General features: G+C 33.7%; 12 protein-coding genes and 2 long non-coding RNA genes across 29 annotated transcripts; 9 read left to right on the forward strand and 5 right to left on the reverse strand.

Moving 5' to 3' along the window:
• Positions 1 to 8,956: 8,956 nt before the first annotated feature.
• LOC123917228 lies at positions 8,957 to 12,706 on the reverse strand. The gene is made up of 4 exons (XR_006812418.1): positions 11,889 to 12,706; positions 10,749 to 10,844; positions 9,689 to 9,771; positions 8,957 to 9,303 (listed from the first exon to the last, which is right to left on the reverse strand). It is a non-coding gene; the product is annotated as an uncharacterized LOC123917228 (long non-coding RNA).
• A 5,411-nt stretch (positions 12,707 to 18,117) lies between these two features.
• Positions 18,118 to 23,068, forward strand: LOC123917288. The gene is made up of 4 exons (XM_045969004.1): positions 18,118 to 19,290; positions 22,046 to 22,253; positions 22,360 to 22,489; positions 22,578 to 23,068. Exons 1-4 carry the CDS (start codon positions 18,419 to 18,421, stop codon positions 22,853 to 22,855), a joined length of 1,488 nt encoding a protein of 495 aa, XP_045824960.1. The 5' UTR covers positions 18,118 to 18,418; the 3' UTR covers positions 22,856 to 23,068.
• A 1,543-nt stretch (positions 23,069 to 24,611) lies between these two features.
• Positions 24,612 to 27,202, reverse strand: LOC123917377 (probable LRR receptor-like serine/threonine-protein kinase RKF3). Its single transcript, XM_045969111.1, has one exon. It carries the CDS (start codon positions 26,840 to 26,842, stop codon positions 24,920 to 24,922), a length of 1,923 nt encoding a protein of 640 aa, XP_045825067.1. The 5' UTR covers positions 26,843 to 27,202; the 3' UTR covers positions 24,612 to 24,919.
• A 10,008-nt stretch (positions 27,203 to 37,210) lies between these two features.
• Positions 37,211 to 40,439, forward strand: LOC123917458 (receptor-like cytosolic serine/threonine-protein kinase RBK2). The gene is made up of 7 exons (XM_045969218.1): positions 37,211 to 38,034; positions 38,346 to 38,597; positions 38,826 to 38,980; positions 39,320 to 39,399; positions 39,493 to 39,628; positions 39,719 to 39,868; positions 40,109 to 40,439. The coding sequence occupies exons 1-7, from the start codon at positions 37,671 to 37,673 to the stop codon at positions 40,223 to 40,225; spliced, it is 1,254 nt and encodes a 417-aa protein (XP_045825174.1). The 5' UTR covers positions 37,211 to 37,670; the 3' UTR covers positions 40,226 to 40,439.
• A 2,414-nt stretch (positions 40,440 to 42,853) lies between these two features.
• Positions 42,854 to 57,279, forward strand: LOC123917541 (autophagy-related protein 18g-like). 2 transcript variants are annotated; one of them, XM_045969329.1, is made up of 9 exons: positions 42,854 to 43,332; positions 43,445 to 43,909; positions 44,026 to 44,430; positions 44,526 to 44,771; positions 45,146 to 45,979; positions 46,061 to 46,218; positions 46,895 to 47,031; positions 47,303 to 47,779; positions 47,909 to 48,320. In XM_045969329.1, exons 1-8 carry the CDS (start codon positions 43,156 to 43,158, stop codon positions 47,776 to 47,778), a joined length of 2,898 nt encoding a protein of 965 aa, XP_045825285.1. In that variant the 5' UTR covers positions 42,854 to 43,155; the 3' UTR covers position 47,779; positions 47,909 to 48,320. The 2 variants fall into 2 exon arrangements, 1 of the variants encoding a protein (XP_045825285.1); XR_006812503.1 differs by lacking the exons at positions 47,303 to 47,779; positions 47,909 to 48,320 and adding exons at positions 56,452 to 56,971; positions 57,104 to 57,279 and having other exon boundaries at positions 42,909 to 43,332; positions 46,895 to 47,073.
• On the forward strand, positions 51,396 to 54,318 carry LOC123917655 (uncharacterized TPR repeat-containing protein At1g05150-like). The gene has a single exon (XM_045969465.1). It carries the CDS (start codon positions 51,693 to 51,695, stop codon positions 54,078 to 54,080), a length of 2,388 nt encoding a protein of 795 aa, XP_045825421.1. The 5' UTR covers positions 51,396 to 51,692; the 3' UTR covers positions 54,081 to 54,318.
• Positions 57,280 to 59,799: 2,520 nt separating the features above from the next.
• On the forward strand, positions 59,800 to 62,333 carry LOC123917730 (histidine-containing phosphotransfer protein 5-like). 2 transcript variants are annotated; one of them, XM_045969578.1, is made up of 6 exons: positions 59,810 to 60,224; positions 60,331 to 60,461; positions 61,188 to 61,256; positions 61,359 to 61,430; positions 61,811 to 61,883; positions 62,001 to 62,333. In XM_045969578.1, exons 1-6 carry the CDS (start codon positions 60,171 to 60,173, stop codon positions 62,049 to 62,051), a joined length of 450 nt encoding a protein of 149 aa, XP_045825534.1. In that variant the 5' UTR covers positions 59,810 to 60,170; the 3' UTR covers positions 62,052 to 62,333. The 2 variants fall into 2 exon arrangements, with proteins under 2 accessions (XP_045825609.1, XP_045825534.1); XM_045969653.1 differs by lacking the exons at positions 61,811 to 61,883; positions 62,001 to 62,333 and having other exon boundaries at positions 59,800 to 60,224; positions 61,359 to 61,434.
• Positions 62,334 to 68,397: 6,064 nt separating this feature from the next.
• On the forward strand, positions 68,398 to 70,122 carry LOC123917857 (MDIS1-interacting receptor like kinase 2-like). The gene has a single exon (XM_045969762.1). The coding sequence runs from the start codon at positions 68,661 to 68,663 to the stop codon at positions 69,834 to 69,836; it is 1,176 nt and encodes a 391-aa protein (XP_045825718.1). The 5' UTR covers positions 68,398 to 68,660; the 3' UTR covers positions 69,837 to 70,122.
• A 2,858-nt stretch (positions 70,123 to 72,980) lies between these two features.
• LOC123917917 (LEC14B protein) lies at positions 72,981 to 78,047 on the reverse strand. Of its 6 annotated transcripts, none has more exons than XM_045970084.1 (10): positions 77,791 to 78,047; positions 76,554 to 77,070; positions 76,352 to 76,471; positions 76,126 to 76,203; positions 75,738 to 75,914; positions 75,257 to 75,334; positions 74,866 to 75,041; positions 73,919 to 74,077; positions 73,742 to 73,802; positions 72,981 to 73,443 (listed from the first exon to the last, which is right to left on the reverse strand). In XM_045970084.1, exons 2-10 carry the CDS (start codon positions 76,980 to 76,982, stop codon positions 73,243 to 73,245), a joined length of 1,479 nt encoding a protein of 492 aa, XP_045826040.1. In that variant the 5' UTR covers positions 76,983 to 77,070; positions 77,791 to 78,047; the 3' UTR covers positions 72,981 to 73,242. The 6 variants fall into 6 exon arrangements, with proteins under 6 accessions (XP_045826040.1, XP_045826183.1, XP_045826107.1 ...); XM_045970227.1 differs by lacking the exon at positions 77,791 to 78,047 and adding an exon at positions 77,672 to 77,766; XM_045970151.1 differs by lacking the exon at positions 77,791 to 78,047 and adding an exon at positions 77,530 to 77,672.
• Positions 78,048 to 84,837: 6,790 nt separating this feature from the next.
• LOC123918284 (gibberellin receptor GID1B-like) lies at positions 84,838 to 87,632 on the reverse strand. Its single transcript, XM_045970325.1, has 2 exons — positions 87,045 to 87,632; positions 84,838 to 86,339 (listed from the first exon to the last, which is right to left on the reverse strand). Exons 1-2 carry the CDS (start codon positions 87,081 to 87,083, stop codon positions 85,341 to 85,343), a joined length of 1,038 nt encoding a protein of 345 aa, XP_045826281.1. The 5' UTR covers positions 87,084 to 87,632; the 3' UTR covers positions 84,838 to 85,340.
• Positions 87,633 to 96,000: 8,368 nt separating this feature from the next.
• On the reverse strand, positions 96,001 to 99,884 carry LOC123918379. Of its 8 annotated transcripts, XR_006812836.1 has the most exons (7): positions 99,055 to 99,840; positions 97,450 to 98,966; positions 97,230 to 97,351; positions 97,073 to 97,108; positions 96,846 to 96,950; positions 96,608 to 96,732; positions 96,001 to 96,480 (listed from the first exon to the last, which is right to left on the reverse strand). It is a non-coding gene; the product is annotated as an uncharacterized LOC123918379 (long non-coding RNA). The 8 variants fall into 8 exon arrangements; XR_006812856.1 differs by having other exon boundaries at positions 96,113 to 96,480; positions 96,846 to 97,108; positions 99,055 to 99,852; XR_006812842.1 differs by having other exon boundaries at positions 96,113 to 96,480; positions 96,846 to 97,108; positions 97,230 to 98,677; positions 98,825 to 98,966.
• A 17,873-nt stretch (positions 99,885 to 117,757) lies between these two features.
• LOC123918626 (protein VAPYRIN-LIKE-like) lies at positions 117,758 to 119,942 on the forward strand. Its single transcript, XM_045970741.1, has one exon. The coding sequence runs from the start codon at positions 118,303 to 118,305 to the stop codon at positions 119,710 to 119,712; it is 1,410 nt and encodes a 469-aa protein (XP_045826697.1). The 5' UTR covers positions 117,758 to 118,302; the 3' UTR covers positions 119,713 to 119,942.
• Positions 119,943 to 124,221: 4,279 nt separating this feature from the next.
• Positions 124,222 to 135,836, forward strand: LOC123918700 (serine/threonine-protein phosphatase BSL1). Of its 2 annotated transcripts, XM_045970928.1 has the most exons (22): positions 124,384 to 125,032; positions 125,128 to 125,188; positions 125,341 to 125,419; positions 125,528 to 125,607; positions 125,701 to 125,795; positions 126,634 to 126,733; positions 126,835 to 126,904; positions 127,136 to 127,237; positions 129,742 to 129,823; positions 129,959 to 129,986; positions 130,020 to 130,126; positions 131,750 to 131,900; positions 132,011 to 132,212; positions 132,290 to 132,457; positions 132,582 to 132,820; positions 133,733 to 133,817; positions 133,911 to 134,009; positions 134,080 to 134,279; positions 134,374 to 134,449; positions 134,913 to 135,048; positions 135,132 to 135,271; positions 135,374 to 135,836. In XM_045970928.1, exons 1-22 carry the CDS (start codon positions 124,831 to 124,833, stop codon positions 135,455 to 135,457), a joined length of 2,586 nt encoding a protein of 861 aa, XP_045826884.1. In that variant the 5' UTR covers positions 124,384 to 124,830; the 3' UTR covers positions 135,458 to 135,836. The 2 variants fall into 2 exon arrangements, with proteins under 2 accessions (XP_045826809.1, XP_045826884.1); XM_045970853.1 differs by having other exon boundaries at positions 124,222 to 125,032; positions 129,959 to 130,126.
• Positions 135,837 to 137,289: 1,453 nt separating this feature from the next.
• Positions 137,290 to 139,242, forward strand: LOC123918838 (protein SLOW WALKER 1). The gene has a single exon (XM_045971026.1). It carries the CDS (start codon positions 137,432 to 137,434, stop codon positions 139,022 to 139,024), a length of 1,593 nt encoding a protein of 530 aa, XP_045826982.1. The 5' UTR covers positions 137,290 to 137,431; the 3' UTR covers positions 139,025 to 139,242.
• Positions 139,243 to 144,179: the final 4,937 nt, after the last annotated feature.

A 144,179-nucleotide genomic window follows, 5' to 3' on the forward strand; every position in this document is an offset into this window, starting at 1 on the left:
TTGGTTACCCCAGAGTGTGTGTGATGATCTTGATAAAAGTGTCAGAAGATTCATTTGGAAAGGCACAGGTGACACCGGGATGCACTGGGTCAGTTGGAATAAAATAACACAACCTCGCAGACTGGGGGGATTAGGGGTGAGATGCTCTAGGTCTCAGAACACTGTGCTCCTGGGCAAGCTTGTTTGGGAGCTTCTCCAAAACCCAGACAAATTGTGGGTTAATCTCTTCAATGACAGATATCTGAAGGGACAACTCCCTTTTAATGTAAAAGTAACAAGTGGGTCGGTGATCTGGAACGCCGTGGCGAAGGCTATGCAACTCCTGAAAGAGGGCTTCACTCTCAAAATAGGTGACGGGGAATCAAGTTTTTGGTTTGACCCCTGGGTTCTTAAAGAACGCCTGTGTTCGGTTGTGCCGGTAGTAGCAATTCAAGATATAGATATGAAGATTAAGGACGTGTGGATGAACGGTATGTGGAATTTACAATCGCTATATACTCCTCTCCCTGATCATATTATTACTGCTATTGAAGCATTACAGCCCAGACTTGTTTCAAATTTACCGGATGTTTGGACTTGGAGCAACGCGACCTCGGGGGTCTACTCTGTCAAGGACGCCTACAATTGGCTTCGAAAACCTACTCCTTTGCAGGATCATGTTAATTGGCAATGGATTTGGCAACTCCCGGTACCGGCGACTATCCAATTCTTTGTTTGGCAAATTATCCATGATTCAATTCCCGTGCGAGAGGTTCTGCAACACAGACATGTCTGCGCTACTAGTGTTTGCCCGCGGTGTACAAGCACAGCTGAAAGCATTGAACATTGTCTTTTTTCTTGTCCGGCATCTGCTCGTATCTGGCACGCGTGCGGGATCCATGATCTTCACATGCCCCTTCAAGGTACTGATTCCTTTACTTGGTATAGAAACATGGGAAAGAAATATGGAACTCTCTTCTTTGTGACTATTTGGGTGGTTTGGTGTTCGAGGAATGATGTCATCTTCAATAACAGTAATGATAATATTCATACCAGCGTGACAAAAATTTTCTCGCTTCTAAAGTCGTGTGAGGCCGCCTTTTCCTCTCCACCCACGACTTCGAATATCTCTGTCACATCTCGGTCAGTAGTTTGGTCTAGGCCTGTGGAAGGATTCGTTTGTCTTAACGTCGACGGAAGCTTATTGGGTTCTACGAATACAGCGGGTTATGGTGGCCTGTTGCGTGACAATAATGGTGTGTTTTTGTTGGGTTTCTACGGGGCTGTTACTGTTCCTAGCATTTTATTAGCGGAACTCATGGCTATTCTTCATGGTTTGCAAATCTGTTGGGAAAATGGTTACAGAAGAATTACTTGCTTCTCAGACTCGCTCCAGGCAGTCAACTTGATTCGGGATGGTGTCTCTGCCCACCACCGCTTTGCGAATGAAGTAGTTAGTATCCGTCAGCTTCTTGATAGAGACTGGGAGATTGTGGTGAAACACACGCTTCGGGAAGGTAACGCGTGTGCGGATGTTTTGGCCAAGATGGGTGCTCTCTCTGACTCCCCGTTAGTGAGACTCTCGTCCCCTCCTGTTGATCTCGCTATACCTCTTCTCGCTGATGCGCAGGGTGTAGTGTTTTCCCGGGAATAGTCCCCGGTGCTTTGTTTCTTTTTCCTTTTAAGATCAAATTTTCAATTGTCTCATCATCATGTTTATAAAGAGGCTTTATTAAGTATACTATTGGACTTTTCTTTTTACTTTTTCGTTCATATAGAGTAAGAGTTTGTTCTTTTACTTTTCTTTTCATATATAGTAATATTTAGAGTTTGGTTCAGGGGTATGATCAATGTATATATTACCTTGTTAGGTGCAATGCAATCCAGGATGCTCATAATATGGTGATTATTCTTCCGCAATTTTAAAAGATGGGAGCACATTGTGTTTGCAACCTGCATTTAAAATTATATAAGGATGGCTAATAGTAAATAAATAAAATATTAAACATATAACATTAGAACTAGGTTACCTTGTAAACATCTGGTTTGAGTGTAGGAGAGTTTGTGTACTCTATCAAAATAGTACGACAAAAATCGATCCCCGACTCCATATTAGAGAATGTTGCTTTTGGTAATAGAAGATAAGCATAAGTACTTAACATTCTAATTAACTCTACACGATGCTTTGCACACTCTTGACAATTTAACCTGAATAATAAATTGTATGAGTAGAATTTCATGAGTTAACTACATCAAACCCAAAGACCCAAATAAAACATAAACATTAATAATCAATTAAGATATGTACCTATGCCATATTTTTACTTTTTCCATGAAACTAAGCAATTTCTTACAATGCTCCTCATCTGTTGTTGTGCTTTGTTGCGGAACTTTGAACAAACAAACATTTATAAATTCCTAAGACTTCGCAATGTGATTCCTCATAAGTTGTGGGATTTTTATCCACTTTCTCTAACAAAGCTAGCCCATATTTGTTAACTTCATCGACGCGTCCACGGTTCTCTAAACTCATCATGAATTGAACATGGTATACCAATGGATATTTATTGAATTTATCAAGGTAGGGAAGTATTTTATCGTATGATTTCAAACAGAGTTGATATACTTTTAATAACTCATTGAGAATAATTTCACTATACTTGAATTTTTTAGGTTCATATAAACGTAACATGAGAATGCAAAAGCACTTAGAAACATCCATGTCGACATTAACAACCGATGTCAAAATGGGACGAAGGTGTGAGATAAAACGGTTGTGAATGTCTGTCTTTGTGTCACTAATGTTTAATGATTGGAGCTGCTTCAGCAGTTGGTCAGAGTTCTCCATGGATATGTTGATTGAATATTGACCTACCTGCATTAAAGAAGTGACATATATGTAATTATAGTTACACTGCATTACAGAAGTTCTCCACAAAATCAATCTTATCTTTTGATGCAATTTTATAGAAATGTGACTCCAAAATATTTGGAAAGACAACATTTATATATTTTGTGGTTCAAGGAATCAAATATTGAATATATCTACATATAAAAAAAAATTAATGGACCAACATTTTTCTTTAAAAGTTATGTTGTGATCTAGACAATTAGATAACAAATTTGAATTCAAGAATTCCAATTTCATTTTCAGTACAATACACAATTGGTTTTTTATTTATTTATTTATAATAATACACAATTGGTTAGTTAATTAAGAAATCATTTTAATTAAACAACCATTATATCACCCCCAATCTCTCTCAAGGTGCCAAATGATGAGTGTGTGGGTGTCTAAGAAATTTATTCCTTATATTAATTAAATATTAATTGAGAACGAAATGCAAACAAATGGAAACAAAAATACTGTAACAAAGAACAAACATAATCTCATTTGTGCGCAATCCGCTGCCCTCCATGTAACAAAAATTCCCACCCCACATGTACATACATTCTTTTACTATGTATTCAATCAAACAAAAATTCATAATTTCTTCAGTCACCACAACAATCACATAATCATCAAACTCATTTTTAAAAATGAAAACGTGTGGCATTTGGTATGGGGAAGTAATAAACTTGCCCACCATGGTCAAGTTGGATTTTAGCCTTTAATCAAACACAACCATTTATGCTTGTTCTTCATCTATTGTAAATTTTCTTTTTAATTTCAATCTCTTTTAGCTAAATAAAATATATTTATTTAAATGATCTTGAAGTGGTTTTGATTATTTATTACAAATTACAAATTACAAATTACAAATGGGTTGTGTTTATGCTAGTGGGTTGCTGATAGTGGAAGAGAGAAGGAGAAAAAAAAAATCTAAATTTGTGTAATTCCTTGTTTGATCTAAAGGCTAAAATCCAACTTGACCATGGTGAGGAAGTTTATTACTTCCCCATACTATAAATGCCACCCTTCCACCATGCAAGAGAGAACCCTTATTTTCTCAAGTTGTAAGCTTTGGATAGGATTCAATTTGCAGCAGCTTCAGAATATTACTATGAAGGACTTCGGGTTGCAGCGTGATAAGGGAGTTAGTCTGTGAAAGTCTTGCTTTTTACTTTGTAATCTTAGGTGCTCAAGGAATATGGATCTCAGCAGCATTTGTGTCTTGTGCTATCCCTGAGATTGATTTCTTGGACTCGATAGTTAAATCAAAATTGTGTCACTGTCTGAGTTTGTGTGCAGCATACACAAGTTTTACATAACATTTTAATATATATTATTGTTTACAAAAAATTCAATAATTTTTCGACAAAATATCCTTCATAATTTAGATTGTATGTGGTACCCACAACTAATTTATATGACCACCACATGCAAATTTATTTATGTGGATTGTTCTTATCGATTAATACATAAATATCTCAAATTATAAAGGAGTAGAGTATGTCTTACCATAAATAATATTTGTCAGATTATATATGCTTTCCGACCAAATTTCAAATTATTAAAGTCTAATTAGCTGAAAATCGGAAGGTTAATACACAATGAAATCATACTTTTCTTGAGAAAATTAATTAAACTAAATTTTGCTTAATTATATAATATTTTTCTAAAATATATAATTTTAGTTTCTACAAAATTAGCCAGTGTTGTTATAACTTAATTTCTTTTTGTTCGGTGTCAATGAACTCTTTCCTGAGGTAGCAGAATGTTTTGAACATTGACAAAAATAATCAAGAAAAAAAAAAGTAACAACCTTACCCAAATTCATTTTCAGTAACTGTTTTTTAAAGGACGATTTATTATGGGAAATAAATATAAAACAATTTACATTGTTTTCAAAGAATCTCTAATTTATTTTGTAAAAAAAAATCTCTAAGTAATAGTCACTTTTTTATATTTCCTCACAAATAGTCATAGAAGCATTAATTAAATAGTATATTTTCTCTTTTTTAATAAAGTAAGGGTAAAAATTATTTAACTCGTCAATTTTTATTATATCTTAGGTGCAAAACTTTAAAAAGACTAAAATTTTAGAACTGAAGGAGTAATAAATAAGCGAACAATTCTTAGATGGGCACAAACCCAAGAAAAATGCATTTGGGCACACATACATATATATACATAGAAAAAAAAAATTAAATAAAGTAGTCAAATCAACAATTTCTTTTATTTTTTAATTTTAATAAAATATGTGAGTGTGCCTAAGAAATATTGATTAAAGCTTGTGCCTATACTAGAATTTCTCTAAATAAGCAAGAAACGGTCTTCGAGTCAATTTGATGGGTATTATACACCATTTAATATATACAATTTGATGTAAGAAAAATGGTTCGCAAAAACTTACATCAATTTTGATCTGATAGGAAATGTACTAAATTAAGCATTATGCATAAGAGTAACTTTTCAAAAGAAAACTTTTTCTGATGTAAAATGAACTTTGCAACGGATCCCAATTCTCTAACTTTTTGGCACCAAAGTTACCGTAACTTTTAACTCATATGAACCATGAGATCTATCTTATGCTCAACATAGTGCCACATCGTTAACTTTTTCCCAAAAACTGAGACAACGAAAGCCACATGTTGCTTCTTCGCCTCCACTTTCACGCCACCGGCCACCGCTCATCACTAGCTCTAACCACCGCCGTCTCGGTTGACTATAACCGTCGTCTTGACCCGACCATTTGAATTTTTGATTTACGGTGGTTGTAGGCTATGACGGCTAAATATGGAATACAATCAGCTTGTTAAAAGGGGTTTATTTGTTTGTGGCTTGTTAAAACAGAGCATATATGGGTCGGTGATGGTGGAGACACAGGGAGGTAGGTCGGTAAATGTAGTGTGATTTTGGTGGGTGGTGGTGGTAAGGTTCTCTCATGGTAGCTGGCTTGGACGGAGCTGAAGGAAGGAGAAAACGATTTTGTGTATTCCTATTGTTTTCTTAATTTTTAATTAGTTTTAATAATAAATGTTAAAAGCATATGGCACAATGCAAAGCATCAGATTGATCTTACGGTACATAAAAGTTGAAAGTTAGGATAACTTTGCTAGCACAAAGTTAGAGAATATGAATCCACTTTGCAACATACTAGTACTTACTCCCTCCGTCCCAAAAAGAATGACCCATTTTGAATATATGCACTATTCATATATATTGTTTTGACCATATTTTTCTACTAATAAATAAAAATAAATATTAACATATAAGATGTTGTTAGATTCGTCTCGATGAGTATTTTCAAAATATCAATTTTTTATAATTTTTACTATTATACAATTAAAGATATTAGTCGCCAAAGTTATGCATTGGCATGCGTGTTTCGGTCAACTGGGTCATTCTTTTTGGGACGGAGGGAGTAGCATGTACTCCGTTTTGTGTTCATTTTAAATAATGATATTTGTTTTGTCATTAGTTGTTGTTATCAAGGTTGGAGTTTTGGAAGATGTAAAAATCTCTAACTTTCTATCTCTCTCTAAACTCTATTTTTTCTCTCTTAATTACATTAATATTTTTTTTAATGAGGAGATCGAATAAAATTAAGAGAGAAATACAAAGTTAGGAGAGGGAATGAAATAAAAAGGAGAGGATGCAATTGTCAAAATATAATATTAATATACATCCTTTAACTTTCTCTATAAAAGGATATGATGCTAAAAGATTTGCAGCACAAAAGCTATATGCTTGTCTGTACATAGTAAGTATAGCTAGTAAAAACCATAGGTGCTTTTGCTTAGTAACTACTACTTCCTCTAACAAGGAAATCCTCTAGGAGACTATAACTATCTTAATGGTGCGCTTAAACAATGAATTCAAATTTAATAAAAAAAACTTTAATTACAATAATGATATAGCACAATAAAATTGGTATTTTTTTTAAAAAAAACTGATATTTTTTTGTCCGCCCAAGCTAACTTTTTAAAATTTTAGTCTCTTATCTTATTTTTTTTACGATGTGACATATTTATTTATTCCGGGTTCGATTCTTAAAAGGTTAATAGAAAGAAAAAAATGTTTCTCTTTAATTCATTATTATCATACTTTAAGGTAAGTTTTATCTAAATACAAACAAATAATGTCACTTATTTGTTAACAAGGAAGTAATTGTTGTATGTTAGTTCTCAAATTCTTGATTATATGTCACCTTGTTATATATGACTACTAGGAACAGAGCTAGACCGAGGTCCACTATTGAAGATTTTATAGATCGATGATTTGTACCTTATTTTTTATTATTATTGGAGTTTCATGACGCGACATAGAGAGTATCAAATTGATGATACAGTACCTTATTTAAGTTACCGTATCATCAATTTTAATATTACTTTTTTTTGGTATATCAAATTAAATATAATTGATTACTTGTTAGTAACGTATGATACCCAAAGTAGTATCACAATTGAAGCAAAATATGTATGAGTTGCATAAATATTACATTATATTGTATGTACCACTTTTTAGTGATGTATGATATCCAACATGGTATCACCATTGGAGATGCTCTAAAGATATTTCTTTGGGTCATATTTATAAGAAAAAAACACCTCAAATTTTGGTCACTATTATAAGCAAAAATTATCTACATTTAAACTAATTAATGTTGTTATTCCTAAGATACCTTACTTTCCAAAAGGTGCATGTGATTAATTTCCAAGAAAAAAAAAGGCATTTTTTTTTTGGTACAAAAAGAAGGTTTATCTATTTTTTTTGTTACCTAGATGAAATGACAAAGTCATCATAAACTCACACACACAAAGTAGAGTGCCTAGGGATTGAATCCCGGTCATGGATGTTCAGCCTAACAATTTCGATATTTTCTGCCAATTGAGCTAGGACTTCTAGACAAAAATGCTTATTTCTAAAAGGCAATATAGTAATTAAACTTATCCGTATTTTAAATTATCAAGAAAATTAATTATACTTAACTAAATTTTTTAAGCACAACGCATACAATTATTTTTTGCCTATAAATGTGACCTGGGGTTGGGGGAGTATGTTACGGGAACAAATGTGGAAGTATTTTTTATTTTATTTTATAAACAAATACTCATATCATTTCATTATTCACTAAAGGTGTAATACAAAGAGGTAATGTTTTAAAAGTACAGCGACGAGACCAAGAAATGGCCGCCCTTGCAAGGGTGTGAGCTGTAACGCCCCGAAATTTAGAAAGAAGTTATTTAGATATTAATTAATTAATTCCGTTAGAATTGTACGATGAACCAATTAATTAAAGAATATTTTTAGTAGAATAATTAAGTGGAGAAAAAATAGAGATATTTATTTTAGTATAATTTTGGAGAGATATACTTAGAAAATAAAAGTAGAACCAAATTATTGAGAGATGTGATCATAATTTTAAATTGAAACAAATCTCATGAGATATACTCTTTCTTAAGGAAAAAGAAACCTAGACCCTTTCCTTTTATAAATAGGTAAAACATAAGACTAAGAAAGAATTAGGATTGCCACTTTTTCATAAAATTGAAAATAAAAAGTAGAGGGAGTGCTTGGAGGGGAAAGCGGCGAGGGAGAAGGAGGAGGTTTTAACCAACTTATTTAAAGATTCTGATTGTAGATAGCGTTACATATGTGACTTTTTACAACATTTTATGCTTTCGGCAACCCCGGAAAAGCGTTGCTTAAAGTACAAAAACCGTTGCCAAAACCTTTACGCAACGGTTTTGCAGGCGTGGGATATACGGCCGTTGCCTATTCCAAAGGGCAACGGTTTTTTACACTTTAGCAACCGATCCTTGAAACCGTTGCGGTACATATGAGAAGGCAACGGTTTTTGCACTCGTTTCTGGCAACGGTTTTCGACATGCAACAGGATATAAACGTTGCCGAAACCATTTGTAAAGGCAACGGTCATGATTAAGCAACACTCTAAATCCGTTGCCTATAAGTCAAATCCACTAGATTAAAAATTATCACATTTATTTAAAATAAGTATACTAAATTACATGTAAATTGTAATGAGATTCATTTGTATCACTAGATCAAATAATCTACCACACACAAAAGTATATAAAGTAATATTCTATTTAAAGTTTAATATAAAACAAAAAACTCTCATTCCATGTATCGTGACAACATCTTGCCTAAGCAAGTATTACACTAGATTACATGATAAATTTCTACTTCTAATTTTACCGTGATGTATACATTCACGAGCTTTCATTTTTATCACCTAAAGTATAACTATTTTGTATGGAACTCAAACTTGAAGAGTGATATTGCTTTCTCTACTTTACATGACAATATAATGTAGTTTTTCTATCATCCGATGCTTCCTCATATTCAGGCTGCACAATCCAACTGAAGCACTCCTCAACAACATGTGATGAATTTATTAGACCTTCCATGATCATCTGAAGCATGATTAACATATGAAGAAAGTTAAATATCTATGTTAAACTAATAACTGCAACTACACAAACCTATAAAGGCCACTACTACAAAATTGGCATAACACAAATATAGACCCAAATGGAGGCTCAACAATTTGCACAAGAGACTCAATCCTATATTGTGATTATAATTTAAATCCCTACAAATTCAATTCATGAAGTAATAATGAAATTACAACTTGTCTCACAAAGAAAAACCTTCAACACATTAACAAGTAATGATAAAGTAAGCAAGTAAGTAATTAATGATTAAGTAACAAAATTAGTGGTGTACTTTCCACAAATAACGTATCAAAAAGACTAAAATCTAATCTAATCAAGTACAATTCCTCAAGCTTGACCTGACCTGGGGCAGCTCAAAACTGGAAGCACCCCTTTGACTCTTGACACGAGAGTTCATTTTTTTTTTTGCTTCCTTTTTTATTTGTTCTGAAAACATTTAAGCACAAAAAATATTAGAATCCATAACAGCACGAACTAACAACCAAAACTGCAGGAAGATTATGTATTGGCTACCCCTTAACAAAGATGACTTAACAGTTTATCGTACCAACTCTAAGTGTCATTTCCCAAAAGTATCATATATACCAATCTCAACTCAAATTCTAGCGACTTAAGTTCAACAATTGTCTATCATATAAATTTGACAATAATAAACACTCAACTCGTAACAGCAGCTCTGAATTCTTAACACAGCGGTCTTCATTCCACTACTAAATTAACCTTCACAATTAAATATTAACTCACTTAGTTCAAATCTCATTCACTCTAACTCTAACTTAAGGCTTGAGTTTTATTAGGATATGATTTATTACTACTTAATTATTCAAAGTATCAGAACTTTCTAAAATAGCTATAGAAGCAATATATGAACACTAACATCTTTTACATGTTATATAGACACCAACGTCAGTTGTTTAAGGGCACTAGTTAGTTTCCAAACAAAGTGGCTCACCCATTAATTAGTCTACCACAACTAATGTAAAATGAAAACATACTTTTATTCAAAATTAACCCACCGAAAAATAGGAAATAGTCCTCTGACTCCAATTTAAAAGGTTGACCCAAATGCACTTAAGCTTATAACAACACTATTGCTATCAGGTTCTTCTAAATTCCAAATCAAGGTTCTTTTGCACTTAAAGCTTGACTCATATTTCAACTTTACAAGACTAATAGACCATAAGCTAATTACTGTGATGTTAAGTACTCACTAAAAATGCCATCCATTATAAATCTTATAACTAACAAAAAAAACAAGTAAGCTGCACAATTTATTAAGGTTAACAAACAAGAATATAAATTAATACTTCCAAAACAGATCCTAATTATCCTTTGGTTACTACTTCCAAAACAGATCCTGTAATTAAAGGACTAGGATTGTTTCCAACAGCTCTTGTTCTTACAACTCAGATTTTATAGTTGAGAACTCAGTTCAGTGGGTGTATTGACTCTTGACATGAGAGCTCCTTTTTTCTTGTATGCTTACTTTTTCATTTGTTCTGAAAAACATTTAAGCACAAAAAATATTTCAACAATTGTCTATCATATAAATTTGACAATAATAAACACTCAACTAATACCATATCATAAATCCATTGAAGTCATATAGCACACAAAGCTGCAAGAAGCATGAAGGTTCATACTTATTATATATAATAGCACCAAATACCAATTCCACACTCACATATTTCACCAAAACAGGGTAGCATAGTGTCCATATTTCACAAAAAACAATTCCTAGTACCTCTAGTTCAAGTTTACAAATCTTTACTCAGGTGTTTTTATTGGACTTTTAATACAAGGATATAAGTCTATCTATCTGAACGAGAACTTCAGAGAACTATCAGCAGGAGCTATGAATTGATTGGGTCTTAACACACAAGATATGGGCATTTTAAGGTAGAAATTGGGAGGAACTTTAACCAACACAACATGATTTCAAATATACACATCCAAATAGAAAAACCTCAAAAAACATGTCAGTATTATTGTTGATCTAAAAATAGCAATCAAACTGAACATTTACATGTTTCCCTTGAACTTGAACCACACCTAAGCACAATGAATGTGTCCAATGCCAAGCTCATCTTTACACAGACAACTGAGCTGAATTAAATCTCCACTTTGTAGCACCAACATTTTGAGCTGAATTAAACTTTACACACACAAAGAGAGAAGTACACGAGTAGAGAGAGGAGTTTGACATGTGCCCTTGTTAAGATTGAACAGAAACATGTCTTTCTCATAGTTTTCACACATGTTAAGATTGTAAATCATATAATCAATTGTCATCTAGGGAATTTGATTAAAACGTTAGACATGAATTCTACTTAACTGAACAAACCCTAATATTAATTACAGCATTGCCAGAAAATAAAGAAAATAAAATCATATCCTAAGCATTCATAAGATAAAATTGAAAAGAAAAAAAAAATCAAATCTCTAAGCAAAGTTAAAATAAATTGAAAATAAATCCTAATTCTCTCAATCAAATGTTAAATCAGAAAATAGGCAATTACTTGAAACGATGAGAAAGAAAATACCTTCAAATGAGATATTGAGAAGTGTGATTCCTACAAATGAGAAGTGTAAATCTGAAAACAAGAAAGAGAATAAAGCTGATAAATCACAACCAGAGAGCTTCAATTCGATTTCAGAAATCACAACCAGGGTATTTGTGTGACTAGGGTTTAGATTTTCGTTGCAAGGAAAGGTTTGCGAATTGCGATAAGGAAGAAGAATCGATATGGAACAAGAAGAAGGAATCTATGGAAGAAGAGTTTTGCGATAAGGAAGAAGGGATCGATATTGTGACTAGGGTTTTGGGTGTTTTGCGTTTTGGTTTAACTGTTCGCGTGTTTGTGTAGTCTGAGATAGGGGTGGACATCGGTCGGACGTGGGTCGGATTCGGTCCAAAAACCCCAATCCGATCGACAACCGCGGTTGATAAACGGCAGTCCATTTCTGACCATTTTTTGTATCGGTTAAATCGGATGTCGGGTTTCTCGGATGGCGGTTTAGTTGGATCGGTATTTCGGGTTTCAAAAGATGAAGATAAAAGCTCAGATCGATGGTGGCCTGAAAATGGATCTTAAAAAACGAATGTGAGATGAGGGAGATGAGGTTAGGGATGATGAGGTGGCAGATGTGTTTTGATAAAGTCAAAAAAGAAAATAAAGAAAAATGAATAGGTAAGTGAAGTATAGCCGGTGGAAACGTGTGTGATATGTTACTAGACTACTAGATATACTGATGTAAGCCTCTGGTACAACATAGACATAGTAATAATTAATTTTTCACTTTTTTCAATGTTTTTACACTGCTCACAACAACAAAAAAACAGCTTTTCACACAACCCCACACAAATGCAGGCATAATTGTTGATATATTAATATTAGTATGATGGGTCGGTCGGTATAGGTCACCGTTGGGTCCAAAAAATTAAACCGAACCGACCCAGTCATGTCCACATGAAGCCGTCAGATTGGACCGCCTGACCCGCCGGCCCGATTAGACCCACCCGCTACGGTTTTTATTGGGCCGGATATCACGGTTTGGGCTGGTCGAATGATTTTTGTCCACCCCTAGTCTGAGAGTTTATGGGAACCAATTGTCTTTTTTTTTTTTTTAATTAATAAAAGGAAAGCAGGGGTGGAATATATAAACAAAAAAAAATTATGACATTGGGCGACGGTTTAAATCTTTTTAGACAACGGTTTTATAAGGGTGGTTTAAACTAATACAAAACCGTGGACAAAAGGGGTTTAGGCAACGCGTTCTTATGAGTTGTCTGTTGAAGAGGAAAAAGCAACGGTTATATTTCCCCAACGCGTAAAAAACCGTGGCCTAATCCAAACTGGCAACGGCTTTCATAAGGATAGGGAACAAACTGTCGAAACCTGGCAACCCGTGCATAAGTGTTGCCTATGAGACTTTAGGCAACCGTTTTGCAGCCGTTGCCTATTGTTTCGTTGCCAAAGGTCAAAAATGTTGTAGTCCGCTTTTCTTTTGATTTTTTTTTTGACTCAAAATAAGGATATTCATTCATTCCAATAATTGATATAGTACATCACATGCAAATACAAATTCAACATAGCTAAAAACAAAAAGGATGAATCTGCAAACAATCTCACAGCATCCATGTTAATAGCATACAACGGCAATTGCAATATGCCTACAAATAATATAATATGATAAAAGTCACCAGAATGTCCATGCTTCCGGATCTGCAACGATGATGCCCAAATCATTGATCGAATCTGCAATTGATTGAAATCTACCTTTCAATATGAACCAAACGAACACCGCAACAAGACGGGCAAACAAACGCCGTAACAATGACGACCACCAACAAAGCGCCGCACTCAGACGACGAAATCACAAAACAAGAAAAACAAAACTAAAAAACTTAATTTATGTGAAATCACTTATTTAAATGGAAAGAAAATAAAAAAACAACTTAGAGGGGTGATTTTGGGTCAAAAATTGACCCAAAAACCACCCCTCCTTGGTGGATGATGAAGAAGAAAAGCAAAATAGGGTTAGAAGAGAGGGGGAGCGACCACCCCATAAACTTATTATGTTGTTCTTTTTTCACTTTTTAATTTTGAGAATTTCTTTTGGTACCACCTGAATTTTTTTGCACGCATGAAATTACCAAAATACTCCTTATCAAGGTTATCAAAACCGGACCGGCCGGTCGAATCGTGAACCGGTAATGAAAATGGTTCGGTTTTGAGCAAAAAAAAATAGAAAATTGACCGGCAAAAAAACGTGTGAACCGGGGTCGAATCGGGACGAACCGGCGGGGCGGTTCAAGCAGTTTTGCAAATTTTTTTTTTTAAAAAAAATAGGGCAAAACGACGTCGTTTTAACTTTTTTTTTTAAAAAAATCTGAAACAAAACAACGACATCGTAAGAATATGAAAAGTTTTTGTTTTTCATCTATTTTTCATTTAGTTTGAATTATAAATTTTATTTTATTTTGACTTGTGATATTTTATCTTTTTAATGTGTGAAATTATGAAATATTGAGAAATTATTCATATATTTTTATTTATATATTAATTAAAATATATATTTAATTAAAAACGGTTCGACCCGATTGAATCCGTTCCGACCAATTAAACCTTGAACCGATGAGCTCGCCGATTCGATGACCGGTCCGGTTCTGACAACCTTGCTCCTTATGCTATTTAAGTAGCAACTTTTCTCCTCAACTAGTTGACACTTATACATGAAATTTTCAAGATTCTTTACCTTACGCTACAAATTTTAAAGATTTTACATGTTCACTGTTTACTGCGATTTGCACAAAATTTTTTACATTAATAATGCACGACAATTAAAAGTAGTGATTTGCATAAAACTATGTGGAACTCTACAAATGTAAACACACAAAGGGACATTGCAAGTGTGCGTGGGTTTGAAGGTAGATATGCCAATGAAGATACACTAACTGTTATTGCAGTTGCGGATCCGACTAATATGCGGTGGGCAAAAACCGGTTTTGCGAATGTATAAGTGCAATATTGATGCGTCTTTTTATTATCATAAAATCGTATAGATTTTGGTATGTGCATCCGAGATGACAGTCGATTTGTTCTTGCTAAAATTATGTGGATTTCAGAGAGACTTTAGGTCTCTTATATGCTATCAATTGGGTGCATGACTCACTTGCAACTAGAAGGAATTGATTTTGCTCTTGATTCGAAGAAAGTGGTTGATTATTTCCACAAAGAAAGGAACGACGCTACATAATTTGGTGATGTATTAGTAGAATGTAAGCATCTTTTTGGTTTATATTTTGAAAACTCTCTTGTTGAGTTTAATATGATACAATTACAATAAAATGAGGTAGCTTATACTCTTGCAAAAGTATTCAAATACACGTTAAAGAATTCAAAGAAATTATTTGTATTAAAAAAATGTCCCTTAAATACATGTTAAAGAATTCAAATAAAGTATTTGTATTAATGGAAAATAAAAATAAAAATTAAAGCATAAAATAATACTAACAAGTAACAATACATGTTATCATTTTCTGTAACGGCACAATATATTTGTATAAGATAAAATAAAACTCATTTTCACGGTTATAATGCAACAAGCTATGGCCTAGCTCACATTGTGAAGAGACCATTCCTCTTGTCTTTCTCTTCCACTCTTCTTACTTTCTATCGTGTATGTTTTTTATTGGCTTAATTAGTAAAATGGTCCTTTAAAGATATTTTTGGTTTCAGATTGGTCCCTTAAAGAAAAAAAGGTTCAAATAAGTCCCTTAAAGAAAAAAAGGTCCGAATAGGTCCCTTAAAGACATCTCCGTTAATCAGTTTGGTCCCTAAAAATAGGTCTGAATAGGGACCAAACTGATTAACGGAGATGTCTTTAAGGGATCTATTCAGACCTTTTTTTCTTTAAGGGACCTATTTGGACCTTTTTTTCTTTAAGGGATCAATCTAAAACCAAAAATGTCTTTAAAGGACCATTTTACTAATTAGCCTTTTTTATTTTTCCATAAAGAATGTGACAATTCAAGATGAATATATGTTTTTATTACATTCTATCATTGCAAACATATATATTCCTTAGCTGGTGTGACTATTCAATGTTGAGTGCGTAGGGTACATTTTGAAACAGATCTTTCTGTTTTACTATATCATTCTTTTATTCATTACCATTAATTAGACACATACAAGTCAAATAATTTATCATCAAAATGCATTTTAATACTCTTACTTTTTAATGAAAACTTACAATTTATAAATATAATATTTGTTGTGATGCAATATTATAACATCCATTTTTCTTTAATATATTTATTTAAAAGAAAATGGATTTTGATATAATATTATTATTGTAAAAGAGGCAGATACCCACCACAATTTGCACCAACACTTCACCAAGGCGTTTGTTTGCATTGCCATAGACCACAATCCATTCCACAGCTTCCCAAGTTGATGATATATGGTCCCTACTCCAACTTAGATAAGATGAGGTTTTTAATTTTATGTCCTAAATAATTGAAATTTTTCTTTTTTTAACCCTTCAGAGAAGAGCCTCGTAATTTAAAGTTCGGCTAAAACATAAATAAAATTTACTAATCAAAGATTGTTTCAGTCAAGAAACTAATTCAAGTTGTTTCGAACAATTCGTCATTAACACTCACTAGCATTAACTACTAGAAGTCAATTTTAAATAAAAGAAGTTCTCATATCTATGCAGTCAACATTCATATAAATAATCTTTAGATTATAATTATAGTACTTATTTGAGAGTACAGCACTAGTAAGTAAAACTGTAACTGCAGCTGGTTTGGTTCATTGGAGATGGGTACGGCGGATTTCCTGTGATATTGAGTTCCAAACAAGTATCCCACTTTCACTTGGTGGACCTTAAGTTGTTGGCTCATTTATTGTTACTTACCCTTATTACTTTAATTTCTTATGTATCTTAGTCAAACAAAGAAACAAAAGAATTTATATTTTTACTTACAATGCTATGAACTTAAGCACAAATCACTAGTGTGAATGAATACTTTGTGTCTAGGATGAAAAAAAAACTCAAATCCGAGAGACCCACCTGAACTCAAACTCAAGTCAACGGGCGAAACCCGATTTGACTGGGTTTGAGTTTGGGTTCGGGTGACACCCGATAATATGAGTGTGGGTTTGATATCAGTCAAACCCACACCAGAAACCCATACACCCACTCGAAATATTTTATAATTACTTAATTACCCCCATAGTCTCCCTCAATTTTCTTGGAAGACCTTAAATTTTAGTTGTAATTTAATTTCTTGAAAGTCTATGTTGTAATTTCTTTAAAGTTTATGTTTGAATTTCCTTGGAAGACCTTAATTTTAGTTGTAATTTAATTCAAAGTCTATGTTGAAATTTAATTTTTTAAATTTGCAAATTATTTTCAAATGTGCTGCGGGTTTGAGTTTGGGTGGAAAAAACCTGAACCCAATGGGTGTGGGCGTGTGGGTGTTGTTTTGCCACCCGAACAACCTTTGGGTTTGAGTTTGGGTTTGAGTGATGATTTCAAGTGTGTGTTTGGTAAGTGTCAAACCCGCACCCGTGGGCGCCCGTTGTCATCCCTATTTGTGTCCAATTTAGCTCAAGTCACTCACTTGCCTTTATTTGTCACCCTAATGAATATTAATGCAATCAGATCAAATTATCTTTGCAAGTTTTACATAACCTTAAAGAATTGGTCCACTAAGCAACTAGAAAAAGCCAATTATCTTCATTTTTTTTTGTGGAGCAGTTGAGAAGCCTGCATGACATTATTTAGCCATATGCATATGCATCTCTAATTTTTTTTTTTTCTATCTTCTTCTTGTCTTTAGTTTGAATAATGGTGTTCTGGGCCGAGCGTCGAGCTCGAGCATCAGAGGGTGTCGAACACATACACCATCCGAGCACGTCCTAACGGTCAGATACCCTTGCGTATTGTAACGGCCGTAAACCGGAATGATGAGCATTTACTGCACATCAAGGCCTCCAAGCCGTTTTCCGGCAGCCACTTGATGGCCATTAATGCCATCAAGGGCCTTAGCCCAGCGCTGGGGGCTATATATATGCATCTCACTTCATTTGCAAGGTACGCATTTTGATAGCTAAGAAAACCTTACACACATACTGACTTGAGCGTCGGAGTGCCTGCAGGTACACAACCCCCCTCCGCTTCAACAGGGGTCTCAAACGCTCTCAACCACCGTCAAACGCCGGCGAGGTCGCATCTTTCTGGTCTACACGATCAAATGGCATCTTCCTCAAAATGTAACTAAACTATTCTATTTCACAAGACAAAAAAGGAATATCAAATTCCACCTACTCATTTCCTAGAAGGCTCCTTCCACATTTCTACTCTACCTCATAACACAAAGCAATCTTTAAACTATAGTCCCTAATCTAATTCATCTCATTAGTTATACATTTTCCTTCTAAGCCACTATTCCATAAGCTCTTTCACTTCCACTCATAAAATTCATGCCAAATTCAAACACAAAAAAGCTAAACAACTCTACAATTTCTTCATCTCCACCATCAATAATCACCATTTTCTTATGATCTCCACAAACCAAGATTCTCTTCCAACTCACACCCATTTCTCCATCATGCTCAAACTACTCAACAAAAGCCTCAGGCGGTTCATCTCCCATCTCCGGTGTCCAATTCACCGTCAATCAAAATCCAAAGTAACAGTAATTAACAAATTAAGCAACCATGACCCAAAAGCTCAAAACGAAACAAGTTCAAATTTTTCATCAACAGTTTATCCAAACACTCAAATGGGTATCCAAAAACCCGAAAAACAAATCCGAATTGCAACATTTAACGCCGCACTTTTTTCAATGGCACCAACACTTCCCAAAACAACAACAACATTCGAAGACGAAAACGACATGGTTTTTTCAAAACAGAACATAAATCCACGGTCGAAATCAACCAACGACAGACCAAAAAGCATACTCAAACAAACTCAAACTCAAACACAAACCCAACAACAAGACAACGTGATGAACAAGACACAAAAGTTAACGAAATCGAAGACAAGGGTTTCAATCAATTTACCAGATAACGAGATATCGTTGTTGAGGAGTAGACAATCGAGTTTCTCGGAACATGAGAAAGAAAGGGTTGCAAGTAGTAGTAATTGGGGAAGTGGGGTCCACCACCACCACCAGAACCACCATGTAAGAGGTGGAAGGACATTGGTGGAGGTGTTGAGGGAAGTGGATGCAGATGTGTTGGGATTGCAAGATGTGAAAGCTGAAGAAGAAAATGGAATGAAACCATTGTCGGATTTAGCGGCGGCTTTAGGAATGAATTATGTTTTTGCGGAAAGTTGGGCGCCGGAATATGGTAATGCTGTTTTGTCTAAATGGCCTATTAAACGATGGAATGCTCACAAAATCTTTGATCAAACAGATATCAGGTTTCACCACTTTTTAGTACTATTCTCTTGTCTTGTTTTTCATAGACGAAATGGTAAATATCACATGAAACAAACTCGCACTTCTGTTTAAAATGGTAACTATATTCGGTTTAACAATTTCGAACATTTGTTATTTGAGTTCGGACTTTATGATTTTTTTGTACATTTTTAACCAACTTAGTGTTTTTTTTTTAAATAAAAAAAATCATTTTAATGATATTTTCCCTTTTTTAAATGGTGAGAATATAACTTAAAAATTTGACTTATAAAGTATCCACATCCACATTTGAATAACTATTGAGAATTTATTAAAAGGGTGTTTCTTTAGGATATGGGATAGGAGGATAAGTTGAAAACTTCATGTATATGAAGTGAAACTAATTTGAAGTTAGCATTATCCAATTTATGTTAGATATTTTGTTGTTAGTTGATATTGTATAGGGTTGTAATTGTGTTCTGCTTTTTGGACTAAAATTCTCTTTTTATCTAAAAATAAAATAAAATTTGAAGTTGAGGATAAATGTTTTTTTGAACAAGTTGATGATAAATGTTAGGAACTAATTTGGGAGTTATGTTAAGACTCTAATTTGGGAGTTGAAATCTCTTAATTGTAGTTTGAATAAAACTTGCATAAAAGGTGAAATAGAAAATAAAATAAGGTGAAATTGAACTTCGTATGAGCAGTAGCGGAGACAGGGGTGGCCAGGCTGGGCCATGGCCCACCCCAAAATAAGTGAAAGATAATATATACTGGTATGCGCGAAATTAATCATAATTGTATACATGGCCTAGTGGCTTTAGAGTGCCTCCTATGAAGAGAAAGGGCATGGGTTCAAATTCTTGCCATCTTAATTTTTGCCTTTTTTTCCTGAATTTTACCTTTTTTTCCTGAATTTTTGCCATCTTATATGGGTCCACATTTTTTTATGGGACCCATGTGAATTTCAACCAATAAAAGAGAGTGTGTTGGAGTGTGTTTATTAAAGAGTGTGTTGCTAGCATTATTCATTGATTTTTTTTCTCTTTTAATTTTTTAAATAAAATCAATTTTAACAAGTAGCATAAGGATTTAAGGCCCGTTTGTATTAACTTATTTTTAAGCTTATGCAAACAGCTTATACAAATTTTATGTATTATTATAAGTTTGTCAAGCTAGTTTATGCTAAAATAGCTTATAAAAATACAATTTTCACTAGTGTGAACTTATAAAATAGCATAAAACCTAATTTTTATTGCATAAACTCAAAAATAAACTAATCCAAACGGACCCTTAAACAGGTAATCTTGAGCGGCATAATAATACATCATACCATTAAACAAATACATGCCTTCTAAATTACTACAATTAAAAATTTGAATGTATCAATACACTTGATCTTTAAGGTATTTAATTAATTTTTTTATAATTAATTTTATACTTATTATAACTTAAATTTTTATATACAAAATAATTTTGTATTTAATTTATCTATTATTATTTTTTAGTGGCCCACCCGAATATCTATTCCTGGCTCCGCCACTGCGTATGAGCATGTTTATCACAAATTATTATAAATAATCATTTTTTAACTAAATAAGATAATCATTTTAATTGATTTTAGAAAAAATATTTTTTGTGATTAAAATGAAAAAAATATTTTTAGTAACTTTTGAATTTTCTAATTTTATTTAACCTTATAGAAATGTTGCCAATAATTTATGCACCCTTGTTTATGTAAATATAATTTTAATTATAACTATTTTCGCACAGAACTAACTACTATTTATGCTCGTAAAAAGAATTACTATGTTCTTATTCAAGTGATAGTTATTAAAGGATATTATTGGAAGGGAAGGACATAGTTCAAACTTTTAATTTTTTATATTTCAGTATGAGTCTAATCAATAATCTAATTAACTAGTAAAAACAAAATACTATACTATCTGTAAACTACTATTTATGAATATCTTCTCATTTTGTTTATTATATATTTATGAAGTAACTTTTTATTTATAAATTTTCTTTGGTACTATTTTATTTTATTTTATAAAAACCTAAGATGTCCCAATTTAAGACGGAGAAAATCCAACTTTTTCTTTCTTTCTTTTTTCATCACATTACTCATTACACGTAATTTTTTCTCCCTACCTTTATTTTTTGTTTATGTTTCTTTCTTACACCTCTTAGATTCCATTTTATCGTGATAAAATCTTTTTGGTCTTATGGAAACTTCTTCATGATTGACCCACCCATTGCATGAGATATAGAGAATATAATTTGCTTTTCTGCTCATAAAGCCACCAATTATTCCAAAACTTTTTCCACATAAAAATCACTTTTGAACTAACACATTAGAATTTTATTTTAATTAGTCCAAACAAATAATTAAGAAATTACATCCTTTCCATGTTGTTTTATGCATAACTTTACTCAAAAAGTGTCCTATATATTACATCAAAATCATGAAACTACTACGCGTATATATTTGCTATGTGCTTGTTTTTTTTCTTTTCTACATGTTGTATTGACAATGATAGATACACGGTGTGCCAACTATACTATAATAGCTGTACCCCGCAAGGAAATAGTACTCCTTAATTAAGGATTTTTGTTGTCATTACTCATAAATGTTCCCTTAATTAAGACTCATACCAATGTCAATCCAAAGTGTGAAAACAACTAATTGAAGAGACTAATGTTTGATCTGCAAAATGTAAGTACAGTGCAACCGGTGTGAATGTGACATGAAAAAATATATATTATTTCTTTGTCCAGGAATGTTCTGAAGGCGACTATTGATGTACCTGAAGCCGGTGAACTAAACTTCTACTGCACTCATCTTGATCACCTCGATGAGAATTGGCGAATGAAGCAGATAAATGCGATAATCCAATCGAACGACGAGCCTCATATCTTAGCCGGAGGACTTAATTCGCTCGATGAATCAGATTACTCGCAAGAAAGATGGACAGATATTGTAAAGGTATCATATATTCTACAGACTCTCAATTCATTTGTCTCTTTGGTCTTAATGATAACAAAAAATAGAAACTAATCAATGTTCTTTGTATTGGTTACTTTATGTTTAGTACTATGAAGAGATGGGAAAACCAACACCAAAAGTTGAAGTGATGAAGCATCTCAAGAGTAAAGACTACACAGATTCTAAGGATTATGCAGGAGAATGTGAATCAGTTGTAATGATTGCCAAAGGCCAAAGTAAAAATACAAATTTATTACTTTTGAAACTTCAACTTTGCTATCATATAGTAGTACTATTTTTCCTAAAATGTTGAATATTATGCAGGTGTGCAAGGGACATGCAAGTATGGCACTAGGGTAGATTACATATTATCATCATCGAATTCACCGTATAAGTTTGTTCCCGGTTCCTATTTAGTCCTTTCGTCTAAAGGGACGTCAGATCATCATATAGTGAAAGTTGATGTGATGATCAAGGTAAATAACAATACTCAAGAAAACTTGACGAAGAAACCACATCAACATAGACAGAAAATTGTAAAAATAACACATTCGACTCCGTCAAAAGGTATATGGAAAACGCACAACGGAGAGGTATACTGAGTTGTTTGTTCCTACTCAGTTTAGATGAGTGTGTTTGTTTTTTTTATGCATCCTAATCTTATGTTATAGAGCATTCTTCAAATTGATTTAGAATAATAGTAAAAAAAAAAAGAGAAGAGAATGAGTGTGATATGTATGACACTTTTTATAAATTTGTATAGCTTGAGTTTTGATTAACAAGTTAATTAAAAAGTCTACAGAGTGATTTGTTTATGCTTCTTTGACAATGTCCACAAAATTCAAGACTATACAACTCTCTTGCGAGTTGAACAAAACTAAATGACTGCATCATATAATTTCATTAGTTTGATTAGAAAGTTACATGGCTATGGAAAAGTGGAATGAGCTATATATATTCATTGAATGTTCAGAATGTTGATTACCAATGAAATAGAGGAAATTACCCTCTTATATACAAAGCAGAGAAAAAAAACAGAAGGAAAAAAGGAACTAACTAACAAATACAACTGATTTAACCAAACCTATCGCTAGTGTCTAACTGTAATATTTCACTATGAAGCATGATGTTCGACACAAACAACATACATGACGAAACAGTCACTGATACTCGTCCATGCTCACTATAGCTGTGCTTAATAATAAACGAATTGTGTTAAACCAAAGAGAAAACGTTATTCTTCTAGGACACTTGTCTGAGATGTCGTGCGAGTGTTGGATATGCGGACGTGTCCAAATGCCGACTTGCCTCATTGAATGAATGTTGGTGCTTCATAGGGAATTTTATTTAATGCCAAATGTGAATCATACCAAGTAACTGGAATGTAGGTAGGACTGTCCTAAAAAAAAGATGGAATCCAGATCCATTAGAAAAGTACAACTCAAAACACTGTGTAAGATGTTGAAATCCTGCAACAGCTGTATCACAATCGGAAGGGAAATGACCTTTTCTTTGCACATAGGATGATAATGCCCATATCAAATAGTGTGATCTTTCATGAACACTATCTGGTTCACTTGGTTGTATTTAATTTATGACACAATCAACAACATTTTGTTGGGTACAAAAATGTTAGTTTGAGGGCCCTCCATTCTAAAGCAATAACTTCAATTAAAACAATATGCTTATGTACAATTTCTAGAGGTTTTGTTGACATCATCATAATCATAGTCATTGACTAGTACAATGAAAGCTCATGTTAGTCCAATAAGCGATGAACCTTTCTGACCATTTATTCTCAGCCTGCTTGAAATGTTGTCTACCAAACAAGTCTTATCTGTTACTTCAACCCTAAGCAATCTGTGTATCTGTTTGGTATATTAATAATGCAACCACCATGGTTATGACAGTGGGGAAGTTTAGTTCCCGTTGCATAATACTAATATTAAAATAAAATTAAAAAATCAAGTCAATCTACAGGTCATGTTATCAAGAACATGACAACCCAATCATCATAAACAATGGCAGCTTGGATTTATGCATAACACAAGCTAACATGTTACACTTTGCTTCATAGAGACATATATACCAATTTGTCTTTAATTTAGAGCTATGTAGCACTGAAACTTCACATTGAAGATATATCCGTTTTTCCTCATAAACACGGCACCAATATATATATATATATATATATATATATATATATATATATATATATATATATATATAATTGCATTCATTCATTTCTATTTTTTCAAATTATTATTGGTGTCTGCGTGATGTTGTGTTCCGTGTTTGTTTGTTTTTGTGTCGCGTGCGTGATGAACCACTAACTTGACAATACCAAACTTTAGTTAGTACTGAAACCATACCACTAGAATAAGTACGAGCGCCATCAGAACTTGGCTAAAATCATATACACAATTGCTTGAAGTGAAAACATCACTTGTTGCATAAGAAGATTCTGAAAGTGATACAAGACTCCTGCACTCAAATCATACTCTCAAATCAGCAAAACTTGATCATACTCTCTTTCTCGCCAAGTAAAATCTAAAAAAAGAATCAAATTTTGTACAATTGATATGACACTATATATAACAGAAAATGCTATGCCAGGTTCAATAAACATACAATCTATAATCTAAATGTACAAACAAATCATGTCGTCATTGATCCGAGTCTAAACTCAACATCCTAGAGGTGGAGCTTTTTTCATCCCTAGAAAGATTAGAAGAATGGTGTTCGCTTCCCATTTCTAACGTGAACGATTGATAACCTGTTGGACTAGAGAGCTGACCGGAGCCACCAAAACTGCTAGCAGATCTCTCAATATCAAGCCTCCCAGCGACAAGAGGAATCGGCCGTCCAGGTATCGTAGGCACTTCATCCTCAGTCTCCATCATTTTAACAACCTGATCCATTGTTGGCCTAGCATATAACTGTGGATGAGAACAAAGAACAGCAATCAACACATACTTCTCAAGAACTTGATTTGAACCTTGTTCCGGCATCCCATCTTCAATAACATCCAACGCATTTCCCGTTCTAACCAATGACCAAGCCCAATCAGTCAAAGCAGAAGGTTGTCCATCATCGTTCGTTTCAAGAGCTTTTCTTCCACTCAATAGCTCAAGAAGCACAACACCAAAACTAAACACATCACTCCTTTCTGTCAATTGTCCATACAAAGCATACTCAGGAGCAACATACCCCATAGTTCCAGCTACCCTTGTACTCATATGAGTCATTCCCTCAGGATTAAACTTTGCAAGTCCAAAATCAGCAACCTTAGCTTCAAACTTATCATCCAAAAGTATATTATTTGCTTTAATATCCCTATGAATAATAGCAGGTTGAGCTCCATAATGCAAATAAGCCAATCCCCTAGCAGTTCCAAGAGCAATCTTCTGACGATCCGGCCAACTAAGTTTCGTTCCTCCAGAACCAAACAAATGATCATGAAGACTCCCATTTTTCATCAAATCACAAACAATAATCCTCTGATAACCCTCTAAACGAGTCGTCGCACTACAATAGCCTCTCAAAGCAACAAGATTCACATGCCTAACACTAGCAATAACTTCAACCTCATGAGTAAAACTAGTATCACCAGCAGCAGAACAATTCTTAAACCTCTTAAAAGCAACTTCACTTCCATCATTCAACAAACCTTTATACACATTTCCATAACCCCCTTTCCCAATTATATTATCTCTATGAAAATTCTTGGTCGCCTTCTTAATATCATCAATACTAAACCTAATCAAAGTAGTACTTTGCTGCATTGAATCCAACCCAGAAACCGAACCCGCCTCACCGATATTAGCACCATAATCCTTACCATCCCCAATTGCCTTATCATTAAATTTCCAATAAACCCAAAAACCAATAACTACCAACAACAAAACCAAAACAGAAACAACACAAACAACAACAATAATAACAACTTTTTTCTTATTACCAGAAGAAGCACCAGAAGTAAAATCAAGTGCAAATAAACACTTAGCAGTACCAGGATCAGAAGGTCCAAATTGATTAGCAAAAGCAGCAGCATAGATTGAAGGATAACCAGTACACTCAGAAAGATTACCAATAGATTGACCAAGAGAAGGTAAACCAGATAAACTAGTAGTACAAAGAGCACAAGGAGAATTATCTTGAATAGATTGATTACAATTTAATTGCATATTTAGAATTGCTGATTTTGGAACTATTGATTCAAATTGTTGTCTTGTTGTAACGTTGACACAACCTTGTGAGATCCAATTTGTTTGAAAGCCACAAGAAGAACGAATGTTGAAATTTGGAGCAAATTGGTTTATGTAAGATTGAAAAGAGTTCCAGCATGGGATGGAGGAGTTTAAGGGAGGGAGGAAAGAGTCGGTACGGATGAGGTAGTCGGATTGAACAAGGCGGAGAGCTTGGTGGACGAACTGACATGGTGTTGAAGTGAAGGAAGATGGTGGTGTTGTGGCGGCGGCGGTGTTGAGGGTGGTTAGGATGGTGAAGTTGAGAGGACATGTGGCGGAGATGGAAAAGAGAGGGAAAGTTGTTAAGAAGAGGATGAAGATGAAGGTTTTGATAATCATTGTGATTAATTAATGAGATTAATGAATGAGATTAAGGAGAGTGTTAATTATGAAGATGAATATTAGTGGTGGTGGTGGAGAATGATAAGATATTGTTATGTTTTTTCAACGATGATGTTTTGTTTGTTGATAAAAAAAAGACAAAGCCAAAAAGGAAGAAATAATAATGCTGCAGACAGAGACACAGTACGTAATACGTATGTACTCGTTGAAACTAGAAAGGCTGCTATGCTAAGATTTACTACTACTACTATGTGTTTGAGAAGACAATTTTTTTGGGTGGTTTGACTTATGAGTGGAGATACATGAATCTATTTTGATGTCTCTGTCGATCTTACTAGGAGTAGTTTTTATTTGCTTTCTTTTCTTGTTAAAATCAGATAATCTATTTTTTGTCAATCATCTAGAATGCACTCACTCACCAAACTAGTAGGAGTAAATTACATGGAAGCTGCATTAGTTTAATTGATTTTGTGAATAACTAAACAAACATTGTACTACTGGGTTGTATGTTAGTGTTTGGATTTAAACTCATCATGGTAATTTTAAATTTACATGTTAACAAGCACGTGTATATGGAGATTTTGAATTTGCATTACTATTATTAGGTGTGGTGGGTGTGGTTGGCAGATTCCGTGTAGTCGAATTATCCATGCAGTCGGTCATTTTATGGTCGTTCGATTAAGATTGGACGATTATGATTTAACAACTTATTGTTTGACTGTATTTATTTAAACCGTCCGATCGTGATCGAACGGCTATCAAGTGACTACACTGAAAATTCGAATGCACCTAATCCAATTCCAGGTGTGGTCAGCTGAAATAAACACTTCAAAATTGTCTGCATCGCGCGTCACTTGATCAACTGTTTCACCATTAAGGTTTAATGTTCAAATACTCTGTCAAAAAAAAATAAAAGGAGTGTTCAAATATTATTCAAGATATTCCCTCCGGACATAAATATAAGAAAAAATAACCGTTTACGCGGTGTTTAAGAAATTTAGTTAAGGGTAGTTAATTTTATTGATTTAATGCAAAACATGAGTTACATTTACTATATTACTCTTTGAAAAGTGATTTATGCCTTGAAAATCGTATAAACTTTTGAAAACTGAAATGATTAAATAAGAGTATATTAGGAATAGTAGCATTAATTAGTTTAAAAATAGTTGACTTTTGCTTATATTTGAAGTGTTTCTTTTTCTTATATTTATTTCCGGAAGTATGAGTTGTTTGTTTTAGTCAACCCTTAAGGAATCATGATATGTCCCACAATTTACTCAAGATGTGTTAATTATGAATTGTTTCGACAAGCCATGCATGCATTGTCTTTGAAATTTGCACATCAATTTCCTCACTTTCTCTATGGCTACACAATTTCTGCCTTTTATGTATTATGGGCCTCTTGTTGGTACATATTTGAGGGAGTTATCTACAGTACATGGAAAACAAAGTGGTCTACTTAGTCGGTAGGAACTTGGAATGGATTCACATAATCACATGGGATGAAGTATGAGAATTTCTTTTAGCATCAAAATTTTAGGATGAAGTAATGAATTGAATCCGTTATATAAACGGTAGATATGTATAAAAATTAATTAGTGAACTGTGTCTATATATATGTATATAGACAATGACCCTCTAAGAAAATTTAATTTTTTTTCTCAACCGCTACTTAAGTAGCTAACTGTGTCTATATGTATATAGACAATGATCTTCAGATACAAACACTTTATTCTCCAGCAACTTTTTTTCTTCTGCTCCAAACCCTTTCAAAAACGTCAATTTTCACGAAAATCTTGTTTCCAACACACAATCAAAGCATCAAAGAACTCTCCAGACATCACACCGAGCTTAATGCAAAGGTAATGTGAGTTTACAACTTTTTTCGTTCCATCTCCTGCTAGTCAGGTTCGCTACTTAAGCAGCGGATCATCTGTTACTAGAATTGATTGCGTTTATTTTTTAACTGTTTAAGTTATGGTTAATCCTAAACCAACAAAAGAATAATTCAAACAAACAAAACTAAGGTTGAAGTGAAGCCGTCCAAGGTTGAGAAGAAGCCGGTCAAGGAAATGGAGATGACAATGAGCAAAAAATCGAGGTTGTGGAATCCACAATTGATTTTGGTCTATAATTCACAACGATTAGAAAATTTACTACGTAACAAAAGATGCAAGAATAAGTTTATGCTGAAACGGAGAAGTTAGGATTTATTGCAGTAGTTGCGGACTTCAACGGTGAGGGTAATTTTGATGCGTACAAAACAACTTTTCATTTAAAGGCAAGCACCATTTAGATTCTTGTTTTTAAAAAAGTTTATGTAATGGATGAAAATTTCTAAAACTATTTAGTTTGTTTAAAAAAAAAATAACTATGACAAACAGCTTGTGAATTTCTTAATAATAAATAGAAGTTTGTTACTAGTTTTATTTCCCTTTTCACAGTGTGAAATGGCTAATCAAAACAAAATATATAAAAAAAAAAGTAAAAATTAAAATAGATGATAGAGCAAAAATCAAAAAACCTATAGCGTACTCTATCCGATCTTAAATATAAGCAAAAATTAAAATATATTTAATCTATTTGAATCAAATATATTTTGACTTTTATTTATATTTAAGATCGAATGAAGTATATAATAAGTGCACAATCACCCATTGGAAACACCTAAATGGGGTTGGTGGTAATAATACTAAATCCCAACTAATGGAAATTTTACTATACGGTGAAAATAGATGATCGAGCTACCAACCAGAACCAGACTAATTGTCTTCAATTTTTATGTGTGACTCAAGAGCCAAATAATGGTGACACTACCCCATTTTAGCCAAAAAATAAATAAAATAATGGTGACACTGCTTAAACCTCAATCAATCACAAACTATAATATCCAACCCATAAGAAAGATTCCAACGCATAAGAAAGATCCCATACATTTATATTAGAGTATAAATTAGTGCTTCAGGATACTAATTAAGAAAATTAAAAATAAATAAATTATGATAAATAAAAATTACATTGAATATAGCACTTTTATATTTTTAGAGGTTATAACTACCCAAATTTTTAAAATAACTATTATAATTAATTAATATCTTAACAATACTAGTTAATATTTTTCTTTGTATGCTATAGGTTCTAGGTTCGGTCCCCAACACATTATAAACAAAAAAAAAAACTATTTAGGAAAAGCGAAAGGAAATCTACTCAAATACAAGCATATAAGTTAAGTATTATTAAACATACATATATAATTTTGAAAATTAAAAGATAAAAAATTTATTAATATTAAATAATATGATTAAATTATTTATCTTTAATTTTTTCATTGATATTGATATCTATATGTAAGAAAGCCAAAGTACGATTGAGCAATCGACATGATATATATTTGCTCACATTTCGGGCGAAGGTCATAATTCGCTCAGTTAGTAGAAACATTGCATAATATATATAAGAGCTAAGACTCTATTTATTTATCTTTAAGGTAAAATTTCTAACTACTAAGCTACTTGAAAAAAAAATTGCTTTGGCTACCAGTTTAATTTCTTTTGGGGGACAGTTATAACATCAAGTGGTTCCAGCCTCTTCCGATCGTAGTTGCGGTGTATCGAATCGTGATCCTCTCTACCAAGTTTAACATCAATCATTACTGAACCAACTGGTAAAATAATAATAATAAATTTAGAATTGTGTCCATGATATGAAAGCAATATTGCTCATAAATAAATAAGTTATACAGTACATAGATCTTCCTTTAACCGCTTTACGTTTAATTTCCATTAGGATCCAATTTACGTCATACTACCAATTTTTCATAGTAATAAATAAATTCACTACTACTTATTTTTCCTAAAAATAATATTTTGAGGTAAGTCGAAGATTCATCTGGAAGACTCCTTCACGTTGCATCCAACCAGAACATTATATATAAATATGAAAAATGATTTAATATGATTAACTGTGGACCCTTGAAGATGATTTGTTGGGCAAGAATGGTGTCTATAATTATAAAAAATAAGTAAGGTAATTGAGTGCCGTAGCTCATCACTTTCTTGGCTGAGGGGTTTGGATTTTGCGTAGTGATCCATTGTGTTAATTACGCTGAAATGATAACGATTCATGTTAATATTTACACTTTTTCAGTCTTGGTGGGACGTTACCCCGTTTATACTTTAATTAATTACTCATACTAATGAACAAGGGAGTAGTCACAACTCATTTGTATGGGTATATTGGACAAAAACAACAGAAAGAGAAAAAGAGAATATGAATACAATATATTTTTTTGGGTACAAAATATATAAGTATGGGATAAAAAATTGTGAAAAAATTATTTAATTTTTTTTTCAAATAACATTGTTCGGTGCTCATTTTAACATGTAAAAAAGAAAAATTTCAATACTAAAAATCAAACTCAGAACTTCAGTTAAGTTAGTAGAAAAACTCACGTTATGTTGCTATCTTATTTACAATTCTTTTGTTGACAAAATATTTTAATAGTATTTTGTAGAAAAGAAAACCTTTTAATAGTGTTTTAAAAATATTTTACATAGAACCGCTTAACGAGGACGATTATGGTGTCGGCACACGTATAACTAACTTGTGGAGTTGTGGTATTCTTTTTAGTTTTCTTTGTCTATAAACATTTTTTAAAGGAAAATGCTAACTAGTGCTCCCGGGGCATTAGTTAAGGATACTAATTATAGTAATATTACATTGAAATTTGTGTAGTCAATGTTTGTAAAGTATAAAAAGTGTCATTTTCAATTCAAAAATTGCTTTTTTTGTATCCTTAACTAGTGCCCCGGGGGCACTAGTTAGCATGACCCTTTTTTAAATGTCATTTTAATGAGGTGAAATGGAATCTATAAGAATCTTCTAGTAGTATATATTAAAGAAAGTTCTGTATTTTATAAGAATTGGTTGATATTCTTTTTAGTTATACGTATGTTTCCCTTGATATGGCTATAACAATTTTTTAAAGGCATGGTTAGGTAATTAGGTTATGGGAAAAGTTAACATGCGCTCCTGAGGCACTTGTTAGTATGCGGTTAAAAGAAATTTGGTATTGGAATTTGTACATTCCATATTTTTAGAAGTCAAACATTGTTGTTTTTAAGATAGCATGACCCTTAGGTTATATATCATAATGTATCTTCTTCGTAGAGTCAAGCTGATGCAATGACATGGCTTTGTATTTTTTTCTTTCTCTTTTGCCTTAGCAATTTTTTATTTTTTGGTAATTGAGAGGGGAGAAATATTAGTAGCCATGATTTTTTTTTTTAAAGAAGAGTAGCCATGAATTAAGTCTAAACTTCCTTTTTAAGGGGGGTGTATTGGATTGGGATTTTAAAAGACTTTTTTGGCAAAATAAAATCCTGAAGATTTTAAAGATTTCGTGAGATTTTATTGATTTTGTGGGATTGTAAATGACTTTTTTTAAATGACTTTTTACAATCAGGATTCTTAAACAGGATTTTGATGGATTTACAATACAGACTTTTCAGATTTCAAACTACTTTATAGATTTTTATGATTTCGAATAACTAATTGAATTTTTTAAGATTTTGAAGAATTCATTGAATTTTAAGCAAAAAAATTACAAAAGTGAATAAAAAGGATGATAACTTTTTTTTTTGTGCATATAATTCTAACTTTTTATTTATTACATAAATAAATTCTAAAGTTTGAATAAAGCAAATAAAAACGAAATTTTTTATAGCAATATTCATTATTGCCTAAAAAAATAGTAACAAAGTGATTATAAATCCATGACTTTCTAAGTAGCATTTCTCCACATATCTGAACCTATACTAGTCCTCCATAAATTTGCATCTTCTCGTTCCTGCTCTTGTGTTTGAACAATGGGTTCATAATTATTGTCTTCATGATTTGGTAACACTGAAGATGAGGATGAAGACTCATCCGTAGGTTCGACTGCATTTTCTGGCTCTAAAGTTGTTGCATCTGTATCATCTGGATCTACCGCTATGGAATTATTCCCGGTAGAAACTCCACCCCCAACAACAATCTTTAAATACTCATAATCAATCATAGTCTTTCCTCGAAGTTTGTTGTGACTTGGGTGTGACTAAAAAAAAACCATTGTTAATATACTGCAAATATTATAAAGTACTAAAATTGCAACTATTAGATATGTTTAAAAGATTGTGAACTTAGCTCACCTTTAAGTAATCTTTCCATACTTCCTCAGTAGCGGTGAAAGTTTTTGTAATTGAGTCCCATCCAAAACCAGAGTTGTGACGCATAAGTGTTGACATCATGTTATATTGGTTCTTAAACCACTTCATCCGACTCAAATAGTGACTATAAGTTTTAGGGAACCTAGTCTTAGCATTTAGGTCAGGAAGTATACCGTTCTACAGTTTGTTTGCTAAGTGATCCATTAGCATCACGCATCCCCCTATTCATAGCATCCACCAAGAGATGTAACAACTCATTGGTTTCCTCCATTGTCCAAGTTACATAATCTTTGTCTTTACTTTTTCCTCTATTATTTTCTTGCGAGTCTCCCATTTGATCGCTAATATATATACATATAATAAACTAATTATTTGATAGCTGATTTTCTAATTGTCGAAAGTGTAATAACAACTATACACCGATATAATATATAATTCAATAGAAAAATCAAACCTAATAAATAACATTATAATGAAAGGACAAGTAATAATAGTGATTTTTTGAATCAAAATAATAACAATAATATATAAAATAAAAACAATGAACAATTGTGTTTTTTTTAATCAAAATAATAACAATAATATATATATAAAAAAAAAGAACCGTAACATAAAAAGTGCAAAACATAATATTGTGTTGTTTGGTTTATGTATTATATTTAAAGGGAGTTTAATATCCAAAGGGAGATGAACATAAAAAGTGCAGAACATAATATTAGGTATTAGTGTTACAGAATACATGGAAAAATTGCAGAATACATTCGCCGTCGAGTCACCAGCACAATCAATCATCATATGAATTTTTTTTGGAAAAAGTATGAAAAAATCAATCAAAGTTCTAGCATCATATGAAAAAATCATCATATCATCAAATAAACACAATCAATCATCATATGAAAAAAATCTAGCATGAACAAATTTCAGACAGATCTGTATGAAAAAATTGATCAAAGTTGTAAGAAAGAACCTGATGATGGTAGTCCTGATGGCTGGAGAAAAGTCTTGGAAAATTCTGAAAAGTCTCAAGGGTTTGAGTGGGATTGTTGGAAAAGTATTTTACGTGTAATTTGAACAAAAAAGTCTATCAAAATCCATTCCATAAAAAAGTCATCAAAATCTATAGACTTTTGAATACTAATAGACATTTTAAAAAGTATGAGAAATCTCAATTGAATACCAACAGATTTTGTTGCCTTAAAAAAAAATCATAATTGTCTTAATTGAATACCACAAGATTTGTTTAACTTTTATAAAAGTCTTGATTGAATACCACAAGACTTTTTAAACATAAAAAAGTCTTTTAAAATCCATTGAAATCTCAATTGAATACACCCTCCTAAATTTCTTCAACGTCTCAACTCTTTACCACTGAGCTACAATTTCGGGGACAATGCATTTTTTACTTGTTTCTCAATTCACAAACCTCAATTAACATCTTTGATGCGGTAACCAAAATTAAAATTCTTAATATCAACCGTCCAATTTTATGAAAACACAATTTAAGTAGGAGGTTGATGCTTGGCACAAAATGGCATAATGTAGAGAATTCATTTTAAGGTTCAAATACAACAATATATTTCTTTATATGAACTTGCACTATTATTATATTTGTCATTAATAATTAATAATTATAAATGAATTCGTTCTTGCTTGTTATTTCAACTTTGAGATGATTCATAAATTTGTTAGGAGACAAATAAATTAAGTTGCTCATCAATTAAAGAGAGCATTGGAATTCAGAACCGGTTCTCAATTTTTTTATCCTCCTCGTTTTATACCTTTTTTTTTATAAGCAAAAAATTGATTCATAGGGAGTACAAGGGATACTCATCCCTTACAATTCAAAGAAAATCACCTTAGATGCATTGGAAGCAAACTAAAGGATTGATACACCAGTCAGAAAATGCTAAATTAGTAGTACTCCCTAATCGGCCTAAAAACCAAAGTCAAGAAATGTAAATAATTTGGTTCACTAAAGAAGGTACATTAACACAATCTCATCTAAATACAATATTATTTCGCATGCGCCAAATGCACCACGTAGTTGCCAACCAAATGATATGACGGAACTACATGCTATTTTAAACCTTTAATTATATTAATGAAATGCTTTAGATTTCTTTATTTTAAAAAAATTCAATTGTTTTTAATGGCTAAAAATTGATTTTAATATATGAACTTCAAACATGTAAGATATTCTCTTCTAACAGTAAAACTTGTATAAATAGATTCTTGCCCATAAGATGACAATTAAAAAATTTTGAGACAACCTTAAATTATGTATAAAACGAGCAATTGTAATAATATTTAATTCAGGAGATATGTCGTTTGTTTTTTTAAGTTGTTTAGTGACTATAAATTTTATCTTAAGTAAATAATGTAGAATGTCCAAGTGACTAATGCTACAATATCCATACCAACTTAGTCGTGGACAAGAAATATATGTTTTAGTCATGTTCCAATATAGAAAAATGTGCTCTAAATAAATACAAATAAATTTTGTATTATGGATTATGGTTAGAAGAAAATAAAAATGAAACGAGTTAGCTATCATCATGCCAAACATACTACATTTGATGTAATATTGTTAGAGCTAGGCCTGAGCATCAGTCTGTTTGTCGATTTCCGGTCGAAAATCACCAAACCGATAAAAACCACAACCAAAAATCGGTCGATTTAATTATTCCCATCAGAAATCGATCCATTTTTTATAATATTAAAAAATCAATACATTATTTTTTGTATTAACCCTTCTGTTTGTAGGAAACATGCTCTGATAATCCAAAGTTCGACCACAAATTAAATAAAATTCGACTAAGAATCGTTCTCGTTAAAAATCTAATTTAAATTCTTCAAAAACAATTCATTTTAGGAAACTTATTAACTACTTGAATCAATATTTCGATTAAAATCAATACATTTTGAATTCATAAACTTTTACAAAAATAAGTCAAAATATGTTAGCAAAAGGTAGCATTTTACACGTGACGTATCGAAGAAGAGACCACAAACGCACAAAGACACGAGAGCCGTCTCTGACTATGAGTATGACCAACAAAATCAAGCAAAGCAACCGTGACAAGACAAGGATAAGGACGATGTTATCCAATCTTTGAAAAATTTAAGATTACTATAAAAATATTTCAGAACACAAGTATAAATAGTCTTCAAAAAAAAGAAACAAGTATAAATAAAACGTGTAAAGTGTAAACAATACATAAAAAATCATGCCATGGTTGATGGCTAAAGTCACTCGACTAAACAATGCAAACTTTAATTTGCATAATCATACTTCTCATCTTCAAATCTCATTCTTAATTCATATTCCTAAAATATTATTTATTATTTATACCCAAAAAATTTAAATTAGGAAGATAACACTCCAACCCAAGATATTATTGAATTATTACTATTTATTATTTCTTTAGTCCTCAAAATATGGAGAACATTATATAATATTAACAAAACTCAAGTGTCACCTTTAAAAAGACACTCATTTTATTAATAAAAGTTTAATATAATGTTAGAGTTACCATTATATTAAACTTATTATATTAAACTTTTATTAATATAATGTTAACTCTAACATTATAATGAAAAGAGAAAAGTTCGGAAAAAAATTATAATCAGTAATTTTAACAATTTTATTTTCATATATAAGCCAGGTATCAACTCAATGAAATTTATAAAACAACATTTTTATTTATAAAATCGATTTTATAAGGCTACATAATAATAGAAATATCTATCTCGTCTTTCATTGAGTATATACACACACATGCACCAAAAAAGCTAGTCAATTAATTAGCAATTATTTTGGTTACAAGATTGCAACTAATTTTTATAATTGTGTTGGTGTGATTCATAAATAAGAGATATATATACTAAAAATAAAAGATAATTACTTCAAATATAAAAATATGTATACTAAATATAATGTTTTCCTTACATATTCTAACAATGCATTTTAACCTTTTAGTCAAAAATAAAAAACAATGCATTTTAACCTAATATTGTGTTGTCGTGATTCATAAATAAAATATAAAAGATATGTATTATAACCTAATTGATTTTTCAAAAAAATAAATACTAATATAAAACTTATCAAAAAAAAAAAAAAAAGAATTTGTGCAAGAAACATTGTGACTAGAGTAGCACTAGTAGAGAAAACATTGAAAAGGGTAATCATCGTTGTTGTTTGTTGAAGCGGAGAGGTCAAGTAACTGCAAAATACATCTCTCTCTCTCTCTCTCTCTCTCTCTCTCTCTCTCTCTCTGTTCTTTTCACTTTTTCTCATATTTGCTCTGTTTTCCTCTGTTTCTCTCTGTTTCATCTTTGTATATTCAAATAACAATATAAAAGATTTTCATCATATTCACAAGTTTTCTTTTCATATTCATCTTCTTTTCTAAACTTTCTTTCGTTTATCCTATCCCTTAGGATTCTTTGATTCTTACACTTCCTAAACCTTTCATTTTCTTCTCTAAAACCATTTCATGGATCACTTTTAATATATCATCTTGTTAATTTATATTTTCTTTACAAGAACAAAGAAAGAAGCTTTTTTTTTTTTTTTGTTTCAAATCCATTAGGCTTTTCTTAAGCTATATACATAATTTATGATGAAGGAAAAAGTAGATTCACCTATTACAGTTCTTGAGGATTATTTTAGAAGTTCAGATTCAGAATCAAGTTCTTCCAAAGAACCTATTTTGGATACTGAGTCTCATGATGAAAATTCAAAACCTTTTTCAAGGTGGCATTCATTTTTTCAATTGTTGAAAAACAGATCAAAGAAACAGGTACCTGCATTGAATCATCCTCTTAATGGAGAATTCTCAACAAGAATGAGTAGAAGCATGAGGGATAATATTCTTCCAAGTTGTCTCACTCTCTCAAATGCAACTTCAACACCTTGTAGATCACCATGGAAAATCTTTTCTCATCATGATATACAAATTGCAACCAATCATTTTAGCCAAGGTATGCATTACTAAACTTAGGCCTTGTTTGGATAAACAACTTAATTTGTAGCTTATAGCATAGACTAATTGTTTTCGTATAATTTGTTTTCATAAGCTATCCTGAAGAGCTTATGAACATGGCATAAATTGGTTTATAATCTCAAATAAGTCAATTCAGACATGCCCTTAGTAGTTATGTTAGTTTCCGGTGTTTAAAACTTCCTCGGTGTCCCTACCGAGTGGGGCACATGGTTTAGGGTTTAGCTTTGTTATTAAGGTAACATTTGAGTGTTGCTTGTTTTGAAATTTACTACATTGAGTTTGGTGCAGAAAATTTGATAGGAAAAGGTGGTTATGCTGAAGTTTACAAAGGGTGTTTGGCGGATAATCGGTTAGTAGCAATCAAACGGTTAACAAGAGGAACTGCTGATGAAATCATAGCAGATTTTTTATCAGAACTTGGTGTAATGGCTCATGTTAACCATCCTAATACTGCTAAGCTTGTTGGTTATGGAGTGGATGGAGGAATGTATCTAGTTCTTGAATTGTCCGAAAAAGGGAGTCTAGCTTCGGTGCTATATGGTAATGAATCTATTGGTTAATGACTTAAATAAGTTAGTTGAGTTGATATTGGATTATCTGCATTGACACAATCCAGTCGCATATCTCTCCGTTAGATGAAGATCAGAAAACTCATATTTTAGTGAAGTCACAATATGAGTTGTAGGATCTTCATTCAACGGTTGAGATTCATTGATCGCGTGCGTGATGGAGTAATTTTTTTAATCAAATTTTGATTTGTGACATCAGGTTCCAAGGAGAAAGTACCATGGTGTATTAGGCACAAAATTGCATTAGGAACAGCAAAGGGTATATTATATCTTCATGAGGGTTGTCAAAAAAGGTTTATCCACAGAGATATAAAAGCTGCCAATATCTTGCTCACAGAAGATTTTGAGCCTCAGGTATCTAAGCTTTGGATTCTTTATATATAATGTTTGATTCTGTAATTATTTCCTTCTTAGCATTTTTGTGTTTACCTTATTATAGCCAAACAAATTTTGGAAGATTCTTCATCGTGTGTGATGAACGAAACCAACTTTATCGAAAACTATAAAAGTTTTAATCATATAAGCCCGAATTTAGCATTAACCAATGATTGGTAAATGAACTCTAGTTAAAGTTGAAACACGTGTTCGACTACTAGCTTGAACAATGACTAAGCTTTAATTTACCTTTCAGCCGAATTTTGTATTACCAGATCCCTTTCCTGAATCGAAACGTTCATATTTTTTTGGGCGCAGATTTGTGATTTCGGGCTAGCAAAATGGTTGCCAGAGAATTGGACTCATCACAATGTTTCAAAATTTGAAGGAACTTTCGGGTTTGTAACCTTCCAATTAATTATTTGTGGCTTCATATTACTATAATACTATTAATAATTAACTCATTAGGTTTCATTTATGACTTTCCACAGCTACCTTGCTCCTGAATACTTGCTTCATGGCATAGTAGATGAGAAAACAGATGTATTTGCATTTGGTGTATTGCTATTAGAATTAGTCAGTGGGAGAAGAGCACTTGATTATTCACAACAAAGCCTTGTTTTATGGGTATAGTTCATGAGCACTTGGCCTTAATTAACCTTAAGAGATTGTTGTTGTCTAGGCATTCATTTTTTTCACTCCTAATGATATTTTCAGGCAAAACCTTTGTTGAAAAAGAATGATATTATGGAGCTGATAGATCCGTCACTAGCTAGGGAATTCAACGTTAGGCAGGTGAATCTTATGCTCTTGACAGCTGCTTTATGCATACAACAGTCCTCCATTCGCCGCCCTTCTATGAGACAGGTATGTAGATCCGCATATGCTCATCTCCTTATAATTGTTTGTATACGTATCATTTATTGTTGCTGCAAGTGCAGCAGCATGTAGATTCGTCAAATCTTATCTGGATTTGATTTGACTGTTCTACATGTCGCTGCACAATACAACGTCTCAGAAGATCCAGTAACATTGGACTTATGTGTTTTTTTCATAACCATAAGATGTAATAACTCAAAAGCAAAAATGTTGTGTTTTGGTGTATAGGTTGTGCAGCTTCTGAATGGAAACCTTAGTTCCTTCAAGGCCATGAAGAAAACTCGATTGCCAGTCTTCCGAAGAGTCTTTCGGGAAGAGCTCCTTGATGATGATGATTCTAATTAGTAGATGGAACAGAAATCATATGATTATCAAACACAAAATTTTGAACTTTGGAATGCACAAAGAAGCATGCTATGTACAAAGTAGTTTTTTTTCCCACTTTTATATTTTTTTTTCCATATGGTAATAGGGAATCAAATACTTAGTTATGTAAAAACAAAGAAATATTGTAATACCAGAGAGTCTTAACTCACTTGGTACCTCTCTTCATCTTTAAGATTTTTATTGAGTGGTGCTATATATACCGACCGAATTCATCTCGAAAACTTCCCGAAACATAATTCAACCAATTAAATATTGGACAGGCCAGAAAACATGGGGGTGTGGTGTATATAATTGTTACCATGTTTAAATAAATATGCCTTCGGGAATAAGTCGGGATAAAAGTTTCGGGACATTAAGCATTTCCCTTTTATTTTATTTTATACAACTTCATCTTTAAGATTAGGAGCTACTGTTCTTTTTAGTAACTATACTACATATACATTTCTGTTAATATAATATCATTCACCGAAAAAAATACTATTATAAAATTATTTGTCATTATTTATCACTTCATAATATTATTTCTGATTGCATATATAAAATATCCAAAATGTTGTAGAAAGTCTTTCTTCTTAAAAAATAAAAATATGTTATAAATTCAAAACATACTATTACTATGACATGGTTGGTTGACAAGTTGTCAGAAAAAAATGACATGGTTGACAAATAGTATAGTACTATGCTTTTTGGATTTATACATGCAAGGGATACATACAAAAATGACATTTATACCAAAAACAAAGAGACAAAAATGACAAATATAAATTAAGTGTCATTGTATTTTTTTAAATTCCTTTAAGAAAATATGTTTTAAGAGAATAAATGGTTTGTTTTAAAAAAAATTATGGTGCGTTTGATCTGCTAAAAAAAATTTAGGGTGCGTTTGATTTGAAACTGGTTATGAGAGTGGACAAATTAGGCAGCAAGGGACATGACAAAAACAAGATTTTTTGTCCCTCACTAAACCACAGGATAACTTTTTGTCCACAGTACAACTATAAAACATACGAAAATACTCATTTTATTTTCGAATATAAAAATATTATCGCCCTATATCTCTCCGGTACAGTTTTGACCTGTCATGTATTATCTTGTTCAGTTCAATTCTTGCTGTTTTACGAATCAAACGCACCCTTAGGGTGAGTTTGATATGCTAAAAAATAAGGGACTTGACAGGACAACTTTTGGTGTACTGTGTTTGATTTTAAAACTGATTCTGGTACTGGACAAACTAGGGGCCAGGGGATAGGACAAAAACTGGAATTTTTGTCCACCACGGAACCAAGGTATAACTTTTTATCCTCCGCACAAGTTGTCTAAAATACTAAAATAATCTTTTGTCTACGAAACATCGTACAACACAAGGTTTGTTCAATACCTTAAACGTTTGTCCTGTGATGTTCTGTCTTATATTGTCCTGTATTGTTCCATCCAATACTTATATTTTGCGGATCAAACGGACCCTTGGATTATTTGAGAGGTGTTTTATTAATGATATCTTAAAATACAATGAAAATAGTTAAATGAAAATACTAACTAATGCTTTTATGACATTATTCGTTAAATTTATTTATGTTAAAACCACACATATGATAATATGTTAACTTGTATTTGAAATTGGAGGGAGTATATGTTTTAGAATGCGAATAAATAATTATGTGTTTAGTTTCTAATATGTTTTTGCAGTCATCCGGTCATAAATATCAGCAAAAATGCACTTTTTAGATTCATTGAATAACATATGTATCTAGACTATAATACACGTCAAATACATCTATTATTCAATAAATCTAAAAAGTACATTTTTGCTTATATTTATAACCGGAGGGAGTATTAATCTCGCATACAAATACACATAGAACATTACAACCACCCTACCTAACAAGTAATATTTTTCACAATCTCGAGATAAAAAATTAGTATATTTTCATAATTAAATTTACTTGTTCAATTTTATAGTTTAATATTTCAATCCTTATATTCATGTATAACAAACACTGTTGAATTAAGAAATGAATGCCCATGATAAAATTAGAAAATATCTTCATGAGCATAATTCAGTTAATAAAATATTATAATATGTGGAGGTCAGAATTCGAACATAATTTTTTTTACTTATCTTAAATGATAAAAATCTGACCATAAACTACTTAAAAAAAAATTAAGAATAATAAATATTTTTAATATATACCTCAAGATTGGTTATAAAAATAAAACAAAATATTGATCTCAATATTAAGAAAATAAGGGATGAAATCAAAAGGAAGCTAAAAAAATATACAAATTCTTATCCAAACCAAAACAAAGAAGTAGTTTTTGTCAAAAAAGTATGAAAAATAAACATCAAAGAACCCCCTTATTTATGTTTTAAATTTATTCTTCTAAATTTCTTGGTAAAAAACCCTTCTAGAATGAGTTTATGTTTAGAGTGCATTGCAAGCCTGTAACCAAAAGAGTACATCGCAAGCCCAATCCTATCCAAAATCCATATATTTACCTATTTGAGAAAAAGAGAAAAAGAAGCAAAATCAGTTAGACCAAAAATAACAACAACACCGGAAAAACAGAAAAAAGACGTTAGTACATATTAGAAACAAGATAAAATAAATAAATATATTTAAAAAATGAAAATAAAAAAGAAAATTGAAAGAAAGAAAAAAATAGAGAAAGAAGAGAAGAAAAAGAAAAGAAGAAAAACTATAGAGTCAGAACATAACGACTGACATCAACGATGAACACGATAAAGAAGCCGAAGTCTTAGCAACTCACTCAAACTATGATTCTTCCGTAACGTCGTCGTTTCAATTCCCAATAATAATAATAATTCAAACCTTCTTCTTCAATGGTTTATTAATATTAACAATAACTTCAACAACGAAACGATCATCATGAAGAAAGGTAAAGGTAAAAACAACGGTTTATTACCGAGTTCGTTAAGAATCATCTCTTCTTGTCTTAAAACTGTTTCCACCAATGCTTGCACCGTCGCTTCCACCGTCCGTTCCGCCGGCGCCTCCGTCGCTTCTTCCATTACCTCTTCTACTTCCGATGATCACAAAGATCAGGTGTCAAACATTCTTCAACTTCATTTAATTACTACTTCATTATTTAATTACTTGCTTATTGTGGTTACTTACTTCATTAATTACTATTATTTATTAATGATTAATTGATTAGGTTACTTGGGCTGGTTTTGATAAACTAGAGCTTGATCAGAGAATTTGTAAGCGTGTTCTGTTACTTGGTTATTTGAATGGATTTCAAGTACTTGATGTTGAAGATGCATCTGGATTTAGTGAGCTGGTTTCGAGGCGCGACGGACCGGTTTCTTTTTTACAGATGCAGCCTTTTCCTGTAGGTGTAGATTCTGATGGTAAGGAGGGGTTTAGAAAATCGCATCCTATGCTGTTGGTTGTTGCTGGGGCTGGGGATAGGGATAGAGATGATGGTTGTGTTGGACAAAATGGTAGTAATTTAGGTAATAAGGTGGAGACTCAATCTGGGAATGGTGTTAATTCTGCTACGGCTGTTCGGTTTTATTCGTTCAAGTCTCATTCTTATGTTCATGTTTTGAGGTTTCGATCTGTCGTGTGTATGATTAGGTGTTGTTCCAAGGTTGTAGCTGTTGGTCTTGCCACACAAGTATGCTAATAGTTCTTCCTAACTCTATTTAGGTTTTGAATTAGATCATTTTTGTCGGATAATGTTTGTTATCTATACTGTGATTGATTTAATTTCTTGCTAATTCTTATTGGCAGATATACTGCTTTGATGCATTGACTCTTGAGAATAAGTTCAGTGTTCTCACCTATCCAGTTCCTCAGTTAGCGGGACAAGGAACAATAGGTGTAAATGTGGGTTATGGTCCAATGGCTGTAGGTCCTAGGTGGCTAGCATATGCTTCCAACAACCCACTGCCCTCAAAAGTTGGATGCATAAGCCCACAAAATCTGAGTCCTTCTCCAGGAGTTAGTCCGTCAACATCTCCAAGCGGCAGTACTTTGGTGGCTCGTTATGCAATGGAGTCCAGTAAACATTTGGCTGCTGGTATATACAAATACTGTCAAGAGTTTCTTCCTGATGGTTCTAGTGCTCCAGTACCATCGCATTCCGGATTGAAAGCTAGTAGGGTTACGGGAAATGATATGGACAATGCTGGAATGGTTGGTATTATATCATCATGGCTCAGCTGGTTTATAGGTTCAATAAGTAGAATAATCATTTCTGACTTGTTCTTGGTTCATGTGGTTGGTTTCAGGTAATCATTAAGGATTTTGTTTCCAGAGCCATCATCTCACAATTTAAAGCTCACTCTAGTCCTATATCTGCTCTATGTTTTGATCCTAGTGGGACACTTCTGGTCACTGCATCAGTCTATGGAAATAATATTAATATCTTCCGGATAATGCCATCTTCTGCACGCAAGGGTTCAGGGGTTTCAAGCTGTGACTGGAGCGCAACTCAGGCGCATCTTTATAGACTTCATCGTGGAATAACACCAGCTGTTAGTATATCTTAGTTGCAATATTGGTTTGTTTGTGGATAAATTACACTCCCCTTGACAGAATATGGAATTTACTCTTTCCACTCTGCTTAATTTAAAATCTATACTCTTATTATTTTAAAATAAACAAACCTTTTGATGATAGTTTACGACTTTCAATTAGTATTTTTGAACAATTTGTTATTGATAGTAGAGGTTTAAACTATATGTTAATGATGTTAAGATTACTAATAGAAAAAAAGATATCCATAAAAAAAAATTATATTAGGTGAGTGTGAATTTCTTTTATTTGATTTCTTTTGAAGTTTGTGAATCGTGATCCCATTTGTTGCCTGCATTGATGATTTTCATCATCTTGTTTTCTTATTTGGCAGATGATCCAGGACATTTGTTTTAGTCATTTTAGCCAGTGGGTTGCAATTGTCTCTTCAAAGGGGACTTGCCATCTTTTTGTTTTGTCACCTTTTGGAGGCGATACTGGTTTCCAAATTATCAGTTCCAAGGGGGAAGAGCCCGCCTTACTTCCTGTTTTGTCTCGGCCTTGGTGGTCTACTTCATCTTCCATTTCTCACCAGCAATCTTTGCCTCCCCCAGCACCTGTTGTCCTTTCTGTTGTTAGCCGAATAAAGTATAGCAGTTTTGGATGGCTTAATACCATTCAAAATTCTACTGCAAATGTGTCAGGAAAAGTTTTTGTTCCATCTGGTGCTATTGCTGCGATATTTCATAATTCCATGTCTCACTCGCAGCCTCTTGCTAAGTCAAAAATGAAATCCTTAGAGCACTTGTTGGTATATACACCATCGGGGCATATAGTTCAACACAAGCTTTTTCCATCTGTTGGTCCAGAACCAAATGAAAGTGGTCCGGGAACCCAGTCAGCTTCAGCCCTGCATATGCAGGAGGATGAGTTCAGAGTGAAAGTTGAACCTATTCAATGGTGGGATGTATGCAGAAGGTTAGAATGGCCAGAAAAAGGGGATCCTTGCAGCAATACCTTTGACAGACAAGATGGTACTGGTAGAGTTCAAGAGAGAATGTATTCTGCTGATGGCTATGGATTTAATTTTTTAAATATAAGTGATGGTGTTGGGGAACAGACAGTAAAACCCGCTACAGGGAAGCCCCATGAGAGATCTCACTGGTATATATCTAATGCGGAGGTTCAAGTAAATTTTGGAAGGATTCCAATATGGGAAAATTCTAAGGTATTTATGTGTGCAAAGTTTTGATTTTCGTATACAGCTCTTGGCATTGATTGACACTTGCTAACTATATTGGTTCTTCAGATTTGCTTCTACTCAATGAATTCTGGGAGAACTGTTTTTGATGCTGGTGGTGAGTCTGAAATTGAAAAGATCTCTGCCCATGAAGTTGAAATAAGACGCAAGGAGTTGTTGCCCGTCTTTGACCATTTTCAGAGCATCAGACCAAGCTGGAATGAGAGGTGGTAACTTTTTCTTTTTACTTTTTAGTAGATCGCCCATCTTGGCTTGTCAATCCTGCAGCGCTATTTTGATCAAGACAACATTTATTTAGATTATTAAAATTCATTGGCTGTGATTGGGTGGAAATTTTATCATAAGGGAGAATTCCTACTAGGGTGGAAACAATATGCTGTCATATGATGCTCATGTAGCCTATGTTTTGTGGGATTTTAAATTATTGGTTTCAACTGCAACGTTGGTATAGCATATTCACCCCAACTGGCTTACTGTATCATGTCGTAGGAGATCAAGTTTTTGTATTCCTCGGCTTAAATCATGCTCTCTGTGTTCACCTTCGAAGCAGAGAAACCATCTTTTCTTATCTATTTTTCTGTAGTGTTACTTTCAAATATTGAACAAATCAAAAAAAAGATTCTGACCAAGAAATACATCAGTATTATCAAATGTTGCGATTGATTCCATATGGTCGTTATCTGCATTCATCCATATTTTAGCATTTTCTGCTTGCATGCAGTTATAAATTAAAGGCAGGGAACTATTACCTCAACAAGTTAGGTATAATGTCTAACAATATGCATAGCTTATCATTAGTGACATTTGTTGTGGTCTTTGGTTTATCTGTGATCGTCGATAGTCCTTTATTTCACCATACGCTTACTTGGCTTTTTGATGCAGAAACCTTCCAGAAGGAAAATATGTGGGCCTCACATCTCCTGTTCTGCATGGGACTGAAGACAAGCAAACTGCTGACATGACCGTTATTTGTCACTCAAAACCAGCATCACTGAGCTCCACTGAAAGCTCTGATGGAGGTAAGAAACTGTTATTGTAACTTTCAAGGAGAAAATACAAATGTAATCTTTTCAAAACCATCAGAGTTATACAAGAATGTGGATGTATATTTCCTTTCTGTATAAGTATAAGCAGTTTCTTCTGTTTATATCACCAACATCCATTTTTTTTTTTTTTTTTTTGTTGATTTTGAGGATGGACTAATCCCCAATTTCGATTGGTTTTTTAATATTTTATTCGAATCTCCTGTGATAATCTACCCATATATTGGATGTTTGTAATTTATTTCAGGTTCATCAAGAAGGATTGAAAATTTGCTTGACCTGGATCACGTTTCTTCTTGCCAAATACTTGGTGAGATCTACCTGGAAAGAAGGGAGACAATCAATGTTGAGCCTTCTCAGCAAAACAAGATTGTGCTAGAAAATTTGTCTCCATCTGGAAGCTTGAAGCATGTGGATTCTTCATATGACCATTGTCTAAGTGGCAGTCCATTACCACAAGGGAGAAAGATAAACTCTAACGGAAGGGATAGTGTAGAAGGTGTTGGGATCAATTTTTCGGAAGTGGCCTCCGTAATGCAAAATGTTGGGCATTCTTTTCCAGATGGCCACTGCAAAACACTTGTGCGTGATGGAAGTAATGTGTTAACTGAAGAAGTAACTGATGATGTTGACAGCAGCAGCAGCAGCCACCATGAAAGAGAACAACCAGAAGATGAGCAGAATGATGAAATATTTGGTGGCCTTTTTGCCTTTTCGGAGTAAGGTAAAAATAAATAACCTATATAAGCCTATAGTTGCAGCTGCATCATTTTTCTTTTGGGGGTGTTATTGTTTCATATTTATCATCAATTTATCAACTTAGAACAATGAACTTCTGAATTTTATTCTTTAGGTTGATTACCACAGATAAAGTGGATGTCTCGGAATCAAAAGAATCATCTCATTTTCTATTACCCTGAAGTCTCAGTAAGAAAATGCAAAAAGCAATGTACATGTTTGTGAATAAGAAATTGCACTGAGCAACACAATTATGCTGATCTTTTGCTCAATTGTCCCTCCCAGTCTGTCCCTCACCCCCCTGTACATTGCTGTATATGCGCATCCAAATATTCTTTGATGGCTTTGTCAACGATGGGAGCTATTAGTATATGTGTGGGTTTGCAGTGAGTCCTACTGTCTTAAGCTTAACTTTTATCAAGCTTGCATGTAAATATGAATGAGCATGGATTTTGTGTAATGTATATATTTTTTATTAATTCTGGAATTCGTCCATGAGAATAAAGGAACAATTTCTTTCCTCAAAAGGAAGGCCAATTCTAACCTAGGCACAAATACAAATAAAAAAGGTTTAGGCACACACTCGAAAGAATAAAAGAAAAATAAAATAAATAATGTATACTTTTTAAATTAGTATATTATATTTATTTTGATGAGTGTGTGCCTAAATTGTTTTTGTTTAGGCTTGTGCCCAAGTAAGTGTAGCTCACGAAGGAAAATGTTGAAATGAAGGTATTAAAATGTCTTGTAACGGTGCTTCTTTTCTTCATTGTTGAAGGGATCCGAATTTTGAACTCCATATTTTCCACTTCTCCACACTTATAATGTGAGTCTAGTCGTTCAACTATTAAACCAAAAACAAAATGTAGCATATTAATTTATTTTTTTGACTAAATATTAATTATTTTATTTATTTATAAATGGTAATAACTGAAAATTATAATACTACATATTATATGGTGAATATTGAATAAGTTGAGTGTCGGATTCGAACATCAGTTCCTACGTATAAAATACGATTTTACTATTAATTGAACTAGGTTGACTGGAATATTGTTTTATTGGGCTAGGTTCAGTGATATACTAATTTCGTAGTGAAATGATTAAAATATTCAATTTATTTTGAATTTCATTTTATTCTACTTTGTTTTTTCTTTATTTTGAATGTGGTTTTGTAATAGAATTTGATATTTTTTATTATATAAAAATATACTAAAAATATCTAATAGAGACTTAATTCATCCCTCGTCCACTGACGAAGGGACCGATCAATCTTGACGCTATGTTTGTTTTTGGTACTAGTAGTTAATATTTGATATAACCTGTTGATCAGAATAAAGATGGCTGGTCCGTTGAACAATTCATCCACCGGAGGAGGGGTTTGTACCTGCAGGTGCTCCGATACGTAAGTCAGCAAAGAGTACAAGAGATACTAGAGAGTGAAGAGAGAGAGTAAAGAAATAGAATACCTGGCTCTCCTGTATAAGAGAGCTTATATAGTTGCCCCCGACGCTCGGCCAAAGGTTGATCTAATGAGCTGGAATGAACCGACCCAATAGACTCAACTGCCAAGATAGTCTCTGTATCGTAGGGGAGGCGGTTATTCGCCCTATCTTGGTTGAAGTCGTTCCACTATAAGTGGGTAATGGATAAGCTCCCTGGACGAAGTCGGGCTGACGTGTCGGGGAGACCTCCCCTTATTGGGTTGTGCCTCAAATTCCGGGCAGGAGAGTAATTGGGCCAACTCTTGGCCAGTCCAGAACAATATTAATATTTTCAAGTGCAAAGATCAAATTATTGAATCCATTGTTGCAACATAACATTGCTTTAATGTTTTGTCACTGATCATTGACTCAACAACTCCAACTTGTTTCATCAACCGCACAACCCAATGATCATGACAAGAGTGTCACGCACACAAAGGCAATTTCTCAAAACACACAGCATACGTGAGCATACGTGAGTTCTTCTGGCAATGTTAGAGAAACAAGTTGGACACTATTGGTGGTGGGTTGATTGCAACAACATTGTGCTTGTGCTGCCATAGTCGAACAAGGGTTGGAGCATCGGTTGATTGCAACAATATTGGTAGTGTTTAATTTAAGATGAATGAATGTTGTGATCGTAAAATCTTTGAAGAATTATAGGAATGAATTAGTTTGTTATGCTAGATTAATTATAGGCATCTTAGTTTGTTATGCTAGAGCAAATATAGGAAATAGGAATTTTGTTTCTTATTTTGTGTATAATATATCTCTAGAGATTATGAAGAAATATATACTGTATATATTTTTATTTTTTTTTATATCATAGAGGGGTCTAAACCCAAACAAGAAAAACTTGATTAGTTAGGGCCCGCTTGGATAACAGTTTATACGAATGCTTATGGTCCGTTTGGCCTAACTATTTTCAGAGCTTATGCAATGCAATATAAATTAAGTTTTATGCTATTTTATAAGTTTTTTTCTTTACGAAATGTTATTTTATAAGTTCACACTAGTAAAAATTGTAATTTTATAAGCTATTTTGTCATAAACTACCTTGACAAACTTATAATAATATATAAAAATTGCATAAGTTGTTTGCATAACCTCTAAAAAAAAGTTGGGCCAGTATTAGAGCTTTTAATACGAGAGCTTACATCATAAGCTCTTATGCTTAATAAGCTATTTACGTTTGGATATGTTCGTTAATAAGTACTTACATAAGTTGAAGTGTTTAGATGTCTCATCACATAAGCTATTGTAAATTTAAGATTGACTTTGCATAAAAATAAATAAAAGATAATTTTTTTAAAAAAAAATTAGAATATACTTTTAAAAAGATAAGTGTAAAGAAAAAAAAACTGTAAAAGTTACCTTTAGGATTGATTCTGAAAATACATTAAAAAAATATGTTAATATAGTGCAAAATGGAGCAGGCGGAATTCGAAGCGGGATCCTTTTTCATAAGCTCCATGTTAAGCACAATGATAAGCATATTCTGAGAGCTCGTTAAAATATGGCATAAATAGCTTATGAAATTGTGATAAGCACTTTTGTTAATTTATCCAAACACTAATATAACGACTTATATGGATAGATAAGCTCACATAAGCTTAAAATAAGTCAATCCAAACGGGGTCTTTTTCTATAGTAATTTCAAATTTGGTTTTGGAAGGATTTTTAATAAGAATGAGAATGTGTGTGGTTGTTTTGCAAGGAAAAAAAAAACTCTTTGAAAAATTAAGAGCTAATTTTCAAGAGTTTAATTAGAGCTTCACTTTTGTCACGTTAATAGTTACTCGCGTGCGTGTTTTCCACTTTACCTTTTCACTACTTAAGTAGTGGACATTATAAACATGAGAAATTTTTATAAATATTGTCCGCTACTTAAGTAGCGGACATTATAACGGTAGGGTTTTTTTGGGTTAGGTATTTTGCTAGTAATTTCGTAAGATGCGCGAGAAATGAGATAGGCTGGCAAAAATAAATATCGTTTAATTAAAAACAATGATAGAATATTGGGCCGAAGAAGTTTGGGCTTGATATGGACCAGAATTTGGCTTATTATTGTTGAAGCTGTGCCCATAAGAACATACCTCTTTACAACCAATCATTCAATATTTAGCATATAAATACTGTTAATTTCTATAATTGAATATTAATTATTGTCATTGTAATAATAGTATTTTAATATCAAATGAATGAGATAATAGAGTGGCTATAAGAGGTAACAAAGCTCAATTAGTCACATATATTTATTTATAGATTTTAAAAAATAAAACAAAAAATAAAAACCCCCCCAAAAAAAAACCATAATTCTTGAAGCTGGTAACAAGCTTTCAGATCTATCTACTTGGATTTATTGAAGCTGGTTACAAGCTTCCAGATCCTTCTTATTCGATTTTGACGTCAAATATGGCGACGAGAGGTACTAGATCGGAAAAAGTGCGACGAATTTTCAACCAATTTGATTCGAATCATGATGGGGGTCTCAACAGAGAAGAAATGGCATCGCTTGTTGGTGCTGTAAACCCTAGGGTTAAATTCAGCGATGAACAAATCAACGCTATTTTAGATGAGGTTTTCAGAACCTATGCTGAATTCATCGATGGTGAGAGGGGTCTAACCTATGAGGGTCTTCTTCGTACCTATGATGATGGTGCTGGTGATGTTGATAGAGATTTTGATGCTCTTGCTCTTGACATTAATGCTGCTGATGATGAGGAGGGTAGTAAGGCTCCTGTGCCGGTTTCGGAGGCTTCTTCGTCGTCGATTGTTGATGAGAGGATGGCTGTTGAGTCACAGAAGAAGCAACGGACGGCTGCGTGGGCGGTGTCGCCGAATCATGGTATTGTTTTTGATGATACGTGGAAAATTGTTGATGATTTAGAGATTTTGATTAAGAGGTTGAAGTTAAAGCAAGCTAAAGATGGGAAAGTGAAAGGTGAAAATTTTGATGCTTATTCTGATGCGGGTTGGTCGAGAGAATTGGGACCTTCTACGGAGATTTCGGAGAAGAGAGTGGTTTGGGATGAATCAGGACATGATTATGGTGTTTTTGTGAAGGAAGTAGCTGGTTTGAGGAGTAGAGCTGATAGTGCTAGATCAAGAGAAGAAGCTTTTGATGGACAAATGGCAATTGGTAGGGTTTTGTATGAACATCAATTGTTTAAGGAAGCTTTGATTAGTTTCAAGAGGGCTTGTGAATTGCAACCTGTGGATGTTAGGCCTCATTTTAGAGCTGGTAATTGTTATTATGTTCTTGGAAGGTATAAGGAAGCTAAGGAAGAGTTTTTGTTGGCACTTGAAGCTGCTGAGGCTGGTGGAAATCAATGGGCTTATTTGTTGCCACAGATTTATGTTAACCTTGGTATTTCGTTGGAAGGGGAAGGTATGGTTTTGAGTGCTTGTGAGTATTATAGGGAGGCTGCAATTCTTTGTCCTACACATTTTAGAGCTTTGAAACTCTTGGGTAGTGCTCTTTTTGGTGTTGGGGAATATAGAGCTGCCGTCAAGGCCCTTGAGGAGGCTATTTTCATGAAGCCCGATTATGCTGATGCACATTGTGATTTGGCTTCGGCGTTGCATGCTATGGGTGAGGATGAGAGGGCGATTGAGGTTTTTCAGAAGGCTATTGATTTGAAACCGGGTCATATTGATGCTCTTTATAATTTAGGTGGGTTGTATATGGACCTTGGTAGGTTCCAGAGGGCTTCTGAGATGTATACCAGAGTTTTGGCTGTGTGGCCGAATCATTGGCGGGCACAATTGAACAAGGCGGTGTCGTTGCTAGGAGCTGGGGAGAACGAAGAAGCCAAAAGAGCTTTGAAGGAAGCATTGAAAATGACAAATAGGGTTGAGTTGCACGACGCAATATCACATTTGAAGCAGCTGCAGAAAAAGAAGAACAAACCTAATGGGGCTATTCCGGGAGAATCGCCATTTGTCATAGTTGAACCTACCAAGTTTAAGACAGTTGGAGAAAAGACTACTGTGAGGCAGGAACTAGCTAGTGCTTTGCAAATCAGAGCACTTCAGAAGGTTGCTAGGTTGAATCGTTGCAATGTTGAGCTGTTGAAGAAGGAAATGAGTGAACGCGATGTTCCAGTGTCCTATTCTGGTAGCGGAGTGCCTGAAAAATCCATTCGGAAACCGAACTTGGAAGAAATTCTTCGCAAACTGCTTATTTTTCTGAAGCCAGACACTTTTCAAGGAGCTGTGAAAGCCATAAATGAGAGGATTCTTTCGGTTTTGGATGAAAACGGTTCAGGCAGGTTAGATCTTGGAATGTTCTATGCTATTCTTGCTCCCATTTGTGGTGGTCCTTCGGAGAGACGTAAAAGGATCGCCTTCGATGCACTGTTGTGGCGTCCCATGAATGAAGGTGGTGCTAATTTAAAGAAAGTTGATGCCGTCAGATACATCAAGTTGTTAAGGGCTATTTATGTTCCTTCCCATGGTTCTAGTGAATTAATGGAGCTTCACGGAGACGTAGACACTTCAATGGTGTCTTTCTCTGAGTTTTTAGTTATGTTTGATGATCCAGATTGGGGTTTTGGTATTATGCCTATCTTAGTGAAACTTGAAACAGGAGATAGAAACCGACACGGCAAAACCATGTGCTCGGTTTGCCGGTACCCGATTATTGGTTCACGTTTTAAGGAGATAAAATCTCATTTTAATTTGTGTAACCAATGCTACAGTGAAGGAAAAGTGCCTTCTACATTTAAGCAGGAAGAATACAGATTTAAGGAGTATGGAAATGAGAGTGAAACCATGAAAGATAAGTGTACGTGCTTTTAAGTAATAATGAAAAGTAGATAGAGGAATTCAATCTTTTTTTTCTCTTCGGATTTTTGTTTGATTATTATCTTGTATCATTCTCCAATCTTGTTATTCTAGCTTTTCAGTGTGAAATATTTAGCTGGTGAGTTCATTGTTTTAGGCTTTTAGCAACTGTTTATAGTTATCGTGAGACCTTTCACCTTTTTCGCGATAAACATTTGTGTTGATTATGAATATGATCATGCTTCTTTATCCATTCTTCCTGCTGTGCATGATGCTTCTAAGCTTGTATATTGAGTTCAGAAGAACTTACAATTGTATAATGAAGATTATTTAGTGTTGAACAAATTTAACAAGGAACAAATCTAATCATAATCATAACCATAATCATAATCAACAATGATCATGACGAAAGGGAAAGGTAAAAACAACGGTTTATTACCGAGTTCCTTAAGAATCATCTCTTCTTGTGTTAAAACTGTCTCCACCAATGCCTGCACCGTCGCTACCACTGTCCGCTCCGCCGGCGCCTCTGTCGCTTCTTCCATTACTTCTCCTTCCGATGATAACAAAGATTAGGTTAGTTATGCAGTTACAAACATTCTTCAACTTAATTTAATTAATTAATTAATTATTATTATTAGTATTATTATTAATACTCCTAGTTTAAATTAATTTTACACAATTATACTGATTTTATTGCTTATTGTGGTTACTTCATTAATTACTATTGCGGCATAAAATAACTTTTATTCTAATTATTATTATTTGTTGATTACTGATATTACTTAGAGCACTTGTTGGTATATACACCATCGGATCATATAGTTTCAACACAAGCTTTTTCCATCTGTTGGTCCAGAACCAAATGAAAGTGGTCATGGAGCCCAGTCAGCTTCAACCCTGCATATGCAGGAGGATGAGTTCAGAGTGAAAGTTGAGCCTATTCAATGGGGGGACGTATGCAGAAGGTTAGAATGGCCAGAAAAAGGGGATCCGTGCAGCAATACCTTTGACAGACAAGATGGTACTGGTAGAGTTCAAGAGAAAATTCTAAGGTATTTATTTGTGCAAAGTTTCCATTTTCGTATACAGTTCTTGGCATTGATTGACACTTGCTAACTATATTGGTTCTTCAGATTTTCTTCTACACAGTGAATTCTGGGAGAACTGTTTTTGATGCTGGTGGTGAGTCTGAAATTGAAAAGATCTCTGCCAATGAAGTTGAAATAAGACGCAAGGAGTTGTTGCCCCGTCTTTGACCATTTTCAAAGCATCAGACCAAGCTGGAATGAGAGGTGGTGACTTTTTCTTTTTAGTAGATCGCCCATCTTTTTAGTTCAGAAAAACTTACAATTGTATAATGAAGATTACTTAGTGTTGAACAAATTTAATAAGGAACAAATTTAATCATAACCATAATCATAATCAACAACGATCATGAAGAAAGGAAAAAGGTAAAAACAACGGTTTATTACCGAGTTCCTTAAGAATCATCTCTTCTTGTCTTAAAACTGTCTCCACCAATGCCTGCACCGTCGCTTCCACTGTCCGCTCCGCCGGCGCCTCTGTCGCTTCTTCCATTACTTCTTCCGATGATCACAAAGATTAGGTTAGTTATGCAGTTACAAACATTCTTCAACTTAATTTAATTAATTATTATTATTATTATTATTATTTGAATATTAATGATATTACTTAAAGCACTTGTTGGTATATACACCATCGGGTCATATAGTTCAACACAAGCTTTTTACCATCAGTTGGTCCAGAACCAAATGAAAGTGGTCTGGGAACCCAGTCATCTTCAACCCTGCATATGCAGGAGGATGAGTTCAGAGTGAAAGTTGAACCTATTCAATGGTGGGATGTATGCAGAAGGTTAGAATGGCCAGAAAAAGGGGATCCTTGCAGCAATACCTTTGACAGACAAGATGGTACTGGTAGAGTTCAAGAGAGAATGTATTCTGCTGATGGCTATGGATTTAATTTTTTAAATATAAGTGATGGTGTTGGGGAACAGACAGTAAAACCCGCTACAGGGAAGCCCCATGAGAGATCTCACTGGTATATATCTAATGCGGAGGTTCAAGTAAATTTTGGAAGGATTCCAATATGGGAAAATTCTAAGGTATTTATGTGTGCAAAGTTTTGATTTTCGTATACAGCTCTTGGCATTGATTGACACTTGCTAACTATATTGGTTCTTCAGATTTGCTTCTACTCAATGAATTCTGGGAGAACTGTTTTTTGATGCTGGGAGAACTGTTTTTGGTTGATTTGGAGGATGGGCTAAGTGCTAACCCCAATTTCGGTTGTTTTTTTGATATTTTATTTGAATCTCCTGTGATAATCTACCCATATGTTGGATGTTTGTAATTTACTTCAGGTTCATCAAGAAGGATTGAAAATTTGCTTGACTTGGATCACGTTTCTTCTTGTTGCCAAATGCTTGGTGAGATCTACCTGGAAAGAAGGGAGACAATCAATGTTGAGCCTTCTCAGCAAAACAAGACTGTGCTAGAAAATTTGTCTCCATCTGGAAGCTTGAAGCATGTGGATTCTCCATATGACCATTGTCTCGGTGACAGTCCATTACCAAAAGGGAGAAAGATAAACTCTAACGGAAGGGATAGTGTAGAGGGTGTTGGGATCAGCGACGATTCAGCATTGTTCCTGAATCATGATTTAGATAAGATCAATTTTTCGGAAGTGGCCTCCGTAATGCAAAATGTTGGGCATTCTTTTCCAGATGGCCACCGCAAAATACTTGTGTGTGATGGAAGTAACGTGTTAACTGAAGAAGTAACTGATGATGGTGACAGCAGCAGCCACCATGAAAGAGAGCAACCAGAAGATGGGGAGAATGGTGAAATATTTGGTGGCCTTTTTGCCTTTTCGGAGTAAAGGTAAAAATAAATAATATATATAAGCCTATAGTTGCAGCTGCAATATTTTTCTTTTGGGGGTGTTATTGTTTCATATTAATCATCAATTTATCAACTTAGAACAATGAACTTCTGAATTTTATTCTTCTTTAGGTTGATTACCACAAATAAAGTGGAAGTCTCGGAATCAAAAGAATCAACTCATTTCTATTACCCTGAAGTCTCAGTAAGAAAATGCAAAAAGCAATGTACGTGTTTGTGAATAAGAAATGGCACTGAGCAACACAATTATGCTGATCTTTTGCTCAATTGTGTCCCTCCAAGTCTGTCCCCACCCCCCCCCCCCCCCCCCCCACCCCACACACACACACACCCCCACACCCCCCGTACACAAGCTGTATATGCGCATCCAAATATTCTTTGATGGCTTTGTCAACAATGGGAGCTATTAGCAGAGATTTACTTTTGCCACCCTGATTCTAGGGCGCGCCCTACGAAATTTCAAAAACTCATTTTTATAACATCCGCTACTTAAGTAGCGGATTATAATGAGAAATTTTCATGTTAGGGGGTGTTTTTTTTCTTCGCAATTTTCACTTTTTTATAACGTTTGCTACTTAAGTAGAGGAATTTGTCCGCTACTTAAGTAGAGAACTGGTAAAAATCTTGGTAGGGTGTTTTTATTTCCAAAATTTCTTATTTTTATAACGTCCGCTACTTAAGTAGCGGAAGGGTAAAAAGGGAAATGTGTAGGGCGCGTGAGTAGGCAGGCAAAAGTAAATCTCTTATTAGTATACGTGTGGGTTTGCGGTGGGCTTACATGTAAATATGAATTGAGCATGGATTTTGTGTAATGTATATATTTTTTTATTAATTTTGGAATTCGTCCATGAGAATAAATGAACAATTTATTTCCTCAAAAGGAAAAGGTTGAAATGAAGGTATTAAAATGTCATGTAATGGTGCTTCTTTTCTTCGTTTTTGAAGGGATCGGGAGTTCGAACTCCAGATTCTCCACTTCTCCACACTTATAATGTGAGTCTAGTTGATAAACTATTGGACAAAAAACAAAATATAGCAGATTAACTATTTATAAATGGTAATAACTGAAAATTATAATACTACATGATTATAAGGTAAATATTGAATAAGTGGGGTGTCCGAGATTCGAACTCCAACTCTTACCTATAAATTTGATTCTCTTATCAACTGAACTAAGTCTATTGTTCTGGTTCTATAGAGTCCCACCAAAAGGGAAGACTCCTTGTTTTTAGCCTGATCCAAGTCTATTGTTCTGGTTCTATAGAGGTTGACGGCAATCAGTCTATTATTCTGGTTCTAGAGTTTAACCATAAAAAGGGAAGACTCCTTATTTTTAGCTTGGTCCAAGTCTATTGTTCTTGTTATGTAGAGTTTGACCATAAAAAAGGAAGACTCCTCATTTTTTTAACCTGATCCAGGTGTGGCATATCTTTCCCATTTAGTAGCCCTCGATAAGAGCAGTTACGCTTTTTTGCTAAACCCTTACTAAATTAATAAACCACTTGGAACTAGCATGATTTGATATAAGTCTAACTACCCTGGAAAGCATGAGAAAGGATTCCCTCCCGTGCATATTGCATCGGAGAGGGATAAGTGTGTATTCTAGCCCTTAAAATTTTGTTTCATAATTTTTTATTTTTTTTTTTTATTTTCAATCTAAAGGTCATGGTTGTCCTGGAGGATTATATTACGGGAGTGAATCCACTCTTTGGAAAGCTAACAACAGGGTTAATGATATACTAATTTCATAGTCAAATCAAATGATTAAAATATTGGATTTTAGTTTGAATTTCCTTTTATGTTACTTTGTTTTTTTTCTTTGTTTTGAATGTGGTTTATAGAATTTGGTACATTTTTTATTATATAAAAATATACTAAAAATATCTAATAGAGTTATATCATTGTTGAAAAAATATAGAAATAATTTTAATACTAATTCATTACAAAAATATTATTTTTAATTTTCATTAATTATTGAGTATTTCTTACAAAGCATCATTTTACTTGGAGCTTTTAAGTTTTACTCCTTTTTGAATTTAAATATTAAGGGCATGTTTGTTATTGGATTTTTTTGGGTTCCCTGCACAACAAATGTTTTTGGTTCCCAGATTTGTTTTTTTAATAAGCCAAAATATATTGAATAAAAGCACAAGTAATAATTTTCTAAAAACGAAGTGCATCTTCATTTTGATTAAAAGTAATAGAAATATTATTTTTTTTAAAAATGTTAAAAATAAAAAATTGATTAAGTAGCATCTCATAAAAAATTATTTTAACTATTTCATCTATTTGCTACGATTTTTTATAATAAAATTTTGAAAAATATATAAAACTAATTATTTTGATTAGCTTCTAGTGAAAATTATTTTCGAGCAATATCTTTCTGAATTATATGTGATTTCTATATGTTAAACTCTTTAATAATAATATTTTTGTCAAGTAGTCTGATCGATAAATTACACACTTTAAATAAAATTGTTAGATAAAGTCAAAATTCATATTTAATAGTGGTTAAAAGCTAGGAATTATTTTTAGTCAAAAAAAAAAAGCTAGGAATTATTTTTAAAAAAAATTGTCTTAAATCTTTGATGGTCTAATCATTTAATTTGTTTAATTTACCGTCTAGATACATACATTAACTTTACGATGAATCTAAAAAATAAATTTTTTCATATATACACGATGATTAGAGGAGTATATAGTATAGATTTTTTTAAGAGTTGTGTGGTTTGACTAAATGGAAAGTATATAGAGACATAACCAGAAACAGTATGTGTGCAAATTAAGGAATAAATCCTCATTTTAGGAAACCAAGTAAACAAAACAAGTAACGTTTTCATGGATCGAGATTCTCTAACTTTATGGCACCAAAGGCGCGGTACCTTTCAGTTCATATAGATCATCCGATCGATCTAATGATTTAGATAAACAGCACATGGAATTTCGTGAAGCACATGATTCATCTTGTGGCTTAGAAAGATTGAAGGTAGGGTACACCTTTGGCGCCATTAAGTTAGAGAATCTTGATCCCGTTTTCATCTCTCAATTGTGACAGACAGAAACAGCGAATTTGTTCTACTAGTATTTATTAGTGCTGTTGCTGCTGTTGTTTCAATTTCAATTCAAAAACCTTCAACGCTCTTTTTGTTTTTGTTTTTGTGTCGAAACGAACATATCCATGGATCAGTTACAGAGGAAGCTTCGCGATTACGAAGCTGCTATGTTTCAACAGGTTCTATGTCATGTTTTTCTTTATTGTTTTTTCTTGTTGTTTTTTAGTATTATTATTATTATATTTTTAATTAATTTGATTGATATTTTGGTTATTGGGGGAGCAGGGTTTTCTGGATGATCAGTTCAGTCAGCTTCAGAAACTGCAAGATGATAGTAGTCCTGATTTTGTGATTGAGGTTATGACTATGTTTTTTGATGATTCTGAGAAATTACTCAACAACATATCACGTGCGTTGTAAGTGTTATTGCTTGCTTTCTTTAATCCATTCATTTTAGGTACTTTCTTAGACCGTTTGGATAAGATGACACATGAATCATACCAGACATCAGACACGATATTGACACTGACACGTTGACAAGGATAATAATTTGACAAAATTGATTAATGACACAGACACAAACATCAAATACAATAGTGATATGTTGACAATGATAATAGTTTGAAAATTTGATTATAGACCCACACACAAACATTAAATACAATACTAACATGTTGACAATGGTAATACTCCCTCTGGTCCTATATATATATAAGAGAAAATTTACGTTTAAGATTCATTAAGAATCTAATGTATCTGATCCATTATATGGTTTAGATATATTAGATTCTTAATGAATTTAAAAGTAAAGTTTTTCTTATATATAGGACTGGAGGGAGTAGTTTGAAAATTTGATTATTGACACACGGACACAAACATAAGATATGATATATCTGGTACGATGTAGACACCGACATGTTGACAATGATAGTAATTTGAGAAAATTGATTAATGAATGTAATCACACGTTTTGTGTTGAACACATGCTGCATAGCATAAAACTTGAGGGAGAGATCTGCTGCTCGTGCGGTCTTATGAGCTCGAGGGTTGTGAAACCCTGATTTATACCGTAAACTTTCTAAGACAACTTTTAATTTGATTAATGGAAATGTTAAAGTGATTTTGTTTGATTATCTGTGTAGAGAGCAAATACCTGTGAATTTCAAACAAATAGATGCATATGTCCATCAACAGAAGGGAAGCAGTGCTAGGTATTAATATTGCATTTTGTATTGCTGCACTAACTTTGAAGAAATAGATATTTGTTCTTCCTTTTGTTGTATTATAATTTGCGACGTTCTATGTTTTAACAGTGTTGGTGCTGCTAGAGTTAAAAATATTTGTGCAACTTTCAGAAGTTTCTGTGAGGCTCAGAATAGGGATGGGTGAGTTTTCAAATTATTTTCTGTTCCTGGAAACATGTATGTAGCTGCTAAATCTATAAATATATGCACTTAAACAATTGCTTCAACATTTGTAACTAACTAGTATCATTTCAATAATCTTGTTTTTGCATTTCTTAGATTACAAAATTATACATTGTTTGATTCATATGTCCCCGTGTTTTTTTAGTGTCCTAGTCAATAGAACTTAACATGTAAATATCTTTGATAATGTTTACAGCTTATGGTTTCCGGTAGGCCTAACGTTAGATTAGAAAATGTTTATTACATGCGTCTTTGTCAACACTTAACAGAACAATGGATTATACGGCACTGCCTAAAAATGTCGAACCATTCACTAAGGAAAAGAATGTTGATTGCAGGTGTGTTAGTTGTCTACAACAATTGCAAAAGGAATACTCTCAACTGAAGAAGAACCTTCAATACCTATTTAGGGTATGTACTATCATGTGTTATTTTAGGAGACATGGTATTTGGTAAAAAGTTGTTTTTCGCGTCTTGATAGACATTGTGCATTTTCTATATTATAGTACTTGTGTTGATTTACTGCAGCTGCAACAAGAATTCAAGGCTGCTGCTGGTTCTATTCCCACGGGGGAGTAAGAGATGACATGATTGCCGACAGTTGAACTCGAGAAAAAGAAAATGAAGCTTTCGATTTAGCAGCTGATTTTGTTCGTTTTTGTTTTTGCTTAATTATTCATTCAGAATTAGATCAAGTTTGAATGTTGGGATAGTGCTAATGTGAATAAGCATTTCTTGCTTAGTTTGATACTGTTCGTTAAATTGCAAGTATACAATTTGTCGTCAAGTAGTAATTAAGATCGAGTCCGCAGGGACTATCGAACTTCACACAAAACAATAGAACCTAACACTTAGTTGCTACTGATTTTGTCTTTATTTTGATACTGTTCGTTAAATTGCAATGTGATCCTGTAAAGAAGGGAGATATGAGAGAGAGAGAGAGAGGAGACCGAAATCATGGTTTGAAGAGCTATAAAATTTGAAGTTTTTGTTCACTTTTTTGTAGCCTCACAGTCACTTTACAAATTAAACACCATTTCTTTTGTCCTCTCTATTACCATGTTCTTGTATAAACCAAACCCACCCTAAATAAATAAATAAACAAAACAATTAGTCCTGTTGTAGTTGTACCGTGTCGGAAAACCAAGCGAGCTCAACGATTGGGATTACAACGTTAGAGAGTTTCGGTGCATCATTTGTGATTATCACAAGTAGAGAGTAGCTTCGTCCAAACCCGCTAGGTTTTTAGAATAAGTGTCTTCTAAATTTGAGGATTCAGAATTGTTGCCCTCGTGTAATCCCTACAATATCGCTTTTTACTTCCAATAACTTGGTTTTGTTAGTGCATTTTGATTGTCTTTAAGGTTTTAGTTTGGAAATATCTAATAACTGGAAGAAAAAAAAATCCATTTTTATATGTTAAAATTTGCGTTAGTTACTTGTAAACAAGAAGAAAATAAACTTTTATTGTGAGTGATTATGTTGGATCAGGTGCGGAGGGTAGTTTACATATGGATAGCCTTGGCTTGGCTACCCCTTTTCTTATAATTTATTTTAAAAAAAATCTTCAAATTTTATAGCTCTTTAAAAGACAAAAATTATCCATCATGGGTCGGCTCAATTGGTTAAATTTGTTATCCATGGTATGCTTATTTACTCATTCCACTTATATTTATGGCCTATAAAATCTGGTGAAAAAACTAGAAGCTTGGATTCGTAATTTTGTGTGGAGTAGTGATATTCATGTCAAGAAAATTTGCACGGTGGCATGGCAAAAAGCGTGTAAGCCCTATGATGCCAGAGGGTTGGACATTCGATCTCTTTCACGCATGAAGGAATCCCTTCTTCTTCGAGTCAAGAGCAATGTGCTTGTATGTGTAGAGCTCGGTTTTTGAAGGATAATATGATTGATAGTTCCTTTTTGCGTTCGTCTATATGGCACGGTTTAAAACCACATTTTGGAACGGTTATGCAAAGCACTAGGTGGTTAATTCACATGGTTTAGCATATTTATCATTGGCGAGACAATTGGCTAGGCTTACCCTTATTAGTGGAAGCATTACAAACTCCTCCGCTAGCATCTCGCCTTCTTGATACGAAAGTATCTTCGCTAATTCGTAATGGTAGTTGGCATATCATTGGTTGTATTGAAGAAAAAAAAAATCCTAATTTAGTGGATAGAATTACAAAGGTTGTTCTCCCTAAAAAATCCTAAAGGTTGTTCAAATTGGGTACGGTAAGATTAGTCGAAATGGATTCTACCACATTCACACTCGGGGTATCACAAATGATTTAAATAATATTTTAAATGCCAGTCTAAATTCTTGATGGTAATAATGTGTGCATAAACTACATATATCCAAGTTACATTAACATCATCTGCAATAACATTTTGTAGCATTGATCGATTTCAAGCTGTGGTAGAGCGGTACCTTGATGTCGAGGTATCGGGTTTTGATCGATATGGTGAGCCAATCAAAATAAATGCTTCTGGTTGGCAGGCTTGGATTTTACAGCATGAGTGTGATCACCTAGATGGAATGGAACACTATATGTTGATAAGATGGTACCTAAAACTTGCAGATATTGGAGAAACATTGATCTGCCTCTTGCCCATGGTTCCCCCAAACTTGGCCCCCCGAGCTTAAAACTTGCCCATGGACTACATTATAAGGTCTACACAATCAAAAAATTTCTTCTTCTTCTTAGTTGTGACAACTTTTCTCTTCTTTTTGATCTATTAGAGAAAAGTGATTTATGATCAATTTAGCCTTGGATTATCCATAGAGGTTTTGGTCCATTAAAATTTGCTCCAGAGATGTATGATATGGTTGTTATTTGTTAAAGCATCGTTACAATCACATTGCATTCTCACCTCACACAACAAAATTTGAGATTCATATTTGTTTTTTTTTTTTTCCCATATTCAACTAAATACATTTATATTTATATAGTAATAGTATAAAAAAAAATACCATATGATCATACCATAAAGCAGGACGAAAAAGACAGCACAAGGATGCTCCATTAATACGCATGCGGAATGAATTACACAATAGAGAGAGATAAATAGTACAATCACCACACATCCTCAAACTCCATAAATTGAAGATAATGTGTTAGAAAAAAGAAAATAAAAAACAGAATGTTTTGTGGTTGTAGTTGCGGACCAAGTAATTTTCAAAATCTCTAAGGAGCCGAGAGCTATTTAAAGAAAATTACGTGTATGTTTAATATTACATTGAATTTGTCAAAGTCATGGTGATTCACTGTAATTCAATACTGACAAATCCAAATTGATGAGATAGTCAAAATAGGGTTGTTCATGAATTTTTTGTGTTATGTGCAACCCTAAAAGGTTGATATCCTTAGCAATTTGAATGTTATCGTTCTTGCGGGTTTTTTTTTTTGGCAAACTCATAAATAACATGACAATGATCAAATTTCTCTGAAAAATTAATTTTGAAAGAATATGTCGACATTGTTTGAGCAAACTCAATGTCTTGTTATATATGTGCATTCAGATATATCTTCATTATATATAGTATAGGTCAGAGGGAATATTTGTTGTTTACCGTATATGAATTTAACACGATTTTTTTATTCAAAATTAGTTCAACACAAACACATTTACCACCACCGCCGCCGCACATATATAAACACACTTTATATATTTTGAAGTAGTTAATTATTGGACTGTTTTATAGTTGAAACCCTAAAATTTCAACTTATTGATTAGCACTCTTTGAAAAATAAAGGCATTGTGGTATTGCACGCCTCAAATATGATTAGGATCGACTGCGTCATTGGTCGTAAACCATGGTATCTCAAACAATGTTTATTTTGTAAAATTGAACTAAATTCGTTAAAATTCTAAGATAATACTATATTGTAGTCTATCAAAGAATAGTTTGACCATGAATCCATGATCACATTTTAGATGACCTAAAAAAACCTACTCATTTTTTTAAGTGATTAGTTAAAGAGAGTCCAAATTCTAAGTAGCAGCAGTGTGGTTGTTCGTTTTTGCATGTCTTGCTTGGGACCGAATTAATAAAAAAAATCAGAGACATCATTCTTTTATTTACATATATGATAAAGATACTTTTTTATTTTGTCTTTATGACTTGGCTTGTTTGAGTTAGAGGTAGACACATTTCTACTACCACATTAAATAACTAGCCAGGTTGTCTTTGTTTTCACTACACTTTAGGTCTCTATCCAAGGACACCTTTATGTTTGTTTGTTATAATAATCACTCTCAATATGTGCCAATTTCATCCACTTCCTTATTATCACGGATTTCTACTACAAAGTAGAAAGAAACCATATCTCATCAATTTAACTAATCATAATTTATGCTGTAAAAAAAATAATCATAATTTATTTATTCTAAAAATACTGATAATATTATTAAGTACAGTGTAATGAACAAATTATTTATATAACCTGAATTTTGTCAAAAGGATTTGTAAGAAAGCTTGCCCTCCACGAAAACTGTTTTTTTGGAAAGTAACTTACTGCAGTGTACTGGTATAAGCTACAATCAAGTAGGCTTAGCTGTTTCAATTATATTTTGGACTAACTTATTATTTTCATTTTTAATATAAAAAATAAAGCTTTGAGTCTAATGTGACTTTTAACCCAAGCAAAAGCAAATTGAGCTCATATAAAAATTAGGATTCTTATCTCTTCTATCATAATTTACATTCATTTGCGCTAGTGTATGGACAAAATAGATTAAATAAATGAAATAGATTAAACGGTTTAAATTTTAATGTAGATTTAAATTTTTAAAAATTCAATTTATATATAGATCGTTCAATCTCAATATGATAATGGGAGTAATACGTTTTCGTAAAAAAAAAAAAATAGCGAAGATAACAACATATATTGAAAATTTGAAATTCCTCAAATATTTTTTTGGTAAAAGAAGAGGGTGAGAGTGATAGCTTAATGGACAAAAAGATGAACAATTTAGGAAAACGAAACAAACTTTCCTCAAGTACTATGTAGTGAAGCACATGGTAGTTGATTTGGTTCTGTTATATGTTGACTTTACACTCTGTATTCAAGCTAAGAGAATAAAAAGAGGACATAAAAGTATGAAACCATTCTTCAAACACTAGTGAAAGCAGAATATGTGTGAATTGTGAAACAAGCTTTGAAATGACTTTGACCAAGTATGAATTTTGACTATGCTTACTTCACCTTCAAACTACCTTCTCCACCTTTCAAATTTATCCAAGAAAGATAGTATAGTATATATTTTCATATTAGTGTACTATATGTTCCTTTTAAGATAAGTGTTACAAAAGAAAAAAGGTAAAAGTGTCACGATTAATAAATATGTAAACTAATTTTTTGGTCTTTGGAAGTGTACCTCATTATCACATTCGTCTTTGAATGTATTGAAATTGCAATTAGGTTTATAAGTGTCTATATAATTATTCATTTTGACCCTCAAATCTGTTTTTAACTAGTCAATTTGATCCTCAAGTGTGCTTTTTCATTATTGAATTTAGTCCATAAGATTACTAACAAAAGAATTAATGGGGATGTATTTGTAATTTTGATACATTCAGGAATTAATATGACAGCGAGTTACACTTACACGACTAAAATAATAGTTTGTCCTTGAATAAATATTTCAAGATATGGGGCTTTTTATGATGGTAACTTGATTAACAAGGAAAAGATAGGAGGGGTCTATCTATCATAAATTAAATGACATTTATGCTATGTATCAAGGGCTTGAAGTGCAAGCAAGTAGGCATCACAATTCACAATCAGTCTCCCTATTAATGGAACTCGTTCATCAAGTATCAAACTCATGATTAATTTGGTAACTTTTAAATGTGATCGTACATACTTAAAACAGAATTAAAAACAAACTGAGGAATCCACATTAACTAGTTATTATGATTTATTTTTCCACAATAATAATCATATAGCCAAAAAGGATGGGTTCCATAACAAAAAGTTTAAAATACCAAGAGGGTGAAAGAAATTAGAGAATCATAGTCTAACCTCTTATTTATGTCCTATTCGATTATGAAGTATCAACTGTATTTTACATAGCATAGCTGTCACTCACTCGATATCTACTATCCCCACATAAAATTATATCCCACACTTGCCCTCTGTCTCTTCCTAGTGTTAATTTGTTCCTTTGGTACCAAGCTTTTTAGCACATTTCTCACCATTAGTAAAAAAATAAAAAATTCCACCATTTTTCTCGAGACAAGTATAAATTTATTTTATTCATTGAATCAATAAATCTCAACATCATTAAATTAAACGAAACTTGACATATTTTATTATTATTCTAATAATAATAATAATAATAAAAAATCACCATCGGTTTAATCTGGTTCGGAAGTCAATTCTGACATTAAATGGTTTAAGTCTTATTCCAATTACGGTTGTAGAGGATCGAACTGTGATCATTCCTACCATATTCAGCGTTAATTAACACTAAACCAATTAACAATTGGTATAATAAATTTTTTATCTCACATAGTTTAATTTAAGCCTGGCACTAGCACCAAATAACCAAACAAAATGCATATGTCTCTTGTGTTGTCCTAATAGTAATAATATCTTACTAGTACTTTACTAAAGTATTTGTCAAAAAATAATAATTTTTTACAAGAAAAAGAAATTGGGTATTTGACACGTGTCACCAAGGTGGTAGTAAAGCCCAATCATTTTGACAGCCCCCTCCCATAGCTAGCCAGCATTTTGCTTCTGGTTCGGAAAACATATAAAAGCATGCAAGTCACGTGATATACACTGTTTACCCGAAGCAATATTCATGACGTGGCTCCCGAAGCTAAGGTAAGGAATCCAAGTAGGCTCGGACAACCGTTTGACAGGAACATTACCCAAGAAACAAAAAAGAATAAAAAATTAAAATAACCATTAAAAAATTAGGTTCGTTGGAACCGAGCGTACCAAGTACAACACACATAGTTGTTGTGTTCGTTCCTCAGTATTCATTACTACACACACTGCATTATCTTCTCTCATAAGCCGAAAAAAAAAAAAAAAAAAGCTAAAATCAGATTATTCAGGAATTGCTTTCTCTCCAAGCTTAATCGCATGCTTTTTTTCTTCACTTATAAAACCAAACACTCTCTGTTTCTTCCTCTTGCATTCTGAGTGTGGTAGTTTCGTGTTTTTTCAATGGCGAAAAACATGATTCTTCTTCTATTTCTCTTTTGCTTTCAAGTAAACGCCATTTTAGACCCAACAGATTTTCTAGCTCTACAATCCATTCGTAAATCTCTTGAAGACATGCCTGGTTCTGATTTCTTCTCTTCTTGGGATTTCACTTCTGATCCATGCAACTTCTCCGGTGTTTTCTGTGATTCCGATAAGGTTATTTCTCTCAATCTAGGTGATCCTAGAGCCGGTTCAGCCGGTTTAACCGGTCGACTCGACTCAGCTATTGGTAAGCTTTCTTCTCTAACTGAGTTCACTGTTGTTCCGGGAAGAATTTACGGTCCTCTGCCTCAAACCATTTCAAGTTTGAAGAATCTCAGGTTTCTTGGTGTTAACAGAAACTTCATCTCCGGTGAGATTCCGACGGAGTTAGGTGAGTTACGCAGTCTGAGAACTATTGATCTAAGTTATAATCAGCTCACCGGAAAAATTCCTCCGACGGTTGGATCATTACCGGGATTAACCAATCTCATTCTCTGTCATAACCGTTTATCCGGTTCTATTCCCCGGTTTGATTCTCAGAGCTTAAGCCGGTTGGACCTGAAACATAACTCACTCACCGGTTCGATTGGTCCAAATTCTCTTCCTCCGTCGCTTCAGTATCTCTCATTGTCGTGGAATCAACTCACCGGTTCAATGGACCGGGTTTTAACCCGGCTTGAACAGTTAAACTATTTAGACCTTAGTCTAAACCAGTTCACTGGATCCGTCCCGGGTCGGATATTCTCATTTCCACTAACAAATCTCCAGTTACAAAGAAATCAGTTTACCGGTTCAGTTGAACCGGTTGATCAAGTTGCAATACCAACCGTTGATCTTAGTTACAACAGATTATCCGGTCAAATTTCGCCTATGCTAGCTAGCGTGCAGAATCTGTACTTGAATAATAATCGGTTCACGGGTCGGGTACCCGCTAGTTTTGTGGAGCGGTTACTTGATGCGAGTATACAGATATTGTATTTGCAGCATAATTATCTAACTGGAATTGAGATTAGTCCAACGGCTGTGATTCCAGAGAGAAGTTCATTGTGTATGCAGTATAATTGTATGGTCCCTCCTGTAGAGACTCCTTGTCCTTTGAGATCTGGGAAGCAGAAAACAAGGCCTACTACACAGTGCAATCAGTACAAGGGATAAAATTAAATTAAAAAAATTATATAGGTCTATTCTTCTTGCTTCTAATATTTATTTATTTTTTTGCTCTTAGTTTTTTATTTATTATAATTATTATAATTGTTAAATTTTGTGATAGCTGCCTGTGGGGGAATGAACAGGGTGAAATAAGAAGAATGTGAATACTTATGAAACTGTAGCTATTTTTTATGTTTTATGCTCTATATTATTATATTACTAATGTAATATGATTTTGATTCATTATGTTATGCAAAACTAAGCTGAAATTATCAATCATTATATCTTATTATGTTGCTACATTTTAATTGTAATTCTGTCTGAAGTCTGAACTGAAATTCTATAATGTCATCATGTCACTTGTGAAATTATATTTCCTTACCACAACAGCAAAACATTATCTTGTGTGATAAATGGAATTGATTTTAGATAGATTAAATAGTGACTCAGAACAGCAATGAATTTTTTACTAAGGACAGTACATATGGAATGTTTAATCATATACTACTATTTCTATTTATTATGAATGGTCAATTTGTTTTTTGTTTTTGACAGCAACAGTCTTAATTCATTTCAGTAAAACATAAGTTTTCAATATAATGAAATAATGACTCAAATAAACAAAAACAAGGACTAAACTAAAAAATAGCCGTCTTAACAAAATTATGAGCAATCATATATTTGTTTGACGTTTTACAAACTTCACTTGGAAGTTGGAATGAAACGACAACATAACATGATAGAACTAAATTTTGATAGTCCGGCTTCACGAGCATGAATTGCATCAACAATAACTTTAGAATCACTCTCAAAAATGACGTAGTTGAGGCCCATCCGCTCTACTTCTTTTATCGCTTCCAACATAGCTAGCACCTCACCTTCAAATAATACAAGTTGTACATGCTTTCACAAACCAACCTGCAGTGTGCCTCACACACCAGCCATGGCTTCTCTTTCCTGGATTGTTATGGAAACCGGCATCTACATTGCATTTCACCCACCCAACATGCGGTTTGCTCCACTGTATTGTTGTAGTATCTTCCACAGCTTGATTACCACTCAAATATTGTTGCTGCATCGCTGCCCATTCACTCGACATGCAGCTCGTGCGCCTACCACACTGCCTCCCTTGATTAATTTATTCTCCCCATAATCACATTCATTTAACTACTAGGACTCTCTCACACAAGAATTCAGATTGCCGCAGTCATCAATTTCATTCATTCAAGAAATTGGCACATTAGTGACCGATGGATTGAGATCAGACAGTTGAGATTTCAAATTTAGCATTTTAGTTTAAAATGCATCGACATCTTCATTGTCTTATCTCAATCCAACTTATGTGTCGACCGAGTGAATGGTGAATCCGTCGGGGCACTCTGAATTCCTCACACAAACACTCTACTTTTCCCTTTTGTTATCCTCATTATAAATGTTGCTTGTGTCCTAGAAGATCATTCCCAGTCCTAATTATTGCAGAGAAAGTGGCATGGCACCCCGTCCATTCTAAACTTGAGCACATGTGGAAATCAATATACTGCATGATGATAGTTTCATTCATTTCAGTTTGGTTATTTTTATAAGAACTAAGAATTGTGTAACAAATGATTGCAATCTTTCATCTTGTATCCTTTTGTGGGAAGAGTTGTAGTGGCTAGTGGCTACAATTAACGTTTTTCTACAGCTTTTTTTTAGCTTTCCATAAGCACGGGGTGCTTCTCCTTGTAGTGGAAAATGTTTGTGGGGACAAATCACTCATTTGGAAATCTCTTTTTGTATTGTAAATCTAAGCCTTTTATGGTTTAAGTTTGGACTCATTAATATATTATTCCTGGTTTAGAGTGTGGCCACAAGGAAAAGCATAGTAGAAAAGGCAACTAAACAACCCTCCTATAGGGGTTGGATTGAGAAATCGTCCTAATCAAATGCTACTCCTATTTCTTACGAGAGTTTCTTTTGCCGCCCTACGATTTTTTCGCGCGCCCTACTCATACGCTACTTAAGTAGCGGATGTTATAAAATGAGAAATTTGAGGAAAAAACGTTGTCTGCTACTTAAATAGTGGATGGTGTTTAAGAAAATGGTAGGGCGGCAAAAGAAAACTCTCATTTCTTACTCATCTGTCTTTTGCATCTCAGCTTGTTGCTTTTCATCACTAAAACAAACAAAAAACTCAGCTTTTGCCTTATAAGATTTTATGCTTTTCATTGTTTCACACATAAGTTTAGCACAATGCACTTCTATATCTGCTAATTTATGGTTAAATTCATCTTCATAAAGTATAAAGTCTTAATTAGCTAATTTTTTTTGCCAACCAATACTGTCATATATGGAGTCCCCCACCCCCAACATCATGTCCTGTTTTGTTCCTATGAGTACCCAATTTACTCGATAGTTCAATCATTTTGCTTGTGACTTAACTAACAGTTAATGGTCACCAATTTTGGCATCACTAGCTAGATGGACAGAACAGGAGATAGAATGAGCCCCCTCCTATTAATGTTAAGGTATCACCTTTGTAATGGTGTTGTCCTTTTTTGACAAACAGCCATCTCCGGCTATTAATGTGAGAATATTCTCTTTCTTTTAACTCAAATTTTTTGGCACACTTATGCTTTTTAAGCAGCAGATAATTCAACATGTCCTTCTACAATTATCATGACTTAGGTCTATCATATTCAAGTATATAAGGCATCATAATGAATATAATAGGTTCTGTCAAAAAAAAAATGAATATAATAGGTAAACCACCAAGACAAAGACAAATAACGAGACCTCACCAATCACTAATGATTCGTACACTACTAAGATTTGGATCCTTTGCAGCTGGTTTTATGGTACAGTCAACCGTAAATCGTTATATTAAGAGAAAAATGGCAATTCATTTTGACACGACTTATGCAATGCATATAAGGCGTCATAATGAATATAATAGGTAAACCGCCAAGACAAAGACAAATAACGAGACCACACCAATCACCAGTGCATTAGTACATTACTAAGATTTGGATCCTTTTTGCAGCTGGTTTTATGGTATATATAGTCAGCCGTAGACCGTTAGATTAAGAAAGAGAAATTAAGATTCGTTTAGACACGACTGATGCAATGCATAGATACACTATATAACAAATCTATTACAGACACTACAAATGAAGCAAGCCACTGTGAATTTAAGTGGTTATTTATTAGTAGTATTTATGTACAATACTTTGTGGTGGTTTATATTATACCTTATTATGTCAAACACCATATACAATTTCATATCAACACTTATGGATCTACCAGATCATTTCATAACTGATTTAACTGACATCATAGGTTTACAAGGGAGCCAATGAGGATCGAACCTAAAACTTCATGCATACTACACAAACTCCTCACCACTATACCAGACCTAGTGGCTTAACTGACATCATAGGTAATCATAAAAATGTCTTTTGTTTACCCTCTTCTTAACCGAAGAGGCTGCCATATCAGAGCTTCCAGCAGATTCCCATTTTACAACATCCCCATCCCAAGAAGAACTAACAAGCATAGTGTGGAAGGGATGCCAACTACAATCTCTTACAGGTGATTTATGATGCTTCAGTGTTGCAACTTGTGCTCCTGTCACCTATAATGAATTATCAAAGTTTCCTATTAGGCAAGATAATATCCCCTAGACTTATCACGCAACTGTTAAAAAATTCATGTTTACCAATTAAAAAGTGTTACTACATTACACGCATAAATGAGAGATATCCGAATAAGATAAATATCAGGGTTGAATGAATTTTTGTTCAATGTAGTGAATATTATGTTATAAAATTTGGTTATGGATTACACTATTTGTTAATGTTTACCTAAATAAAGTTATCCTAATGATAAAAAGATAGATATATAGCTAGAGCAACAGTATCTAAAATACATACCAAATCATATACATAAACACAGGCATTGTGTGATCCAGTATAGATGTACTTCTGGCCAGTGCTGTAAGTTTGAAGAAAACAACATCAGACTACAAATTAATCTTTAAATTATTGAATACAGAATCCTGTTTTTTATAATCTGTAACAAATTGACTTTAAATATGAATTAGTGCTCACCTAAAAGATGGAGAGAAAAAGCAGCGGATAAGAGTGCGTAAGACAGAATGGCCTCTATATGTAGCTACTGACTGATCACAAGGATGATTCGCTTTTTTTGGTTGAGACGGGTAATCCATCCACCTGTAATCCCATTCAAAACTCCTATATCCACGATTACTGGAATTAAGGGAAAACTCGGTTAGAGTATGCCTTTGTATTACTATTACCAAAAGTTTTATCTAGAAATAGCATAGTCACATAAAGGAACAGACATCATTAGCTAGGCTAGAAATCAGTAGCACATGCAAGCCTCATCAGACAGACAAGCTGACACAAATAGACACAGAATCATCATTGATCAGTTAGTTTGACATGAATCTTACATGACACATTATTCTGTAAAAACATTTCTTTAAAATTCTGTATTTTTCATTTTTGCTATGAAATGCAGTAATGAACTGAGAACGCTTCATGGATAGTTCATAAGTATACTGACCCTTACAATCTTGCATCATAATTTTGTAAGTATAATTAACTTATAGACTCATTTAAGATGTAAGATAACTTCAGATTCCAACACAATTACCTTATAGAATTGTGTGCTCGCTTGAACCCATATCTTTGTTCTTATGCATTAGCAAGCATAACCATACTAGACTTATAGTCCGTCCTAATATTAGTCGTTTGATTTATTCCAGAAACTAGTTATCAAGAATTAAGTCATTTTCCTTATCAATTCAATTCCACCGACTCAATTTATAGATAGGATGACATGACATATTTCATTTTGGCAGTTTACAGCCTTTTTTCGAGTTAAATTATGCACGACTTTTATCTTTCCCCTTAGCAGAAGTAAACTAGCACCATTATTTGTTGAACATTTTGTCAAAACATATCATATTCTTAAGATTCAACAGATATGGACTTCAAAGTACAGATAAGTAAATGGAAAAAAAAAAGTATACCAGTTAACATTGGACGAGAGTTTGCGTATGTCCCAAAGTTTGATGGTCTGATCTTTACCATTTGAAATGAAATACCGTCCATCTCCACGAGTATCAATAAATGTAATCCCCTCAAGGTGGCCCGTCAAAACCCCTGCCGGCTTGCCATTGGAATTTAAGCAACGCCGATCCCATACCTAAATAAATTTGTACATTAGAATGTGTCCCTTATCTAAAATCAAGAGGGAAAGGTGAAAACAACTCTAATTATGGCATGAAATTTCTCCAATAAGCGATGATGTTCAAAGTTAAGAAAGAGCTTTGACACTTATCTCAACTAATAACTACTCAAAGGTTCAATATTTAATTTAACTTTGATGCAGAAGAATCCATTTTATAATGTAGAACGTACCTTGCAGAAACTATCATCACTTCCAGAGTAAATAAGATGACCAGTTTCGTCAGCAAAACAAACAGTATTTACATCAGCCTGCAACGTAAAATGAAAACCAAAAGTTAGAACATCTATGACATGGATTAATACTTCTGATCCCGAAAAAGTAACAACAATATGAAAATATTTTCTCCATAAAAATGATAAAGAAATGATCAAGCAGAAACTTTCAAATCGAATTTCACAGGTACTAAAATAAAGACACTGCCGATAGATAAAGTAGTCACATTATATTATGCAGCCAAGCAAATCTAATCCATCACATGGACTATAAAATCACTCCCTTCATGTGATGCATAATCAGTTCTATATAGCTCATAGAGCTAACTAAATTTTGACTCGTCCAGTTTAGTTTAGAGACTGCACCATAAATGAATAGATTCAGACAACCAAATCTTTTGAAGCAAAATAGATGTAATATTATGGCTAGTAACATTACCGTGTGCGCTAAAATTCGAAGTGAAACCTTATTTGCTTCAAGATCATATACATATATAGAATCACCACTAGTTCCTGCAACTAATTCCCTCCCATCTGTTGAGAATTTCACAGAGAAAATTCCAAAAGAGTATCCTCCATCATCGTTTGATGAAAAATCCAAACCATCGTGAATCTCCTGCATAATAAGAACTGAAGCGAATTATGAATATCAAAAGAACACGTCAAAAGATACTAGGAGGACATCCACCAGTTACACACATCTTGGAAGATCCAATTTCAATGTATCGCTATCTATTTCTCAGATATTTCATAGCATTCAAAACAACTGTAGTATTTATCGAATTAGAAGAAGTTAAAAATTGAAGAGCAACATTAGTTCTGAATACCGTCACATTTGCTAGTGAATCTGTCTCGGAAGATCCAACATTTGCAATGTGTACAATGGGCGACATGCTAGCATAAACCTGAAATTGAAGAATGCATATGTCATAAGAAAAACCATGACAGTGTCAGGAATATATTATAGCAACCCTATAGAATAAAAACAATGTATTAAAAAGATGTAGACATTTTTGTTTCCTGTTATTTTAAAGATAAAACACAATAACGTACGAGGTAGTGTTGATCAGGAGAAAGAGAAGTATCAGTGATTGTCCATCTCAAACTCTTGGTTAGAATGTTTTTTTGAACTTTCCAACCTTTGTCCACATTGTATATCTTTATGTGGTTTCCCTGAAAAAGTAATTTAATTAGAATTAAAACCACAGCTATAGCATGCATATAATTAAGGTTAATTAATGGTGAGAATATTTACCTGGAAACCGGCAACAAAAAGAGAACCATCAGCTGAAAACTGAGACACGTACGCTCGACTAGGCATTTGATCAATAAGCCAGGGACCATTTACAGGCAAATATCTGCTCAAAATATGACACCGATCAGCGGACGAAAACCTTCCCCGTCCCGAACGATTAGATTCGCGACCTGCCAGCATCTTTACTGGCGAAACAGGCAACTCTTTCCTTCCAGATCCATCATGTATTAGTAGTTGATGAGGTGTTGATTTCAACTTAGTTATTTGAGCAATTTCATTGTCTAGATTTTTATATGCCTTTTTGGTTTGTCCAGTACTAGAATCTTCAACGTTTGCATTTCCATCTTCACCTTCACTAGACTCGACCTCTAATCTACTCATAGCATAACCCATTTGGTCAACGTAAATCGCACCAGATATAGCATACATAACTATTCAAAGCAGCAGGGAAATTTTTTGCAATACCAAACCATCTTATCTACTATAAAAATCTCCATAAACCCCGTGCTTGTCACTCCTGTAAAACAAAAAACAAAAAAGGTATGACGAAACCATGAGTAATTATTAACATCTAACTTTTGATATCAATAATCAAAAACCTTTATAATTTGAAACAACTAGTAGTCGAAGATAAATCTTGTTAGGCATGCTAATATATTCAAGTTTTTGTATCAGTAGGAATCGAACTCAGTACCCTAGAACTTACAACACTCACACACCTTGCGCATCAGTATTCTAATCCTAATGAATTCAATTGACTCAAGTTAAGTTTTTTCCTTGTAAAATAGCATCTGCATACTAGTGCATCAATAAAACAAAGTTTTTTTTTTTTTGGCCTTAAAATGAGTATGGTTTTCTATGTTAAAACATCAAATTTACAGAAAAATACAATACAAAAACATGTTCCTGGGGCCAGAGAATTTGACAAACATCATATTCTGAAGTGAAGAAGATTATCCAAAGCAAACAACCCCACCTTTGTGACCCAAAAACCCTTACCACAACATCATCAACACTAACTAAAAAAATCTCAAGAATGAATAATACACCAAATAATGCACAAATACAGATTAAGAGGTACAACAATAATAACATAACATAAAGTAAACAAACAGTACTACTACTAGTAGAAAGGAATCATCAGAATAAAGTGAAAGTCAACTGAAATGTACAATTTTGATTGACACTACTGAAATGACATAAACACAAACATAGTAAAGAGTGAAACATAGCATACCTCTTATTACTTAGGATGGAATTTTGGGTTTTGTCTGGTCTAGTAGTATGGTGTGATTTCTGAGCTAAAGTATTATGTGAAAGTGTTTGTTACAAAAAGGGAAACATTTCCACCGAATTTTCTGATTTGGGTAATTGGAACACAAATGAAATGAAATGAATCATTCAAGATAAAGATATTATTATTTTTTATTTGTATTTTTTTATACGCAGAGGAATTGACAAATGAAATTTAATTTACTCACAACTATGAGTTCTAGTAAATAAATAAAGTTTTTGCTAATAAAAATTATGTCTTTATAACATATTTTTTCATAAATTATTTGAAAATTTTATAATAATACATAAAAATTTATTTATTTACATAAATTATTTCGCACAAGCTAAAAAATAAGTTAATCCAAAATCGGATCCTAAATGTATGTTTGGAGATAGGGTAGTAAGCAGTTCATACAAATAGATCAAACCGATGAGCTAAACCAAATTAAATTGAAATTAATCGATTTAGTTTGGTTTAGGTCAAAAGTGAAATTAAACTAAAGAAAATCAAATTAGTTTGTTTTCGGTTTTCAATTTAAAAAATTGATGAATTGATTCAAACATCCTACTAATATTATTTTTATAAATATTAGATGAAATAATATGGTTCAAATAAATTATAACTTATGGAAATGTATTTCCTTATATCAATGAAATGAAATCATGTTTGTTTATTTTGTTTTGCTTTATAAAACATGTTTAATAAAATAAAGAAATGAAAATATGTTATTTTATTTGGTTTGAAGGAAAAAAACTAATTTAAAAAATTGATGGCACGGAATACACAAAAAGGAATGATAACAATGAAATAATACAATAGGATAAATGTAGTATTTAATGTACCAAAAAAAAATGTAGTATTTTTTTTAAAAGAAAAAAAAATGTAGTATTTTAAAAAAAAATCTAAACTGATCAACTGGAAAAAAAAAATAGTTAGCTTGATTCAATTTCATTTCTGAAAAACACTAAAAATTGAATATAACTGATGATTTTCATCTGTTTAGATACTATGTTGACTAAAAATTCGTCTAAACCGAAAAATATTACAAAGTTGTGTTGGAATTCTCATATTTTAGCAAAAATTATGTTATGTATAATCACCAAAAATATTGTACTACCATAATTTTGTCAAACTCAAACCTGTTATTAATCTAATTATATATTAAAGGTTAGATAAGTAGTTCAACTTATTAAGCTAATTGAGCTAAGAATTAAGGAGTTAAAGCCTTGGAGGTTGAGGATTCAAGTCATGATTTTGAGAATCTTCCACTTTCTGCCTCTTCACAATTCACAATGTTCTTAGATGTAAGGTGAAGTGGGTGATTTCTCTTTCCACCCCCAAAATTTCTCTTTTCGCGCAGAAAATTTCGGAAAACGTCTACCAAAATTTACACTAAAAAAACTTCGAAAAATATTTTCCGAAATTTTCTGCATGTTTTATGCGAAAAGATAAACTTAGGGTTGGAGGGAGAAACCATAGGTGAAGTGGCTTTTGTGTTATTTGTTTTGGGCTTTTTACTTGTTCAAGACCCAATTGGATCAGCTATGTTTTTTGGCCCAATATTCTCTTCAATTGGGTTTTCTCTGTAACAATGGCCCTCTGTCTCTTTTATTGAGCCCTTTAGTTTTTCTTCAAAACCATCTTTTACCCAAAAATTATAAACAAAAAAGAAAATTAGTAGTTATTTATGACCTTTTATCATAGGCTAACTTTGTCAAAGTCTAGCGTTTTAAACTTTTGCAAATAAAATCCATACATTGTTCTTTTGCAAATTCATTCCTTACATTGTTTATATTTCGGGGCAGAATCTTTTATCTCTCGTAATAAGTTTATTCCCTACAAAGTTATGGATAGATCTACAAAGAGTAGAAGAGTAAATCGAGTAAGTAGAAGACTAGGTGGTACGAAGAATACAAACGAACATAAAAAGTATGAGCCAAACAACATGAAACTAGACAGATGTTTGTTATAATTCGTCAAACATGGGCCGTAATATGTTAATTTTATGAAATTTTCCACTTCCCTCAAACATGAGACACGCAATAGCAAAATGCGCCAAGATTTATAATATGATAATTTACGTGTAATATGTTGTATCAATTGAATTTATTTTTTTATCAGATAGTTTGGAGTGGTTAGAATTTCATCTTTATGTCAATAAGTGTAGTGTTTAAGATTCAAACTTCGACATCTGCATATATAATGCAATGTTATTACCAACTAAATTAAGCTTACTAGACTTATCAACTGAGTTTTGATTAATAAAAGAGAATATCCTTTAATAAAAACCAGTTGATTAATTGTTGCACTAAATACAAAAGTTAGGGAGAAATATTAGGACCATAAATGAAGTGTACACAATAGGAAAAGGTTAAAGAGTTTGTTTGTTAGCTCCCCATTCTTTATGAATTTCGTTTTCACTCTTCTAAAAGTTAAAGTTCCTTCTGTAGATAGAATGGATTTGGGTTACTATCAGAATGACAAGTAGTTTTTGAAAGTTTATTTGCTAGAAACAATGAACAAGATAAGTAGGTCCCAAACCCATTTTCACCCATTTGAAGATATTGCCCTATTGCATGATTTTGACTACAAATCAGGTAGTAACAAGCTGTTTTTGTTAAGTTTTGTCTTTAGTGGTGGTTCATATTTTATTTTATTATTTGTTTGTTTGATGTGGTTTGGCCTACAACCATTCAAAGACTTCAAATGAATATAAGTATCTTGAATTCGGATCAAGATTCTCTGCAGTTGTAAATCACAAAGTTACACGCTGTTTTAGATCTTATCCGTCTATTTCAGATCGGTCGGTTCATATTGAATCTATACAAAATCAGTCCAAATTAATCTGAACCATTCAGATTAGATCGGACAGTCCTTATTTAACACAGCGTGAAACTGCGTGAAAAATTTCCCGCAAGAAATCCTGTTCCCTTGAATTCAAATCATTCAAATACTAATCCTGGTTTTAATATTATCATGAATTGAGAAAATGTTGACTAGTTAGTACCAAAATGGCTCGGTCTTAGTCTAAGGGTAGGTAGGGATTATTTTCAAATTACTCCTTCTTTTCTTTTTTTCATGAAAGCAAAAGGTAAAAAGGTAATAATTATTAATTAAGGCATTCAACAATTGGTCATTTTATCAACACGATAATTTTTCTATCCGAAAATATGAACGACTTTAAAATGTATATTATTTGAGAAGAAAGATGCAAACAGTTCTTCAATCTATTATGAAGAGTTTAAAGCAAAATGTGAAGTTGCTTAAAAATCACAATAACAAACTAAGAATCAGTTTCTAATGAAAGATGATGTTAATCCTAATTTAAAAATTACATTAACTATATGGAACAACTTAATTTATGTTTAGTAGCATATAAATGAATATGTAGTTGTTTGTCAAAAAAAATAAATGAATATGTAGTTGCTTATGAATTTAAAAGACTTTTAATATTTTATTACGAATTTTTACTATTAATTTTTTTTTAATTATTGATGTTATTATGTTAATAAGATTTTCTTTTTTTTTACAATGAAGTTGATTAACGAACTCAGAATCTCTAACATACTACTTAAATTTTCTCGTCACTTACCACACTTAGTGACTTATGTTAATAAGAAAATTACTTTCTACCAAAAAAATAAAAATTACTAAGCTTATATTTGCCTCTTTATTCATTCAGTATAAAATTAAAGACCAACCCAATTTACAACTGATATCAATTTAGAAGATCCAACGAATGTGTAAAATGCAACTACTGGTCAAAGATCTTTTAGTTATTTAATCTATAATAAATCACACAATTCATTGCAAGTTTGATAAATTTATATAATCTATCCTATCTTTTTTAACTACTATTTTTATGGATTTGCATTGTATGCAATTTTGCAGTCATGATAGATGTCACTGTTCAATCAAAATTAGACGGTTTAAATAAAATAGATAAATTTATTTTAAATTTAAATTGTTCGATCTTAATTAAAATGGTCAGTTATTTATCATAACTGTAAAATTACAATTCCGTCAACAAAAAAAACCGTAAAACTACAATTTTGACTACATGTAGTATGAATTCCTGTCTTTATTAACAATTGAAATAACAAGGAATTCATTCTCTATTCATAGAGTTGAAATTTGGAGAAGTGGTTAGGCATTTTCTATATTATGCTTCCAATTGATGTCTCAACTCTTAACAATTTGTCTAATTAGTCCTATTTTTCTGTGAAATAGATATTTAACTATCATTTTTATCACTATGCTCATTATGTGTATATTTAGATCATAAGTGAGATTGACAAAATCATCACAAGTAAGCCACAAAAAACTACATTTTGTAACTTTGTAAAATCACCGTGACTCGCTACGAGGGTCCGTTTGATCTGTAAAATATAAATACTGGACAGAACAGTACATGACAGTACAAGACAGAACAACACAAGACAAACGTTTAAGGTATTGAACAAACTTTGTGTTGTACAATGTTTGGTGGATAAAATGTTATTTTGGTATTTTAGACAACTTGTGCTGAGGACAAAAAGTTGTCCCGTGATTCTGTGGGGGACAAGAATTTCAAGTTTTGTCCTGTCCCTTGGCCCCCAGTTTGTCCAGTACCAGAAACAGTTTTAAAATCAAACATAGTACAACTACAAGTCCCTTATTTTTTAGCGATCAAACGCACCATAATATTCTAATCTAAGCACTCATGGTCAAACACCTAGCAACTTAACTCTATTGCTCTTTTCAGCAACATATTAGCTTGTGCTTAAACTTTTAATTTCTTGTATGAAAATCCAACTATATAGAAATGGATTTAAGGTGAAAGTAGGTAACCAACATGAGGTGGAACAACTATGATTTAAGAACACATAGTATGCTATTATAAAATTGGGCACTAACGACACGCTTGAGTAGAAGATTCGTCATAATGGGATTGGTGTGAATGCGCATAACATAAGCAATGACCAATCAAATATTTTTAATTTATTTATAATAAAGCATTGAAAAGCAAGGTATCAAGCATAACAATAAAATTTTGTCCATAATCCAAAATAAACAAATCCCATTTATTGATAATGACTCCTTTTTCTGTCGTATTAGGGAATATTTTCAAACACGTAATCAGAAACCACTATTCATAATAAGACATGAAGAAGTTAAGCACAATAATCTTGCACAACAAACGTGATAATCAAAGCTTTAAGTTTCTAACACAAGTCTTTGTGCCTAATTATCTTAATTTATTTTGTTTTTTTCTTCCACAAAATAAAAAATCACAAAAAGATAAAAGTAGATAAGTATCCCAAGAAAATCAATACTACTAAAAGACAAGAGTTTCATGTCTTTGTCAAAGCTTAGCTGTTCATGAATACTAGTCAAGCATATAGAAAATTTGTATATTAGTATACTTCAGTATTTATGAGATGATTAAATGGAATAACAATGTAGAATGGGATATAATAGAATAAAATGGAATAAAGTCATATATATGTTTTTTTGAATATTTTTCAATGAAGCTTTTTGCTAAAAGAAAAGACTCTATCTTATAGCCTCAAACAAAAGAGGAATAGAAAGCATTTTCTTTGGAATAAATACAATTCAGTGTATTGTTCGTGGAATAAATGCTTTTCATCAAGTTTATCACATTGTACTTTTTTAGGGTACAAAATAGTAGTCTAGGCTTAATGTGGAGGCAAACTATTTGATCAAATAAAGACCACACAAACACCAAATTATATCATCAAATAAGACAACGCAATCGTTAGTTGATTCAGTGGTCATTGACGCTGGATTTAGTAGGAATGATTACGGTTTGATTCCCCGCAACGAAAGGAAACTGAAACCACTTAATGTCAGAACTGACCCCCGAATCAGATTAGACGGTCCCGTAGACCGGATACTGATGGTGAAAACAAAAAAAAAATGACAAAATTAAAGAGAAAAAAATGAAATTATTCATTACCATTAATAAAATGAGTGGCCGAGATCTCACGGCAGTAAAAATGTCACTACAGAGGATCTCAACCCTTAACCTAATTGTTGTTGAAAGATGGAGAAATTGATGATTAAAACTCGTGCTAATCACTCTTCTGTGAAAGCTTCTGAGGATGTCCTTTTGGTGGATGGGATTTGACTTTAAGGTAATGAATGAACAAGGACTAAGGATTGTCCTCCTATCCTACCCACCCTTGTCATGTTCCATTATTCCTTTGTAACAGATATGCCTAAAGCATATATGCAATGACAAGAAATGCTACTCTTTTCTACATTGGACATTTGGTGTCAATCTTTTGAAGTGAATCTTATGTTGGACCTATAACTGACATGAAAATAGTGGGAGAAAAACCATACAATAATTCAAATTCATATGCAGCTTCATCATTTTAATCACAGTCACTGTTTTCTAACCTGTTTGGTTTGCCTGTCGAAAAGCTAATCGCGTGTCACAATGAGAAGCTAGAAAACATGATGTGGTTTTCTACCGCGATTTCACTAAAGGAAACACCGTACCACACACATGGTTCAACTTTTTGTATATATATCTAGGGGCGTTGTTTCTTTTTATCTTTGTTGCATCGCATGAACTTGCCTCCCACGAGGATCTAATACGAGTCATTTGTGTACATTGTACGTGTTGTAAGTTCGATTCCTACTTAAAAAACTTACCTCCCACAAGCTAACTCTTGCACCCTTTCCACCATTACCAACCAAAATTTGGCGCAAACATATCTCAATCAATACAGCTCTTACTTGACGAGGAATGCTAATAAGTAACAACACATTATTATGACTTCATTCTATAGAATGTATAGAATGCAAATTCAGTTATCTCATTATAAGTGACTTCACAAAAACAAAATTCAGTCAATAACAAATATGTGTTGATAGAAAGATATTTTCCAACATTTCTCTAACTTCAATACATCAACAAAAAGAAAATAAACATGTAACTTTTATGTCAAGAAATTGAAGGAAAAAAAAGAGCAGGACACAACATAGAACACTACAACATTAGCAAACAAACAAGACATTTATATTACTATAATAACATACAAGTTCACAACAAGATGGGCTATACTCAAAAGTTCCCACTCTATATAATAGTTATACAACATAAAAACACTCACTTAATCAAATTGATCAGCCAAGCCCTATCTTGTATCTCCCCTTCTGCTTTCGAGGTCGAACTAGTAAAATGGAGTAAAGCATCGTATACGGTGGTACAGCCAAACCCCGTAAACGAACCAAACCGAACTCTGGTCACCTCAGACGCCTGAAATCGGTGCTACCCTTTAAAAGATATAGGCAGAGAACAGGAAGAAATAGTCCACCGGATACAGAAAGCTCAGATTTACCACCATAGATGTTAAGACAGTGAGTAATGCTACATAATATATTATAACTACACACCACCACTATAAAGTAGGGACATAAAAAATACAAGTCAGGCTTTTAGTCATGTATGGTTAAGTAGTAGTAGTAGTAGTAGTCGCAGTAGTACTAGTAGTAATATATCAACAGTTAGGAGGATGCACGAAGGCGTTTATCTCATTCATGAGGCAATAGAAATGATCATTATTAGGCAAGAAGTAGAAACCAATAGTAGCTTCCTTTAGGTAAAGAAGTTTGACATCATGGTCATAATTCTTGAGACCTTCGGCGTATTCCAATTGCCAATCTTGTAGAAGATCCAAACCGGCCACACAAACAAGGCTTTTAGGGAACTTAAGTCCTTTAAGGCTTTTACCTTTAGGTCCAAGTGGATTACAAGCATGGTGATCTCTATCTTCCCCTTCAGGGAGAAAAGCTCTCCAATACCAATCACGATCTTGCAACTTCACGAAATACTTTCCATCCAGTTTCTTCTCCGATTCTGTACGCTTCTCCCCACCGAAAAGTGGATGGAGAAGAATATTACCTAGTACCTCGACATCTTCCTCAGCAGCCCTCACCGCAACATGATGAGCAATGTTACCACCAGAACTATCGCCAGCCATGTAAACATAAACCTTAGAATCTTTTCCACTTTGAAGCCATGTCCTTGACTTAACCCAATTGAGAGCATTCCAACCGTCTTCGTAAGCACACGGATACCGATGCTCAGGTGATCGCCGGTAGTTTACAGAAACAACAACGGCCTTACACATGCTCACGAGGCGACGGCAGAAAGTGTCATAGATAGCACTGTTTGCAGAGGAATGAGAGAAGCTTCCACCGTGGAAGAAGATTATGACAGGTACAATCTCTGTGGTGCTTAAGGGCTTTTCCAGCTCTATAATGCCGCAAGTAGTAACATTCTCAGGAGCAGGTTGATAAACCCTACTAAACAGTCCTGTGTTTCGATCCACGTGATCGAAAGAGAATACTCCATCAACTGGAATAGTATTGGCGGGGACCTTGCGGTCAAGGAACTCAGCTAACTCTCTATTGAATGTTCCATCGGCACGCCTTAGTAGATTGTAAGCAAGCTTGAAATTGGAGATAAGCACCCAAGTATTGAGAGGAACAACACTCTACAAACATTGTAACATGTTATTAGAACCTTGTCCAATATGAACTATACATTTCATTTGACACTATAGAATAAAATAGTACTCCTAAATGAAAAAAACAAAACCTGTAATCAAAACTTATACATATGAACTATGTTGTTAGAACTTAGAATAGAATAGAACCTTATCCATATGAACTATGCATTTCATTTGACACTGTAGTATAGTCCTTCAAACAAAAAACTCTATTCAAAGCTCAAAGCTTATAAAAGCAAGAAATTATTGAAAAAAGGGATCATAAAAAGAGACATAGAAATCATAGGGAAAAGGGGATAATTTTTCAACTTTGGACAATAAATCAAACAGAAATTTACCAACTTACCAGAACAAGAAACCCAAGAGGCCTACATGTAAGAAAGTACAAACAACAAAAAAATTGAAATGAACCCTATTATAGAGGGACCATCATTATCAACAAAACCCAGAGAGGATATAAAAAAACAAAGAGACAATACTCTCTTTAACTCAGAGATTTTCCACAACAAATATGCAAATCCTTCCCAATCGATGTTAAAGATTGAAACTTTTCCCCTTAAACACCAAACCCAACATCAAAAACATCACAAATCACTTCTTCAAACAAAGAAAAGAATGAAACACAATGCTAGAATCAAACAAAGTAAGAAGAAGGAAAAAAAACCAAAAACCCAAAAACAAGAAATTTACCTTAGATTCATTAAGGTTGACTTCATTACTTCCAGCCATGTTTGTGTTGTGTTTTTTGTATCTAAAGGAGAATGATTGAAAGAAAAAGGAAATAGAAAGAAAGAGGCTTAAAAAGTAACAGTGATCCTCAAAGATAGAAAAAAACGGAGCTTTTATGCCGCCTCATAATAAAAATGATTAGAAAAATAGGAAAATGAAAGAAAAGATGAGTTGGGTAAGATTGATTTGTCGGTTTAAGGTGAGAGAGTTTGAAGAAGAAATGAAAGGGATCACACGATTTTCACATTGATGGATTGATTCAATGAGATAGTAGTAGTAGGAGGAGGAGAGGGAGTATATGATATGATGAGGTGTGAATGAAGAAGATAAGAAAGAGAGTGGTGAAGAGGAGAGAGAAAAAGGGGAGAGAGAGAGAGAGAGAGAGAGAGAGAGAGTAGTCAAAGGAAAAGGAGAACGGAGGACGGAGGAGAAGAAGGAAGAGAGAGAGAGAGATGTAAACGGAGAGACAAGAGAGACGACAAAGCTGGCGGCCGAATTAAACTGCTCATATTGGGTCCCACTTTTCTTTTCTTTTTTGTGTAAAGCAAAATATATTTCTCATTTCTCATGCTCAATTTATCATATTTTTTTTAATTTAATTTACACATGCGTTCAATAATATATCAACATATTATTATGATGTTTGAAAATACATGATGTGTCACATTCATTAAATGATATGGCAACACATCATTTGATGCATGTGTAAAAAAACATTACGTTGATAGTGATACAAATTAAAGTCTTTTTTTTTGGTACAATTTATCATAATTATGACTGTACTAGGCTAAAATATATTTTTGTTCGTATAAAATTAATTTTAAATTTTACTTTGATTTTTTAACTATTTTATTTTAGTATCTTAAGTTATAAATATTTTTATTTATTTCAGTCTCTTAAGTTATGAATGTTGGATAATTTTGTCATTTAAGTTACAATTTTTTTTAGACAATTTGCTTCTTTTATTAAGAACCAAAACATTTTAATATTTTTAATTTAAGGGACTAAAGAGTTTATCATTCATAAGTTAAGGAACTAAAATAAAACGAATAGTAATTTAAAGGACTAAATTACCTAACATTTGTGATTTAAGAGAATAAAATTGTAAAAAAAAAAAACTTAAAGGGACTAAAATTATATTAAAAGATTAAAGTATGATTTAACCTAATTATTAATAAGGGGAGTCTTATAGCATTTGTTAAGAAAACAAATTTAAAAATTTTCATTTAAAAATCGTGTATTTGAGTTTTTGAAAATTGTTATTTCTAAAATGACTTTTTATACTTTACATGCTTAACTAGTAATTTTGAGAACACTTATTAGTATTTAGCTATGTTTTGTGATTAAAAAATGTTAAGCTACGTTTAATTTTACATTGACAAATATTTTTTAAAAAACAACAAATATATTATTAATAATAATACATTGACAAATATTAATTTTACTTAATAATAAATTAAATGTAAAGCCGCTTCATGGTGGAGAGTGGGACTCTGTGCACTTTTTGGTTGGAAGTCTCTCACAAGCTGAAATTATCAAGACTTGATGTGGTCTATTTTTGTTTGAAAGGGTTAGGTGCGTAGATTATCTGTGTTGACGATAGTAATATTTTGTCGTGCTAATGGATTCGTAGATTTTTTTGGTAATTCTTGTGGTAATTAACCCCGTTGATTGATCATGTTTCGATCTGGCAATCGATTATTTCTGAGTTGCTTTGGATTCTAACAAGATTTTGCACATAATTTCTTTAAAAATTATTTTTTTTTAACACAAACTTCTTTTTAAAATTTTTAAGACATGTGTTAATATCATCTAATTAATTTTATAACTTCAAAAAACAAAATAGTAAATTCTTTATAAAAAAAAATCAAAATCAACTATAGGTGTTAGCTTCAAATGTAAAGTGGATCGGTTTTTCATTGGTGGATTTACATACTCCATCTGATCAATTTGTCCTGCTTACTTATTCCGCAAGTGATCTTCGAGCGCGCCGTTCTTTTATGCAACTCATCTGATTGTTTGCATTTGGGTTGTGTGAAACGAAAGAAACCATATATTGTTTAGAGACTCATCAAACTCATTACTTCACATGTTGGACAAGATTAAAAAAAAAAATTTCTATAGGTGGTTGAAGACGACGAGTGATACTTTAGTTTTAAACGGTCATAGTTGATGGTCTAATTTATTGTTTTGTTTGTGCCTTGTATAATTTGTTTTTATGATTTTTTTTTTTTACTCTACTGTAATCTTTCATAATCTACCTCGGTACATCTTGTGCTGAGGAGATCACTTCATTATGTTTATATATATCATTTTGGTTTGTTAAATTTTTTTAAAAAAAGAGTGGTTTATTTATATACATGAATAAATTATGTCAAAAATAATAATAATTGAATTTAAGATTTATTTATATTTGATGTCCGTATATTGTTTTGTCTGTATCCTTTGTGTATTTGAGAGAGAAATGACTTGTGACGGACGAGTTTGTCTACAGAAGAAGCTTTCTTTTTCTTGTTCTTGTTGATGGCTATTGACAACCCCGTTTTGGACTTTTTAACAATATTATTATGTCTTTAAGTTAACCTTTTTTTATATTTTGTCTTCCATATTCTACGAGGAAAATACTTGTATAGAAACAAATACAAATGAGTAGTGTTAGGCACACTCACATTAAGTAAAAAAAATTAAAAATAAAGTAATTAAAGTAATATAAATTGATGTGACAAATTTAATTTTCTTTTATTTTTTTGATTTGTGTGAGTGTGCCTAAAATTTGTGCCTAACTAGTTGTGCCTATCTAAGACTTTCTCATTCTACAAAATATCAATGGTCAAAAAAATTCCACAATAATATTGAGTTTTGTTTTTCCACATTTATCATAACGGAAATTACTTTATACGCCCACGCAAAGCCCACATTATTTATCACGGACTACTTTTGGAACTAAATGAAATAAATGGAACTTTTCATAATCTAGGTCACAATTTTTATTATTCTTTAATATCTGGATCGTCCGATCAAAATCAGACGATCTAAAATATAATTACTCAGTGCCGTGCAATGATCAAAGGACTTCATGCCTCCTATTATATAAAGGTGTTCGTCACCAACAGCACCACGAGACACACATTTTCTATCTCTAAAAATCTCATACTCTTTGTTTTCATAGTGATTGATTGTCAAAGTGCTTGCAAGTATGTAATTGAATTTAACGTTAACGACTCACTACTCAATGTTCAACCAACTTGAGTTTGAATTCTTTTTTGACTTTCACCATCAATTTAATCTAGTTCGGGAGTCAGTTATGACATCAAGTTGTTTCAGCTCCTCCCGATCGCAGTTGCAAGAGATCAAACCGTGATCTTCCTAATAAGTTCAACGCCTCACCACTAAATCAACTAACGATTGATCAACTTGAGTTTGAATTCTGGCTACACCTATTTTTTTCCCTTAAAATGTTAAAATTTTAGTTATTAAACTACTTAATAAAAATGAATATTACTCATGTAATATTTTCCGATTATACCCTTAATTATCACTACATGTACTATTTATTTATAAAGAACAAACAAATAACTTATAGAAATAATTTAATAAAAATATTATTTTTTCTAACAATATTATTATAATTTTTTATTTTTATGGACTTATATTTTTTAATATGTATCTAAAACATGTATCTTAGAGTAGTAGTGAGAAACAGGGTAGGGGCAAGAGTTGTATCTATGTGGAAAAAGTTTTGGGTGGAAAAAAAGAGCCAGCCAGAAGAAGACAAATTAGTTTCTCAGCGTGCGGCCGACGCCAAGCACGTGTCGACAAAGGGTTTCGTCTAAACGTTTTTCCGTTTTGCCAAACGCACCCTTCCAATTTAAATTTACTCAAATACCCTCTCAATCCCCACAATTTCACCAAAATGCCACTGAACATGACAAGTGTTTTGTCCGTTACTGAATACGCGTGACGGCATGTTTTTTGTCAGTCTCTGAATAATACAACTAACCTTTTATTTACTTTTTTTTCTTTTCTTTCTTTTCTTTACGATAATTTGAAGAAAAAAAATATTATTGGGAGCAGTAAGGTTTTGTATTTTTTGCATTCAAAAAGAAAACCGGTTTTGTATTTAAAAAACATCATCGAATTTTCTGTGTCAAAAATAAAAATAATTGAATTTTCTAAAATAAAAGTACAAACAAATAAATAATTGTGAAATTATATAGGATATATTTTTTACCATGACTCATTTACCTACCTAAATTAACTCGCACATCACCGAATTAAGTCAATTCGAATTTGACATATAAATGATTGTTTAAATCCAACTCAAATCAATTGCGTTCGTTTGATTTAGTTAGACACTGTGTTTGATGTACCAAAATCAGGTGAAGTCTTATGTGGACACAAACACAAATAAATAGTGTCTGGACACACATACATAAATGAATAAAATTTGTTCATGAACCTTTAACAATGCACTCACATCGTCCTAGTTTTAGATGGTGGAAATGTAACGTGGGTGCAAGCTTTTACGAGAAAGCATGCCATACAAGTTGGGGTTGGTGTCTTCGCAATTCTCAAGGGGACTTTATTGTAGCATGTAGCAATTGTATCTGAGAGAAGCTTGTTATACAATTGAAGATGAAGCTATTGCGTTACTAGAAAAAATATGTTAAGTTGTTACTAAAAGATGAAATAACGTTGTGTTGTGTTTGAAAGTAATTCTAAAATAGTGGTGGATGCTATTTATGAAAACAAAGTGTTATTTTAGTTTAGTTCTTTTATTTCTTCTATTATTATGTTGTTGAATTTTCATCGGAACTCTGAGGTCAAGTTCGTCAAACGACAATTAAATTGACGGGTCATATATTAATTAGGGAGACTAATTCTTAGTCTAATCGCACTTTCTTTGATTTTATTTCTCAATATATTAAGAATATTTTTATAATTAGTTAAATGAATTGATTATTTTTTTTTTAGAAAAAGTGTTCTTCGTAAAAAATTGTTCCATTGTAGCAAAAAACTTAATAAAAAATAAAGACATGTATTTATTTTTGTAAATAAAAATATTTTAATATTAATGTTGCTGCATGCTTAAACGACGGATCATTGAATTCAAAAGTTTTAACATTGTTGCATGTTTAAACGATGGATTAAATTCTAAGAGCTTTTATTAATGTTGCTACATACTTAAACGATTGATCAAATTTAAGATGTTGGTTAAGTATAAGAGACTTCACATTATTGGATACGGATATTATTAAATGAAAACATACAAAATGATATTTTCTTGCTCCTATTGCTAATTATTGGTAAGATTTATGATTAAAATTTGTCGTATTGGGTGGAACCGGTTTCCATTGTATCTTGTCTTGCTCACCGTGCGCTACAAACAAGTGGCAAAGTTGTGAGGCACTCGTTTATGAAATGGGTCCAAACAATTTTGTATATAATCACAAAACGAGCTTGTACTATGATCAATGGACCCTTTATGGGTGTATGTGTATCGATCTCTCCACATTGTTCTATAGTAATAGTGCGATGATTAATCAAAATTTTATTTCTTATTTTCACCATTGATTTGGATCCACCTCTTCTCTAGTGGATTACCGCCGTCGGTTTTGCTTGATGGCCTATTATTGAGACCTATTTCAGTGCAGTCGAATTGCATGCAATAGTTATATATTGATCGTCTGATTAAGATCAAATAATTAAGATTTTAATTTTAGAATTTTGTTAACTTTTAAAATATAAAATAGAGTTTTGCAAAACGTGGGATTTAATTTTTTGTGGAAAATTGTGGGCATAATTTACATGTCACAAATAATCAAATGGGAATGGAGATAGCCACGCTATACCTACCAACTGTTTGCTGCAATAGATTATTGGATTTGGACCCTTTGCTTGATCAAATTCATGCAACATGTGTTTGGTGTTTTATGTTTTACTATTTACTATACTTTTCTTTTTCTTCTCAATAGTTAGTAGTGGTTTCCGCCACTTTCCCGCTAAAATTAATATGTTTTCTTTTTGTTGCTTTTTTCATTCTTCCTTTGCTTTTACATGGGTTTCTATTCACTCTTTTGCAAGTACTATTATGTCTTGATTAACTTAATTCATTCAGAAAGTGTTCCAATAGGTAATTAAGCAACTCAAGTTAGAACTTTAATCTTCAAAATTTTGTATCTTAAAAATGTCTTAGAAAATAATGAAAGTCTCATACGAACCTCACTCAATTTGAAACTCTTGACTCAACAAAACTAAATTACTTTTTATTAATTCGTACCATTTTTTATATTTAATTTAAATAAAATTCACTATAAATTTGTTTTTGTCGGTCTTTATTTGGTGAGCTTAAACTAGTGGAATCGGTTTTGGCCTGTGAAGTGTGAACAAATCCAATTTCACAATAGAAAGAGAAATTAAGTTTGCTTCCACCGTGTATTAAACATCCGAATTATTTCTAAATTGCTACTTCATTTTCTTATTTTTTAAAGTGATTTTAAGGTTAATTCTAAATTGCTACTTCATTGTAAAAAAAAAGAAAGTGATTTTAAGGTTATTTTATAGTGTATACACAATAAAGGAATCAATAAATTTTATTATTTATGATGATTTTGTTTTTAATGACAAATATATTATATATTAATATGAAAACGAAAAACATATAAGAGAAAGTTCGGAACAAAATAAAGAGGTATTAAAAGTACACTCCACCAGAACCCAGCAATCTCTAAGGTAAAACAGAAAAACAAACAGACAAATAAAACTATAAGGAATCGCCAACAAAACTAGAACCCCAAGAACACCGCCATGAGAAGAATATATAATACTCTTCATGAAGAGAGATGCAATGATCAGCCACAAGTAGGACTATGCAACCAGAGGATCTCCAATTCCCCTGACTCATTGAGACCTGACACGATGTCCCAACAAACTTTACCGGTTCCATCATAAAGTAGGGTGAATACCACACTTGTAAAAGGAACAGGGGGAGCCATGGTTTTTTTTTCTTACCTCAAAATCATGTCCAAGATAAAAGTTTCACTCTGTTGACCAAACACTCGATAGAAAATATCTCTTCCGAAAAGAATACGTCATTTCGAGATTTTCAGACAATCAACATAATAGTTTGTCAAATTAACAACTACGCAAATCTATCTTTTCTACCTATGCTTCATACCCAAAAAAGCCTCAAAATACCTCAAAACATCATGAGGAGGCATCAACTCCACACCTAACCACAAAAAAAAAGAATGTCATACTAAACATATGAGATTTAGTTAAAAAAACCGTGATCAGCTAATTGAAGCCATAATCCTGAGACACACACTAGCATCCCAATGATAAGTCGGCAACTTGTGATCAAATGAATTGTTTTTCAATGATAGTTTTTGCTGTTTATTAACACCTAATTTTATTTTTTTATGAACACCTAATATTTTTACTATACAATAAACAATTTAGAATAATTATTGTTGAACTTTCAAATTGACGTACAAATATAAATAAAGAACCAATCTCTTTATGGAAAAACTGACAATATTTAAAAAGAACGGATGAGTATTAATACTAAGTCGGGTCATGTCATAGATACCACTTAATAATTTAAGTACAAGTTGGTAATAGTCACAAAAACTTTTTTGAATTAATCCAGCTACAATAATTCATCTTGCTATCACTTGGTAATAAGTGTAAGCTCACCAACAACGTTACTTTCATTTAAGATAAAAATCTACAATAAACATATACGACAAAGGCATGCAATACATAATATGATTAATTTCAATGGGGATGAAATATTTGTGTTCATTTTTTGAGAGAAAAATAATATTAGGGCATTATATATAATATAAAACTACAATATAAATCATATATGACATATTGTTCTAAACTTGATTATATATAAGTTTATGTCACCTCAAAGAACAAATTAAAAGTAAATAGTTTATGTCCTAATAACTAGGTCAAGTGCACTTGTGAATTCTTTTACATATTTTACTATATTGATTGATTCTTTCCTCAAGTGAGAATAATATTTACAACAAAAGGTTCTTAGTTAGGGATATGGCTCACCACCAAAAGGCTAAAACCATTATTTCCCTTTCTTTAATTAATACATACATATATTATTATGTTCATGCACCTCCTTTTGTAGGGTTGGTTACAAATACTATAATAGTACAAATACAATATGGTGACTAAAAGGAACATCTTAGTCAAGTAAAATAAAATAAAAGCATAGCGTGCATTTATGTATTTGGCTGGATGTGTTGTCCTATAGTATGGAAATCGGTGGCCATACATGTGCCACACACACTCTAATTTATACCAAACAAAATTGCCGTGTTGCTTACTACTTCCTTCTTTAATTCATTTCCTTCCTTTTTCTACTTACCCTCTTTTTCATCTCTCCCCTCTCTTACTCCCTCTTATAATTAATCCTCCATTTTTACCTAGAAACAACCTATACATAACCATGACGTTAGGGGAAAATCACAATTCGATTCCAACAACTGCAATCGGGAGGAAGCTGAAACTACTTCACTACAACAAAAAAGGGCATTTAATAGCGCTTGTTTTGACTTTTAATAGCGCTTAAAAACGCTATTACTGTTACCGCTATTGTAAGTCTTGGTGCATATAATAGCGCTTAAAAACGCTATCAAAAATCCACTTTTAACAGCGTTTTTGGTAAAAAGCGCTATCGTATGCAAACTACCGCTACCTGGGAGGCCTTTGGAAACAACGTTTAACAGCGCTTTATTCGAAAAACGCTATTATAGTTCTTCAAGCATACAGTTTTTAATAGCGCCCGTGCCCTGAAAACGCTATTATAGGTCATCTTTTAATAGCGGTCTTTGCAAAAGCGCTATTATATGTCCTTTTCCAAATTTAAAAAAATATCTTTTTTATCTAAATATTTTCTTTTTAATTTTTTTTTTAATTATTATAAACTTGAATAACCAAAACTAAACAAATTTTTATTAATCATTAAATCAAACAATACATGATGTGCAGTACAACATAACTAAGTATATATTATAAAATAATCCATCAAAATACAACTCAAAACTAGAGGCATGAAAATGACAAACTTAATCAATCCTTTGCTTATAAGCATGTATGTATGACACCACCCTATTTCAAATAGCTGATCTTTGGTACAAAAAAAAAGCCTTAGTACTAATGTCACCAGATTCATAAAATTTCCTGTGGTGCCTTACTACTAATGTTTAGTGGCAAATTCAATTCCACAAAAAGTCAAAAAATCAACAGTCACCTAAAATGTCTAAACATGAGTGCAACGTGGACAATCTCTTCCAATTTAACTGTCACTCTCCCATTAGATCTTTATATACTATTTGATTTAATCTTCCCTTTGCGTGTAGAGCTTCTTTATCTGAAAGTTATTCGATTCACGGTATACAAAGGAACGTGTAAATGAATAGAAAAAACTACAGATAAAGTGTTTAATACTAGATCTTGTTAAGAATGGAACTAATCAAGTGAAAGAGAGAAAGAGATACCTGCATGCTGCAATTTGATTCTTGTAGTATAGGTATATTGAACTAATCAAGTGAAGGATAGAAGAATGGATTTAAATTCAATGACTCCCTAGGGGTTACAATAAAAAAAATCATTGGCTCATAATCTGCCAAAGCACAAAATGTAAAACAAAGTTGACATACATCTAAAAAATTGCCATTGAACTACCATAAAAAATAAAACTCACAACAAGAAAAAAAAGAAAAAACAGAAAGTCACCTTAAAAGAAATGTGTCAAATGATCAAAATATAAATTTTGAAAAATAGTGACGCCATTTAATGCAAGACCTTATGAAAGTTGAATATCATGTCCAGTTCACAGACCTGCAAATTGGCAAGTGACCATTCATTTTCAAGAAGAATATCAAGTAACCAAACTACTAAAACTTTGTTGAGAAGCCTCTATGGTTTAAAACAATATAAACCATAAAAAAAAACATTAATACTTTGAATGGTATCTTGCGGTTAGAATGGAGTCCAACCTGCACCAAATAGTTTAGACATCAATTATTTGATATTAGAAAGTAATGAAAGCGTGCTTCAATTGCAATTAGGACTAAGCGATAAAAGGAAAACTAGGATGTCACTTAGTTTATTACTCACATATTTTAAGCCATACTTTTTGGAGCCATACAGACCTTTAAAGGAAGAGAGATTGTTACTTGTTAAGGAGTGGATTCTTGAGACATTTGCAAACACTTGGTTTTGTTTTAATCATAAATGCACTGCACTTTGGAATGGTCATGAACAGGGTATTGGTGAGGCATATCTTCTAGCAATATATTACAATCCTAAGGATCAGCTAGTTATTCACAAAAATTACCTTACTGATTTGTTTCATGGCAGTCTTGCCATTGCTTTTCCCATCATGTTGATGAGGATAGATGGTGTGACATATGTGGAGGAATTTGAATCCAGTATTGATGCAGATACACATACTCTGCTGGAATTGTTAGAGGGATCTCCTTTGGTGCTTTATTTTCATAAACTTCAATGCTTGTGCCTTTCTTTGGATTCATTGCAGGGCACTTATCAATATATCTTACTAAAGTACAAAGAGAAAGTCCCAATTATAATGATTAGCAGGATTATAACACTTATCAATATAAGTGTTTTGGGTTATAAACTAGCATCATGGATCAAGCACGGCAAGAATTGGGATCAGGGTGGCAATGGTTATTTTATCCGTTTAAAGAGATCCTTACATTTCAAACAATGGGATCCAGGTGGTAATGCCTATTTTTTCTAGACCAAAGTATCTGTAAAATTTGAACAATGGGATCCAGGTGGATGTTCTCTTGACTTGGAGAAACTTGAAAAGTTGTTTATGTCATTCAACACCACTTATCTTGGTTTCAACCTTGAGGACAAGGTTTATTTTAAAGGGAAGGTATTGTAATGATACCAATAGAAGAAAAGGCATGTCATCATATTAGGTCACTAAAATGATTAGAGAAAAGGTACATGTGTCAAGTGATCCAATAATTAAGTGAAGATTACTAAACGAAATTGCTATAAAGAGGGAAGTATGAATGATGTGTGAGATATGAAAGAAATTATGAAGAATCTCTCATCTCTCTTTGGAAGTTGCTACTGCAACTTAATTCTAATTCTCTAGTTCATCTTCTATCTTCAAATTGTATTTTAATTTCTGCAAGCTACTATTGTACCTTTCAACTCATATTGAAATCCAGATTATCCATAAAATCCCAAAATATTGTTCCTATTTTTGGTATCGTTACATAGGAGATAATCAAAACACCGAGATGCAATTATTAACGCAATGATTATATCCCAGTGAAAAAGTATTAGAAATTATTAACACAATTTCTGGAAGATAGGTTATGAATATAGGTATATTGTCCGATGCATTGCACTAAAGTTTAGTGGAAAAAAAATTGGTCACAATATGATGGATTCATCATAGAGCATAGTAAGTAAATCAAAATAAAATCATCAAGGTATAGATAATAGATGTTTAACCTCAGGAAGCCTGTCAGCAAGGTGTTTTATATAAGCAGTGTCAACTTTCTTCACTTGAAACCTAAAAACTTATTGACAGAAATGCAAATTTTTCAGCAGTTTGGACCTAACAATGATCTTAGCCTAAAAGTCTAAAACTAAAGCTTATCATATCAAAATTAAAAGGCACAGTACTATGCTTTATCAACTAGAAAATCAAAGAATTGGTAACTCACCCAATAAAATTAGATATCAGAAAACTTTATCAAATAGTGGATACCATAAAGAATTACATCAAATGCCATTTGACCTTCACCACATCGAGCTAATTCTTTGAAAGCTATAAGACAAGCTTGTAATTGTTTAAAAAAAAAAATTCTGCCAAAGAACCAGAAAATACATCACTTAGTGTTCAGACTTGAATGAAGCATAACTAATAACACTAACAAGAAAATAAGCTACTCACAATTCAAACTATTATTGTCTCTGTTGTTAAATTTACACTAGCAGATGACACTTGTTGTGGGTTAATCTAAAAAGTAACAAAAAAAATAATAATCAGGATACAGATTAAGTCTCGGTTCTACCACAAATCAAAATCAAAACAACAACATAATTCCTCAATTAGATGATTTCAATCAATCTTATATAAACAAAAATAACAAAATATGTTGTTGATTGAGTAAGAGTGAGTAACTTAACTTCTTGTGAGAAGACAAAGGTTCAATTGCCATGAACAATGGCGAAAGGATGAAAAATTTCTAGGTTAACGAATTCTGAAACAATGGACAATGGTGAACGATGGGGGAAGATGGTTTTCGGGTTTCAGCGAGTTTCACAGGTTCAATTGATTTTTGTTTTAGGGTTTCAAGGAGCTTATGTTCAACCTGGGTTAAATCGATGAAGAGATTTTGGGGGTTTAGGGCTTCAACGAGTTTCTGGGTGAGTGGCGATTGGAGTGTAATTTACGATGGTGAGAAGAAGGGTTTATGGATGGAGTGATAGTGATGATGGTGAGAAGAAGAAGGTCGAGGGTTTCTGGGTGGAATGAGATTGGAGAAGAATAACGAGGGTGAGTGAAGAAAATCGAGGGTTTGTGGGTAGTTTGATCTGATGAACTGAGTGAGATGAAGGTTTCTGGGTGGTTTGATATTTGAAGAAGATCACTGGGTTTGAAGAAGATGAAGGAGGGTTTGATGAATTTTGAGACTGAGAGTGAGATTTGGGAAAGTTCAGCGTAACTTTTTCTTTTGTTTTTTATTTTAATTTTAATTTTGGTAGGAAACCTATAATAGCGATTCAAAAAAGCGCTAACAAAAGGGTCGGCCTATAATAGCGTCTTCACCGTAAAGCGGTATTAAAGTCTAAGTGTTTTCTATGTTAGCAACCTATATTAGCGGTTTTCGAAAAAACGCTATGAAATGGTTTACCCTATAATAGCGCCCGACACAAAAAAGCTATTATAGGTCTCAGTGGGATACTTTTTATAGCGCTTTAGTAAAAAACGCTATTAAATGGGCGCTATTATACATCAAAATTGTAGTAGTGCTTGATGCTAGAACTAACTCGTGAACCAGATTAGACGGTTTAGTGGACCATATACTGAAAGATGAATCAAATTCTTAGAATTGAATATTGAATCTAATTCAACCCTATAAAACTGACTTATAAAGTGAAAATTCTCTTTACTTTTATAAACACATATTCAGATGAAATGATCATAATCTTACATGTGAGTGTAGTTTTATCAAACTAAAATGAAGTAGTACTACTATTATAAGAGGCATGTTTTTGGTAATAAGTAAATTTTGGTGTGATAGTAGAAGTACAATTACTAGTAGTAGTAAAATAAAAAAAGGTTAAAAATGTAACGTGAGAGCCAGCATAGGTGTAGTTTGTCCTTTAGTGCATTAGGTCAACAACTAGGAACAAGTTTTGTCATGTTGTGCCGATTAGTTGAATCCCACCAAATGGAAAAGAGTTCATTTATAACATGCCTGTCTCTGTTCAATCATCAGCTACGTACATAGCTAGTGAGTATAGCTAAAATAGATCATCATCATTATTATTTATCATTCATTCATTCATCAAAATTCAAAAGATTTTTGTAACTAATGCTAATGTGACACACAAAACCAAAACCATTATTTCTAACAAAATCCGCGTGTCATATTGGATTATCTCCACTTGTTGTTTCATTGGATTGGACGGACTACCTTTTGTTTTTACTTACGAGTACGTACGTTGTTGCTGCCCAATTTTTCATTGCATCAAATATCAATCCTTGCATAATTGCATAACGTGCTATCCACACAATTTTTCTTTCCAAAATAATTCCTCCATAGTAGTAAAATATAAGGTTAAATAATAATTTTTACATTTTAAAAATAGTGTAAAAAAAACTATAGTTTTTCTGTTACTAAGATATTGTTTGGCTTGACTTTATTTTCTCTTATTTAGAGTTTATGCAAACAACTTATGCAATTTTTATATGTTATTATAAGTTTGTCAAGATAGTTTATGATAAAATAGCTTATAAAATTATAATTTTCACTAATGTGAACTTATAAAATAACATAAAACTTAATTTATATTGGTTCAAAAAAAAAATATTGCATAAGCTCAAAAAAAGTTAGGTCATATGGATCATAAAGTTTGTGATCTTCAAATATATTAATTTTCAATGAACTTTTTTATGCTTCAATTATTTATTTATTTATTTATTTATTTATTTATTACGAAAAAACTAGCCTATACTTATATAGTTATACTTTTATGAATGTTTCCCAATTTCTGATTAATTACGTAATGTTCAGAATTGATGTTTGATCCCATTAGATACCTAGTTGGTTATGATATGACGAAACATTACCTTAATCATTTTTTTTTTCATGGGAGGAGAGAGGAAAAAAATGGGGCATTATCATTATTTTGTGTATAAAATTTATTTCAGGTAGTTTAGCAATATAAAATGTTTTACTAGTTGAATTATGATCTAAAAAAATATTCTCTGTATATTATATATTCATGGACAATCAGCAAAAAAAAAAAGAAGTATTATTTGGACATTTGAACAGCAAAATATAATATTATTTGGACATTTGGGCACTGTTATTGTCAATTACTATATTGTTATTTTATTTTGTTCAATTGGTGGACCATCGTTTTAATATTATTAATTTGTTGAAATTTGAAGTCAGTTTTATAAGATGATTTAAAAATCCAAAAAACTTTAGGTGATCATAAAATAAGAGCTACTAAAAATCACAATTATTCACTTCTTCCCAATCTCTTTCATAATGTATACTAGGACGGATTCTAGCATGGGGGACCTGGTCATATCTCCCATTGGTGGGAGATTGGATTTTAGCCATAGGATGTGTAGAAAATACAATTAACGGCCGGATTGAAAGACCAGAAAATTGTTGCTACAGTAATTCTTTAATTGTATACTTGTTTATTCTTTAATTGTTTATGTTTTTGACCGGATTTTAATTTTTTTTTTTGCTACAGTAATTTCGGTTTTAACTGAAAATATTGGTTTTTGTTTTAATTAAGGATTTAATTGATATGCACCGACGGTGTAAAATAATTTTACACCGTCAACCAATACCAACCATGTTTTCCGCCACATCACCCACTTTATCCCACTTTCTTGACATGACATGGCAAAATGATGGTTATTTATTGGACGATGGTGTAAAACTATTTTACACCGTCAGTGCATATCAATTAAACTCTTTAATTAAATGATTGTAAACTCATTTGGTTTGCTCAATTTGACCCATCACGCAATAATCACACCTCTTTGAGAACTCTTTACTTAAAATTATATTAATTGTTGAACGGTATCAATATCGCATCAGTCCCTGTGGAGACGATAAAAACATACTTACTTTTGTATTTCAACACATATGATGAAAGACTTGTGTGTCAAGAAGTGAGATAAACAATTTTACGACAATACCCTCATTCAATTAATTAGTACCAAACTATTTAAGATTATTTATTATTTGGACTAACTTGATTTTTTATAACTAAAAAACATAAATAGAAAACTATAACATATTTATGTTGAAATAATTAAAAAATTCATATTTAATTCATCTTTTGTTTAAAAAAATTAAATTTTTTTAATAAAAACTCTTATAATATACTAAAAAGTGTGAAAAAAATCTTCGGGGGAGTAAAACAATAATTCCAAAAAACTATAACATATGTAACACCAATAATAATTACATTTACTGTCATACATCCATTTTTGCATTAAAAAGGAAAATGAAAAGGAGTTTGCAATTTAATTCTCAAATTGGAATTACATTCATGGAAATTAGTACATAATCTCTCATCATCCATTTCCACCATTGTTTAACCTAATCTATGATCACCATCTAAGGGTTATAATTCAGTTATTATGAACCCCAATAACTAACTTGTAACTTCCTTTCAAAGTTAGTTACAATTCTTCATCCTAGATATAAGCTTAATTCTCTCATATTCACAGAAATACAATCATTTTTGACATACACCATGAGAAATGCTTCACAATCATAACATAGAGACTTCACAAAATTCTCTAGATATAGGCTATGATCCACAATATATTGGACCCACTGCATATCGTCTCTTCTCCCCATCTGAATAACGTTTAAGGCATAAGGAATCTCGGTTGAGGAAGAACCACAAGCCAACGGATGGTCGTCGTCCGTATCTCTCTTTGTGTTTTAAAATCACTACCGAGAGACTCTACGGTTAGTTCATCTAATTGATTCGTCATACAGGTATTCATAATAGTAATCCTTGATAAATCAACATGTCGTAGAACTTGAGTTATATACATACTCATATGTTTATTTGGCTTTCGCACGAAAGTAATATTATGAATCTAATCTTTACTGTTAAATATGGTTTATGATTAAATTAGGAGAACCCGAGTTCGATTCCTGGGTGGAACAATTTCTTGGCCAGGCTTTACTTACCTCGCGGCCGAACTCTGGACTACTAGGGCTCATTTCCCCTATGAACCAGAGGGTTATAAAGCAAAAAAAATTTATTAAGTTAATTCCAAAATACAATTCACCACTTTTCGCCATTTTCATCAAATTCCAAGAATATCTTGAATCTTCATAAACCTTCAATTTCCTTTATCAAACTGCTTCAAAACACTTTTAGAAGTTGAAATCCATGGAAATAAGTAAGGAAATAAAGCAAGTAACAATCAGTTTGAGATTCTAAGTGGCTAGGAAGAATTTCAGATCGGCTAGGCCAAATTAAAGCTAAGCTTTAATGTATTTATGCTTCTGATTGTATTATGAAACTTTTTATCGGTTTAATTTCGCTTGATCGTGGCTGAATCAGAGTTTTCAATTTTTTTGTTCTTGATACTACTTTCTTCGGAATTCAATTCCTGGACCTCTAATGTTAAAACTGTGTTCATATTAATTATCTACGCGAAAAATCGTGTAAAAAAGAGTATTTGTTTGTCGGTTTTGGAGTCGGGAAGTGATTTCAGTGGCGTTGCTGGATAAAATTCCGGCGAACTGCAAATCAATGTGAGGAAGAAAACGATTGAGGTTGAAGACGTGACAAATTAAAAGTTTTTCATTTCAAATTTCTTTTAAATAAAGTATTGTATTTTAAAATTATATAAAAATAAATAAATAAAAAATCATATTACCGGTTCAACCTGCAACAGCAGGTATTTTAGTCTCCCATTGGTAGGAGACATGCCTGCCTCTCCCATGCTAGAATCCACCCTGTATACTAGCAATTATTCAATTTAACGGGAAAAGATATTAAACAAGTTAGTGTGAAGGAAAAAAGGTATTCAACGAGTAGTGTAAAAAAAAAGTAGTATTTTTCTTTTTTTGATAAGCAAGATATATTATAATGGAGTACAAGGGGTACTCGAACCCTTACAATTCTAAGTCAGAAATTAAAAGCTTTGAAAACAACCCAAAGGGTCGTGACACCAGTCCTTAAATGATAAACTAGAGTTTCGGCCATACCGACTACTAAACCAAACCCAAGAACTAAATTTAATGTCATCCAGAAGAAGAAGAGCATTTGGAAAAGCTCCCTTGAAAATTACACTATTTCTAAGCTTCCATATGTTCCAAGAAGTTGCCAGCCAAATCAAATGTCTAACCCGTTCACCCTTCTTTGATTTCACCAAATCACCAAATAGCACAAAATGATTCCAACCTTTTTTATTCGGTGGAAGTCTCTTTCCTATCCACTTAAAAATCGCTTCCCAGATTCGTTTATTAAACGGACAAAGGAAAAAGAGATGGTTGCAATCCTCATTATCAAGAAAACAAAATACACAAGATAACTCATGCGCGTTATTAAGGATACCTCTGTGATGAAGTGTCATTCTCGTCGGTAATCTTTCTAATAACATCCTCCAACCGAAAAAATTTACCTTGGATGGTACATCATTCCTCCATAGCTTATTAATAGCATTCAACACATTAGAACTTAATTCCTCTATCTGACATTGTTCTAAGAACCAATTATAACAAGACTTTACCGAAAAAAGTCCTGTGTTTCCAGGAACCCATCGCCATGTATCCTGCACATTCACTTGTAGAGAAAAATCAGCCAACAAAACCTTAATATCCTCCAGCATCCGCGCCTCACAAACTGATAATGGTGTAGTCCACTGCCACGACCATATTCTCTCCCTGCCATTTCCAAATAACCTCTCTGCTATCAAAGCTTCTTGTCTAGCTTCTTTTGCAAAAAGAACAGGGAATAAATCTCTAAAAGTGTGGTTCCCGAACCATTTAAAATTCCAAAAACCAATATTAAGACCATTTCCAACACAGCTGCGAATATTTGAATTAAAACAGTAAGGCTCCCTCCCCATTCCTAAACCAATAATATCCCTCCACCAAATCGATGACTTATTATCGCTCAACAACATATCCCTTCCCAAAATCTGAGTGGGTAAATGACCATATCTAATTCGTAAAAGATCAGTCCACACTGCATTATCATCCGAAAGAAACCTCCACTTCCATTTGCTTAATAAGGCCTGATTAAACATATCCAAGTTCTTCACCCCTAACCCTCCTTTCTCCTTAGGTAGACAAATCTGATCCCATTTAACCCAACAAAGTTTCTTATCCATTACCCCACCTCCCCACAAAAAATTTCTTTGAATCCTCACTAATTGTTTTAATATACAACAAGGAGCTTTAAAGAAAGAGAAATAATAAAGAGGAAGGCTAGCCAATACCGAATTAATTAGAGTGATCCATCCGCCATAAGATAAAAGTCGACAGCTCCATGTGTTTAATCTTTTATTCATAGCATCCACCACTGGTTTCCAAGTCTCTCTTCTTCTAGGATTTGCCCCGACCGGTATTCCCAAGAATTTAAAAGGAATAACTTCCGAACGGCAAAAAAGAAATGATGAACCCGCTTCCAACAATCTGGTGTCAACATTCAACCCATATAGTTTACTCTTCACAAAATTTATTTTAAGACCTGACACCAACTCAAAACTTCTGAGAAGTGTTTTAATGGTCCTAATATTGTCCCACGTGCCTTCTCCCATCAAAATCGTATCATCTGCAAATTGAAGAATTTGAAACTGGATGTCGTCATTGATTCTATACCCCTTGAATTTACCAAGCTCAACAGCTTTCCTCATTAACCCTGCTAAACCTTCAGCAACAATCAAGAACAAAAAAGGAGATAAGGGGTCGCCTTGTCGAAGCCCTCTTCCAACATTGAAATCAGCGGTGGGGCTTCCGTTAACCAAAATAGACATCGAACTTTGAAAAATGCATGTTCTCAACCATGTAATCCAACCGTCTGCAAAACCCATCTTGAACATCATGCGTTCCAGATAAGACCAACTCACCGTATCTGATGAAAGTACAAAAGCAAGTATTTTCGTTATATCGTATCCACAGGGACTAGTGTGATATCAATTGCACATACACAAATTCCATGATTCTAAGTGCGGGTTTGTTTTGATTTGGTTTCGTAACATAAAATTGCGAAAAAAATGCGTGATAAACTTTCGGATAATAAAAGGTTGTCGGAACTAGATTCATTATCTCGTTAGCATGTATCAATCAACCTCACTATATATATTTCATTTACCAATCATTATTATCACATATCACACATCGAACGTATCCGTATCCGGATTACGCCGTGAAATCTATTATATCCACCAACGTTCGATGCCTCGAATCATTAATCGACATAATAGCATTAAGATCTGATATTTGACGTGATTACTAAACTCAACATCTATGTCTAAACATTGAAGTTTAATAAGTGATTATCTTTTACTCTTGATTCAACCAATATATGTCTATGTTGTTCAAATCTTTTTAGAAATAGACAATTAAAACAAGATAACACTTATAATGATTGATAAAGAAAACACATATATTAAGATTAAATTGACTACATGTTCACAAAATAACTACATCTAATCCCAACAACAAAGGAATTTAGCTAGACATGATAAAAGTAAACTTACAAGAAAAAGGGATGAAGAACATCTCTTGATTTCTCAAGTATAATGATGAATCCACCTTCAAGAACTCTTAAAACTAATATTACTTGTATCTTTTTAACTATTACAAAAACTATATATCAGAAAATGGCTTCTAAACTCTATTTATAGACTTTCAGGACAGAGGAGTTCGCTAAGCGAAATGACGTTCGCTGAGCGAACTGGTTACTTAAGCAAGGGGTTTCTTGACACGTAGCAAAAGGCTTGACTCATCACTTTGTTCGCCGATGCTCGCTATTTCTCGCTAACAGACCCTTCCTCCCGGGTTGTGCTCGCCATCTCTCGCTATCTTTCGCTGAGCGAACGTTGAGTTTGCTGTCCTGCTCGCTGAATCTCGCTGAAGCTCGCCATGGACCCTTTGTTCACTGGTTTAGTTCGCTGTAGCTCGCTATGGCTTCGCTGAGCGAAGGCTTCAAAACCTGCTTTTCTAGCCATTCCTAACAAAAATGCCTTGGGATCAATTCCTTTTAGATTTAATGTTTATATTTACACCAAAAGAGGTTTTAATCAAGATTTCATCATAAAAGTATTGGTAAGTGCTCATATTTATCAAACATTATAACTAAAATTGAGCACTTATCAAATCTCCCCAACTTAGGACTTTGTTTGTCCTCAAACAAAAGGTAATATTTCAACAAGCTCAAAATTTTAAATCTCAGGAAAGGTTTGTAATCAATCAAAGTTTTTTTTTTTTTTTTTTTTTGAAATTTCTTTTCCTAAGCATGAGTAAAACAATGCCTACTCAAGACTATTCCTTAAAAACATTCAAAAGAACAAAGCATGATCATGAATTGATTGCTATGTCTAAGCAAAATTCTCCACATTTTTATCAAACAATCAAGACTCAAGTGTTATCAAAAATGTCTCACCAAGATATCACTCAAAGGTAAGTGTTTCACTCAATCCAAACAAAGTGCATGCAACAATTCAATTCAAACATTTATCAGAGCAATGTCACAAAACATGTCGTCAATTGTGGATCACTAAGGACTTTATTAAGCTTGTAACGGGGCTGGGCTACAAAAAATCATTGTTTTTCTTTGGATTTCAAAAGGCCTCAAGGATAAGAGAGCAATACAAAACTTACAGAAAATTTATCTTAAAATTTCACATTCATTTACTCCCTTTCTTTTCTTTCTCCCCTATTTCAATGGTGATTCTTTTCTTTCTTTATAATGACACTTTCTTTTTCACAACTTTTTCTTTTTCTTTCTTTTTGTGTCAATCTTTTATTTTCAACATTTTTCTCTTTTCAATCACCCAATCCACTACTTTTCCAAATTATTTTTATGACATTTGTAACCTACTTCTCCCCAACTTGAATCTTTAACATGACCCTAATTGAAATACAATTGCTCTCCTATCCTAAGACAAGGGTAGAGTAGTTGTTTTTCCATTCTTTTGGTTTCAGGGTTTATGCAACAAACAATTTCAAAATTTTAAGGCTCAACAGGGGACACAAAAGATCACTATCTCACAAGGTAGGTTAAGTTTGGCCAAGTAGTTATCACTCAAAAAGAAACAGGGCCTTGATCATATCCACAATATCAAACACATTAGTGACAGCAAGATTAAGTTAAAATCAAATGAGCACACAACATTGCTGGCTCTCAAAAATTTATGTAAACAATGGAAAGTTCACACATTCTCACCCGGCTAGGTTGATAACACAAGCTTCAATCATGTTCAACAAAAATATTGAAAATCATCTTAGAACAATCAACACAATTCAAAACCATGCTAGGTTCCTAAGCTTATTTCAAGGACTAATCAAGAAGTTTTGACATGAAGTTTCACAAAACATTTTCAACATGCTTAATCATTGATTTACCACAAACCTAACTTCAGATTTTTCCTAATCATGTGAGCTTGTTTGCAAAAAGCTATTTACAATATTCACACTACTTAAAAACTTATCACCAAATATTTAAACATTAAACTTAAAAACTTCCAAAAGACATTGTCTCAAACATTGTCAGGTACCACACCACATGTTCATGATACAAAAGCTTAACAAAACCACATAAAACACAATTTAAATTTGTTCACAACAAAAACAACTTAAATAAACCAACTAGTAAAAGAAATAAATGACTGAAAGCTTGTAAATTTTCACTCATTTTGGTGAGCTTTTCAGTCATCATCTGAATCTGCTTCTTCTTCATCCTCCTCCTCCATGCTTGCATCACCCTCACCACCATCATCTTCTTCATCATCATCATTCATACCAGCTTCTTCACCAGCATCAGCATTTGGTGCCATCCCTCCTCCAATGAAAGTAGGCCTGACCTCAGGCCATGCAACATAGGTTTGAAAATCTTGCGGTGTCATCACCGACTGCCCTGTGTGCTGATTGTAGAAGGACTGCTGCATTGCACTCATTGCTCTATACCCTGAGTAGTGATGTAGAGATGGGATGCACTAAGTGATGAATGAATGAGTGGGTGTTTGTTTGAGAGTAGAAAGAAATTTTTGTGAAAGAAGAAGTTGGAAAGGAGAGGTTTGAGTGAAATGAGAGGATAAGATGGAGGAGAATGTTGTTTTAGGGTTTGGAATGTTTTGAAAACCGTGTTTGTGGTAGTGGGTGGTGAGGTGGAAACATTTTGGGCCAGCTGTCCATTTTGGAAACATCCCCGGCAACGGCGCCATTTGATGAAAGTACAAAAGCAAGTATTTTCGTTATATCGTATCCACAGGGACTAGTGTGATATCAATTGCACATACACAAATTCCATGATTCTAAGTGCGGGTTTGTTTTGATTTGGTTTCGTAACATAAAATTGCGAAAAAAATGCGTGATAAACTTTCGGATAATAAAAGGTTGTCGGAACTAGATTCATTATCTCGTTAGCATGTATCAATCAACCTCACTATATATATTTCATTTACCAATCATTATTATCACATATCACACATCGAACGTATCCGTATCCGGATTACGCCGTGAAATCTATTATATCCACCAACGTTCGATGCCTCGAATCATTAATCGACATAATAGCATTAAGATCTGATATTTGACGTGATTACTAAACTCAACATCTATGTCTAAACATTGAAGTTTAATAAGTGATTATCTTTTACTCTTGATTCAACCAATATATGTCTATGTTGTTCAAATCTTTTTAGAAATAGACAATTAAAACAAGATAACACTTATAATGATTGATAAAGAAAACACATATATTAAGATTAAATTGACTACATGTTCACAAAATAACTACATCTAATCCCAACAACAAAGGAATTTAGCTAGACATGATAAAAGTAAACTTACAAGAAAAAGGGATGAAGAACATCTCTTGATTTCTCAAGTATAATGATGAATCCACCTTCAAGAACTCTTAAAACTAATATTACTTGTATCTTTTTAACTATTACAAAAACTATATATCAGAAAATGGCTTCTAAACTCTATTTATAGACTTTCAGGACAGAGGAGTTCGCTAAGCGAAATGACGTTCGCTGAGCGAACTGGTTACTTAAGCAAGGGGTTTCTTGACACGTAGCAAAAGGCTTGACTCATCACTTTGTTCGCCGATGCTCGCTATTTCTCGCTAACAGACCCTTCCTCCCGGGTTGTGCTCGCCATCTCTCGCTATCTTTCGCTGAGCGAACGTTGAGTTTGCTGTCCTGCTCGCTGAATCTCGCTGAAGCTCGCCATGGACCCTTTGTTCACTGGTTTAGTTCGCTGTAGCTCGCTATGGCTTCGCTGAGCGAAGGCTTCAAAACCTGCTTTTCTAGCCATTCCTAACAAAAATGCCTTGGGATCAATTCCTTTTAGATTTAATGTTTATATTTACACCAAAAGAGGTTTTAATCAAGATTTCATCATAAAAGTATTGGTAAGTGCTCATATTTATCAAACATTATAACTAAAATTGAGCACTTATCAGTATCATACGCCCGTTCGAAGTCAACTTTAAACAACAGACAACCATCTTTTCTTCTTTTAGCAAGATCAATAATTTCATTTAGGTCAACAACCCCATCTAAAATCTGCCTGTGAGGGAGAAAAGCCGACTGACAATTGGAAATCAATTTCCCCAAAACTTTTTTCAATCTATTAGCCAAAAGTTTTGATAAAATTTTGTAAAGACACCCTATCAAACAAATGAGGCGGTAGTCGAAGAGATTTTGAGGGTGATCCTTCTTGGGAATAAGAGTAAAAAAAGAGGCTGTTACCGCTTTGGGAAGACAAGCGTTTTCGTGAAATTCTGAAACAAAAGCCATCACATCTTCTTTCACAATCGGCCAACATGCTTTTAAGAAATTAAGATTAAACCCATCCGGTCCCGGGCTCTTATTACCGTCACAACTCCATACGGTATCTCTAACCTCTTCTTCACCAAAAGGTTCTAATAAGAACGAATTATCTTCGGATGAAAGAGTGTTGAAATCAATACCTTGCAAAAAAGGTCTACTATGCCATTCTTCTATGAAGTGCCTAAAAAAGTGATCTTTAACCTCCTCTTTAATTTCATCTACCCCTTGGATCCAAACATCTCCTTTCTTTAAATTAGCAATTTGATTTCTTCGTTGCCGACTTTTGATACTAGCATGGAAGAAGCGGGTATTGGAATCACCTTCTTGAATCCATTTCGTTCGTGATTTTTGGTGCAAAATACTAAAAAAAAAAAAAAAAAAGTAGTATTAAACAAGTTTAAATGTTTCTTTACCAACAATTTTCAATGCTTTTTTTCCTTGATTTTTACCACCAATATTTAGTATGGTCAGTTATGACATCAAGTAGTTCCGATTCCTTACGATCGAAGTTGCGAAGAATCGAATTATGATCATCCCTATCAACTTCAGCGTCAATCATCACTAGACCAACTAATGATCGATAACAATTTCCAATGTTATAGATGTATACTCACAATTTTGTTGCATCTTCATGAGCAACATTTAATTTATTTTATTTTATTTGTACAAAAAGGGTCGAAGCCCATCATTTATTTATAATTAAATTTTCCTTCAAATCTAACATTGTTTTTGTTTTTTTATTACCATGATATTTTCTAACCGATTTTTTTTCATACGCATGAGTCAGAAATTGAATCCTTGACCATAAACTTAAGCAACCAAAATCGTTACCACATAGACAAATTCATTGCGAGTGTAAATCAATTTGAATATTTTTGAAGTTTTTATTTTGCGAAAGATATTTGCGAACTATGTTTAGGGACCAAGTGCCTTTAGGCAAATAGTAAGAGTTGGATTCTCAACTCTTCTTATAAAATGGAGAAAAAAATTAAGAGTTAAATTCTCGACTCTTGTTTGTAAAAAAAATTGATGGTTATAAGCTAACTTATTTTGTGTACTATAAATTCTCCGATGAAGAAAGCAACTTCGCATCTATATCATAATAAAAAAAAATGTCTTCAATTGAATCTTTGTTGTAACATTTGGTATTGAAGTATAAAGTTGAAGAAATAGACATGTAGATTAAATAAAGGTTTTTTTTTTTTCTAATTACATAAATATTTTTTCTGTAAAATTAGACTTTAACTTGGATTTATCCTTTTTAAAGAAAAAGGCTTTGACTATACAAAAATAAAAGGCTTAATTAGTAAAATGATCCCTTAAAGATATTTTTGTTTTAGATTGGTCCCTTAAAGAAAAAAAGGTTCGAATAGGTCCCTTAAAGACATCTCCGATCAGTTTGGTCCTATTCGGACCTTTTTTAGGGACCAAACTGATTAACGGAGATGTCTTTAAGGGACCTATTCAGACCTTTTTTTCTTTAAGGGACCTATTCAGACATTTTTCTTTTTTAAGGGACCAATCTGAAACAAAAAATGTCTTTAAGGAACCACTTTACTAATTAAGCCAAAATAAAATAAAGACTTTAACTTAAGATATATAGCTTATAGTTATTTTTTGTCAATTTTTTTTAATAATTTTTCTTTTTGGTCAAGTAGCATCGTGGCTTGCCAATTGGTTTACTGATTTTTTTCTAATTTATGTAACGGGGGTGGAAAGTGTGTGGAATGTGGTATGAAGCCCCAATACTCTAAAATGGCGAAGTATCGTATCCGATACGTATTCGATACCGATACTCGTCCGATACTTTCTGATACACGTATTAGAGAAGTATCGTATCGGAGAAGTATCGGACAATTAATGCTATCTGATGATGGAAACGTAGGAGAGGAGACTGATACAATTCGTGTTGTAATTTTTGGGTAGTACTTTTTTTTATAAGCAAATTATTAGTATATTATATTGTTATGTTTGTTTTTCTCCTTGTCAGGACTTAAGTCTGGACCTCAAACTCCCTAACCATTAGCTCAACTAGCTTAACCAGTTGAGCTACCCATCTCACCCCTTTTTGGGTAGTACTTAACTTAAGATATGTAAATGTCACTTGTTTGCTCATTTTGAATAATTTGAATGTTAATTTTTTATCATTATCGATTTTAGTTATGTTTATATATTGTGTATTTATATATTTAATTTTAAATTTAATTTTTAAATAACGTATCCCGGCCGTATCGTATCGGGAATTTTGAAAATTTTCCCGTATCAGTGTCGTATCATATCGGTATTGTGTCATGTATCTAGGCTTCATACATAACATTTGCAAAGACAATTTCTCACCCCACCCCCATGTTTCTTTTTACCCCCAAAACACGTAGAAAAATTCCAAAAAAAATTTCCGAATATTATTAATTTACACTGAAAAAAAAAACTTCGAAAAATGTTTTTCGAAGTTTTCTGCGTGTTTTGAGGGTAGAAAAGAAGCGTGGGGGTGGGACGAGAAAAATTCATTTGCAAATAATTGTCTTGGGCCGTAGTGGGCTGTATGTGTATGTCGAGTGAGAGGCTTTGCATTTTACCCCCCAATTCTTTCACCCTAATCTATGAAATTAAGCACCTTTCACTTTGATTAAATATTAGCTGTTTCCATTTTATCCTTTAATGTAATAGTAACATTTTCCACCCTAATCTATCAAATTAACGTTAAAGATTAAATAACACAGTTAACAAGTTGCCCAATATAATCCGTTAAAAAAAAAGTTGTTAGACATTAGTGAAAAGACTGATTTATCCTAACTTCAAACTTTTAAAATTTCAAACTCACTGTGCAGTTCAATATTTTTCCCTGGAGCTTAATCCATTATAGATATCGTTTTCATTTCACATAGAAGACGTAAACATAAATGAAGACATTGTATTTGTTGTCATATTTCTTCTTTAAACCCAACAAGTCTTAACTTCCTGAATTTTATTTTGTTGAATGTTAGAGTTTTTAAGTTGTTAATTAAGTTGAAACTAATTAAGTTTTGAGTAACCAAATGTATTAATAAATTATTTAAGGATTGTTTATGTATAGATTTAGTTGTTGTTTGTAATTAGTGAAATGTGATATTGAAATCTTATTTAGAAATGTGATTGTTTGTGTCTTAAGTGTGTGACAAAATGTTCGAATGAAGATTTGATTTAAATTTTTAATGTTGCCTATTTTAGATATGGCTAAAAATGTTGGTCGAACAAGACTTGACCACAACACATGGTTCTATACATGGAGAGCGTGCAACAAATGGTCTTGCTCTAAAACGAGGTCATGGCAGAAGAGGTCAAGACGATGCTAAAGCGTCCTTCTCACATGCGCAACAGGACACCCAACCAACCACAGTTGCATGTTGAAGCGTCCTTCTCACATGCTTAAATTTAAACTTACATTTCCTTCCCATAATAAACTTAAATTTTTCTTCTCAGATACCGGTTGCAACATGCTTAGAAAATCAAGAGAAGTGACAAATCAGACAAACTTTCACCAAAGCACCGATTACCTGTTGGTCGTGGTGGGCATTGTGGTGACAGCGTGCAATGGTACCTCCGACAACTCATCCTCAACCTAAAACTGTGGTAGTGCGTCTTGCTGAGCCTGTGAGAACGACGCTTCAGCATCATCTTGACTTCTTTCATCCCAACCCCATTTTTTAGCAGGAGCATTTGCATGCTCTTTGTGCGAAACCATGTGCTGCAGTCTCTTTACCAAGTCTTATTCTACCAACATTTTTAGCCATATCTAAAATAACCAACAAAAAAGTTTTTAAAAGTTTCATACAAACATTAACTCAAACACTTAGAGCACAAAAAAAACAATCACATTCTTAAAACAAACTCAATACCACAAATCAATAATTACTAACAACAATGCCATTAAAAAAATCTTACAAACAACAACTAAATCTATACCTAAACAATGCTTTAATAAATCTTATTACTGTATTTTGCTACTCAATCCCTAATCAATTTCATCTTAATCAACAACTAAGAAACCCTAACATTCAACAAAAACAAAATTAGAGGAAGGTAACACTTGTTGGATTTAAAAAGAAATGTGACAACAAATACAATGTCTTTGACGTCGGTTTGATGGAAATCAATGGATGAAGTTAGAATAGGCTTTGGATGTCAAGAACCCAAACTTTCGATGTTTGAAATCTAGTAAAACGCATGAATAAAATGGTGTTTGTTCAGGTGTTACGTTGATACGAATCAGAAGATATCTTCCAAAACTTAGTGAGCAAAAGATATATCTTCTGAAACTATCAGAATTATCTTCCAAGCAACACTAAAAGGGCATTTTGAGATTTTTGGGGGGCATGTAAGCAATATCAAGGCCTAAAGAGCAATTTTCCAATTTCTAAACTTGTCATGACTCAAATCAAAATTAATCAAGAAAAATATCAAACCTGAAGACTATTGATATTCAATTACAACAATTTCATGTTTTTTTTCACACTTCCATTTTTACATTTGAATGCATAATACAGTAATAATTACTATAAGAAAAAAAAATACTTTATTCAATCCTATTGATAATTATTGCATTCACTAGTTTCCTACTTTTTTACAAGTTAAGCATAATAAAAACTGACATATTTTAGTAAACTAACCAATAACTCATCATAATGGAATTATCGAAATCTCATCAATCTTGGAAAAACATCTTATCTCAAGGTGGAAATTGAAAGTAAAAGCCCAAAAATGGTAGTGCCAGGTAAAAAAAAGAGAGCATCTTTTGGCACTCCTAAGTTTTTTTAGCCCTTTGAAAATACCCCTTCAACTTAAGCAGCAAACTCAATTCGCTACTTAAGTAGCGGACGGTGTACAATCTTGAAAAATGTATGTTAGGGGTATTTTTTTTCTTTCAAATTTCTTATTTTTATAATGTCCGCTATTAAGTAGCGGAAGGGTAAAATAGAAAACTAAGAGGGCTTGCGAGAAGTATAGGGGGTGCCAAAAGAAGCTCTCAGTAAAAAAACTTAGAAAGTCAAAATCAATTTATTGGACAAAAGAAAAATGCTCTTCCTTCACAAGCCCAAACCTATTTATTGGACCAAAAAAAAACCTCATGACAGCTACATTGTGGGGGAGGTGAGACAGTCTGTGCAGTAATAGGCATGCTACTGTGTGTCTACAGTTCAAACATGGCAATAGTATTGTTAACTTGGTGAAAGAAAACAATTGTTTGTATTACATGACAAATTTATTGCAAACAAGTCCAGTAAATCAAATAATTAGTTCATAAACCAATCAATTGCTAAATAATATTAAATTTTGGCACAAGAGATTTGGTTAAAATAAAATAAAACCAGCTGCATAAAATTCTTACATAACCAAAGATGTGAAAGAGTTTGAAGATAACAGCTCAACAACAGAGCACGCCCAGCATGTTGTTTAAAACTAAACCAAGTAATTCAATTTTCCCAAGAATTTTGATAATCTCGCTCTAAAACTCAAATCATTGCAGAGTAAAAAAAAAACATGCCGGAGTACTAATTGCTTGTTTGGTAATATAGTGAGTTTGCCGAAATCAAGACCGCCTCCGATTTTGTCAAACTCACAATGATACTAAACATGCACTAAGTACTCACTTCAAGATATATGCATATAGCTTTTTGTTGAAAAAACAAAGATTAATTCCTGGACATAGGACTTAATTTTGGCACATAACACATGTTATAGAGCAAGAATAAGCTGCAGAGGTTGAAATAGAATGAAAATAGCCTAAAAATAGTAAACCACACATGAAAATCCAAGAAAATTATATTTGACATCCAAATTTTATGTAAAAATTCATTAATCCACAGACAATTGCCCAAAACAAGTCCCAACTACATCACAGATAAAGTACTTTGCTGATTTAGCTGAAATAATTCAAGATAAGACAAACATATCATATGTCATCATAAATTTATAAAGAATTGACTCATGGCTGCTTTGCATGACATCATGATATTAGAAAAAACTAAAATGATATTTGAAATTGCAAGCATGGCATTTTTCTATTAAACTACTAATCAAACTCGTAAATAGTCTTCACACACAGCCAAAAACAGTGTGGAACAGAATATCAATTCAGTATATACACACAAGATTCCTTGTTTTCACTTTCATATAATACAAAAAATACATAAAATTGCACTATGACAATCCAACGAGCCAGGAGGTTTGCAAATTGTAGTAAATTAAATTCCCTCTCCATCAGTACCCAACGTTTTGCAAAAATGAATTAAAAAAAAATCATATTTTCTATCAAACATATATATAATATATACATTAATTACATGCTAATATGCTATTCATCAAATCAAAACAAAACAAAACAAAAATCATCTTCTACCAAAATAAAATGTCATAAAAAAATATGCTTACATGGAATGGATGAACTGGTTCAAAGATACACTTCTAGTTCTACCATGTCAAAATATGCATGCGTTGAATCAATGATGGCTGGTTGAATTGGTTCACACCTTCTTTACCTTTTCTCTATTTCCTGTCAAAAATTCAATAAGCAACTTAGTTAGCATGAAAAGAAAAACATCTTATAGTCTTATTCATAGTCTTCTCTACTCCCCACCCACAACTTTCCTGTCATAGTCTCACCCTAACTAACGAACATCTATATACAAATAACAAATATATTTAATCACACAAAATTTCTGAATCCCAAAGTCAATAGCAATAATAATGAAAACAATATAAATCAAATAAACAAATAGAAAACAAAAGAAACAGCTTCATTCAACAGCTTTATTCCAGCAAGCACCTAATTTCTTTCTCTGTCAAATTTGATAAACACAAAATCAAAAGAGACTATTTAGAATTGAATACTCTTACCATTACCACCCCCACCGCGTCGTCGCCGCCACCATGGATAGGTTGGTGAAAGCAGAGTTCAAGGAAGTGGAGCTTAACTTTCAGAAGAATCAAAAGTGCTTCACCTCCTTCAAGCTCACAAATCTCATGCACACCATGTCTGTTGCAGTTTCTCTAACAACAACAAATCCATCAACTTTTTCTATCAACAAACCATTATCAGTAATTCCACCACTCTCTTCATCAACATACACACTTCATCTCTCAAACATGAATCAACCACCTCTCTCTGATCCTGCTGATGTCATCACCGTTAGAACTTCCATGCTTCCAACTGGTAAAGCCAACACAGAAGATCTCCGTCGTCTGTTCAACAAACCTGGCCCCCACGTTTTCCGCGATGCGGTTATAACCGTCACCTTAGTAGGTCCCACCGTCGCCGAGTTCATCATCTCAAACTATGATTCAGTTGCCGAAACTCGTAACCTCTTCGCGAAAGCGATATCTGTTTGTGAGAAATCGTATCTCACGAGTTTGCTGAAACCTGCCGTGGAAAGCGGACAATTGGACTACGTCGCCGATCTTATTGCTGCCGGTGGAGACGCGAGCTTAACGGATTCAAACGGTCGATCGCTTATTCCTTCGGCAATCAGAACCGGGAAACTCGATGTTCTGAAGCTTCTAGTAGCTTCTGGTAGCAGAATCAACGATTCGGTGGATTTTGTTTTGCACGAAGCCGCAGTTTTAGATCGAATCGATATCGTGAAGTTTCTGTTAGAAATTTTCTCCGAAGAATTGGACGTGAATTCGACAAACACCGAATCGAAGACACCGATTCACGTGGCAGCGATGGAAGGTCACGTGAGCGTGATCCAGTTTCTCGTTTCGATCGGAGCAAATCCTAACGCCGTAGATTCTCAAAAGTGGACCCCACTGCATCACGCAGCGTCGAGAAACCACTTAAAAGCGGTGGAGTTTCTATTAGAAAACTCCGACGTGAAATACGCGAAGGAGTTAAACGGAAAAACCGCGTTTGAATTAGCGGAGGAGCGTGACCACACGCGCTTATTCGGTTTACTCCGTTGGGGAGACGCGCTTTTGCGCGCGGCGAGAGTGGACGATGTACACGCGCTAAAGAAGTGTTTAGCGGCAGGAGCAGAAGTGAATAGAAAGGATCAGAATGGGTGGACCCCACTACATTGGGCTTCGTTTAAAGGTAGAATAAAAAGTGTTAAGATTTTGTTGGAACATGGTGCTGAAGTTGATAGTGTTGATGATGCTGGTTATACTCCTTTGCATTGTGCTGCTGAAGCTGGACATTTGCAAGTTGCTTTGGTTTTGATTGCTCATGGTGGTTGTCAAACTAATCTTAAGAGTTTTCAACATGTTTCTCCAATTGGTTCTTTTCAAAAACATGTTTCTCAATCTCTTCATTATAGTAAAAAATCTGAGTTCATAGCTTGAGAGTATGTATATATAGTGCTGTTGTAAATTTGTGTTTTGTACTGTTTTTTGCACATACTTAGGTTTTTTATGAGCTCTTGGAGTTGTATCTAAGGATATTGTAGCTTGTTTTTTTCCTGTACTGTGATTTCTAGCTTCAACACCAGCTACTGAGTGTTTTTTGGCAATGAGATCACTCGAGAGTATGGGTTACCATTAGTCCTTAAATGAAATTGTGTTTTATTTTTATACAAACAAATATGAGTCTAGTATCCGATATTAATGCATTTAGATCAAAAGTTAACTAGATTCCGATACTGAGCCACATTATTAAGATCATTGATATAATATCACCTGTGTGAGTGCTGAGCCAATAGCAGCTTGTCCACTGTTTTTATTGCGACTACAACAAGAAATGGCCGCCGGTGCGAGCATAAGAGCAACCATATTTATAGACTTCACCTCAAAGTCAAAATTTAGACCTAAGATACATTTTATATTAGAGATAATAGAGCTAAATTTGGAAATTGTGAAGCCTCTTTGCATCATTTCCTTCGTAGCCTCATGTAGTACCATGGCTTCTCCCTCACTTACAGAGTATAAACCTTGAGTCCATAAGCTCTAAGCTCCCAGCCAACACAAATCAGCCCCTAAAGTCTCTAACACGCCATCCAACACTTGTCTTGCCAAGTTCTTGATGAAATCCCGCATCTACGTTGCACTTATAACATCCCTGCGCTGGTTTTACTCACTGCAATGACTGCTGCATTTATTCGGCCTGGTTTCTGCTGCTGTGAACCTCCTGTACAGTGTTCCATTCACTCCATAACCGCTGCGCTTTGACACCGAGCTGCTGGCCCGTTTCTTTCGATTGATTCCAAGCAAAGTTGTTCCGATTGTTCCATAGCATCCACACCAACATTGCAAACTGTCCAACCATGTTTTTATCTGCTGTTCGGCAAACATCCAGAATAATGTCTTTTGACGTGTTGAACCGGTGGATTCGCAACAAAAGCAACTCTTCAAGTCCCGCTGTCTGCCATGCACGTTTGCTGTCATTACATAAAAAAATTGCAATCATTCTCATTATTATTCTCACAAATAGGACACTGTCCAATGGATATATTACAAACCGCTCCGTTAGCCGAACTTTTGTTGGTAAACAGTCCTTGCATATACGCCATAATAGGTGCTTCGTTTTCGGTGGCGCGTGCACCTTCCATAACCACTTCCAACCATCATGATTAGTTCTCTTTCAGCATCCACTGTCGGGTTTAGTAACAAGTTATAACCAGATTTCATACTGTAGTTACCATGCAAATCATCAATCCAAACTAATTTGTCTTCCTCAACCACATCAAATAATGGAACTTCTAGTATAGAAGTAGCAATATTCATAAAAAGAGCAAATGAATTTTTTCACTATCCCATACTTTCTCATTTGAAAGCATAAGTTCATTAACAAACATATTAAACGCACCTTGTTCTTGCGGTGATTGCACCCATAATCCATCTTCTTTTTTAAGCCAAGGCTCACTCATGACCTTAATTCTTGTACCGTCCCCTATCTTCCACCTACATCATATCCATTACTTGATGCGACTTCCAAATGCTATGCCAAGCATAACTCGGATTACTACCAAGATTGGATTCAAAGAGAGAGGACTTATGAACAACTTATTTGGGCTTATCACCAAGCATGGTCACTTGTATGAGTGTTCGGGAAATCATGTCCATAAACTATTTTTGTCTTATTTATATAAGCTTTTCAGGATAGCTTACATAAAAACAACCGAACCACATTTTCTCTTTGATTATAGAAATAGATTACTTACACACAAGAGCTTATATGATAAACGCTTGTACGATAAGAGCTTATTCAATAAGCGCTTAATTAAGCTATTTTTTCGGACACAGCCTAAATCTATAAAGCATTAACACATCTTGCACAACACATTGGCATGAATCCCTACTTGCCAAATTTTGAAAAATAATTTCTCTAACTCAAACATGGGTACAACAAAACAACATGGCAGGAATACCTCTCTTTTTTCATAACTAATTGAGCTGTTTTAAAATTTTAAGTAAATTGTAGTGATAGCAGAATATAAGGTAGGTGTGTTTTGTCCAGAACCAAATTTTTTTCCCACAACTTTTCATTTCATTTAGCATATGTCATATGTCTAGATATTGTAAATGCTGAAGCATATATAAAGGACATTCTGAATCTTTTTCCTTAAACTTACAATTTAAAAAATTTAGTGTATCATAGATTGAAAGTGAACATGTGATGTGATAGAGTATATACTATATAGTGTCTGATAGAGGACAACAGACACTTTACAACCTTTACTCTTGGAGGTTTGTCATAAGACCTCTCGCCGGTGAATCTCCTATCCTGCTTGTTTTAATTGTTGAACACTTGACTTAACTGGTGGTTGTAAGAACCACATTGGCTGCCTTAACAATTTTTGGTGAATTATTTTCTCTTCGTTCAGACCCTCATTCTTTGTTCACAGCAAGATTGTGGGTTGTCGAGTTCCTCTTCAGAATTGTCGTTCTCCACCCTCTCTTATTGGATTGCCTCAACATGTGTTTTCAAGACTCCATTTAATTCCTTCCCAGTTCGTCTGTCTATCGTGGCTTGAATAATGTGGATGGATGGGATCTTATTATGTTGAGTCCTCGCCATTGTTTTTGGGATGTGGATGCTTTGGAACAACAGAAATAACTGGATATGGAACAATGAAAAGAGTGATGCGGCGCAATTGGGATTACAAGCGTTCCACTTCTAGACAGATTGGTATGCAGCGCAGAATATCCAGCCAGGCATCGCGAATGTGAATCAAGTTATGCAGCAACAAACATGGCAGCCACCACGCGAGGGGTGGTTGAAATGCAACGTCGACGCTGGTTTTAATAGCAGTAGGGGAACGACCAACAGAGGCTGGTTTGTATGTGCAGGAACTGCTTGGAACCATGGCATTCATGACAGCACAGAGGCGGAAGCTTTAGCTTTGAAAGAAGCTGTGCAAATAGCTATTCATATATGAACATGGAGTACATGATATTTGAGTCTGACTCACAAGTATTGGTACAAACAGTTCATGCAAATTATGGTGGTAGTTCAGAATTTAGTGTCCTTATTTCTAGTATTAAGAACTTATTAGCGTTAAATTCCAAATTTGAGGTGAAGTTTGTTAAGCGTCAAGGGAATTCGGTTGCTCGCATGTTAGCTAAAGCGGCCAATTCTTGGACTAGGCACAATGTTTTTTATTCGATTCCTCCTTGTATTGAGAAACAATTGATTAATGAAATGAGTTAAGTTAATTTGTGTACAAAATAAAATAAATCAGACAGACAACCACTTAAACATTATGACTACATGACTACTTGATTTTTTTGTTTCCTAACAAGGCACTCAAAATGTAAAACATTTAATTAATTGTCGCACTTTGTAGCACCCAAATCTTTTTGCTTAATCATTTATCCAGGGAATTTATATGAAAAAAATCCATGTATCTAATTCTAAACAGTATACTACAACAATCATGCCAAACTCACATTATCTTATAGATATTGTCGTCGTATTTTTCATACATCGAATCAAATTAGCAGCCGTTTAGTCTGGTTAAACAAACTATCTTGCTTATGATTGCATCTTTCCTTTTCTTTGGCTCATATTTATTTATAAGTCAATCTTACTACGGTAAAAGTTAAGCAAACACAAGGTCCTAGCTCAACTAACCATTTATAAACCATAGAACTTTACACACAAAATTTCCTTAAATTTATATATTTATTAAACTCTTACCACCTCTAGTCATTAATATAAGAAAAATTATGCATTTTAGATTTATTTAAAAGATTGATGTATATAATTTTTAATACAAATTCGTTTTAAACAATTTATGATAAAACTATACAAAACGAAAATGCCAATAAACCGCATAAATGGTGGGAAATTGATCCATATACATACCTTTATGGCTGAAAATGCAGCATAATTTATTGTATTTTAGTATGTTTTACTAGAGAGGAAGATAAAAGATAAATTGTAGCTAAAACAAGAGAGACCATAAATATGTATTCTCGACATAAAAAAATAGATGATAATATATGAGAAGAATATAGATATATACACTCTACCTTTCCCGCCATAAAGGTAGGAAATCGTCTTCAAGATAATGCCGGTAATTGGGAGGCGCGCACAAACAAAACTTACCACATTGAGATAAATTGCTCTTGTTCTTTCTAACAACTTATTATTAGTAGCTTTGTTGATGCTTAATTTATGCAATAAAATCTAATTATCTATTTTTAACAAGGTGTTTACTCTCAATCATATTATTTTTATTCATAAAACTCAAGCATGAGATATTATTTAAAAGATCCAAATCTAATTCTACTCAAATCAATAGAATAATATCGATAGAGAATATGAATCATCTCCACTTAAAAAAAGAATCTCTGAAAATCTCTCTCTTCATCAACCAACCATTAATAACATTGTCTGCAATGTGGTAGACTAAAATGAACAACCCTGAAATTGCTCAACACCATTTTTTGCCACGGAAAAGATCTAGATCCACGTGGCAGAACACTATTTGAGTTTGATATTGCATTAGTGACAGACAGGTAATATTTGTACTATGTTTTGACATTCACTTGACAACCTGTTTGACTCGCGAGGGCCATCTGTATAATGGTGGCTGTTCTCCTCTTTTCCATTCCCACTTCCCTTTGTTCAGTTCAATCCAATTCACATAAATAAATATAAATAATAAATAAAAATAAATACAAATCTCATCATTCAACTGGGTTCTCTCCCAAATGAAATGAAATAAAAACCTCTTCCACCTTATCAACCAAATTAAACAAACCTCTCTTACTTCTTCATTCATTTATTCATATACCTCAATAATAATTTAAGATCAAACAAAATTCTCTACTCAGTTCTGAATTCTGATCTATCGTTATTTATCAAAGCAAGTAAAAACGTTATATTATATAGTTTAACGGGTCCGGAGCTATTCCGGGCCCACCACCATTGCTGAAACCTCTTTGTTTCTTATTCTTAGGGTTCTTCAATTCAATTCAACAATCGCAAAAAGTAGTTAGTTAGTTAGTTAGTTATCGATGGGTTCTAAACCGTGGCTATATCCTGCTCCAACTTATCGACCTATTGAAAGTTTTTGGGATACTGATGAAGATGCGCCTGGTCCTCGTTGTGCTCATACTCTTACCGCCGTCGCTGCAACTAAGTCTCATGGTCCACGTTTGATTCTATTCGGTGGTGCCACTGCCATTGAAGGAGGATCTTCTTCAGCTCCCGGCATTAGTAATAAATAATAATCTTCTGGTTATCTTTTCATTTTCATTCTTATTTTTTGTTGAATTGTTGCTTGAATTTCTCTGTTTGATGTTATTTTGTAGGATTAGATGGAGTTACGAATTCCGTTCATTCTTATGATATTGATACCAAAAAATGGACTAGGTTTGTTCATTCATTTATTAATTACTACAATATTTCATATTTGCTTCATTTTTTTTCTCCAGTTGTTGTTAAAGCTAGATTGATTGATTGATTGATTGATTGATTGAATTGCTGATGTAACTAACTATGTTTGGTGTTATGATGTTGTTCAGGATTAAACCTGCAGGAGACCCGCCGTCTCCTCGAGCTGCTCATGCTGCGGCAACGGTTGGCACTATGGTTGTTTTTCAGGTGTGATTGTGGGATTTAATTTTGATGAGATTGCGTTTTACTTATTTGGTTTGTTTTGATAAGGTGTTATGACTTAACATATCTGTTTAATTTGTTCTGCTTTGCTAGGGTGGGATAGGTCCTGCGGGACATTCGACTGATGATCTCTATGTGCTTGACTTGACCAATGATAAATATAAATGGCACAGGTGAACTTTATTTTCTTTTTCATGCTTCTAGAGTATTTTGACAAAATGGTGTCATTTGCCAATGTTACAATTTTACAATGAATTTAATTGTAGAGTCCTTGTACAAGGGCAAGGACCGGGGCCTCGCTACGGACATGTAATGGACTTGGTTTCTCAGAGATATCTTGTTACCGTCAGCGGAAATGATGGTGAGTGAAATTATGTACTGGTTGTCTTTTTCCGCATTTTATTAATGAAACCGCGGGAAACGATTGAATGCATGTTTCCTTATCGTTCAAGACATCCCAAACGTATCATTAACTACACGCAATCAGTTTTTACTTTTACATTTGTTGTCTCGGAACACGCACAATTGGATCCAAACGGTTATACAAACACGCCACTTGTTGTAAAGACTAGATATATGACAGACTTTCTTGATGGAACAATAATTAACGTGACTCACTAGACAAGGCCCTAGGTAGGTGGGGTCTGGGGAGAGTAGATGTATGCATCCTTACCCCCGCCAGTTGGTGATGCTGTTTCAAGATTCGAACCCGTGACCTCCAGGTCACAAGGCAAGAACCTTACCGCCGCGCCAAGGCTCACTTTCATGAAACAATAATTAATGAGTAGGTAAAATGGTTAAGCAAACCATGAATGATAAACTTGACTTGTGAATGCCTTAAATACAATTTCCTTTTGGATCCAGGTTTGCCATACCTCAAAAGATTGAAAGTTGGGGGGAAACTATAGAATAGAATAGACGTAACACAATCCTGTAACAATTTGGTGTTTATAGTTTGACTTTTTTTACTCCAGGGCTATTACATAATACCGGCATCTTGTTTTGCTACAATTTTTTTCAAATACACACTATTAAATTAATAGTGGAATTTATCTAAGTTTGTTTTCCATGTATAGTCATATGCTAGATATTTCTGTGATCCGTCTGGTTATAGAATGCATGTCTTAGCACACTATTGTGAAGAAATGTGGCTTGTGATGTAAGACAAAATAGATTATTTTGTTTTAACCATGTGGTAGGGAAACGAACTGTATCTGATGCTTGGACTTTGGATACCGCTCAAAAGCCATATGCATGGCAGAAGCTGAACCCAGAGGGTGACAGGCCTTCTGCTAGAATGTAAGTCTGTCCGGCCTTTTGGCAAGTGAATTCTTGAATGTGTTCACTTTTTCAATTGTAGAAGTACATTACAATTTACATTATTCTACCTGAATTTATAGGTATGCAACTGCTAGTGCCCGCTCAGATGGAATGTTTTTACTCTGTGGTGGACGGGACTCTTCTGGAACTGTATGTCTTATCGTGCTCTTTCGTATTATGTTGCCTTTAGAAAACATGATGTGATGATCTTTCATGCTTGGATTACACCCCATTTGTCTAATTAAATTGCAGTGTGCTGTGTAATAAATAATTTTTTTGAAGTAGAAAAGAATACGTTATGTCTTAATGTTATGAAACTTGCATTTGAGATCTATTTGGTGAAAGATAACAGCGTCCGTTTATTGTATTTGTCCTCCGTAGCCACTAGCAGATGCCTACGGACTGCTCATGCATAGGAATGGCCAGTGGGAATGGACTCTTGCACCTGGGGTTTCCCCTTCACCTAGGTATCAACATGCATCGGTAAGTGGGAGATTTCAACAGTAAATTTCTTATATTAGTTATTACTTAAAACAGTGAAATGATTTGATTCTTTATTTTTTACTATTCATTCATGCATGATATAGACGTCAAGATTTTCACTTTTGCAACAAAATCACAGATGGCAATTATAAGAATTGATTTTATTTCCATTTAATGGTTAAAAACATCAAGTTTCACTGTGTGGTCTCACTTTTATTAAGATAATTACCCACTTAAAGCTATCTTTCCTACACATTGAGTTAACTAGCTCGAGTTTTCATTTATAGGTACGAAAATCAAGTTTAATAACATAAAAACTCGTTTTTGGGTAAAATCTTCTGAACTCTTGTGGACTCGTTCAGACTCGATCAAGATTGTGAGTTTAAAGAAAACAATTAGGTCTAAAATCACCTAAATGTCAGCTTTTTAACTCTCACCATAAATCTTCTCATTTTGTTTACATCTCGATGCTTCCTTGCCATCATTCCCACCATTGTTGTCAAGATCTGAATTGTCAGATTGCATGATCTAATGATCTTACATCCCTTGTACGGGCTGGATTATATGCAAAATTACATTTTAAATCAGATTGTGAGATCTATTGCAATTCAACAAATGCCATTTCTAGGCCAGTCTGTCTAACTTAATCCCCCTAAAGTTGCCCGGCTTCTGCAGTGAAGCATCCACATTCCTATGCTTCTTCCTCCTCTAATTTCCCTCCGTTGTGCGGTCAAGTTGGTGATGTTCTAGGCTACATCATGTGGATGCAGCATATCTAGATCACCGTCACACTGTCTCCATTCTCCTCTCTCGTTTTTATCCTCAGTTTCAATCATATCATGCTGTTGGCGAGCCCTAATTCTCAAACTGAAAGGTCTCTTTTGTAGTTTTTACTATTTTGTTTAAAATTGGTTTGGGCCGAGCACTAGCAATACATAAAGGCCCAATGATAAATTAGGTAAAGAATGATGGATTAATTTTAAATATTTGTTAATTGTTAGCCATAATAAGTTAATTTTTATTTTTATAACATCAATTAATTTATAATAAAATATAATTTTGTAGTTTCTTTGAATCAACTATTTTTAAATGAAAAAAGATTAATTTAATATATATATTTTGTCGACAAAGGAATTGATAGAGGCAAAGAAAAAGAAGTGAAATCTTGACCAGTTCGTATAGAAGTCGAGGGAAGAGTTTTCAAGGAACCATCTCCTGAGGACTTGTATTACGAACAGCTTCAAGCTTAGTATGTGGTACAGGACATAAAGTCGTGAGACGCTCTACTTCCTCTTGTTCAGTTACCGATTTGCCGACTGTTTCCGAGGGTAGGGGCTTGCCCAGATGCTTTGCGAAACTGAAAGCTTCATTTTGATTAGTATAATTTTTTCATTTTAGTATGATCTTAGGTTATGATCCTACATTTTATGATTTTGCAATCTCCCTTCCGATCCAAGGTAGGATCTTGATCTTGACAACATTGGTTTCCACCCTAACAGTGATGGCTCACTCAGTTGTTCACTCCTTTTTGGTGATTGTCTGGCGACCTCTAGCAAACATTAACTGTCTGGCTATTCAGTACTCCAGTCCACTTATGAAGCACCACTGCACTGCACACTTATCCCCGCGTTGCTGCACTAGGCTATCTCCCTCCGCCTTTCTTTCGTGTCCTTGTTCTACTGCTTGGTGCTTGCCCAATGCCTTCTTTGCGTGAATAAAGTGGTCTGCTCTGCATAAAATAAATCCACCCATATATGGAATCTACATTTCTGATTTTGTGTGTATAATTGTGTCATTTTTTGATTATTTATAGGCACTTTCCTCTTGCTTTAAATGTTTTCATCATAAGAACTGATGTTTTGGTTATTCGTGTATGTATTAAGACTTTTTCTATCACACTTATGAATTTGGAAAGTTGTTTCCACGTGTCTTATTTAATGCTATTTCCCACAAGTTTTAGCTATCTTATAGTTATTGGAGGAAAACAAAATCTCTGGATTAAAACTGGTGTGATAGTCTTACTTTTATAATGATGTGAATGTGAATTGATCTCGACTAATTTACTTATTTGTTTTTGCTGAAATTATAGGGTTCTAGGTAGAGGAGGAAAGGAGAGCAGAGAATACATGAGAGTAAAATTATATCTATTGATTAGAAAAGCATGATACAAAAGATTAGGCATAAACTTAATTCATACTAATAATAGGTGATTCATAACCCTAACTAAGGAAACTATTCTGAAGAGATAATTTTTGATACTCTTATTTAAAAAAAAAATTGGGGAAGAGGGAAAATATCATTAACTGAAGTGGCAATAACGACCATTTTACAACTTTTCTTATAGGGGATTTGAATTCTGTCCCATTAGGTTACAACGCCAAACTCTTACCACTGAGCTGCCACCTTACTTTCAGCTATAATCATGATATTATGAGATGTCTTCTAGCCATTCTAACACCTCTGAAGATTGTTTTTTTTGATTGAAATGACATTCATTCTATCAGGTTTTTGTTGGTGCACGATTACATGTTACAGGAGGTGTTCTTAGGGGTGGGCGAGCTGTTGAAGGTGAAGCATCCATTGCAGGTAACTTGTTGTGTTTATAATCCTCTACCAATTTATTTTTTATTGTATGTGTTTCTTGCCATGCTGTCTCATTTATTTCCTCTACGTGTGTGTAACTATTATTTATTTATATATGTTATTTTCTTGTTTTGACAGTATTGGACACTGCTGCTGGGGTATGGTTAGATAGAAATGGCCTTGTGTCCTCATCACGCTCAAACAAAGGCCGTGATCATGACCCTTCTTTGGAGCTTATGCGTCGATGTCGCCATGCAGCAGCAGCCGTTGGTGTTCAAGTCTATATCTATGGTGGTCTTAGAGGAGGTCAGTACTTGCATTATGAGCGATGAAGTTGTAATGATAGAAATATGGGTTTATTTTCACATGAAAAACCAAAACAACATATTCCAAAAGTAGTTAATCTGGTAATAATGAATGACTCTTTTTATGCATTACGCGAGATAAATGCTGTCAGTCAGTATGTCATATTAATGTACTGATTTTGTACTTTTTATTAAATCTGGTGGCATTGATTGGTTTATTGGCAGTTGCATGTGTCTGTAGTTCAGTGTACTCTCTTGGCAAGAATTAAGTAGGATCCACATTCTACATGTCAAATTATGTCCTTTGTGTTACCTAAATTGAGGCCGATGTGTCTAGTTCATTTTCTTTTTCCATGCCCAATCATACAGCAATTTGATTTCCATATCATAGCAGGAACATTTGTTTCAATTGTTTGCCTATTATATCTCTGATGATGAGTGATCCAAATAAGTTATCACGTCTCATGCTGAAAAATTATTTGTTCCCCTTTTAAAAATGTAATAGTGTAATTGTATTTGATCTTCCAAGCCTTTGTTGGCTTTCTTTGACAATCTCATATTATTTTGGAAGTGGTGTCATACTGTATTTTTCTCTCAACAGTCAATATAATCTAATTCATTAATAACCTTTTTTTGCCATGCATTGTAATTGTAAAGCCTTGAACTGGTTGATTCTCAGTTATGCATAGTGTGAAGATGCAATTAGAGTTTTAGGAATTGGGTATGTTTAAATTGGCAAAACCAATTGTGAATTCTCATGAAAGAGCCTTCACTCTAATGTAAAGGAAGACAGTTCCTATGTCTTAGAATTTGGATTGGGCCTAACTCAACCCTACAAAACCGGCTTGTAAGGTGAGGATTGCCTCTACTTATAAACCCATGTTCAAGCCGCATAAATTCCCATGTTGTTGCCATTGCACAATACTCATCCTTTGCATTAGATCCAGCAAGGTGATCATGCCAAGCAATTTCAGCACTTTGTTCTGATAAAATAACTCTTTCCCTGGTGCATTCTTTATATGCCTAAGAATATGAACCACAACATCCCAATAACTATCACACCGAGCTTCTAGAAACTAGCTTACCACAATTACAGCAAAAACAATGTCAATTGGTTATTGTAATATCGTTGAGTTTGTACCAAGACATCTTTATCTGCCAGGATATTTTTAGTGGCTCCCCCCTAACCCAGTAGTAGTTTGACATTTAGATCCATTGGGGTGTAGCGTCAATGGAATGAAAGTCCAACATGCTTGTTTCCTGGAATGGCCATGATATGGAAGGTGAGTAAAACAAGTGGCAGACGGCTGCTGCTGAGATGGATCATAGAGAATGGATTTGGGTGACTGGAACAGTGGCAAAAAAGTTGCCGGAAAAAGTTGTTGGTAGTGGAAAACTATTGATGCGATGCACTTTGAAGATTGTGTTTTATTCTAACAGTAAGCTAGCAGGAACTAGAATGCCTATTTAAGGAATTAATAGGTTTTTAAGTTCTCTAACTTTTATTTTGGACAGGATGTGTCATGATAAATTTATATTTTCATTTTTCTCAAACTGGTGCTTGTAGATATTTCTAATTTGTTTCCTTTCTTTACATATAATGAAACCATGTTATCCTGTGCAGATTTACTACTGGGTGATTTCTTAGTGGCTGAAAATGCGCCATCGCAGTCCGAAATTAGTGAAAGAGGTTCACCTCTTACAAGTCCCAGACATGGTGTAAAACCACCAAGTTTGGATGGTGGACCAGAAAGCCCATCATCTGGTGGATCAGGGTATGCCATTTGTTGCTTCTTTCTTTAGAAGCTCAACACTTCTAGCTTGTCATTCTTGTGTATGGGCTACTTCAATTTTATGACAACTTCATGTGTTGATTTTACTATAGCTTGGACAAAGTTTCCCTGGAGAAACTGAGGGAGGCATCAGCTGCTGAAGCTGAGGCCGCTAGTGCTGTCTGGCAATCTGTGCAAGCTATATCAAGTAGTCCTGCTGATGAAAGATCTGTGTCAGATGACAACTCACATGCTGCTGATGCAGTTTCAGATGGAAGTGACACAGAGGGAGATGTTCACCTTCATCCTAGAGCTGTAGGTGCTTGGAATCCTTGCTTATAAACTGATGAAATTTCTCTCAAGGATGAAAATTAATATATACTTTATTACAGGTTGTAGTTGCTAAAGAGACTGTAGGTAACCTAGGTGGACTGGTGAGACAATTGTCGCTTGATCAGTTTGAAAATGAAAGCAGACGCATGCTTCCCATAAATAATGATTTGCCATATCCTACAAAAAAGTTCACCAGGCAAAAATCCCCTCAGGGTTTACATAAAAAGGCAAGCATTATCTGATGCACATTCTTCTACTTTTATATTGTTGGAGGTTAATGCGTATACCCATTCAATTATCATATTGCTACATAGATAATCACTTATTGTCAATTTTCATTCTCCTTGGCAGATTATTTCAAATTTGCTCAGGCCTCGCAACTGGAAAGCACCATCAAATAGGCGGTTCTTCTTGGATTCTTATGAAGTGGGTGAGCTTTGCTATGCTGCTGAGCAAATATTTATGCATGAGCCAACTGTTCTTCAGCTGAAAGCTCCTATCAAAGTATTTGGTGATCTTCATGGTCAGTTTGGTGATTTGATGCGGCTCTTTGATGAATATGGATTTCCTTCAACCGCAGGAGACATAACGTAAGTTTGTTACATGTAAACATGAGCAGATTAACATTCCTGGTGCAAAAATAGGTTATGCTAATATTATTAATCAGCTCTTCTCTATTTCTGTCACACTATGTAATCATGGATTTTTATTTTATTCCTTTGCGTCAATTATAATTTAGTTCCAACATTCTAGTCTTAGACTAGCATTTTATAAAATGTCAACCATCCAACTTTTTTTCAATTAACAACTCTTTGACAAGGAGATCATCAGATTATTTTTAAGAGTAATTGTTGGTACATCTTATAGATACACCAAAATTTTAAGTTAGATACACTATAGTCACTGTGGATGTAATTGTGCACTTAGTAACAAGGTATCATCCTTTAAAAGAAAGTTAAACACTTTGATTCGCTCAAAATATTCCTTTCCTTTGAAATTTGGAATTCAATATGCACATCTTCTGAATGGTTTGTTGTGATCTGAAGTAAAACATGCAAGGTGATGTTGTGGGTTAAGTTTATACGTGCAATGTGTTTCTTAACATGATTGTTTAATCCATCATTTGAAGTGCATTTGGATAAACAACTTAATTAAATGTTGATTGAACAAACACTTATGTATAGCTATTCCTATAATCAAACAGACAATATACTTATATTGTTTTCTTATAAGCTATTATGGAGAGCTTATTGAGATAAGATGTAAACATCTTGTGGTCATCTCATAACCTCCTATTTGTATAATCTACAATCTAAAATGTGCCTATGTCAATAGTTAAGTTCAAATAAGTTTGTTACAAGCCAATGGAAATGCAGCCTTGGTATGTTTCAGTTTTTTTGCGTAAATTACAGTTTTTCTAGTTAATGTTGTGAAAATTTGTTTCTCCTGCTGTGCTACTTAACATGATCATTTTGTGATTAGCTAAATATTTGATGTTTCAGGTATATTGACTACCTGTTTTTAGGAGATTATGTTGATCGAGGACAGCACAGCTTGGAAACCATTACCTTGCTACTTGCTCTTAAGGCAAGCTACTTTTAACTATAAAAAGTTGTTAGGTATTATTGTATTTGGCCTTCATTGTCTTTATAATTGACTTTTATTTATGTGATTGTGCAGATTGAATATCCTGAAAATGTTCACTTGATACGTGGAAACCATGAAGCTGCTGACATAAATGCATTATTTGGTTTTCGTATAGAGTGCATTGAACGAATGGTAAAGACACAAACATACTTATATTGATTCGGTTTTAGGTTCAACTCTGCAGCTAACTAGGTGCTTGTAGGGCGAAAATGATGGAATATGGGCGTGGACAAGATTCAATCAACTTTTTAACCATCTTCCACTCGCCGCTCTTATTGAAAAGAAAATCATCTGTATGCATGGTGGCATTGGAAGATCTATCCATTCAGTAGAGCAGATAGAGAAGATTGAAAGGCCCATAACAATGGATGCAGGGTCTATTATTTTAATGGACCTTTTATGGTATCATCCTCTTTTTTGTCCTTTTTTTTTCTTTACCATTTTGGCTTTGTTATTTTTGCATTCTCTTTGTCTTATAGCATCTATACATTTGAAGGTCTGATCCCACAGAAAATGATAGCGTGGAGGGTCTGAGACCAAACGCTAGAGGGCCAGGGCTTGTCACTTTCGGGGTAAGTATACTAGCTATCATTTATATTAAAAAAAATTAGCCTTTAATGCTATTAATCATTCACGCTATTAGGCAAGTTCTCTCAAATGATTTAGGCTCTTAGTTATTTGAAAAGGTTCACTAATCCTTCTTATCATCCCTTTCATGCCCACCCACAGTTTTCTGTAGTGATATAAATTAAAATTCTTCTCGAGTACCTAAAAGGAGAAAATGCAAATCAATTGAATTTTTTCGGTGGCCTCTACAAGATAAAAAAGGGTTAGGGCATAGAAGTTCGAAAGTACGATTAAGACACAATTTTACATGCAAAATATCAATAGTTGTTTCTGAGTACAATTCAAAGTTCATATCTTTTGTCTCCATAACACTTTGTAGAATGGAATATTACTCAATAGCCACACATGCCTTATAGCTCTTGCTATTTAATGCAAGTTTGACCTATTAATTTTGCTTATTATGTGCAGCCTGATCGCGTTACTGAATTCTGTAAGAGAAATAAATTACAGCTCATCATAAGAGCCCATGAGTGTGTCATGGATGGTTTTGAGCGATTTGCCCAGGGACAATTAATCACACTTTTTTCTGCAACTAACTACTGTGGTAAGCATGATTCTCATCATAATTCTATTCTGCATGTGGTAGCATTTCAATCTTATTTTGGTTATTTTGGGTGTGTTATTTAGGAACTGCAAACAATGCGGGAGCTATACTGGTGGTCGGCAGGGGTTTGGTTGTGGTCCCAAAATTAATTCATCCCATACCACCCCCCCTTCAGTCACCAGAGTCATCTCCTGAGCGTGTCATGGACGAGACATGGATGCAGGTAAGCTTGCTTCTCTGTACTGTGTTTAACAATAACTGAAAAAATGCATTTGCTAAGTGGGGAAATATATATGAACTTATATTTTGTTTGTTCTTATCATAGGAACTTAATATTCAGAGGCCACCAACTCCTACTCGGGGTCGACCACATCCTGACCTTGACCGTGGCTCCCTAGCGTACATATGACAATACAACTCTTGGAGATTTATCATCAGCTCCCCACCAAATGTTGTTCAAATATCTGCGATTGTTGCAGAATGCATATTTTGTACTGTTTTTTTTTTTTTTTTTTTTTAATTTTCCTAGTTGCAGATGATCAAATTCTCAATTAGTTTGCAAGTAGCCTGAGAGTGGATTCGTTTTTATTTTATTTATATTTAGCCTATTAACAAATGGGTGAATATTTTGTGGATATTGGGTTTTTTAATGGAGTGGGGCGTGGAAACAATAGAAGAGATGTTGGCATGTTGTACTCCTCAATATAGGGATGACTTTTAGTGAGGAAATACAGTTGATCAGTATGTACATTGTATCATAAAAGAAATATATAATTTTTTCCGTTTAATTAAGTTTTTGTAACCTTTTGGATCATTTCATCATGATGAGATTAGCATAGCAATTTCCGAGGTTTCAAATGTAGTATTCCGGCTTCATGGAAATTAAAAATAAAACTCAACAAACAATATAAGGCATTGCTTTCCGATGACCACTTGATCTTGGATTATGCTGGGTGAGCTAACTCATTATGACAATGAGGTTGGGGGAATAATAGAAGAAACTTGAGGTGTGAAAGTAGAGGCGGAAGTTGTAGCAGAGTTGGGAAAGTGTCTAGTAAGGAAACATAGATTCATAGAAGCGGAAGATAACACCGATTAAGATGTGAATCAATGTGACCATTTTGGTCAAGGTATTTGTGACCTTTATAAGTTTGGTGATGCGACAAACTATAACCAGAAGTCCAGAACTATAATTTGTTGTTATTGTAGTAGGGACAATATGAGTTTGTATGACTTTTGACTCACATTTAACACACCAACACTATTCTTGTGTGTCAAAGGATTAAGGTGCAAGGAACTCAAGTGTTCGTTACTTTTGAGTTTCCATATTTGTACTTGGTTGTCTGCCGGGTAGCATGTTGAGATGGAGAAAGTTGTGTAAAATTGTTCATAAAAATGATACCAACATTGAAAGGCATTATGACCATAATTCATGCACAATTAAGTGAAGGTTAACAATGGGGATCACTAATTTCATCTAGTTAGCATGAAAGTTCCTGAACCAACTAATTTGCTTCTGACATTAACTCATAAGAAACATTGAATAATGAACGATAAACTTTTATTAGTGAATGTCTTCCCTCTAAACTTGCTTAAGAATATTATATTTTTTGACACAAACTCGCTTGGGAAGATAAATACATGACAACTTAAGTCCATGTGAACCATACAAAAATACAAAAAGATAATTTCGCTGCTTAAACTTCATCTAAGATTTTGTTTATTTTAAGAGTAACTCTCATTTCTCAAGAGAAATTTGAATTACACTGCCCTTCTCTCTTATGATAAAATATACATTTTAGCCGATAAGACAAAGAAATCAAACGAAGTCTGCACCAAGACAAAAAACAAAACAAGGCTACCCTGATATGATAAAAGTATTATTGTAAAAAAAAAAAAGTATTTAATTGATTTTTATTTATAAAAAATATAAATTGATTTTTTCAATTTCCCAAAAAGTAAAATCCCAAGTAAATGACTACAAATTCTATCTTAACCGGCAAAAATGCTAAAATTACTAGTGTCAAATGTCATGACCGGGTTCGAACCCCGGTCCACTTTGTTTGAGAGTTTTCATTAGCTTGCTATTTCATCTATTAAAAAAAAAACTCAAGTAAATTGTACAAAAAAAAACTCAAGGAAATTTTACCAAAAAAAAAACCTCAGTAAAAAATATGGTGTATTTCGTCAGTTTGTCACAGTGCTTTATAATTCTTACCACGAGAATATTAAAATATATTTTGAGGGCTTTTTCGTTAATTTTTCTCCCATTTTGCCTGTGCCGCTTTCTCCAGTCCCTCAACTCGTTAAACCCTAAAAACCAGCTAACAACAACAACACACTCCAAAGAAAGGGTTTAACATCTTGTTCTTCATCATCAACAATGGAAGAAGCAAGAATCAAAACCTTCCCAGTTAAACCAAAACTCAAAACGAAACCAAGAACACAACAACAAACACCAGAATCCAAATACTGGTCCTCTTTCAAAACCCAACAAATCCCTAAACAATTCCCAATCCATTCCATCGACTACTCACCAACTCCACCTCACTCCTTCGTCCTCGCTAACTCCACCACTCTTCACATCTTCAATTCCAAAACCCTTTCCGAAACCTCCCAAATCAACTTCAAAGACACAGTCTCATGTGTTTCGTTCCGTAACGACGCTCGTCTTATTGCTGCTTCCGATCTCTCCGGTCTCGTTCAGGTTTTCGATTTCAACGAACGTCGTCGTATCCGTCATCTTCAATCTCATACTCGTCCCGTTAGGTTTGTTCATTATCCTCGTCATGATAAGCTTCATCTTGTTTCCGGTGGTGATGATGCTCTTGTTAAGTATTGGGATGTAGCTGAGGCCAAAGTCATTCATCAATTTAACGGTCATAAGGATTATGTCAGGTGTGGTCATTCATCGCCGGTTAATTCTGATACTTTTGTTACTGGCTCTTATGATCATCTTGTTAAGCTTTGGGATGTTAGGGTTAGGGATTCGTCCAAGTCTTCCATGGATATTAATCATGGTTGTCCTGTTGAGGATGTTGTTTTCTTGCCATCTGGTGGGATGATTGCGACGGCGGGTGGGAATTCTGTTAAGCTGTGGGATGTTATTGGAGGAGGGAAGCTTTTGTATTCGATGGAGAGTCATAATAAGACAGTGACTTCGATTTGTGTTGGTCGAATTGGGAAGGATTCCGTTGATGAATCAAATCAATATAGGATTATGAGTGTTGGTTTGGATGGTTATTTTAAGGTGTTTGATTATGGTTCTATGAAGGTTACTCATTCTATGAGGTTCCCTGCGCCTCTTGTGTCTCTTGGTTATTCGCCGGATTGTTTGACTAGGGTGATAGGAACTTCTAATGGGATGATTTATGCTTCAAAGAGGAAGGTAAAGGTGGATGAGAATGACAAGGGGATTGTGGCGAGTGAGGGTAGTTCCATTTGGCGAATTAGGCCTTTGGAGAGTACCGAGAAGAAGGTTTTGAAAACTACTGACTTTAGGTATTTTCAAAGAGGGCAAGGAGAGAAACCGTCTGAGGGTGATTACTTGGTTATGAGGCCGAAGAAGGTGAAGTTGACTGCACATGATAAGCTTTTGAATAAGTTTAGACATGGGGATGCTCTTGTGTGTGTGTTGGAAGGTAAGAATCCTGGCCATGTAGTCGCTGTGATGGAGGAATTGGTGTCGAGGAAGAAATTGTTGAGGTGTGTTTCTGATTTGGATTCGGAGAAGCTGGAACTGCTTTTGGCTTTCTTGCATAAGTATTGTACTGTGCCTAAGTATTCTAGTTTGTTGATGGGATTGGCCAATAAGGTTATTGAAATGAGGGCTGATGATATTAGGGCTTCTGAAACTCTCAAGAAGCATATAAGAAATCTCAAGAGCACTGTCGAGGCGGAGATTCGGATTCAACAGTCTTTGCAAGAGATACAGGGGATAATTTCTCCTTTGCTGAGGATTGCTGGAAGAAGATGAAATTTTGGCCTTCTTTCCTCATATATGAGGTGTTTTTGTTCACTCATTGTGTTATTTTTTAGTGTACTCTTTGTTTTTGTGGTTTAAAGAAATTTCAGTTCTTTTTCAGAAATTTTGTGTGCCTTGTAAAGCACCCGGAAATGTTATGTTATGGCTAATTTTTGAGTTATTCTCCACTTACTAAGTTAATCTTTCATCAATTATGTTATCTCTATATAGTTTTGTTTTGTACGATATCCATCAGAAATTACATATCATTTAAGTTTTGAACGAGATAGATGGAGTATTTTTTACAGTTGCACCCATTTTTGGTTCATGTGATATTTATGCAGACGATCAAAGGCGAATTACATTTCCGTTGTGTGTGTATTTCACTGGACTTGATCCATTTGGTCAAATTTTTGAATCGCTGGGATAGGGATATATACACGTGGATATTAAACTCTCTATCTAACTTGCAATGTAAACGAGTCAGACTTGAGAAATGCTCTAGCCTGGGTTAAATATATGAATCATTGCACGTGGAATTTGAGTTTCTTCTGCTATAAATTGAGAAACCTGCTGCTGAATTTGAAAGTCTATATAGCTTGCTAAAGTGTTGTTTAAGGGATGTTGTGGGTATCAACTATGTTGGTTTAATAGTGAATGCTAATAAACTTCAGTTCAGTGCTCTTAAAGGTATGTTGTGAAGTGCTTAATGATATAAGGTGTAGCAGGTTTGGCATAAGTGAATGAATTTCTCCACTGGGGTTTACGTGACATTGTATTATAGGCGTGGGTGGATGGTTATACTCCGTTTTTGTTTTCTTTTTCACTACTGTTACCTAATTGTTAGATGTGGTGCCAGGGTGTATCTGTCATAGAGGTGGGGTGTGGTCTGATGGAATTAATTTGGTGTTTGATCCTTTGGGTCTTGTAATTTTGCTTATTTTGTCCAGTTGTCGCGCATGATAGTTTAGGCCCTTTGCAACCCTTCGTAGAAGGTGGATAGAGTGGTCTATGTCCGGACACAACAGTTATTAATAAAATTCGTACTTATTGATAAGTGCCCAATTTTAGTTATAATGTTTGATAAATATGAGCACTTACCGATACTTTTATGAAGAAATCTTGATTAAAACCCCTTTTGGTGTAAATATAAACATTAAATCTAAAAGGAATTGATCCCAAGGCATTTTTGTTAGGAATGGCTAGAAAAGCAGGTTTTGAAGCCTTCGCTCAGCGAAGCCATAGCGAGCTACAGCGAACTAAACCAGTGGACAAAGGGTCCATGGCGAGCTTCAGCGAGATTCAGCGAACAGGACAGTAAACTCAACGTTCGCTCAGCAAAAGATAGCGAGAGATGGCGAGCACAACCCGGGAGGAAGGGTCTGTTAGCGAGAGATAGCGAGCATCGGCGAACAAAGTGATGAGTCAAGCCTTTTGCTACGTGTCAAGAAACCCCTTGCTTAAGTAACTAGTTCGCTCAGCGAACGTCATTTCGCTTAGCGAACTCCTCTGTCCTGAAAGTCTATAAATAGAGCTCAGAAGCCATTTTCTTAGATATAGTTTTTTGTAATAGTTAAAAGATACGAGTAATATTAGTTTTAAGAGTTCTTGAAGGTGGATTCATCATTATACTTGAGAAATCAAGAGATGTTCTTCATCCCTTTTTCTTGTAAGTTTACTTTTATCATGTCTAGCTAAATTCCTTTGTTGTTGGGATTAGATGTAGTTATTTTGTGAACATGTAGTCAATTTAATCTTAATATATGTGTTTTCTTTATCAATCATTATAAGTGTTATCTTGTTTTAATTGTCTATTTCTAAAAAGATTTGAACAACATAGACATATATTGTTTGAATCAAGAGTAAAAGATAATCACTTATTAAACTTCAATATTTAGACATAGATGTTGAGTTTAGTAATCACGTCAAATATCAGATCTTAATGCTATTATGTCGATTAATGATTCGAGGCATCGAACGTTGGTAGATATAATAGATTTCACGGCGTAATCCGGATACGGATACGTTCGATGTGTGATATGTGATAATAATGATTGGTAAATGAAATATATATAGTGAGGTTGATTGATACATGCTAACGAGATAATGAATCTAGTTCCGACAACCTTTTATTATCCGAAAGTTTATCACGCACTTTTATCGCAATTTTATGTTACGAAACCAAATCAAAACAAACCCGCACTTAGAATCATGGAATTTGTGTATGTGCAATTGATATCACACTAGTCCCTGTGGATACGATATAACGAAAATACTTGCTTTTGTATTTCTGAGCTCTATTTATAGACTTTCAGGACAGAGGAGTTCGCTAAGCGAAATGACGTTCGCTGAGCGAACTAGTTACTTAAGCAAGGGGTTTCTTGACACGTAGCAAAAGGCTTGACTCATCACTTTGTTCGCCGATGCTCGCTATCTCTCGCTAACAGACCCTTCCTCCCGGGTTGTGCTCGCCATCTCTCGCTATCTTTTGCTGAGCGAACGTTGAGTTTACTGTCCTGTTCGCTGAATCTCGCTGAAGCTCGCCATGGACCCTTTGTCCACTGGTTTAGTTCGCTGTAGCTCGCTATGGCTTCGCTGAGCGAAGGCTTCAAAACCTGCTTTTCTAGCCATTCCTAACAAAAATGCCTTGGGATCAATTCCTTTTAGATTTAATGTTTATATTTACACCAAAAGGGGTTTTAATCAAGATTTCTTCATAAAAGTATTGGTAAGTGCTCATATTTATCAAACATTATAACTAAAATTGGGCACTTATCAAATCTCCCCAACTTAGGACTTTGTTTGTCCTCAAACAAAAGGTAATATTTCAACAAGCTCAAAATTTTAAATCTCAGGAAAGGTTTGTAATCAATCAAAGTTTTTGAAATTTCTTTTCCTAAGCATGAGTAAAACAATGCCTACTCAAGACTATTCCTTAAAACATTCAAAAGAACAAAACATGATCATGAATTGATTGCTATGTCTAAGCAAAATTCTCCACATTTTTATCAAACAATCAAGACTCAAGTGTTATCAAAAGTGTCACTACCAAAATCCCACTTTCCGATCCTTGAAGCTCCAAAAAGAACGTCAAGCTAATGACGTTAAACAAGCGCTTGTTGGGAGGCAACCCAATTTTGTAAGTAATTTAATGTTTTAGCATGCTTAAAATAATTTTGATGGTAGGAACATGTTTGGTGTAAGCTGTGCCAAAGGATTCAGCAGAAATTTTTTCTGGTATGGTTCGCTCAGCGAACATTATATTCGCTCAGCGAACTCTGCGAATCCTGAACTTCAATTTTAAACGGACAGCTGGCCCAAAATGTTTCCACCTCACCACCCACTACCACAAACACGGTTTTCAAAACATTCCAAACCCTAAAACAACATTCTCCTCCATCTTATCCTCTCATTTCACTCCAAACCTCTTATTTCCAACTTCTTCTTTCACAAAAATTTCTCTCTACCCTCAAACAAGCACCCACTCATTCATTCATCACTTAGTGCATCCCATCTCTACATCACTACTCAGGTATGAGATCCTTTTCAACTCTTACTTTCATAAGTTTACAATTCAAATTGAAAAGTGATTATTTATGGTAGTTTTGTGCAAGTTTCTTAGGAATAGGTTTGAATACATTTTAAATGTTAAGATTTGCATGAGTTTGGTTCCTTTTATAAGGTTTATGATGATTGAAATGATTAGAATGCTTAAAAATCCAGATCTAGTTGATTTACCATGTTTTCTGCAAAAACTGTGTTCGCAAACCTTCGCTTTGCCTTCGCTTAGCGAGCGCCTGCGACCCTGAAGAAAAATTTCATGTTTGATTTCGCAACGCCCTCGCTAAGCCAAGGTTTGCGAACCTAAAATTTTTTTTTTAGCCAGCCTTCGCTGAGCCTTCGCTGAGCGAACACCTGCAGATCCTGCAACAGTTTTCAATTTTTCTTTGATTGTGCCCTGTTATTATGTTATCTAATTAGATTTTATTTCAGGAAATGGCACCAAAGAAACCTTCAGCTGGTAAGAAACAGAAAACCATCGCAAGTTCTTCCCACCAAACCGAAGATTTGGACATGAATCGTTTCAAAGGGCAAGAACAATTTGATCGGTTTAGGGCTCTGGAAAAGAGAAAAATTTTGAGTGAAAGGATCTTTGACATCTATGAGCATGGAGATTATGAGAGGTTTGCGAGAATTGTGCAACTCCGGGGTTGGGAAAAGATTGTCCACCCACCAACCACCTACAACCCCGTCATAGTAAGAGAGTTTTATGCTAATGCTCTCCCAGAAGCTGATGAACCTTTCTCCTACACCACCATGGTTCGTGGTCGCACCATCCGATTCGACCGCGATGCCATCAATGCATACCTTGGCAACCCTTTCACATTGCCGCACAATGAAACACTGTGTGCGTACCAAAAACAACGGAATCGGGGAACTTGGGATGTTCCATTAATGAGGAGTAAGCTGCTTCGACCAAACACCGATTTTGTCTTCAATGCGACTCAAACACCTTTGAGGGCAATGAGAGAGGACATGAAAACTTTCACTGTGCTGCTGTTTAATCTGGTCTTGTACAACATCCAACCTAATTCCCACCCTTCAGATGCCACCATGAACATCCTCGGCCTCATCCATTACATTAATGAGGATTTAGAAATAGATGTGGCAGGAATAATTTCTAGGTGGATGAAAGAAGTTGTTCTAAGTGGTCACTCGGATAGGGCGCTTAAGTCTAGCAAGGTTAAAAGCAAAAGTCCTTTAGTTTTCCCATGTCTCATTATGAGATTGTGCTCGGCCAACAGATTACATCTTCCTCAGATTGGGAATGAGGAAATTCCCACTATCAATGATGATTATGTTGACCGCTACTGCAAGCCGAAAAGGAGAAGAGCACGACAACCACCGCCACCACCACCTCAGCCACCTACTCAACCAGCCACCTCCGGATTCTCTGATCAAAATTTTTACAATTTCTTTACTCATTTATATGATCAAAATGATGCAGGATATAGAGCCATGAGTGCAATGCAGCAGTCCTTCTATAATCAGCACACAGGGCAGTCGGTGATGACACCGCAAGATTTCCAAACCTATGTTGCATGGCCTGAGGACAGGCCTACTTTCATTGGAGGAGGGATGGCACCAAATGCTGATGCTGGTGAAG

The sequence above is a fragment of the Trifolium pratense genome, linkage group LG1 (genome assembly GCF_020283565.1).
Source record: "Trifolium pratense cultivar HEN17-A07 linkage group LG1, ARS_RC_1.1, whole genome shotgun sequence".
Taxonomy (NCBI): Eukaryota; Viridiplantae; Streptophyta; class Magnoliopsida; order Fabales; family Fabaceae; genus Trifolium; species Trifolium pratense.

Coding starts and splice junctions, on each gene's coding strand:
- LOC123917288 (XM_045969004.1), top strand. CDS start 18,419: ATGATCTCCACAAACCAAGATTCTCTTCCAACTCACACCCATTTCTCC. Junction 19,291..22,045: donor TTTGATCAAACAGATATCAG/GTTTCACCACTT, acceptor TTCTTTGTCCAG/GAATGTTCTGAAGGCGACTA. Junction 22,254..22,359: donor GATGGACAGATATTGTAAAG/GTATCATATATT, acceptor CTTTATGTTTAG/TACTATGAAGAGATGGGAAA.
- LOC123918626 (XM_045970741.1), top strand. CDS start 118,303: ATGGATAGGTTGGTGAAAGCAGAGTTCAAGGAAGTGGAGCTTAACTTT.
- LOC123917730 (XM_045969578.1), top strand. CDS start 60,171: ATGGATCAGTTACAGAGGAAGCTTCGCGATTACGAAGCTGCTATGTTT. Junction 60,462..61,187: donor AACAACATATCACGTGCGTT/GTAAGTGTTATT, acceptor TTATCTGTGTAG/AGAGCAAATACCTGTGAATT. Junction 61,257..61,358: donor CAGAAGGGAAGCAGTGCTAG/GTATTAATATTG, acceptor ATGTTTTAACAG/TGTTGGTGCTGCTAGAGTTA.
- LOC123918700 (XM_045970853.1), top strand. CDS start 124,831: ATGGGTTCTAAACCGTGGCTATATCCTGCTCCAACTTATCGACCTATT. Junction 126,905..127,135: donor GACGGGACTCTTCTGGAACT/GTATGTCTTATC, acceptor TGTCCTCCGTAG/CCACTAGCAGATGCCTACGG. Junction 132,213..132,289: donor TTCACCTTCATCCTAGAGCT/GTAGGTGCTTGG, acceptor ACTTTATTACAG/GTTGTAGTTGCTAAAGAGAC.
- LOC123918838 (XM_045971026.1), top strand. CDS start 137,432: ATGGAAGAAGCAAGAATCAAAACCTTCCCAGTTAAACCAAAACTCAAA.
- LOC123917857 (XM_045969762.1), top strand. CDS start 68,661: ATGGCGAAAAACATGATTCTTCTTCTATTTCTCTTTTGCTTTCAAGTA.
- LOC123917655 (XM_045969465.1), top strand. CDS start 51,693: ATGGCGACGAGAGGTACTAGATCGGAAAAAGTGCGACGAATTTTCAAC.
- LOC123917541 (XM_045969329.1), top strand. CDS start 43,156: ATGAAGAAAGGTAAAGGTAAAAACAACGGTTTATTACCGAGTTCGTTA. Junction 43,910..44,025: donor CTGTTGGTCTTGCCACACAA/GTATGCTAATAG, acceptor TCTTATTGGCAG/ATATACTGCTTTGATGCATT. Junction 45,980..46,060: donor CAATATGGGAAAATTCTAAG/GTATTTATGTGT, acceptor TTGGTTCTTCAG/ATTTGCTTCTACTCAATGAA.
- LOC123918284 (XM_045970325.1), bottom strand. CDS start 87,083: ATGGCTGGAAGTAATGAAGTCAACCTTAATGAATCTAAG. Junction 86,340..87,044: donor TCAACCTTAATGAATCTAAG/GTAAATTTCTTG, acceptor CAATGTTTGTAG/AGTGTTGTTCCTCTCAATAC.
- LOC123917377 (XM_045969111.1), bottom strand. CDS start 26,842: ATGATTATCAAAACCTTCATCTTCATCCTCTTCTTAACAACTTTCCCT.
- LOC123917458 (XM_045969218.1), top strand. CDS start 37,671: ATGATGAAGGAAAAAGTAGATTCACCTATTACAGTTCTTGAGGATTAT. Junction 39,400..39,492: donor AAATTTGAAGGAACTTTCGG/GTTTGTAACCTT, acceptor GACTTTCCACAG/CTACCTTGCTCCTGAATACT. Junction 39,869..40,108: donor GCCGCCCTTCTATGAGACAG/GTATGTAGATCC, acceptor TTTGGTGTATAG/GTTGTGCAGCTTCTGAATGG.
- LOC123917917 (XM_045970084.1), bottom strand. CDS start 76,982: ATGTATGCTATATCTGGTGCGATTTACGTTGACCAAATGGGTTATGCT. Junction 74,078..74,865: donor CTCTCGTCCAATGTTAACTG/GTATACTTTTTT, acceptor CCTTAATTCCAG/TAATCGTGGATATAGGAGTT. Junction 73,803..73,918: donor TTTTTCTCTCCATCTTTTAG/GTGAGCACTAAT, acceptor TCAAACTTACAG/CACTGGCCAGAAGTACATCT.